The sequence below is a fragment of the Panthera pardus genome, unplaced genomic scaffold (genome assembly GCF_024362965.1).
Source record: "Panthera pardus isolate Hobbes unplaced genomic scaffold, ASM2436296v1 HiC_scaffold_2, whole genome shotgun sequence".
NCBI lineage: Eukaryota > Metazoa > Chordata > Mammalia > Carnivora > Felidae > Panthera > Panthera pardus.
This window is the reverse complement of record NW_026526765.1, coordinates 67,509,718-67,653,896: the sequence shown is the minus strand read 5'-3', so window position 1 is coordinate 67,653,896 and position 144,179 is coordinate 67,509,718. Positions and strand designations below refer to the sequence as shown.

Here is a 144,179-nt window from a genome sequence, read left to right as displayed (position 1 = left end):
TGCATAACCTATTCTATGAGGCCTTCCTTGAATACACCCTATTAAGCAAATTCATCATTTCCTCCTTTCTCCATTCACCCCAGCACACCTTCCAGATGGCACTGTAGCTGTTTGTTTACCTGTCTGCCTCTCCTGCCTCACTGTGAACTCCTTGGGGGATCAAACCTGTCTTTTTCGGATTTAACCCCCACTACTACCAGAGAGCCTGGAACACAGAGATACTGACCAATCTTTGCTGAATTAATTCTCTCAAGTTTACAAAGTTCCACGAAACAGCTAACTCCACATCAGGACAAAAGCAGCAGGAGGGGGTATCTTTAGAGGTGACATTTGTGTCGAGAAATGAAGCATCCTCACAGACGACATTCAGGTCATCCTTTTCCTGCCTAAAGCCAAAAAAGGCCTATGAAGCCTTCCCCACTGCCATACTCAGGGTCCATAAGGTGAAATTATTGGCAAAGTTGTGTTTATCACAGGTTTTTTTTTCTGTGCAGTAGAAATTTTAGACAGAAATTAAAATAATGTTAGAAATATAAGTCCGTGCAATTAGCATAGAAAGCCTGCTCTTCGGAAACACACTTGGAGCCACTGAAGGCAGGGAGGCTGGAATTTGTATTAATTAGGCTGCTTTTGTAAATACATGACAGGAACCAACTAGAACTAGCATAGTGTTGGGGTACCTGGGTGGCTCAGTTGGTTAAGCATCCGACTTCGGCTCATGATCTTGTGGTTCGTGAGTTTGAGCCCCGCATGGGGCTCTGTGCTGACAGCTCAGAGCCTGGAGCCTGCTTTGGATTCTGTGTCTTCCTCTCTTTGTCCCTCCCCTGCTCATGCTCTGTCTCTGTCTCTCAAAAATGGATAAACGTTAAAAAAAATTTTTTTAAATAAAAAAAAGAACTAGTATAGTGAAAAGGAAAATCTTATTTGTAATGATACCAGAGAATTTAACAAAACTCAGCCTTAAGAATGCAAAGGGACTGAAGATGAGGGATAATTTGGACCAAGGACCTGAACACTGCTGGGAATCTCCCCGCTCCTCAGCTTGGCTCCATTCATCACACTTGCTACACATGATGGAAAGCATGGCCGATAGAACTCCTGAGTTTTAGATCTCATAGTTGTAGACTCTAAAGAGATACTGAATAAATCTCAGAGAAGATTTATGGCCTCAAGACCAAGCTGAGTCAATGACCAAGTTCCCCCTGGCCAACCCAGTGTGACCAGGGGCACAAGCAGAGCCATACTGGAATATGGTGACCTAGCTACGGCTATGTGAAAGGGAGAGAGAAGTGGAGTGGTGTCCCTTAGGTGTCCACCACAGGGAGGAACTTCACTGGTACTGGAAGCAAAGAGGATAGTTTAAATTATGGGTAACTCTGGTTGGAGATATGGAATGGGGACAACTGAACAAGAAGACCCAGGCCAAGACTTAGCCAGAGACCATGTCAAAATGTCCCCTGGTAAAGGCCACGGTGAGTAATTGACTATTAAGCCCAAGGTTATCTGTATATTATTTATCATTTGCTGCTCTGCCTGTTAATGTTAAATATTAATATGCTAAATAAGAAGTTTATTTTATAGTTTTAGCTTTTAGCTAATCTTCGTAAAGACCTAAGTAAAGAAACCTTTTAGAAGAGAGCAAACAGATGCAGAAAACAGCAGGAGACTTAGAACCCCACAGGCTTCCCACTTGAGTGCCTCTATCATGCACAGGCTCTGTGACTGTGGAGAAGGTTCTGACTGTCTCTGAGCCTTAGATATTCCATATGTTCTTCCTGATCATGACACCTTGTTCATGTGTTTTATGTTATTTGGCCTAAGCTGTAATTACTCATTCAGCAAATATCCTTGATCCCTCACTATGTGCCAGACACTGTTCTAGTAACCTTGGATAAAGCATTGAAGAAAATAAATCTCTCTGCTCTATGGAGCTTACACTCCAGAGGTGAAAATAGTTAACAAAATAAATACACAAAGTTTTAATATGTTGAAAAGTAAACAATAGTAAGGATGGATTCAAACCACAGAATGGATGGTATTATTAGAAAATATATGTCTGTATAATTGAAGGCAAGTATGATGTCTCTGTCTCTTTGTTGCCTCTGTATATCCAGTAGTTAGTCCAGTGTGTTAGATGCTAAATGGGTATTTGTTGGAATTGTGAAGGATGAAGAGAATAACATGAAAGCGACTAATTCCAACGTACTAGCAAGTACGTATATTAGTCTTCTCAGGCTACCATAACAAAATACTGTAGACTGAGTGGCTTGCAGATGGCAACCTTCTTGCTGTGTCCTCACATGATCATGCCTCTGTCTTTGGGTGTTCTTGGTGTATCATGTGTCCAAATTTCCTCTTCTTGTAAGGATACCAGTCATCTCGGATTAGGGCCCACTCTAAAGACCTCATTTTAGCTTAAGCAACTCTTTAAAAACTTTATTTCTAACTGTAGTCACATTCTGAGGTCCTGGGATTGGCAACTTCAACATATGAATCCAGGAGAGGGGCACTATGGACACATTTCAACCCCTAACATCAGGAACACAAACCTTTTAGACCTTTAGTTACATCACTTTATTTGGTGTTCACAGCAGCTTTTAACATAGCAAGGAGACTCGTATTACCATTACCTTCAGTATACAGATAAGACAATTGTGGGTAATAGAATCATGACTCCAAATCAAGTGTTCAGTCCCCAAGATCACAAGACCTACAAGCTATCACTTCCACTCATCCCATGAGATATACCTATGAGCTGCAGAAGTCCAATTTGGGCAAAGCAGAGTAGTACTGCAGTGGGACAACCACCCTGAACAATGCGGAATCGTTACCTGTACTTTGGACAATTTAATGAGTGTAAAGAATGGGAAAAGGGAGGTTAAGTGCCTTGAAATGTAGCTGAATACCTTGTCATCTGGGGTTTGCTTGGCTATTTTCCACTTTCACTTGCTTCAAATCCAACCAAAGACGTCCCTGACAGGTTATACCCAGAAAACTCCAATTTTAAAAAGTGCTGACATGACCATGGGCATTGCTTTTGGGATGTAGGCAGACCCTGATAGCAAAGCATTCACCTTTTTATAAAGTCCTGCTCTAGTTTTTTCCAAGTACAAATCAGATTTAACCCTCTCATAGCCACCTAGTTGAGTGGCCCAGGGAACAAAATTCTGAGTACTTCATGGCAGTATTCCCAGAGGTGTCTTGTTCGAGCAATCACAAAACCACCTAAAATCAAAGGGAAAGTCCTGTCAAATGAACTACTGAAACTGTTTTACTTTGTAGGACTTAACATGGCATGGTTTGTCATAGTACTCAAGAAAAACGGTAACCTTGGAATAGAATCCCTATGCCTATTGGTGAGGGTCAGCTAAGACAACAGGCCTTTGGTTCCAGAAATATTGTCATGCTTTGGGGTGAAAGTCAGTCTACTGCCTCTAAATTATGAAACAACAATGACTGCCAACGCCTACCTTTAGTTAGATACAATCTTTCCTTTTAGTCAGTGTCCCACTTCTTAGGTAATGCGTTTCAATGACAAGTTTATGGCCAATTGCACACAGCTTAACATCAACGGGAATGTCTTTTCCACCCCATCTCTTAGTCGTTCTCTTTGTGCCACACTCCAACTATCTATAATGCACCGGAAAAAAGATTGGTTGACCTCCAGTGCAAATGTTAAATTGAGCACACACATTTGCCTCCAATCCTTCTCAAGATTCCACTGAAATAAAGATTTAGGAATACAAAATGATTAAATGTGTAACAGCAAAGAGAAGGAGAGCAGGGTGATGTTTATCAGTACATTGATGGGTTTCAGTAAATACATCAAAGGTAGAAAATGGCAAGATGTGCATGGCCTATGACACAGCAATTACACTCCTGGGATACATGTAAGTTTCCTTCTCACATAGGTCTGTTGGGTACGTGTGTTCAAATAGTCTTTGCATATGTACACAGTGGTCATTATGGTAGTGGGGAGCTAGAAGAAACTTAGGGAAATAGATAATTAAGGAGGAGTGAATGCATTCCAGGATACACTAGGTAGCAACAGAAAAGTGATAAAGTGAAAATTTAGTGAACAAAGTAGAAACAGAATGAAAAAGCACAAGATCACTTATATAAATGAAAAACTCTAAAACACAATGGTGCATATTATAAAAATTGCATACTGTATATTTAAAGGACATGTGAATACATCACTGTGGTTTCCAATAGGGGAAAGGCAGGTGGAAAGGAATGGGAATGGGGATTAGGGAAGAAGGGAAATAAATATAATAACAGAGGGCACTCATTTAAATTACTAATAACAATGTGATCTGCACATGGTACCTGGGGTCCTATTGAAAAATATATTGAATAGATGGATTGGATGACAAAGGGAGGGGGAAGCCACATTTCAGAATGAACTAGAAGGGAACTAATCCGTACACTCTAACATGAAGAGGATCCCGCACCATTTACACTGAGAATCTCCTTGAGGATGCACTCTAAATTTTGACTGTAAGCAAGTCTAAACAATTTTATTTTTCACTATGCTGAATACGTTACTTAGATTAAAAAATAAAAATTAATGACTGAGTTGGTTAAGCATCCAACTTCGGCTCAGGTCATGATCTCATGGCTCGTGGGTTCAAGCCCCATGTCGGGCTCTGTGCTACCAGCTCAGAGCCTGGAGCCTGCTTCAGATTCTGTCTCCCTCTCTCTCTGCCCCTCCCCCACTCACACTCTGTCTGTCTCTCTCTCTCAAAAAAACATGAATGTTAAAAAATTAAAGAAAAATTAAAAATTAAAGAGGGTTGAGATATATTGAAAAAAATTCAACTTCCTCCCTTTTTTGCAAAGAATACAGTGAGAATGCCTGAAGGAAATGTAGGTCAAGACTTTAACATGCAGAGTGCCTACAGTCTTATGTATTCAAAAACTTGATTTCTCCTCTGTGCATATGAAGAAAACCACTCAGAAGACTGACGTGAGGCTCTGGAGAGTGGCTGCCCCAGAGCAACCATCCATGAGAGCAACCATCCATGACCCTGGTTTAGGCTTCCGTCAACCCTATGAGGACTTGGGTTTCTTAGGATGTGAAGGTTAGTGAATCTTTTATTAATAAAAGTCAAGTTCAGAGGCGCCTGGGTGGCTCAGGTGGTTAAGCGTCTGACTTCAGCTCAGGTCATGATCTCACAGTCCATGAGTTTGAGCTCCGCATTGGGCTCTGGGCTGACCACTCGGAGCCTGGAACCTGCTTTGGATTCTGTGTCTCCCTCTCTCTCTGCCCCTCCCCTGCTCATGTTCTGTCTCTGTCTCAAAAATAAATAAAAACATTTTTTAAAAATTAAAAAAATTTTTTTTAAAAAGTCAAGCCCATCTTCTACTACATGAAAGGAAAATACTGAAAAACTGAATCAAGCACTAAATTAGAGAAAAATCTAGAACTCTAGTGGAAAACAACTTTATTGATTCCCCATGTTTGCCACTGACATCGCAGCAGCAGGTCTCATGACACGACTCAGCAAGTCCAGCTCAGTCAGAAGGTTTGCTACGTTATATGGCAGTTGCAGCCAGACCTTCCTGTCTAGGTGAAGAGATCATCCAAATCCCAGGAAAACAAAACACAGGCTAAAAAGCCCCGCAGCTGCAAACAATTTCTGTCCAGTCATCAAAATGGCTCTTTGCTTTCACTGTGATTACCATATAAAAGTTCAGAACTAAATAGGGAAATAACACAAAAACATGATACTTGGGCAATACTCGGACAGCTGGGAGATTCTGTGTACACTGTAAGTTGAGTAAAGAAAATAATTGAGGCTTTTAAGAAAAGAAGCAGTACAGTTGTTTCACCGATCAAAGACAAAATGGATAAGCTCTTAGAATACTTTCTTTCTCCTCTATAGGTTATCACTGGGCATTATCTCAGTGGACAGTCAAGTATCATTTTAAAATGTTTCTATTGAAACTTTATTCCTTATTTCCAAAGCAAAAACTTACAAGGAAACTATTCAATCATTTTAGAGCATGAAAATGAAAAACTAAGGGGCTGCCTGGATGGCCTTAATCTGTTAGTGTCTGACTTCATCTTGGGTTGTGATCTCACAGCTCTGCTAGTGAGTTCAAGCCCCCCACAGGTTCTCCGCTGTCAGGGCGGAGCCTGCTTTGGATCCTCTGTCTCCCTCTTTCTCTGCACCTGCCCCGCTCACCCTTTTTCTAAAAAATAAACAAACATTAAAAAAAAATAACACAATGGAAAATTAAGGCCACATCAAATGGTGTCTGAAGATACATCTATCTCAAGGGTTGAATTTAAGTAGCTGATTTACCATTTAATCTTGGGAGTGCCCGAGCATTCACAATTCTTTTTACAATCTTATAGTTATCATGAGACAAAAAGGGTAATAAGAGCAGAATTTTTATGAGGTCTAAAAAATACAGTAACTCCAACTTGTGAATTACTCCAGTTTTGTAAATAATAATAGAATAATAATAAATTTTTGAAAAACTCTGGGCTTATCTTACTTCAAATACAGCATATTAAATATAATCAATATAAATAGCTCTGTTTATGATGAACAATTTTATTGTTTCAAGAAAAGTGGACATTTCTGTGATAAAGGCTTAAAATCAGTTTACATTTTCTGTCAGCACACCTTGTGCGATTTTTTTTCCTTTTGTTTCGTTTTGCTTTGGTTTTTTTGATTCATTTGTTTGAGGTCCTGCTGAAGCAAAATTAAATATGGTGAAATTGGGGGATTTAGTAGTGATTTTCCTTGAAATTTGACCTTTTAGAATCAAACCAAATGGAAAACCAAGCAGTTTTTCAAAAGCAAAATTACTTTAAAAAAAAATGTTTATTTATTTATGAGAGAGAGAGAGAGAGAGAGAAAACACAAGCAAAGGAGGGGCAGAGAGAGGGAGACACAGAATCCCAAACAGGCTCCAAGCTCTGACCTATCAGCACAGAGCCCAATGAGAGGCTCAAACTCCCAAAATGTGAGATCACTGCCTGAGCCAAAGTCAGAAGCTTAGCCAACTGAGCCACCTAGATGCCCTACAAGTACTTTGGTGATTTAACCTGGTTTCCTAATTTCAAAGACAAACTAACCTACTGATTCCAAAGCAACTCAAATGTTGGCCAGCTCTTTACTGTACTGATGATCCAGGCTGCCTGAATGTCTTTTATTTTCAGGCACCGAGACTATAATTGTTGATGGACAAGAGCAGACACCCCTGTGGGTATGTGCCTTAAGGTTATGACCAGAGTGGAGTTATCTCAAGGTCAGGATGGGGAGGCTGTTCACATGAAGTTAGGAGTCATCACAATATTTACACAGCTATCAGGGTAAATTGAAATCAGATCTTCTGTAATAGCATTGTAAGATGTTTAATCACCAGGAAAGTTATAACTCAAGTTAAGCACAGGATGCTTAGGCAAACAATCTTGGTGAACAAGTCTTAGAATATCATCCAAGTAGAAGGCTCAGGGGAATGGCTTTAGTTATCATGCCTTTTGAAGTTGCTTTATGCTGCTGATGCTGGGGATGTTGACAAAGCAGTCATTTTAAATCAGAGACAATCTGATGGGGACTAAAAACTAATCAATACACTTTTGACTGTTTTTTATTACCCAATGATGTGTGAAACTGATATGCTTATCTTATCCTAAAACCTCACTACACCCTTTAGAGACTGGGGATTGAGCGGAGCTTAGGAATTGGCAATAGTGAAAAATAAGTGAGTCTGGGGGAGAAGGATGGGTATGAAAGGGACAGATAGACACATAGCAAATATCAAGGCACTGCTCTCCACGCTGAGGCAGAGAAATACTTTCTTCTATCATGTAACTTACACTCGAGGTCAGAGTGGTTGAGAAAAAACAACAAATAACTTAACAAGGTAACATCAGACAGCTTCAGTGTTAGGAAAAAAAAATTAAACAAATAATATGATAGAGAACTCCTGGGGGAGTATTCATTTGCCAGGCAGACCAAGAAGGCAATGGAGCATAATAAGTGAGAGAAAGAGAGAGAGAGAGAGAGCAGTACAGATGAGGCTGGCAGGGATAAGAGTGATCTCAGCGTGGCTCATCCTGGGCATTATTGACATTTAAGGCCAGATGATTCTGTGTTGCAGGGGGGTGTTGAGTCCTGCAGGGTGTTCAGCATTGCTCCTGGCCCCTCCCTAATGCCAGTAACACTCCACAATTGTGACAACCCAAAATGTCTCCAGATTTTGCCAAATGTCCTCTAGGACATTTGAAATTCTCCAGCTGAGAACTACTAGCTCATGTAAGGCCTTAGAAGCAGGAGTAATAGACAAAACATAGAACACCTCATGTGGCATGAACATCAGCCAATCAGGTTGGGCGCTGTCTGTAAATAATCCATATGGCTGTACCAGTGTATCCTGGATGAGTATCAACCCCGCTATAGCTCATGGTAAATTCTTTGGATCTTATCATAATTGTGACTTAAAGCTATCGTAGTATTTTAAGAAAGAGAGCAACATTTTTGTTTTCTTTTTAGGTTTTTAAAAATACCATCTTCACTGCTAAGTAGAGACTAGATTTCAGAGCAGGGCAGCATGAGAGGAAGCAGGGAGATTAGTGGGAGGCTGTTGAAAAAGTGTGTGTGCAAGATGCTGGAGTAGTCACAGCAGTAGAGATAAACTGAAGTGATCACAACACATTTTAGAGATGGAGAGCAACCGAAGAATCAAGGATTGTAACTGGGTTTTGGCTTAACAATTGAGTAAATGGTGGTCATTTACTAAGATGGAGAAGACTAGGGCAAGAACAGATTTTTGAGGGAAAAATCAAGAATTTTATTCTAGGTGTGTTAAGTTTCAGATGCCTCTGGAACATCCAAATGAAGTTGTGTAACAGGTACCAGTGCCATTTGGATACCTGAGTCTACAAAGTTTGTATATTTGATCATCAACCAGCATATACAAATATAGTAACAACGAATATCCAGATGTCTATGCGTGAACTTAGATAATCAACACAGGAAAGGCCACCAACCACTTAAACCAGAGTATCTGCTCATTTTCTGAGGAATAACTTACATATTTTATGTCCTGCCTCCCATAGCTTCTGATTTCCCCATTACATTTGACTAAGATTAGCCTCATTTAACATCAATTAACAAATAGACTGACCTTTGTACTTTGTTTTCCACCAAAAAATCTTGAGCAAATACCCCTGTGTACTGTTCAAAGTGTTAATAATGCAAAATTCAGTGCAAATCTATTAGACACTGGGGTGGGGCAAAGGGCAGGGATAGGAACTCACAGCAGATGTTTGGGTCACAATATAATTCCTTATTGTTCCTCCTTGAGAGTCCAGGAACCCACAATTAAATACCATCTATTCTTTCTTTTATTTATTGTTTATTTTTTGATATTTATTTATTTTTGAAGGAGAGAGAGAGAGACAGAGCGTGAGGGGGGAGGGGCAGAGAGAGAGGGAGACACAGAATCCAAAGCAGGCTACAGGCTCTGAGCTGTCAGCACAGAGCCCCACACGGGGCTCGAACCTGTAAACCACGAGATCATGACATGAGCCAAAGTCGGAGGCTTAACCGACTGAGCCACCCAGGTGCCCCAATACCATCTATTCTTTCAATATTCAGTACATTTTATCATCATACATGTCATTTAGTATTATTGAACTCTTGATTATAGTATTGGTTTTGAAGGACAGGTGTCATTTCATTAGAATCGAACCTGGCTCTAACAGAGGTCAGCATACACCACTATTAAAAATAAACAGAATCTTATGTTCCAATGACACACTGTGATTTTTCAAAGCACTTCCTGTGCTGATGAAATTTTATTTTCACCACAATTTGGGACATGGGAAAGGCAGATATTTGCATATGTATTTTAAAATAAGGACACTGCTGTCCAACTAGAGTCAATGATCTGGCCATGGTCCTATGTTGGTAAATATTAAAAACATAATTGGAACATAAGTGTTTTGACAACGAGTCCAGTACTGAAAATAAGTACTCTGCCAGTGAATTCTACAGTCTAACTCACACCACATGACACCAAAAGTGAACTCTTGCTTGACTTTTTCCTGAAGAGAATCTGAGCTGGTTCTCAACCCAGACATATTTTCCTATGTTCCTTCTCTGTAATCTAATTTTCCCATGCTTGACAAAATTAATGTGGCTGCCTTCTGTGTTAAACATGCTGTTTTTCCTTCTGCTTTCTTGGCTCATCTCTGTCGTAGCTGATATCTTCCTGAGACTTCTTTGTTGGCATCCTAACTTTTCCATGATTACTTCACAGTCTTATTATGACTCAAACAGTGGGACAGACTATGAAACCTGAATTATCTTCTCTTTTTCCAAGCTTAGTGGGTTTACTCTTTTTTTCTCCATTATTAATAGACTCCCTTTTCCTAACCTAAATTTTTTATTCTGCACTGAAAAAAATATTTTTTTACTGATTTAAAAAGTAATATATGCTATTATGGAAATGTAGCAAATGACATACAAGTACAAAGAAGAAAATTAAATTACCCACATTCCCACTAATCAAAGATTAGTGAAATTAGTGATTCCCACTAATCAAAGACTAGTGAAAGATTGCTTGATTTCTTCTCTTGTTTCTTGAATTAAATACTTAATTAACAATTTAAAATCCTTTCTTGTTAATGTGAGGAGATTGAAGTCTATGAATTTTACTCCAAGCACAACTTTGGCTGCGTTCCATAATCTTGGGAGATAAAGGAATAACATGAATTTAGAGAGGCAACATGACAGATCATGTAGGGCCTTGTCAGCCATTGTGAAAACTTAGCCTTTTACTGGAGTGAAAGAGAGGTTACTGGAGAATTTCAGTTCAGACATAATTTAACTTAAAGGATCAATTAAATTGCAAAGTTAAAATGCCACAGAAGTACAAATCAATCTAAGAAAATTAATAAGCAATTTATCCCTCCTGTCTGTAGGTGATTTCATAGAAATATGTTTTCTAATTGCAATAACCAAAGTCTAATAGCACTTAAGTAAATATTAATTATTATCATGTGATCCTAAAGTTTTAACTTCATAATATCTAGGCTATTATATCTTACATAACAAGTTCTCAATAAATACCTGTTAAATTAAAAGAAGAAGAAAGAAGGGAAGGAGAGAGATGAAGGGGGTGAGAAGAAGAGGGGAGGAGGGGAGAAGGAGGAGGGGACAGTAAAATCACTTCATCTACCTACTTCTACAAATAGGGAAATACTTCTATTGTTTAGGGAAAAAAATTAGGGTAACACATCTACTAATAGTCTTTTTATTTTTTTAATTTATTTAAATTCAAGTTAGTTAACATATAGTGTAGGATTGGCTTCAGGAGTAGAACCCAGTGATTCATATAATATCCAGTGCTGATTCCAAGTGCCCTCCTTAATGCCCATCACTCATTTAGCCCACCCCCCCGCCTCCACGTCCCCAATAATCTCTTAATATTTAGGAAATATATAAGCCTATAGTTTAAAAGCAAAGAACTTAGAATTCTTATATGTCTTAAAACTGCTCTTAAAAACTTACTGAGGTTGTGTCTGTTTTTACCTGTATAATATTTGCTTTCCCTACCTTTGTCAGTAATACCAATTTTTTTAAGTTATATTCCTAGCTCCCACCCCTCTATATACACACAGAGAGAAAGACAAATTCTTGTGAAAAACTGAGATGGTGCAAGAAGATAGAGCTGAGTTTCTTCCCTGATTAAGAGCAGAACAACAAAGTGCTCATTTGGGCTTGGTTTTGTTATTAGTATTTTAAACAACATTGATTTTTATATTGAAGATTGCTTAATTAAAGGATTATATATTAAAGAGTTATTTTATGCATTTACAAAATGAAATATGACCAGCTTCTCTATCACTGAATTGAGCAGCTTGCTATATCATTGGGTAATGAACTGAGTGGTAAATTTGCTTTTCCCATGTGAAGCCACTTCCAGCCCAAGTGGCTTCTAAGTCTTTATGATCTAAAAGCACCAAAAAGACAACAGAGATACTTGAACAGAGATTACAGCAGAGAAGTATATTTGTGCAAATCCCCATTATCCTTCCGTAAGGGCTGACACATCAAATATATCCCATCTACATGTCATTTTCAGTTTCTGATACAAATTCCACCCAGAGCCTAAATACCAATCTATGTTCTCTCAGTCTTTCCAATCAAAGATAGATAACAGATATAACAGTAACAATTCATCTGACAGTTCTGTGATGAACATGTGAGCCACAATTGGATACAGATTGCTCTGCCATCATTGCATTATCATCCCTGCAATTCTAAACATAAAATCCTCCTTTTGTGGATTAGGTAGGCAGTTATAATTTAAATGTCTGGGCCACAGCTTTGTGATTTCCTTCTTTCCACATCTAAGACTGACTTGATTAGTAAGTCTCAGGCAGGCACCATATGATTTACTGTTATCATATAATGCACATTTACAAGAGAATATAAATGACTGAATTTTTCGTAGACTAATGTTATATTTTCCATTTCCTTAAATTCAATTATCCTCAGCTAGCCAAATTTATCCTGATTATACCCTGGTAAAACCATCTGCACTTCTGATTGTCCATATACCTCCCTGAATTTTCACTCTTGGTACCAAAGAAAGATAACATTAATTTTAGTCTCTGACATAAAAGCATTTTAAATGTTTATAAATACAGATTAAATAAAGAACTTGTCACTTCTCTATAAGGGTAAGTTAAATCATCTTTTTTCTATAATAAGAGTTCTCACAGGGAATATCAGAGACAGTCAATGTGTGACAATTAATTGGCTGCTGTCTTTATTATGGGGGAATGGTAGGAGGGTATCCTCACAACCAAAAAGATGTTAAGAACTGAACAACTCAGAAGGACCCACAGACTTCTCAGAATCGGCTTCCTCCATGAGAAGAAGTTTATGGTAAATTATAAATTGTATCTAAGGGGTGCCTGGGTGACTCAGTTGGTTAAGCAATCAACTCTTAATTTCAGCTCAGGTCATGATATCAGGGTCTTGAGATCAAGCCCCTCATCAGGCTCCACACTGAGCTCGGAGCCTGCTTAAGACTCTCTCTCTTTGCTGTCCCCCCACCTCTAAAAAAAATTTTTTTTAATTCTAAGATAAGGTTTAAACAGTATGATTGGTGCTAAGGATAAAAATGCTTGCCAAGTATGGGTTTGGGCATGGTGCTGTTAGTCACTATCACAGCCCTGGGCTGTGGAATGGAGGAACTTGGCCTTAAACTACAAGACCTTAGACTACAAGGCACTCCCAGGAGAGAAGCCCTCTAATGCCATTGGAGTAACTTGCCCAAAAGAAAACCCCATGAGAAGGGACTTACCTGTCTTGTTCACTGCCAGAATGCATCAGTATACCTGGCTTTCTAAAACACAAGTTTCCAAATATAAAATTATTATTTCTGACTCGTCCTTATATACATACTGGTGTGTATCCCTCAATGGTCTTCTATCACCCCAGCCCCTTCTTGGTCCGGGATGCTTCAGGGGGAGCATCACCTGGCAGAGAAGAGCACCTCTACCATCACTAGTGGTAGTTCTCATTAGCGTTCAAGTGATACTGGCTGCCAAGTATTCTAGAAATCATCCCTTCACCCGCTATTCTGGATTATCCCAAGTGCACAGAGCAATGTCTGCCACATGCCAGCTGATCAATACATTTTTCTGAGTAAATTGATGGATAAATGACCTATTTGCTTTCCTTATTTTGACTTATGCATTTTCCCAGGAACGTTACCTATTGCTAGTTCAATCCAATAAATACCAAATATCTGCATTGGTATCATCCACATTTACAATGCCATTCATTAAGACAAATCCTGACCAAGCACCTCCTATGTGGCAGAAATCCTTCTGGTCCCTGAAGGGACCCTCCAGGAGCCTAAGTGAGCTGGAGATGTGTTTGGACTTTTTCCCAAAAGCACAAATCCCATAAATAATTCACAAATACGAAAGAAAAAGAAATGGCAAAGAGATTAAATGACTCATAAGTGTGCTACTATTCTTCAGGCTTAACATAACTTCTTTTTGGCTTTGGTCATAGTGTCTGAAAGTTATTTTTATGAACAGCTAAAGACATAAAAATAGTCACAACCATATTAGAGGCTGCATCAGCTTGAGGAGACCTCCAGACAGACATGTAAAATCCAAACCCCAAATAACTTATACTCATTGCCTACCTACTATGTGCCACACCCTGTCCTGAGACATATATACACAGCCTTTCATTTAGTATCCAGAACTATCCCATGAGCAAATTCTAGTTTTTATCTCATAGATGGCATAATTAAGTTGTGAAGAGGCCAAATAACTTTCCAAAGGTAACCAGCTGATAAGTGGCAAGAACAAACGTAATCTCCAGTCTTTCTGCTCTAAAATTCAGACAGTAAGCACTGTACCATCTACCTTATACAGATGTACATCTAGTAAGCTTAATTTCTCTAACATTACAAATTTTATGCTAGAATATCCAATTTTTTTTTAATTTTTTTTAACGTTTATTTATTTTTGAGACAGAGAGAGACAGAGCATGAACGGGGGAGGGTCAGAGAGAGAGGGAGACACAGAATCTGAAACAGGCTCCAGGCTCTGAGCTGTCAGCACAGAGCCCGACGTGGGGCTTGAACTCACGGACCGCGAGATCATGACCTGAGCCGAAGTCGGTCGCTTAACCGACTGAGCCACCCAGGCGCCCCAGAATATCCAATTTTTAAACTAAAACAGTCTTTTCACTTTTTGTCCACTTTTTCTTCCCATTTCATGAATTGGTATAAGTTGCTATGACAACACTCGTCAGCTTTTTCCTTCCTCTCTTCGTTTATCATACTCTTCTCTCTGGCTCCCTCATTCAGTGTGGTGTGACTCCCACAAGTGGCTAAACCCAAGATGGGCTAGGGTCTGCCTGGCCGCATTTCAGGTGAACATGATTTACCTGTTAAGCCTCTTTATCCACTCCGCACATTCCCCTGTTCTCCTGATGCCCTTGACTACTAATCTGTTGCCTATCTACTGTGTCCAGTTACTGACCTTACCATTGGAGCTTGACTTATAATCTATTCTATGTATCTGAAAATGATCTATTCCTCAATTTTCCTAAAAGATACAGATTTGTCTCTTTTCTTGGACTCTGAACTTTCACAGACAAACTTCAAAGAGGATCAATATCTTGCCTTTCCAATATCCAAAATGCCTAAAGACTTGATTCGCCACACTCAATTATAAGCCAACATGGGACTATGTACCCATTTTTTATATCTTTCAGAGTACCCAGCCCAGCCTTTTGTACCTACTAAGTCCATAAGTAAGTTAACAAATAAATGAAGAGTTGGCTACTGGATGAATAGACTATGAAACACCTGGTTTAGTGCATAGGTGAAGTAGAATCTAATTTCAGAGGTACCACTTGTATTTCTTTCTTTCTGTACAAAGTGCCTAAGAAATATTTGTTCATGAAGATTACCAGCATTATTTGGTTTACAGTATTTTTAATGTATTAGTTGCAATATATAAGACATCTACTACATATCAGACACTAACTTAGATACTCTTTATAATTTTTAATTAAATAGCCCCCAAAATATGGGAGGTAAGTAAGTGTTGGGATCCCCTTTTTATAGTTTTATAAAGGCAGGTTAGGCAGATTCAGAGAGGTTACATAACTACGGATGATCTCCTAGGGAATAAGAAAGAGATTGATTTGATCCAAGGTCACTTTAATTTCAAATCCAAGACTTCATTCCTTCTACTACACTACACTGCCTCATTGAGAGAGTCCTATTAAAGTATTCCTCTTAAATCTGCAGGTGTTTTGGGGAGATGGTGGGACTAATAGGTTGTCTTTAATCCATTACCACAAACTAGTTGACAAAAGCATCAAGCTATCTCCTAGCAGCAACAATGACCTTGTATAAATAGAACTCAGGGTAGGTACACTGTAATGGGAGAAAAGGAGGTTTAAGATTTAAATAGGCATCTTCCCACATTAACAGGGAGGGGAGGCTGTACTTCAGGACCCTATATGACCAAAGAATAAGATGATGACACCAAATGACCAGAAGGGAGAGAACCAGAAACCAAAAGAAGGAACTAATAGGACAATAAGGCAGAGAAATGATGGGTACTGAGAACAGGTTTTTCTACTTCACAAAAGGGAAAGGGCAATTTCTCAGTTCTCTCTTTTCAGCATCTCTTGCTCTGTAGGGATGGTCCTATCACTACACAAGATTAACAAGGTATGAGAGGATAAGAGAAGTAGAACAGATTCCACTCTGAAATAATACCAGCTTTTAAAGTTACCTAAGGATGTATGAGGGCATCTTAAATTCAAGATATACTTTTAAAAACTAAAAGGATGCCCAGCTTGAATTAGGGGATAAAGTGAATGCAAGTATCCTAGAAAATAAATAGGAAAAAATAGAAGTGGAAATAGCAGTCAAGTGCAAAAGTAGGCACGAGGCTAAGGGAAATATTCTTACTTCAGATCCAAGGATCACCATAGAGAACCATGTAGGCAAGACATCAGTAGGTCTTTAGCAGAAGTAGTTATTGAAAAATAGAGTTCTCAGCCTCTCTTCTTCTGCTTAAAGAATACATCTTTAAGGCAGAACATTTCCATCTTAGGTAGTTAAACTTGAGAAGCTTAAATGTGTAGTCTTCTCTGATATAAACTAGGAATGTGCCCAACATCACTCTCGGGAGTAGCCTTCCTAATTTTTGTAAAAATCTTGCTTTTCACTTTCACTTATTCTCTTCAACTATGCATCGGCATTAATAAAAGTCCATATATGGTAATGGATGTTAGACTTACTGTGGTGATCCTTTCACAATATATACAAATATTAAACAAATATCAAATCATTCCACATGAAAAAAAAGTTCTTTTAAGTATAGGCACAGATAGCCACTCTAACTGGATATAGCAAATGTTACAAATCCACCCTGAAGCCCTTGGATCCCTTTGACCTTTTCTGTGCCTTTGTGTTGGTTTTGTTGTGCTGTTGCTTTCTGTGGCCTTATCATGACTTTTCTTTTGAGGACCTGCTCAGGCTGCTGAGATGCACACACACAGGGAGCTGGACATGCCTGGGAGTTTGCATTCCCCCAGAGTAGTCCTAAGCCAATGACTGGTACAGGATGGTAAAAGTCCAGCTTTCTGGTCTCTGGTCAAGGGAGCTCTACCCTCCGTAGACTTGGCCTGAAATCACACCTCACACTCTTCTCTTACAGTGCTCTCTCCACTTCCTTCCTGCTTCTCTTGGGAGAACTTCCTTAATAAATTACTTGCCCATGATTTCTCTTCTCAGAGTCAGCCTCTAGGGAAGAGGCTAGCCAAATAAGACACTAGCCTAATAAAAACTGACTGGACTGGTTTGGGTAAAGCTTCAAAGAAGGCAATCGAAGACGAAGAAAAAGGGCACAACATTGTCTTGGGAACTGGCTCAAGAGCATTTGGGTCTCAGTCAGTGCTTCTCTCCCCAGCACACTTCCATGTCACGCAAAGTGGTTTGATGTCTTTTGTGTGTCTTTCTGCCGCATGCCCCTCACTACAGACAGCCTTCCCAAATTTTAGGCAGCCATGTCCAAGGACACTCAGGTTAGGAACATAAGACTGGTCACCTAAGTGTACCCTTTCATTAGAGGTGCACACACACACACACACACACACACACACACACCCCCTGTTAAGTCGTGAGGTACACATGTGGATGAAGCTGAGGGCAAGTAGATGAAAGGCAATTCATGAAATACAGATATACTGGTATATTACTGTGAATATTTTATACTTGAAAATATACTAGTAATTATATACAAAAAATTGTATGAGAACAGAACAATTTACAAGTTTTAGTAGCCTTTCACCCAGATGTAATTACTTTGTATTCTAGAATGGATGATTAAGATATAATTCATCTTGCCAAAAAAAGGTATTTGTGTGGCAGGGGAGTGAGTGAGAGGAGCAAAGTGAATTGTGGCCTTTTCTTTCCACCTTACTACAGTGTGAGAGAATATTTACATGTTTCTTGGACCCGCCTTGTATTTTGTGGTACCGACAATCATTAAGGCAATTCAGAACACCATCTCTCAATCCTTCCCGCTGCTCTTCTGTCAGAAGATGTAACACACTATTAGTCACATGAACCCTATGGCCATGGTTTTCAATCAGTTTTAGCCCATAGTAACCCCACAACCCAACATATGCCTACACACAGGCTCATACATAAAACATAACACATAAAACATAACACATAAAAACATAAACACAATCAAAGCAAACATTTGGTAAAATAAGATTTGTTCTTCCTACCTGTGTTGCACTCTATTTTCCAATGTTTTCTGTTACAAATGAATCCATTTCATTTTTTAAAATGCTAACAGCAACCAACTAAATTGATTTCAAGGCCCATTAGTAGGTTACAACCAGTGCCTTGGGACATTAAGGGCTTCATCTAGATGCTAATATTCCTAGAAGAGTTGCCCCTGTAAGTTATTATCACCCACGAACACCTTGTTGTCCATCAGCTCATTATTCATGTAACAAATGTGTTTTGAGCACCTGATCCAGGCAGGGGATGTTGGTGGAAGCCAAAAAGAATATAAGGGAAGAACCCCCCCCCCCCCCCCACCTTTAAAAGCTCACCATCAGGGTCCTTTGTTGTAAGCAATAGGAGCCTATTCTGGCTGATATAATATATAGGAGCTACATATTCTATATAGTATCTAGTTCTAAATGTAATTATAAAGAGTTATATAATTACATAGATAGATAGATAGATAGATGCTAGATAGATAGGTAGAAAGAAAGAAAGAAAGAAAGAAAGAAAGAAAGAAAGAAAGAAAGAAAGAAAGAGGAAAAGCTTTCTCAGGATTATCAGAAGAGAGAGAGAACCAGGTAGAGAGTTGCATGGCCAAAGCCACAATCATAGGCACATTCTAGAAGTGATCCACAACTACCCAGCTGGCTTTCCAAGCTGAATTCTATATGGCCAGCACTCTGAGCCAGCCCTGGACTCATGGTCACTGCTGTCCTTAGAGAGTCCAGGTAGTGGACAGTGGCTCTTCCCAGTCCTAGGTGGACTATCTTATCACTGTTTTTCTTAAATATCAGCTCTTGAACCAAAGTCTGCAGTGATTATATGTGTTTGAACTTGAGCCATGTACGTTTGTATGGTGACTTAGAACTTAGATTCTGGAATCAAATTCCTTGAGTTCAAATCTTGGCTTTTCAAATTACTTGCTGTGTGACCATGAGCAAGTTACTTTCTCTCTCTGTGCTTCAGATTCCTGAACGGCATCAATTTGTTAATAGTATCTACTTCACAAGATTATTGAGGATTAAATGAGTTACTATGTGTCAAGTGCTTAGAAGTGATGATGTCTATTACTGTGAGGAGTTGGAAAAGGGAGTATCTGGAACTTTCAGATTTTATCATGGGAGACAGGCTTAGCATACAATCAAGACCCAAATGATGGGGAAATTTCCAAACCACATGATGGCAGTCATAAAAGAATGTCCAATGTCCATTATATAACCTGGTAGACTAGTTTAAAAGATGAGTCAAGTGATGCTCTTGGAGGTCAGGGCTCTGAGGGAATGAAACCCAGAATGGAATGAAGAGCAAGGACTATGGAGATATCTGCAGCCTTGGAGGCTCTGGACTGGGTAAGCCCTGCTGCCAGAAATCTTGAAAACAAACTCTCCAGGGGAAAGTTAGAGTGGAGAAAGAGGGAGGGATAAATGCCAGAGGCTTCCTCAGTTCACAATTTTGCCACGGGCTACTCCTATCCCTCTCCATCTGACATAATACAGCATTTTGGAGTACAAGTCTTCAAATACTTTTAGTCATACATCCCCTAAAAGAATTTTGCAAACTATTTACACCCCACAAATTTTTAACATCTAGAATTTTTGTCATAAATTTAAATAGTTGAAAAGGTTGTGATTTCTGGAATATAATATACATGCTTTAAATAGATTTTCCTCAAAATCTTGAAGTCTCAGACTTAGCTTTTTTAATTTATAGAAATTGTCTGTCCTTAGGGGGAAAATAGCAATTAAAGCACTCACTTTCAAATCCGTTGGGCAGAACAGACTTAATTTTTGTCAGAAAAAAAATCTGACATTGTATTTTAATTGAAATGCATGTATTAATCTGTGTTCCTGGTTAACCATCTGACTTCTGAATTCCAATTCTAACACAGATAATGGAAGCAAGGAGTCTTGACTTTAGCTTGAAACCTGATGAAATAACATGTTTCTCACTTAAGTTTTTTCTATTAGAAGCTCTCTCTCGCTCTCTCTCTCTCTCTCTCTCACACACACACACACACACACACACGCACACACACACACACAATGCTCCCTATGAGCTGTGAAGTCTCAAATTGTCCCTTGAGCACCTTGATAGTCCTGAACAATGCATCAGAGTCAAATTTAGAATGAATAAAGTGGGAGGGAGGTAACTATAGAAGGAGAGATGGGAAGAGAGAACCTATAGATTACAGACATATTCTTAGGTGGCCAATTTAAGAAAGAATTCATTTAGAAGTTAAAGAATGGAAGTTTGTTCCTTAAAACAATCCTAGCTTACATACTCTCTGGAAAATGTTCATGTATCCCCTGCAGTATGTGTGTCCCAGTTTAAAACACGCACACACGCACACACGCACACACACACACCTATTCTGGAATATTGTCTAACATGGCACTCTTTAAATCATTATACACTTGTTTTCCATTAGGATAGATGTAGTAAATGTGTATGTTTTGTATCTAGAATTAGAGCCAATCAGGGCCAATATGGTAGAGTAGGTAACACTCTTCTCCCTAATCCCACCCCCCCCCCGCAACAAAAAAAGGAAAAGGATCATTTAGCAAATGATATTTTACATGATACATTTATTTCTGCTGTCTTGCAAGTAGAAATAACTGCATCACATGATCAAGATTAAACCAATCGCAGGCAAGAGGAGAATTACCATGAGTGACTTATATAGATCGAGATGTATTCCTGAGTGAGTGATCAGCATATCTATCCTGAGGTAGATACTCGCTGAGTATCTGAGGTAGATTGGAGTTTCCTTTGCAAGAAAGAGAGGAAAATGGCTATTGGACTGACCATGAACAGGTAGCTAGCTGTGGGAGCTTAACTTTTTATGGGGTCCTACAACGCCTTTAGTTCCAAATCAATCTTGGCAAAATAATCTTGTGAAATGATATGAATATTTTATAAAGTGCTATGCCTTTTGGAGCAAATATATAATCCAAACAAGGCAAACTTTAAGACAGTACGGAATTTTGCCAAAGCCCTTTAACGGGGAAAGCCAATGGGTTGAGGAATCAAGAAGTCCTTAGTCCTCCACCTACCCTGGTGGTCAGCCTCAGGGCCTCAGAAGCCAACAACAGCAAACCACGTCTACAGAGGTCTGGCCTCTGGTCAAGGGCCTTTCCCCACCACATGCTCTAAGGAGCTTGTGCTGGCCACAAATATTTAGACACTTTTAAGCTCGATTCCCTGATTTTGTCAAATTGGCTTTTTTTTTTTAAATCTTTCTTTCTCTTAACATGTGCATGACTGACAGAATTCTATAGGAAATAAGAAATCTGTACAGCAACTTTTACACAATTTCAGGGCTGGCAAAATCCTGAGGGAATTAATTCTGTGTACTGGAATTCCTATGCTACTCCATTTGTCATGGTAACTCCTGTGTGGCAAACAATGTTTTCTACTCCCAGTTATTCACTTGCTCCTTGAGTGATTAGAAACTGAAATCCTTAGGTAGACTCAAAGCTAAATAAGTACATGAATGAATGAGGAAAGGAAGGAAAGGAAGTAGTAAGAAAAACATACTAAATGCAAAGCACCTAGCCAAATTCCTCTGCAGTAAGCAAGTTTAGCCTTCCTCCTAACAAGGGCAGATATTTTTGCTTTTTTCTCTCCCTTCAGTTCCCTTGAATTTGTCTCAAGCAGTTGTCCAGCAGTTGTAAAAACTCCATGAAATTACTAAAACGGATTGAAGCTGAGACATGACAAAATGCTGGAGAGATTCACTTTGGGAGAGCAATGCTGAAAACCTGAATAGCTCTGCAGGTCTCAGGAGCATAGAGAAGCAAAAGCAATGCCTTATGCAGGGCTCTAATTTAGCAAGAGCATTGAGAAGTTTGAAACTGAGGAGAAATAACATATAAGACAGCCAATTCAATACTAGACCATTTAATACACAGCTCAAGACTTTGCTTTCAGTGTTAGGCTTCTATGAGGACAAATGGCAAATTTTACTCTGTTAATAACACCAATGAGAAGAAATGTAGCCCTACCCCTACCCGCACTGGTATAATAGTTCTCTTGTGAGTGGTGAATTTAGTTTCATCTCTAACCTGTTCTTCCAACAACACTGAATATTATTAAAGATGTGTTTTGAGATTATATTTTCTCATTTTTTTAGACCTTTTAACTAGAATGAGTTTTATATAAACAACAACTGAGGGGTTCCCCAGATTTGATCTTCTGTCTAAAGTATAAGCCTTTATATTCTTTTTTTTTAATTTTTTAAAATGTTTTTTATTTATTTTTGAGACAGAGAGAGACACACCATGAGCAGGGGAGGAGCAGAGAGAGAGGGAGACACAGAATCCGAAGCAGGCTCCGGGCTCTGAGCTGTCAGCACAGAGCCCAACGCGGGGCTCGAACTCATGGACTGTGAGATCATTACCCGAGCCAAAGTCGGACGCCCAACCGACTGAGCCACCCAGGTGTCCCTAAGCCTTTATATTCTACAAAAGAGGTGACATTGTCCTGTACACATGGCATGGTGACTGGAAGACTGTTATGGAGGGAGGTGAAGGATCCATGGCAATCTACCTGTTCATTGTCAACCTAGTAGTCATTTCCTGCCCTTCCTTGTAAAGGGAACTCTAATCTGTTTCAGGGTCCACCACCTCAGGGCATGTGTCCTGACCCTGAGACTACAAAAGTCTACCTAAGACACTCGTGGCCATCTCCCTCCTCTTGTCTGTGATTGGTTTAGTCTTGAGCATATGATGTAGTTCTGACCCACTAGCAAGACAGAAAGCCACGGAGAGCTCCCAACAAAGGTTCCCTTATGCAAAAATCATGACACCAAGAAGATGCAATCCATTTGTTCTTCTGGATATTGTGACTGGACAGGACAGCTGGTATTTGTGCAGTCATTTCACAACTATGTTGGGAACTAACCTGAACACAAAGCCAAGTCATTAAGCATGGCAGAACAGAAGATGGAAACAACTTGGATTCTTGATGATGGCATTGATGTGCTGAACTAAATAGTCTAGGCAGTGCCCTATTTTGCCTCTTCTCATGTCCTTGTTATTTAAACCTCCTGTGGTAGCTTTAACATATGTCCACAATTCTTTCACTCTTTTCCTTCTAGGAGGTGGAACCTAAATCTCCTCGAGTGTGAGCTGGACTTAGTGACTCACTTCTAAGTGAATAAAGCACAAGTGACAGTATACAACCTCAGAGACAAGATCTTGAAAGGCACCACAGCTTCCTTTTCACTCTCTCTCTCTCTCTCCCCCTATCACTCATGGTCAGTGAAGCTAGCTATCATGTCATGAACGCGCACAAGCAGCCTAAGGAGACATACATGTGGTGAGGAACTGAGGTCACCTGCCAAGAGACATGTAGGTGAGCCAACTTGGAAACACACCTTCCAGTCCCAGCCAGGCCTTAAGATGACTGCAGTCTCTGCCTACATCCTGACTACAACTTCCTAAGAGACTCTTAGCCAGAACAATCCAGCTAAGTCATTCCTGAATTCCCAACTCACAGAGACTGTGACACCTTTGTCGTTTTAACAAACTACATATTGGCGAAATTGTTGTACAACAGTAGACAGTGAGGACACTTTTTAAGATTCGGTCTAACATTTTCTGACAAAGGTATGTTAATAAAATGCTCTAAAATACAGCATTCCAAAGCCACAGAGTTACAGGTCCTCTGGTTCGTTTTCCTTCTCTAAAAGTCTATATAATGCTATCTGAGATAAAGAGACATCTTTCTCATCAGGCCTTCCAAAAAAGGAGCTAACAGTTGCTCCAGGGGCTTTACTTTCACAACCATCTGGTGAGAGGCTAAAATCCCTCTGGTCATGATTAAACAATTGCATCTCATTGTATCCCTAGAATTGACTAGTGTTTCCCGAACTCTCTGACATAAAAAGGATCCTGAATAATATTAACGGATATTCTACCAAAAAAAGGGAGAGGAAAACTAGAGATTCAAAATATGTACACAGCATATTGAACAGTTCAGAAAAGTTTTGCAACAAAGACACCTGCTCCACTTTTGTTTAACCCAGAATTTCTCAAGTTTAAGGTGACCATAAACCGTCCCCTTCATGCTCCTTCCCCCTCAACAAAAATACCTATAAGCATTGCTTGGGATATAAATTTTCTTCAGAACATAGGGAAACATGAGTGTGGATGAGAAAGAGCTCATCACAATACATTGAATGAATGTATTAGCATGAATGATCAAAATATTCCAGCACTATACTCAAAATACCATAACCATCCTACAGAGACACAGTCACATCCACTATCTGAGTAATCCAAAGTATCTAAGTTTAGACTTAGATTACAAGTCAGAAATGGTACAAGTCAAGAATTACCAATGTGCAATCAGTAGCAAAATAGGACTCATGCACATTTACTCAAAAATGAAAGTGCTTTTCTCCAAAAAGATTAGTTTCTTCATTCCCATTATGCAAAAAAAAAAAAAAAAAAAAAAAAATCTGTTCCCCCTTTTAAAATGTTTAGTATTTCAGATGAATGTTTCCTCTCAAATATTTAGTATATGGAAAAAAACCTCTTAAAGAGAATTTTGAAATATTGATATCTGGCATGTAAGACCCCAAATGAGCACAGCAATGCTAGTTAAAACTCAAATAATTCACTGATGATGCAGGCAATGCAGCCAATAGAGCCAAGGAAGCCAAGCTCTCTTGACTGGTAGTGCCAGTCCTTGGACTGTATCCTTCTGTTAAGCCCACAAATCAAGTGAAGCAAGCCCCACACTCCTGAATAAGTAGGAAGATCACATAGCAGTTCATTAGGACTTGCCCCAACCAGACATTGTCACATAAGGTAGATGGTTCTGCTCTGGAGTTGGGCCAAATGTGACATGACCAGAATACCTCTAACTTCTTAGTATTATACTCTTTTGCCTCTTAAAAATCAAACCTGCAATTATTTAATCCTTCAGTAAAAATGAGATTTATGAAGAGAAATGTATGCAAGTGGGTATGTGAGGAGCCCTACTTCCCCCTCCATCTTCATAGCTCTCTATCTTTGATTCCTGATGTTTCACCATGCCCACCAACCATGAAAGAAGACTACTTTTTTATTGATTCAAGCAAGGACATGAATCCTTTTCTTAGTCCCCTTAGTACAAATAGAGATATGCTGTCATTTGGGAAAGTATCTGATATCTAAAAAGGGATCCCCCAAAGAAAATAGATTGATTAATTATGGAGTAATCTTTGAGTGGTCAAGTTTCAAAAGGATGGGATTCTGAAGCTACAACTATACATTGGCCCTAATGGCTAGTAAATCTGTTTGGACTCCTTCCTGGTTTCTTCTGTTAGTTACCCCTTAAGTGGTTAGCCCTTTCCCTATAATCCTTTATTGAGAGAGTGTATTACCATCTGAGTCAAGGATAAAATGGCTATCTTCTTTCTCACCCACATCCATTACTCTGAACTGTCCAAGATCCTTATTTTCTGTGACATGAGAGATTCTCATCTACAGCTTTCTTAAGTTTGCATATCCAATGGTCAGCAAACCCATGAAGGGTATTATTGCACAGTTCCAAAATCTCTAAGAGCTTCAAGGCACCTGTACCATTCATTTTTCTTTGCTTGAGGGAAAAATAGATATTGCATGGTAGACTGCGCTCACAAAGAGAACTCACAGCTACTACTCTAGAAGCTAGGGAGGACTTAGATGGTGTCAGAAACCAGAGATGGTCCATGAATGGCATCACACAGGACCTGAACACACCTTGGCTGCCTTAGTCTAGCTTCTCCATTGAGCCAGACATGAGTGACTCTGAGACTTTTCCTGGACTCTCAGGTGAAAGAAAATGTGCCTGCAGTTCCAGGATGGGAACCAGCCCACATTGCCTACTGCCTTAAGCAATGAGCTGCTTAGTATTTGATTTATGTGAGGCCCAACAGAGATTTATTCCAAGTGGACTGTTGTGCCAGTGCGGGTGCCTGAGCAACCTGGAGATAGTAGGACTGTCCTGGAAGGACAGAGAACATCATGGGGGGAACAAGCAGCAAACCCAAGATGGAGGAGGCAGTAACTTTAGCGGGAACAAGCAGCAAACCCAAGATGGAGGAGGCAGTAACTTTAGCGAGACTTACCTACACATCTTTGAGAGGCTGAAGAATAGATCACCCACACGGCCAGATGCTGCTTTGCCTGTGGGAGTTACTGTCCTCGAAGAACACATTCTGGATGGAGACGCAAAGCATGGTGATGTGGGTGAGTAGGAGGAGCTTGAGAGGGCCACCTAGAAAAGAAAGAGGACTTTTATAGGATTTTTGAGGGTAGTTTTAGTAATTATTTTTCTAGAAGAGAAATGTAGATGTACAGCATTTTTGAAAGCTAACTGATAATTTCCCACCAATATTTCCCCACTTTTCCCTTCCCTACCTTACACTCAGAGCCACCAGGCTGTGTTCATAACCACATGGAAGAGAGGTGACAGCAAAAAGGTAGAGATTAAAAAAATATTCTATCCAATCCCCAAACACTAAAAGAGAGAAGCTGTTTACTTAATGTAGGAAATAGGACCCTAGACAACACCCTAGAGATCTCTATACCCTAGCATGGTTTGCACTTACCAAAGAATACCAATAGACCTGGAAGGCCAGGAGCAAAGGAACAGAGAATCTCAATAGACCCACAGAGACCAAGGACTGATACCTAGAGAGGAGGATGGACATTCCCAGCAGGGAAAGATGCTGCCCAGACAAATGTAGCTTTACCCCCTTCCACACAGTAGTACTTACTACACATGTACTTTGAAATGTAGCTATAAATCTTAGGGGGTGAGGGAATGAGGACATCTTAAGTTTGTGCCACATCAATGAAATAAAATAAAAATTAATTGAACTGTGGGGGGAAAATAAGGTCCTGTCTTGTTTGAGGTAAGATTATTCCTGCAACAATTACATTAAAAATGTAGGCTATAATTGTAATTCCCACCCCTTTTTCAGAAATGTAAAATGTACATCTTTTTTTTTTAATATGAAATTTGTTGTCAGATTGGTTTCCATACAACACCCAGTGCTCATCCCAACAGATGCCCTCCTCAATGCCCATCACCCACTTAACCCTCCCTCCCACCCCCATCAACCCTTGGTTTATTCTCAGTTTTTAAGAGTCTCTCTCTCGTGCTCTAGTTTCTCTTCAGATCGCATAAACCCTTTTTTAAGAGTCTCTTATGGTTCTTAGAAGAAGGGAATACAGTCCTCTATCATTTTAATGGTATGTTCTAGGCACATGTGAATAAGAGTCTGTATTAGTTTTCTGTAGCTACCATAACCACGGATCACAAACTGGGTGGTTTCAACAACAGAAAGTCATTCTCTCACAGTTCTATAGACTAGAAGTCAGAAATCAAGGGGTCAGCAGGACCATGCTTTCTCTGAAGGCTCAAAGAGAGAATCCTTCCTTGCCTCTTCCTAGTTTCTGGTGTGGTTGTTGGCAATCCTTGGTACCCCATGGCTCATAAACACATCACTCCGATCTCTGCCTCATCCTTGTCTTCCACATATTCTCTTCCACGTCTGTCGCTGTGCCTCTTAAGTACACCAGCCATACTGAATTACGGGGTATGGTCATCTTAACTAATTACATCGACAATAGCCCTATTTCCAAATAAAGTCACACTCTGAGCTTCTGGAGATAGCATGAATTTGGGGAAGGGGGCACTGTTCAATCCAGTATAGTACCCATTGCCATGCTGCTTTCACAGCTGCATCCCAAATGCACAATTAAAATCCTCTTAATTCTCTACAGAGAAAGCAGAGACCAAAGGACAACTTTTGACAAATTTTCTACTAAAGGAGCATAGAAAAGTCATTGAAATATAGCAAACAAAGTAAATTACAATCCTACTAGCCATGGTTCCTTTCAACGTCAGCAGTTCTAGGCCCATCCAGGTATCTCCTTGACTAATCCAAGAGCGGATTCCATGGACAGAAACCAACTTATTCCCACCAATGAAAGTATTCTTGACTCTTTGCTCTTGGAAACTAGACTTGAGGCCCCAGAGAACTGTTTATCCTTCCCTAGGGTCCAGGGTCTAATTCCCTTTCATTTTCTACTCTTGGACGAACTTTTTTGTTTTTTTTGTTTTTTTTTTGTTTTTTTACAAGATAACTGGCAATAGTAATGTCCCTTCAGGAGAATAGTACCTTCTACCTTCAGAAGAAGAGAGTGGTCTTATGTAATTAATTAAGAAAGAAAGAAAGTCTTACTATCATCCATGACATAATTACAGCAGAGCTTAGAAGTTATACTTCAGTACATTCTGAGGTTTTCAGTTTTAAAGGACACCAAAAATTAAGAAGACAATTTTATTCAGTTAACTTAGCAACTCAATGTATCTTCCAGGAGTCCAGGGGTCATATCTGTCTTTCTCACTAGAGTAATTCCCACAGCAGAATCCTCCATGTGGTAAGTGAGCTCAACCACAATTCACTGAACAAATGAATCAAAGTTGAATTGTACAAGCCTTTTAAATGCTTTTTTTGATCTCTTCCCCAGCATAAAGTAATGATCATTCCTACTCTCCCTTTCAAATACAAAGTTCCTACACAGAACTCTCAACACTTACTCCCTTCTCCCCACAAAATCATACATTACCCGGGGAAAAAATATCAGCATAAGGCACAGCTATTTAACTGCACGCAGAGGAAAGAAACATGAAACATCCTTCCTCCCCCCAAAAGCAACTAAGTTCTAGGAGACATCGCTCTGGTCAAAGATAAGGCAACTATGTAAATTATAAAATAGAACTCCTGGGTAACCGAAGGACCCATCTATTTTCCCCAAACAAAGGAATACCCTCTTCCCAGGTCTCTGATTCTATCTAGAAATGTGCCAAGGACATTTTTCTGGCTTCTCTACTTCCATCCTTGTGCCCCATCTGCCCTTCCTCCTGTCCTACCAGGTAGCTCTCCATCCGGGTTGACACCAGCCTCTTATCCACACCCCTTGTGGGTTCACTGGGCCCACCATTCTGCAGCCCCAATCACCTGCCTACTTAAGATTTAGGTTGTCCAAAACTGACCATTGACTTTTGACCTGCTATTGACTTCTCAGTCCTTCCTTTTGAAATGCTCCTTATGCTGACTTCTGCCATTTCTGGCTTCCCTGTCTTGCTCATGTAATTTAACCTCAACATCTATCTGCCCCTCTGCCTTCTGACTCCTCTCTGGCTCAGCTATCCTTCAGTATTTCCTCTGGCCTTGTGTCTATCCAGCCCTTCTTAGATTACCAGTCACCCTGGCCGTAGCCTTTGAGTTCTTGTAGTAACACACTCCTCCCTGGCCATCCTCCCCAAGGACACTAGACTTCTGTCTCTCACTATCCACCTCACTGGGCACTCCAATCCTTTGTCCATATTCCTTGTCTGTAATATGAAGACCTTCACAAATGGATCCTTACATCCTCTCCCTGTTCTACTTGCTGCACATGAGGATTATCATATGGGTCATCAGATTGCTGAACACTAATTATCCAACGCTAAAGTTGGATAAACACTTTATAAACCCAAACTACTCAAATCTACACTGTGAGATATTGTCAGTAACTGCATCTCATTTTTGTTTTATTTTATAATAGATTATACAGCTTTTAGTTCAATTTAAAAAAGTTAATCTTAGCATCTAGACAAGTGAAATTTGAACTTAAAAATTTTCTAAGTTTGCTTCTTCCTTGAGAAAGAACAGTATGAGTATGAGCTCTGTAAGCAGATGGCCTTGTTTGAGTCTTAAATCTGTCACTTACTATATGTATGTCTTCTGGAGCAAATTACCTAAACTATGCCTCATTTTTTTCATCCAGAAACTGGGAATGATACTATTTCTAACCTCAAAGGCCTATTATAAGGTTGAAATGCCTTCAAAAATGTAAAGGGCTTACAACAGAATTTAGAGCATAAAAAGCTTTCCATGAGTACTCACTACCATTATTATTGTTCCTGATTGAAGACTCAATCTACTGCAGTCAGCAGCTCAGAGGTCATCCATGAACTGTAACAATACTCGCAGAACCTTCTGGCAAAGCAATTAAGAAAGATGATGGCATCTCTATTGCAAATATGTAGAAGTAAAGTCTTTATTGGGGGGAAAAAAGAGTGGAGCCCTACTGTCATGCCTTACAATAGCTGGAAAAGCAGTCCGGATCAGTCCATCACTGGAGAGGTTCTGATCTTACTACTTTAGTCATAATCTAAGTAGACTCACAGATTGTTTTTTAATCAATAGTACCTAGAAACCATCTTCTTCTTTCCTTTTCTACCTCTCTCCTCACAATAACTTTTATTCCTGATAGAGAGTCCATGGATCCTCACATGCCCGAGAATGGAATACCATCTAGCAAACAAGCCAAATTCCTTACCAAGACTGAGGACTTCTCATAGCACACATTTGACACATTAGGTAGGTCACAGGAATAGGGATTCTGGCCTTATCCCTTTTGGAATGATGGGGAAAAATATAAGAAGCTCTCATTTCTTACAGAGACATTAACATCATAACCAAAGTACCAATTTCCTTTTAAAGATATTTTAGAACAATCATCATTTTCCTCAGATGATAGTCAATCCTCATTATTTGTGAATTTGCCTACTTGCTAAAATCTACTTGTAAGCCCAAAATCAATACTCGCAGGACTTTTGCAGGCATTAGTAGGCATCGAGTGCCAAAAATTTGAGTTGCTCCATGTGCAAGTTCCCAGATGAGGTCAAACAATGCAATGTTCTGCCTTCTTGTTTCAGCTCTCATACTGTAACTAAGTATTCTTTTCATGATCTATTTAGTGCACATTTTTCACAGTTTTGTGCCTTTTGTCAGTGATTCTACAGTTTAAAAGGGCCCAAGAGTAGTGTCAAAGTGCTTCTAGTGCTCCTGAGTGCAAGAAGACTGTGATGTGCTTAAGGGAGAAAAAAAATGTGTTAGATAAGCTTCTCTCAGGCATAAGTTGTAGTGTTATTGGCCATGAGGTCAAAGTTACTGAATCAACAGTATATTAAATAAGGTGTCTTTACAGAGAAGCATACATAAAACAAGGTTATTGATCAGTTGATACAATGCTATGACCAGTCATTGGCAGGAAACTAACCATGTATTTTCCCTAGGGGCAATGGTTCAGTATTCACTAATTCAGTGTATATGGCAGCTTTATAAAACACAACATGAGTACAGTATAGACTACAACTGCAACAATGAAAATCAACTGTATATCCAAATCTGCATTAATTCATTCCAAGAATTCCCATTGCTGGCCACTCTAAAAGCAAAGTATAGTAGGTTTTCATAACAAAACTACTCCTCCAAAGTAAATTTACTTGTTATATAAACTGAAAAATTGATTTAAGGAATCCACCCTTTTATAATAAAGATGTTGAATATACCTCACCTGAAAGAGAACTGTGAGATAGCAAAAACAAAATTTAGTCTAAGAATGGAAATAAAAGAAAAAATAAAACAAAAACCATTATTGAACTGGGAGTTATCACTCCCTTTTCCACTTCCTGATTTAAATGTCACACCCTCTGAGGGTGCCTGGGTGGCTAAGTCAGTTAAGGTTCAGACTCCATTTCGGTTCAGGTCATGATCTCACGATTCATGAGTTCAAGCCCCTTGTCAGTCTCTGCACTGACAGCACCAAGCTCGCTTGGGATTCTCTCTCTCCCTCTCTCTTTGCCCCTCCCCTGCTTGTGCTCTCTCTCTTTCTCTCAAGATAAATAAACTTTTAAAAAAATGCCAAGCCCTCTATCCCATCAGCCCACCAGATAGCAGAGAGATGACAGGCAACTATCACCAGGCATGAGGTTCTACTGACAAGGGGATCAGAGTCTCTTTGTTTATCTAATCTTCCAGGCCCACAAGAAAAGAGCTCAGTAGACATATACCTCCCTTCCCTTTCATCTTATAGAACAAAAACAGGTGTGGCTTTCTCTACCACCCACCACCAGCTAATGCACCTCAGGATGGGCCCTGGCTCCAGGATAGAAAGAAAAGGTGAGTGACCTAGTGCAAAGATTAGGAGTATCTAAGACCACCTTCACTTTTAAAACCTAATGCAAGGTCAGAGGGTCCTTAAGACCCTCTCTGGCACCAGTCTCAAGTTTGAGTTTCCCCAAGACCATCCTCAGGTTCAACACAGTGCTAGAAGACTCAGGGAACTCAGCAAAAACCATTATACTCATGGTTATTATTTATTATAGTGAAAGGTTATAGGTCAAAAAGTAGCCAAGGAAAGATGCACATAGGACAGCAGTCAAGAGTTCCAGGCATGAGCCTCCAGTTGTCCTCTGCCAGTGGAATCATGCAAACAGTGCCTATTTCTCCCAGCAATCATCTCTGACAATATAGAGAGCACAGAGAATTGCCTACCCAGGGAAGACCACCCAAAGTACACCAGAATGTACATTTTTGTTTTATGACATCAATTTCTTTTTTTGGATAAGGAGAAAAGGGATTCCTGCCTCAAGGTTGTTCCTGGAAAAAACCAGAATGACTATGGGATCCCAGCCACCTCTGGGTTACAAGCAAATAAATGGACAAACTTCCCTTTCCCAAACAACTGCAAATTATAAAGGAGGAAATCAATAAAAAATCATCTGGCTTATCCGGCTTATTGTCTGATTGTTTAATTATCTTGTTACAATCAGGAGTTTAATACCTGGAGTGAAAGCTCAAAATCATACCTTTTTGTACTAGTTTTCTAGGGCTTTTGTATATAACACAATAACACAGAGTGGGTGGCTTAAACAACAGAAATTTATTTCTCACAATTCTAGACACAAAGTCCAAGATCAAGGTGCCAGCAGGGCTGGTTTCTTCTGAGACCTCTCTCTGGCTTGTAGATGGCTGTCTTCTCCCTATGTCCTCACAGGGTCTTCCCTCTATGTGTGTCTGTGTCCTAATCTCTTTTTCTCATAAGGACACCAATCATATTAAATTTAGGTCCTTTATAATGACCTCATTTTAACTTAATTACCTCTTTAAAGACCTAATCTCCAAATACAGTCACCCTCTGAGGTACTGGGGGTTAACATTTCAACATACAAATTTGGAGGTGGAAGTGGGGGTCAATTTAGTACTTGATACTTTTTACAATTAATGAATACAAAGCTGGTATTAGAACTTTATGACAGGACATCTAAGAATGGGATTAATAGCTAAAAGCCTTAGTGATTCTGACCTGGAGCATGGCTTACATGTCTTAGAAGTAATTTAAGAAGTTGACCTAAGAGAATCCAATCAATGGAGAGTAAATCTTTCAACTCTGTTATTGTCTACATAGATTCTATATTTTCTTTCCTAAAGATATTTAACTTTTATTATATGGACACAATAATATACTTACTACTGATTAATCTGCACCATGTGTGGACTCAGGATTTGACTCTTGGTAATGTTCAGTCCAACATTTTGTAAAGTAACAAAACTACAAAACTACCTTTTTTTTTTTTTTTTTTTTTTTTTTTGCTTTTGTGTTAAGAGTACCTGTCTCAGGGATCAACTCCATAAGGCATTATCTTTTTCTCATAAATATGGTTTTATTAACTTATCCTCACAACAGATATTTTCTTTATTTTCTTACGGTAATCTTCTTAGGAAAAAGTGTTTGCCAGTATTTGATAGCTAGTTGTTAATAAAATTTTAATTCTGATGCTTACCATAAAATGTTTAATATAATTTAATATTGTTATTGAGAATGACATCAGATAACACTAAAACAAAAATTACTCATATTTGCTTCAATTGTGGACATTCTGAATTTTTTCACCTAAAAAAGTCTCATGAGATTTGTATTCCCATCTGATAAGTGAGAGTCATGATCACATGTGACAGAGTCATTACTCAGACCCCTGATGCTGGTTAAAAACAGTCTCTAAAATAGGCTCTGTTGCTTTTCCTGGTGTCTTGGCTGCACTGTACTACAACACTGCAGGTGTCTTTCATTCACTGCAGAGCAGTTTGTGCCATTGAATAACAGCAAGTGTGCATGTTCCACTTTCTATGCAGCTTTGACAGTTGGTTCCCGTTTTGCATCTCCATTCTGTCCCCTGGTGAATTCAATACCACATTAAGAAAGCACCCTACTATTGCTCACTCTTCAACAATAATAGCAGCTAACATTTGTCAGGATACACTAGGTTTCAGTTACGCTTCTTTCTGTGAAATGCATTCTCTTGCCTACAACATTCTCTTCTAGCCCACATCAAGGATCCCTTTGATTAGGACTTCCAAATTGCTATTTTCAACAATGATGTCTCTGAGTTCCAAACCAGTTTCTTCAAGTCCTTACTCAAATTCAGCAAGAACAAAACTCAACTTTCAATGAATTCACCTTCCCTACCATTTCTCTATTTACAATAATCCTTTATTGCATCCAAGTCCCAATCATTATATACTCAATATCTCGGAATCATCTTCAACTCTCCGTTATCCCTCTTATTTGATTAGCTAGCAATTTCCACCTATGTCTCTCTTAAAAATTTTTATTATTTGTATCTATTCCTACATCTCTATCCCAATAGATTAACACACCAAGGCAATAACTCTTTCTTTAAGTTTAGGTAACACCCTCATCACTCTTCATGTATGTATTCTCTTCATTTATCAGTGTTTACTATGCACTTCTACCCAAATAATCATCCTAATGTACAACTCTTATCATGCTATGTATTTCCAAAATAAAATAGCTTTAGGATATACATGATAAAGTCCAACATTTATCTTAGTTTTCAGTGCCTTGTATGACCTGATCCTATTTGCTGTAGTTTCTTTTGAAGAACTCTTAAGTAAGAGGGAAAGGAAGAGAAGAAAGGATAAAAAGGAAAGGGAAGGAAAATGGAAAAGGAAAGATGGAAGAAGAGAGGAAAATGGAAAAGAATATCTTTGTTGGAAATGACAGCCACCAACTTCAAAATAAATTAACCACAAAAATGAAATCATTGACACATATAACTAGGAATGTAAGAGATGAATTTGGCTTTTGAATAGTTGGATCCAGGGTCCCACATGATATCATTAGTACACTGTGTTTCTATTTCACAGCCCTGTTTTCCTCAGTATCTGCTTTATTCTCAGTCAAGGTTTCTGTAAAAAGATGGAAATGATCTAAACCAGTTTAGCAAGCCTATTTAGATAGCATTGGCTTACCTTACATCTTGTCCCCAACTCTGAACCAATCACAGTGACCAAGGACAAATGATATGGTCATTAATCTGACTTGAAATATATCCTCTTCCTTAGAGTTAGCCAGTGTGAGCCCCACCCAAACTAAATGGACGGAGAGTGGGGGAGAGGAAACTCTTCAAAAAGATTGTGATGTGACATAACACATGTATGTAAGAACTAAATTTGTAAAAGTTAGAATACTTACCAATATGGAATTGCCAATTCTACTAATCATCCATTGGTGAGATCTTGTCAACTTAATTCAGTTTCCTTTTTCCTTTACTTTCTTTCACTCACTCACACTCACACAACAAACACAAAACAGGCATCGAATTTATTCCACCAGCTGCTCCAAAAAAAACAAGATCCTCAAATGAACCTTGACAAAGTACTTCCAAAATTACAAATGACAAATGTGTATGGAGTTAAATATGGGCCTTACATTGAAGTTTCCCACAATATTAATTTATATATGTATAGAGCTATGGATTTTAAAGAACGTTCATGTTAAAGCTTTTTTTTTCTTTCCATTTTTTTTCTTTGTTGCTACTTATTAAACTTACATCTTAATGAAACGAAGATGTTAGTTGAAAGTTGCTCTAAGCACAATGATGTTTTCAGGAGAAAACTATATGACTTTTCAATTGCTTGTACTTATCAGTTTCTTTTTCTTTACTTTCTCTTTTTTTCTTTTGGGCAGAAGGTTTATGCAGAGCTAGAATAAACAATCCTAAAATTTGTGTGGAACCACAGAAGACCCCAAACAGCCAAAGCAATCTTGAAAAAGAAAAGCAAAGCTGAAAGCATCACAATTCCAGACTTCAAGTTATATTACAAAGCTCTAGTGATCCAGACAGTATGGTAATGGCACAAAAACGGATACATAGATCAATAGAACAGAAGAGAAAACCCAGAAATTGACCCACAACTATATGGTCAATTAATCTTTAATAAAACAGGAGAGAATACCAATGGAAAAAAAAGACAGTCTCTTTAGCAAATGGTGATGGGAAAACTATACAGCAACATGCAAAAGAATGAAACTGGGCCACTTTCTTATACCATACAGAAAAATAAGTTCAAAATGTATGAAAGACTTAAATGTGAGACAGGAAACCATTAAAATCCTAGAAGAGAACACAGGCACTAACTTCTTTGACCTCGGCCTGAACAACTTCTTTCTAGATAGGTCTCCTGAGGCAAGAGAAACAAGGGCAAAAATAAACTATTGGAACTACATCAAAAAAAAAAAAAAATTGTGCATAGCAAAGGAAACAATTAAAAATAAAAGGTAACTTTAATGTAAGGCCTTTTTTTAAATATAGTTTCAAGTTTTTATTTAAATTCCAGTTAGTTAACATACAGTGTAATATTAGTTTCAGATGTAGGATTTAATGTCATCACTTACATACAACACCCAGTGCTCATCACAAGTGTCCTCCTTAATACCCATCACCCATTTAACCCATCCTCCCACCACCTCCCTTCCAGCAGCCCTCAGTTTGTTCTCTATAGTTAAGAGTCTGTTTTATGGTTTGCCCTCTCCCTTTTTCCCCCACTATGTTCATTTATTTGGTTTCTTAAATTCCACATATGAGTGAAATCATATGGTATTTGTTTTTCTCTGACTTACTTCACTTAGCATAATAATCTCTAGCTCCATCCATGTTGTTGCAAATGGCAAGATTTCATTCTTTATGGTTGAGTAATATTCCACTATATATACTCTATCCTCTTTATCCATTCATCTGTTGATGGACATTTGGGCTCATGGATTTGAAGAACAGATATTGTTAAAATGTCTATACTACCCAACATCTACACATCTAACACAATTACTATCAAAATACCAACAGCATTTTTCACAGAAGCCAGGACAAAAAATCCTAAAATTTGTATGGAACCACAAAAGACCCCAAATAACCAAAGTGATCTTGAAAAAGAAAAGCAATGCTGGAAGCATCACAATTCCAGACTTCAAACTATGTTACAAAGCTCTAGTGTTCAAGATAGTATGGTGCCAGCACAAAAACAGACACACAGATCAATAGAAAGCCCAGAAATGGACCCACAACTATATGTTCAACTAATCTTTGACAAAACAGGAAAGAATATCTAATGGAAAAAAGATAGCCCCTACAGCAAAAGGTGTTAGGAAAACTGGACAGCAACATGCAAAAGAATAAAACTGGACCACTCTTACACCATACAGAAAAGTAAATTTGAAATGGATGAAAGGCCTAAATGTGACACAGAAAACCATTAAAATCCTAGAGGAAAGCATAGACAGTAACCTCTTTCACATCGGCCTTAGCAACTTCTTTCTAGATATGTCTCCAGAGGCAAGGGAAACAGAAGGAAAAATGAACTATTTGGACTTCATCAAGATAAAAGTCTTCTGCACAACGAAGGAAACAATCGACAAAACTAAAAGGCAACCTTTGGAATGGAAGAAGATATTTGTAAATGACCTATCTGATGAAGGGTTAGTATCCAAATATATAAAGAATTTATCAAACTCAACACCCAAAAAACACATAATCCAGTTTTAAAATGGGCAGAAGACATCAATTTTTTCAAAGAAAACATCCAGATGGCTAACAGACATATGAAAAGATGCTCAAAATTACTCATCATCAGGGAAATACAAATCAAAACTACAATGATATCACTTCATACCTGTCAGAATGGCTAAAATTAATACCACAGGAAACAATAGATGATGGTGGGAATGTGGAGAAAGGGCAAATCTCTTACACCATTGGTGGGAATGCGAACTGGTGCAGCCACTCTGGAAAACAGTGTGGAGTTTCCTCAAAAAGCTAAAAATAGAACTACCCTACAATCCAGCAATTGCACTACTAGGGATTTACCCAAAGGATACAAAAATACTGATTGGAAGGGACACATGCACCCTGATGTTTATAGCAGCATTATCAACAATAGCCAATCATATTAAATCCTAGGTGATCTGAATAACACCACCATGAAATACAGTTTTTCATTTTACACACAATGCATTCATTTCTCAGGAGACAGTAAAAGATAGTCCCCTGAAAACTTCTCCGTTGTCATGTAGAATTGGTCATTTCCTCCAGCTCTATTCTCATTCTTTCCAGTAAAGTTCCTTGTGAAGAAGGCATATGGAGTTGCCTCAGTACTGCCCCTGCCAGAGCTCATTTTTTTTTTTAATTTTTTTTTTCTAATGTTTATTTATTTTTGAGACAGAGAGAGACAGAGCATGAATGGGGGAGGGGCAGAGAGAGAGGGAGACACAGAATTGGAAGCAGGCTCCAGGCTCTGAGCCATCAGCCCAGAGCCCGACGCGGGGCTCGAACTCACGAACCGTGAGATCGTGACCTGAGCTGAAGTCGGACGCTCAACCGACTGAGCCACCCAGGCGCCCCCAGAGCTCATTTTTTAAGGGGTTGACAATTGTTCAGAGAGCACTGTATTTCCTCTTTGCTCTCCTGCCCAATGAGAAAATAAATTCCCATTGATCCCATCTCCACCCAAAGAATAGCCCAACTTCTTCCAAAATTATTTCTGCTTCTCCTTCCAATCATATGTCCTTCTGAGTTTTATAGTCAACCCACTGGGAAGCCAAAATCAAACCCAACCAACTGAGAAACATAAAAGTTCTTGTAACGAAGAATAAGAAAATGCTAATCTCTGCACTATTATTCCAAATACTTTTCTAAAACACAATTTAGCTAATAAACTTTAATTCTCCTATGGCAGTAGCTATTTGTGTTTTGTTTGTTAATGTTTTTATTTATTTTTGAGATAGAGACAGAGCATGAGCAGGGGAGGGGCAGAGAGAGAGAGAGAGAGAGAGAGAGAGAGAGACAGACAGAATCTGAAGAAGTCTCCAGGCTCTGACCTTCAGCACAGAGCCCGACGCGGGGCTCGACCTCACAGACCGTGAGATCATGACCTGAGCTGAAGTTGGCCGCTTAAATGACTGAGCCACCCAGGCACCCCTGGCAGTGGCTATTTGTAATCAGAAGCACATTCTATAGTTTTAATGTTCTCAACAAGCGTAACTTTGACATTTTAAAAGGTATAAATTCAAAGAAATAATGTAAAACTATGGAAATCCCTGTTTTTTTAATTCTTCTTCCATAATATTTCATAGTTGACTATACACAGTAGCTACTTTAAAATGTTTTCCTGGGGCACCTGGATGGCTCAGTCAGTTGACTGTCACAGTCTCACAGTGAGGTCACAGTCTCACAGTGCATGGGTTTGAGCCCCGTGTTGGCCTCTGTGCTGATGCCTCAGAGCCTGGCACCTGCTTTGGATCCTGTGTCTCCCTCTCTCTCTGCCTCTCCCCCACTTTGGTTCTCTCCCTCTCTCTTTCTCTCTCTCTCAAAAATAAATACATAAATAAAATGCTTTCTTAAAATTAATTAAAGCATTGTCTTTGGAGATCCAAAATGCCAAACTTGCTAGAGAAAAACTTCTTTAATTCAGATCTCATTAATTCAGATTGCTCTTTCAATTAAGAACTAAATTGTCTACCTTAGTTCTACTAATAAGAAATGTGACATGACAATTACATAATGTAGTCGTAACAGATATGAATTGAGTGTTGATTGGCAGTGCCAGGAATTACACTGTTTTATAGTATCTTATTAAATCTTTATAATGAATGTAAGTAATTAATCTGTTCTTTACAGGTGCAAAAACTAAATTTCAAAGAGAAACTAGCAAGGTGGTATCTATAGTGGTTAGAACCTAGCTACAAACACCAGGCTCTTATTCGACACACTATACTCTTTCTCCTTCTAAGAGGTAATCACTTCTTGTAAGAGTGCATTAATTTGGTAATTTTTTTTATACATACCTTCAAGTAAAGCATCTTAGCAAGCAATATTTTGACAGCATATTTTATTTATCATGTACATCTATAAGTAATTAAATACATTTCTTTCTTGAGTTTTTTTAAATAGATCTTGTCATGAGTTGCTGAGACTTTCCTAGACCCCTCTACTAAATTTACTACCAGTTAGTGTGTTTACACTCTGCATTCCATACCCATGACCCTCATTCTCATTACTCATAATTTCTAACTCAATATTTGCTGCCATTTCAGTTTTCAAGAGTCCTATTAAATTCTTTGAATATCAAAGTTACATTTGTTGGAAAACACATTTGTTAGTCTCAGATTTTAATAATGAAGATAAATTGCTGTAGAGAGAGGTAGGAAACTAATCTTTCCTACAAATCCAGAAATATTGAATTTCCCACAAAAGCCTTATTCTAATAATCTCATCTTTCCTGTAATGCTATTTCCCTAGTGGGAAGATCAGGTCAATGTGTTCCACAATTTTTGGACAACTTTGTATTTTGGATCAGAAATGTATGGCAGTGAACAGCTGTGGAGAAAATAGAATGCAGTGTGCTGAATAAACACAGGCCAATTCACACTGAAATTAACTCTCACTGTTTTAGCACAACAACCATACAAACTATATGCTTCTAGTCTTTGTTGTAACTCAATCCTGCCTATATAGGCTACATTAGAGATGCCCTGATGGTATTTGCTTCTATGTCAACAATCAGTTGGCTAGAATCTCTCCTAGATATTTCAATTTCATCAACTTCAAAGACCATTTTTCTTCTGTGCCCAGTACAGACAAAAACAAGAGTCCTTCCCAGACAGCTGTGCCTAAGGGCCATGCAAAAGTGAGTGGTAGTCCAAGGCATGTATTTATGGAAAAAATTCCTAAATACTAGAACAAATCCAATACTTCTCTCTCCTGCCCCGTCCATCTGTCACCTTTCCCAAGTATGGAACAGCTCACTGTAAGTGGACGATATGTTCCCAGCTGCGGCTGACTCATATCATGACTATGAATCCAAATCAGCATCTTCCCAGTGTGGGAAAAATCTGAACTTAATCAATTCCCCATGTGGAAGGCACTTCCAATTTGTCTCATCCTCTCTGGAGAACAAGAAAGTCACCTAACTTGGAAGATTTGGTGACCTAAACTCATCCAACTAAGATGTGAAATAAAGGACAAAGATTGTTGGTGAATCTCTTACTAGAATGTTCAAAGAAAAAGAAAACCAAACAGAACAACAATGAAACCATGGAATCTAGTCAAGAAAACTGAAGTCATGGTAAAGTATAAAAATGAATAAATGGAAAAACAAAATCCTAAAAACCCTTTCTCCTCTCAGCCAGCAATTTTCCATAGCAACCTATTCCAATCACAAATCAAAGTGTTGCTGAAAGACCAGAGCTATTGAAAGCATTTTCATCGTCCAGCACAAATGTTTTTATGTTAAATGTGCTATCAAACACCCCTGGACTGACTATGTGGGCCACACCATTGAATGAGATAAGGTAATTGCAACTGCATATCGGGTCAAAAGCTGCAGCTCAATGCAAAGGCATTCAAAATTAAAACCCCTAGAAATTTTTTCAATCATAAAATATTTGAGACATACAAAAAGTCTAGAATATAATGAGCACTCATTTACGCATATGTTTATCCTCCATGAGCTTAAGAAATAAAACATTAAATCTCAGTTTAAGTCTCCAATGTGTCCCACCCTGGCAGCACTACCTTTTTCTCCACATAGCTTATCATTATCCTAAATTTCGTGTTTGTCTTTCTCAAAAATGTCTTTGTATTTTTACTACATGTGTCTCAAAACAATATAATTGTTTTCTATATTTAAAACTTTACATTGTATAATTATGTCTGCATCCTTCCTGTATAAACATTATGTGAGATTTATCCATGATGATATAGGGTTCTTGTTTATTCTGTTATAGCATTTCATTGAACATATATGTAACAATTCATTTGTCCATTTCTCTAGTGATGGAATTAAGGTTGTTTCTATTGTTTTCTATTACCAACAGTGCCATTTTGAAAATTTTTGTACATTTACCTTTGTGTATATTATTGTTTCTTTAGTGCAGGATCAGAAACCATGCCTGTGGGCCAAATCTGGCCTGCCATCTGTTTTCATCAATAAAGTTTTATTGGAATACAACCATGCTTCATTGTTTATACATTGTCTATAGGTGCCTTCACACTATAGTGGTGGAGTTCAGTAGTTGTGACAGAATCTGAGTTTCTGTCAGATGGTTTGCAAATCTGAAAATATTTATCATCTTGTCTTTTACAGAAAAACTTTGCCCACCTCCACGTTAGGATATAAATTTAGCAGTGACATGTTTGAGTCAAAGGCTACACGAGTATTCAGTTTTACCAAATGTTGCTAAATGTTCCCCAAAGTTATGTACCAATTTAAACTCTCCTCAATAATATAAAAGCATCCCCATCTTTACTGCTTCTCATCCTCACCAGTACTTGAAATCTCAAAAATTTCCAAATTATGTCCATTTATTTTGTGGTTCCATTTCAAATATCCTGGAGTTGTTAGAATGGTTCACATCTATATTTGTGTATAACACATTTCATAGAAATAATTGAAATGATAGAGCAATGACATAATTCCATCCCAAGGTCAGGCTGAGGCATAAAAGTGCCAAAGGACACCTTCCATTTGGTTCCAAAGAGTTCCTCTTCCCCAAACCCTACATCCCCTTCTCTTTCATGACACCTCTACCCGAATCACACTATCTCTAAAGACCTGGATCTGGTCTGGATCATGTATACCATGTTCTTCTATAGCTCCTAATTTACTATCTGCTGAAATAATTTCCTACTCTTTCTCTTCACAGACATATTGTACTGCTAATCATAGTCCCAAAGGTTTCTCTTGAGTGGAGAGAAGAAAGGAAAGAAGCCCTACTGTTTTCAGTATGAGACGCCTGGTCTCCACATTGCACAACCTAAGGGCAGCCTGCCAGCTAGGCAGAAGCAAGAATATGGGGGGGGGGAAAAAAAGGAAAGATTCATCTGTGCCTCTGTCTGCTCCAAGGGTGATACTCCTTGTCTAGGCACCTCTGGGATTATCTGATTTTGTTCATGTTCTTTGATGGAAAAATATTACCTTTTTATTTTTTATCTTCCCAGGGCCCCTGATATTGTTCTGGAACACAAGAGTTGATTTAAGAGTATAGATTTTATTTCATTTAAAATTAGTTGGCTACGGTAAAGCAAAAACTCTTCCTTGTGGATATTTCTCTAATTTGCATGGGTAAATGAGACAAGGAAGTAGCATGGGATGATTATTGGAACAAACCCAGAGCACCGAAATCCCAAATCATGCCTCAGTTTGATAGTAAAGGCTATTGATATAAGTGATTTTAAGGAGGGGAAAGGGCAAGTGCAAGAGAAAAGGGAAAAGTCATTTGAGGAAGAAGAGAGGAAATCATGATGAAGGAAGAGAAAAGCAGCATGAAGAAAGGTTGAAAAAGAGGGTCGTGTAATAAAAGATATGATAAATGATTAGCCCAATTCCAGCCACAGTAAACTACAAGTTGGGCTGTCATAATACAGGTACATGTGTTGATACTTAGAGGATAGGAAGCAGGGACTTCCTACCCTGGGGGTGACTAATTCAGGGCAGTGTAACTCAAAACCTTGTCAAGTATGAACTTCCCAGAAAGGCAAGGCAGAAGAAGTTGCTGGTGTGCTGTGAGGCCACTCTGTGGCAGACATAGCCATGGCCATGATATGCCTTGGGACTAACTCAATGATTTTCCTTTTGAACACTCTATGATTGGGTACAGAATCATCTGAGGCCATTAGTTTTGTTCCCAAAGATTTTGTCCTTCATTACTGGCAACCTCCACCATTACTATCTTTTTTTCAATCAGACTAGTTGTCTTATAAAAATTTGTGGTTTTTAAGCTTTATCTGAGCATGCATTCATTCTCCAGGCAACATGTGTCCCACAAATATTTATTGAGGGTCAACTCAATAAACGAATTACTGAGAATATAATTTTTTTTTAGAGAGAGAGAGAGGGAGAGCAAGCATGCCCAGCAGGGGAGAGGGGTAGAGGGAGAGGGAGGGAGGGAAAGAGGGAAGAAGAGGGAGGGAGGGAGGGAGGGAGGGAGAGAGATCGAGAGAGAGAGAGAGAGAGAGAGAGAGAGAGAGAGAGAGAGAGAGAGAATCTTAAGCAGTCTCCATGCTCAGTGCAGAGACCCAGATGGGGCTTGACCCCATGACCTTGGAGTCATGACCTAAGCTGAAATTAAGAGTCAGACACTCAACTGACTGAGCCACCCAGGCACCCCTAGAATACAAAATTTTAAAGAGACAGAGTCTCTGCCCTCAAAACCCTTACAGACATTTAAGTCACATAATGGATAGAAGAAGGACATGAACCAAGTGTCTAGAGCAGAAAATTGGGGGCAATGAACTCTTCCTGGGGGAGTTAAGGAATAGTTTTCACTAGATTTGAGCTGAATTTTGAAGAATGGTCAAGAGGAAGAAGGACAGTCTAGGTAGATGGACCAACATATGCAATGCACAACAATGTGGGAACACATGACATGTTTAGGGGAAATATTTTGAAATAATCACTCCTAAGGGATGTGAAGTCTCAGCCTCATGTCCTTGAAGTCTAAGCACAAGTACCTGTGGAAATGTCAGCAAGTTGAGAATGGATTAGGGACAGAGAGCGAGGTATGAGCCAGCTAAGGAACTGTGACATTATTCTCTAGAGCCCTGCACATCTCACTAACTTGAATTTAATTAAAGTGAATTGACATCTAACTTTCAGCTAAGCACGTGATTTAGTCTCTCATGACAGTTTTTGGCCAAAGTGAAAAAAAAATATGGGTTCTTTGATGGCACATTTGATGTATCAATGAAAATGATGATCATCTTGAGATATTGGAAGTACTGTCAGGTAGAAGAGAGATTTCACATTTTATGCCCAGATCCAGATGAAGGCCTAGAACCAATAAATGAAAGTTACAGGAAGGCAGACTATTGCTCTGGGTCAGAAAAAAAGAAAAATAAAGGTCTATGCCGTATTTAATTCATTACTAACAAATCTATTAATGCAAAACAATTATGTTAATGGGAAAAGGAACTGTTTCATTATGCAAGTGTTCTTTGGCAAAAGTTTTTAGTTTTATCATAGCTTGGTAGTGATACATTTTGGTTTGGTTTTTTTTCTCACCTCACAAATCTTTAAAGAATGACATTTTTTAAGAACCCCAAATAATGCATTTTAGTATTATTTAAATGACTTGCTCTAATAAATGACAATTTTTGTATACTTCAAAGCAGTGTTAGAGTGGAGAATAACATTTTCTTCTTAGCTCACAAATATATATTCAAGAGTTAAGAGGAGAAACACAATCAAAAGATAAAGGTTGAGAACAGGAATGCAAAGCAAGAAATAATCAATATGCAAAATGGAAAGTAACAAGTTCCACACATGTTACGATAAGGACAGGGAGGCCGTAAGCAATTAATGCTTCCTGTGTTTGCACAGAGCTAGAAGCTGGGAAGCTGGTTCCCCATATTGTCTGGGGCCTTGCCCTCAGACCATGCTGTGCCCATCTCCTGCTAGGAACAGAGAGAGGGCAAGAATAAGATGTACAATACCTCTTTGAAAAATACATTTTGATGGATATTGGTGACCATTAAGACTGAGTAAGTGCAAAATGTTGCAGATGACAAAGACTAACCTACTGTCCAAAGCAGATTAGAATTCTTTTAAGAAAAAGAGAGTATGTATATTAGTCTGCTAATGCTGTCATAACAAAATACTTCTAAGTGTCTTGAAAAACAGAAACCTATTTTTTCACAATTCTGAAGGCTAGAAGTCTAAGACCAAGTTGTCGACAGGATGGGTTTCTTGCCTTTTTCTTTGGCTTGCAGATGGCTACCTTCTCACTATATCCTCACATTGACTTTCCTATGTGTTTACACATCCCTGGTGTCTCTCCCTCTTTTTATAAAGACACAACTCCTATTGGATTAGGACCCCACTCTTAAGGCCTTAATTAACTTTAATTACCTCCTTAAACATCCTTTCTCCAAATACAATCATATTGGGGGTTCCCATTTCAACATATGGATTTTTTTGGGACATAATTTAGTCCATAACAATATTTAACACCCAAGACGTCAGGCCCAAACAAAAGACAGTAATACCTGCATTACTGTTCCAAAGATTTAACTCTAGCCTCTACTTTGCATGCCTTGTGGCATCTTGCTGACCTCTGAAACCCTACTTTTGCCGTTTAAGAATTGTCAAAAATAACTATTTCTTGACTTTATACTTAGACTCGGCTTTTCAACTCTTGCCTGCAGAACTCTGAATTCTATTCAAGGACCTTCTATCAACTGGTTTCCAACACAAAGACTTCATCCCCTTAACTCTTTCTTGTTTGTGCCCAAGTAGGAGCCTTTCCTACAAAGTGACTTGAGCATGGTTGTCTTCCTCCCCAACCCCATCCATATGTATTTCCCCTCAGGCTTCTGAGCAGACCTTACCTTCCAGTCCAGCTTCTCAATGGAGCTTAAAATATCTGCCAGCAAGTGTTCCTCTACCTACCAAACTGCAAGGTTTGAGTCAGAGACTTGTGCCTTGTTCATATTCAATTACTGAGGCCTACCATAGTGCTTAGACAAGTAGCAATTTTCTGAAAAATGGTTTTTGAATAAATGATAAAGAACAAATCAATTTTCCAATGAAAATACATGAGGAAGAAGGCTAGATATTTGACAGTGAGTCTGGGATTTTTGTTTGTTCTAGAAAGGAGAATACATGTCCACATGCACTGATACTCTTAACAACCAGACCTGCACTTTGCCTGGCTGACACATAAAAGGAAAAGGGAAGAATAAGTAAAGGGTTGTAATAAGAGTTATACTACCGGTGTTTCTTTTCTTCGCTCAACCAGCATTTATTGAGCACCAGCTACAATCTAGGAACTACACCGCCCGTACAGATTCAAAGAGGAATCCAGTTCTTGTACTTCTTGAGGTCATGATTTGTATGGCCAACAGATATAAATAAACAGAATTATAATACAGAATTTTATTTATATGCCACCTCATTCTACAAAAATAAATGAGAAAGTTTACAAAAGCTCATTAAATGCTGAAGTACAAAATTAAAAGTCGAGAGTCAGAGAAAAGGAAAATCTCACATAAATGCAGCTCAGTCAGGACTCTGTAGCTGTAGGTGCTAGAAGTGAGCAAAAAACTGTACCCAAACTACATAGTGGCTAAAAAAACATTCAGTTTTAAGATTTGTGGTAAGAAACATAACTCATCCTTATGAGTTATGAGTTACGTATGACCTGTAAGAAATTTCTTTCTGTGTTTGTATGATGGAAACACTGTGGAGATTTCTAAGCCAACAGGACATAGTAAGTACATACCTGAAATCCTCACTTGCACTCAAGTAAACTAGAAATACTAAATAAAATATATTAAACTACACTTATATTTATGTACATAGCGTGGATGAAAGGAATACTGAGAAATACCCAGATGCCAGAAATGTAGTCATTTTGAGCTGAAGTCTGGCAACTGATGGTAAAGAGGCAGATCCTGGGAATGAACAGAGCCAAGAGTGTGTATGTTAACACTAACCTGAGGATAAGAGTCAGAATTACCTGTCTTACCCCTGTGGTGAAAAACTGGTTGGTCTTCAAGCAAGAGAACAGGACTTGATAAGCAAATCATCTATTCAAGCCATGTGATTCCAGAATCTTGGATATGTGTCACATGATTGCAGAGGCCTAGTTAACACTACCAAAAAGTTCAGAGTCAAACACAAACTTAAGAGCTTGCTCAGGGATATTTAAAGCCCCCAAGGAAAGCTAAAAAGGGAAATCTCCACAATCCAGGGTATCCGCAAGTGAGCTCTAAGAGAAGATAATGCCCTAGGAAAATGAGCTCACAGAGAAGAATGGTAAAACATATGAGAATGTCTGCATCAAGATAATAGACAACAGACATAACTCACAGCAAAGAAATAAGAGAATGAGTAAGGGATGCTTAAATGAGTACATTTAAAGTCTTCCAAGATATAAAGAAATCTTTTTTTGTGAAACAGAAAGTTATAAAATGGTAAACTGATATTAAAAAACTCAATAGACAAGGCACCTAGGGGGCTCAGTCCATTAAACACCCGACTTTTGATTTTGGCTCAGGTCACGATCTTATGGTTTGTGAGATTGAACCCTGAGTGGGGCTCTGCACTGAGTGTGGAGCCTGCTTCAGATTGTCTCTTTCTCCCTCTCCACCTCCCCCACTCATGCATGCAAGAGCACTCTCTCTCTCCCTCACTCTCAATATAAAAATGAAATTTTTTAAAAAGCTCAATAGAAGAAATATTAAAAGCAATTGAAAATAGAATATGAAGAGAAACCTAAGGACATTTTTTTTTTCAGAATGAAACAGAAAAAAATAATTGAATAGGAAAAAATTTGATTTCATTAAGAGAAATGAAAGGAAGTATGAGAAGGTGCGAAACACTTCTAAGAGGCATTCCAGATAAAGAATAAAATCGAGTCTCTCCTCAATATTTACAAAGATAATAGTTGGGAATTTTCCAGAAGTGAAGAAAGATTTGAGTCTTCATTTTTAAAACGCCAATTAAATACACTGGTGTGCAATGTAGTGATATTGCAGAATATCAGATTTAGAAAGAAATTTTCCATTTCCCAGAGAGGAAAAAAAGAAATTGCATCCACTGAATAACAGTGGGGGGTGGGCAGGGGAAGCACACAAATTAAATATACCAGTAATGAAAAGGGGTAACGTTATAGGTAATTTTGATTTGAAAAAATAATACAGGTGTATTAGAAAATTTAATGTCACCAAATATTAAAATTTGATAAAATGGAAAATCTTCTAGGAAATGTCGAACTACCAGTATTGAACAATCAGTAATTTAAAAAACCTCAACCGGTCAATATTTACTAAAGAAATCCAACATTAGTATATCCTTTCCCCCAAAGCCAGAAGCATATAACTTTATTAAACTTAAAAGCACAGATAATTCCTATCTTATATAAATTCTTCAAGAAAATAACAAGAGAAAAAAAAATGCTGATTTTTATGACGTTAGTATATTTATGCCAAATCAAGACAGTTCAAGAAAATAAGAAACAAATCTCATTGTGAACATAAATGCAACAATTATAAAAAAGTATTAGCTAAGCAAGTCTAACTTTGTATCTAAATATATGTAGCTTTATATAACAAAATACAACATGACCAAATAGACTTGTAAGAATAGTTCATCATTAGAAAATGTAGGGGAAAATAGAGATTTAAAAACTCACAAGAAAAGCATAAAGGACAAGATATATACATTTGGCCATATCAAATGATCATAAAATGATCATTGCAATGGATTTTTGTAAGACACGATAAAAATGCAACAATACTTATTCAAGATTCAAAGAAAGAAAAAAGCCCTGGTAAGTAGGGATAGAAGAAAACTTCCATAAGAAGAGCTTTAAAACAAACAGCAAACATCTTTTGTAGAGACAAACTTTAGAAGCATTCTTTTTTTTTTTTAATCTTTAAAAAATTTTTACTATTTTTGAGAGAGAGTGAGAGAGCGTGCGCGAGTGAGCAGGGGAGGGGCAGAGAGAGAGGGAGACACAGAATCCGAAGCAGGTTCCAGGCTCTGAGCTGTCAGCACAGAGCCGGACGCAGCTCTTGAGTCTACAAGTCATGAGATTGTGACCTGAGCCAAAGTCAGATGCTTAACTGACTGAGCCACCCAGGTACCCCTAGAAGCATTCTCATGAAATTAAGAATAAGAGATAATTTTCATTATGTAGTAAAATTTATGTGCAGAATTGAGAAAACATCTTGTCTCAAGCAATAGTAATATGATATACTCTATTTTGCTAAGTTTTATATATAGTCTTATAAATTGTTCAGAATTAAAATATTGGACAAATTCTAATGCTACCATTTTTCTCATTTACATATATAAAGCTAATTTTCCTCATCTATAAGAATTTAAATAGCTATCCTATCCAATGCAAAAGAAAGCAAATAAGATCTAAAGATTAGAAAAGAAAAAATAAAACTATCATTTATAGATGATATAATTTACTACATAAAAAAATCCAAGAAAAACAAAACATAATGATATAAAGTGAAGAAGCTAATTCAGCAAAGCTGCTGGATTCAAAGTGATATTCCAACACTAATATTTATTTTTACATTTTATAACTCATTAGAAGTTAATGGGGGAAAAATCCCATCCAAAATACTAACAAAAAGAAGTTACTCGGTTTCCTGGGTCTCTCTCATGTATGCAGGAAGTGTACATGTCATTAAACTTTTGTTCATTTTTCTGTTTAAAAAAAGTAACAAAAACTCAAAAGTATGCAATTAAAACTGCCTAAAATACACAAGAGATTTTTAAGCTTAAAAAATGCAGTTATTATACTGAAAGCGTCAAGGAGAATTAAGTTATTAGAAAAAACAAACCATGTTCATAGATAAGATTCAACTTTAAAAAAAAAGTTCTTTCTCTCCTTAAATTTATAAATTAAATTTAATGTAATTCCAATCAAAATCCCTACAGGAATTTGTATACTGATTACAACATTTGCTTTGGAAAGCTAGATGAACACAAGATTGAGTGAAGTTTTCATAAAGCTAAATTTGTTGGGGCTCCTGGGTGGCTCAGTTGGTTAAGTGCCCAACTCTTCATTTCTGCTCAGGTCGCGATCTCATGGGTACCTGGGATCAAGTCCCATGTTGAGGTCTGAATGTATATAGTGTGAGCCTACTTGGGATTCTCTTCCTTTCTCTCTGCCCCTTCCCTGCACTCTCTCTCACTCTCTTTCTCACTCTCTCTCTCTCTCAAAATAAACATTTTAAAAAATCCTAAATTTGTTGATACTAATATTGAAGATTATCCTTACAACCTTTTTAGTACAAAAAGTTCATTCTGTTATAAATTATGACTTCTCTTAATGTTAATGGTGGCTATGGGTTTTTAAATATTTACACCTAGCAAAATCAAGTCAGCAAACCTTTGTGCATCCCCAATTTTTGTTTTTCTGAAATCTCACTCATTGCTGACATCCCAAAATCTGAGAATCTACTCTGTACCTCAGCTGTTCCAAGCAGATCACAGCTACAGACTGAACTTTTCACACTCTTAAGTACTTAACTAATCACTCATTCATTTTAACACATTCAATAGATGAATGCTGGAGTTGGGGGGAGGGTTGGTTTGAGGCATAGAAGTCAGTTAGTTTGACTTAATTCCACAGTAAGACCTTTAAAAAATGTGTGCCATTGTTCCCAAGGGCATGGCAATAGATGTCGATCAATTATCATAAATCCATCATCACCGTGAAAAACAACCCAGGGGATGGGTCAAAAACCTCATCTTTGAGAATGATAGCACCTGAGTACAGTACTAAGTGATCTGACCAGGCAAGAAAGCGGAAGATCAGACGAAGATCAGTAAAGGTCTAGAGCCCACTTCAAGTAGCTTACGAAGTGGCTGTGACAAACAGGAATGGAATGAGCTTGAATTCTAAAATGGAATTTACACTTAACTCTGACTCACTCTCATTGTATCTAAATTTAAGTTTATAGTTTAGAAGTAGATGTCTGTGTGATGTTTAAAAGTTTAAATGCTTTTTAAGTTACATAAAAAAAAGTGTCGGGCACCTGGGTGGCTCAGTTATTAAGCATCTGGCGTCAGCTGGGGTCATGACCTCACGGTTTGTGAGTTTACGTCCCACATCTGGTGAGATGGAGCCCTGCTTCTCTCTCTCTCTCTCTCTCTCTCTCTCTCTTCCTCTCTCTCTGCCCCTTGTGGAATTCTCTGTCTCTGCCTGTCTCTCATTTGCACCCTCTCTCTCTCAAAAAAAAAAAAAAAAAAAAAAAAAGTTGAGCAACCATAGAAGGTGAAAAACTGGTCCTTCAGTTATGTAAAGAATATAAAGTGATTTTTAAAAATCAACTGATAATATCATTGGAGATTATTTTGACTTATTTTTTTACGTTTATTGAGTCCTAACATGTTGACAGTAAGCATTTGTATGGCACAAGTCCTCATATTTTGGGGTCATATTTTAGATTTCTGACCATTGACATGTTGCTGTGAACTTCCAATTATAAACCTTGAGATACTTTGTTTCAATCTTTCTCACTTTGCAGGTGAACAACAGACCCAACAGGGTATGTGCCTGTTCTATAGTCACACAGGTAGTTAGGCCAGAACCAAGGCCACCTGGCTCTCAGCCCAGCGCCGCACTACCTATACCATTTTGCTTCTCATAGATGATCTTTAAAGACAATAGAAATTATTCCCACTCAAGAAGAGTACACTTCATCCGTCAGCAACCAGGGTCCACTGAATCTAAGTTTGAAAAGGACAACAAACGTTAATAATCAGGAACTAACTACTGTATTTTTATCAGTATTTCTACTGATAAAGCAATAAATACTATGTTCCACTTAGAAAAGCTTTCCTAACCTAACAGTAGAATGAGATAACATTTGAAATAACATCTGAAGTTTGCCTTACCTGGCAAACCATGCTCAAAATACTCTAAATTTACCTATAACATTTTCTGTTCGCTTAATATAAAGGGTTTATAGGAGATTTTAAGATGACCAATTCTATCATATTTCTACAGTAATAAGTACTTGTTTTATTTACTCTACACTTAGGATTTTCAAGTAGCCCTGTATTTCCTGTATAATTTCTTCTGGTTGCAAATCCTGCACTTCAGGAAGCATCAGGTACTGCTAATTCCCTAATCTCTCCTGATTCCATCAACTAGAAGTCCCAAATTTGAACGCTTTTTAGGGACTAAGCAAAAATATAAACGTGCCAAATGATGATTTAAAGTGGTAAGGGCACCTGAGTGGCTCAGTCAGTTAAGCATCTGACTCTTGGTTTTGGTTCAGGCCATGATATAGCAGTTCGTGGGATGGAGCCCCATATCAGGCTTGTGCTGACAGCATGGAGCCTGCCTGGGATTCTCTCTCCCTCTCTCTCTCTGCCCCTCCACTGCTCATGCACGTGTGAGCTCTCTCTCTCACTCAAAGTAAGTAAACTAAAAAAAAAAAAAAAAAAGTTTTTTTCGTAAATAAAGTGGTGAGGAATTGATGAACAGGAGAGCTCATGTCTTTGTTTTCATTCTACATGGATTTTGAAAGCATGTAGAATTCTAGCAGGAGTTTGAGTTTCTGTGAGCACTTAGTTAAAATCCTAAGGAAAAAGGGGAGGGAAACTGAGATAGTCCTCTAGAAATGGAAGGCCCTGCTTCTTTAATTTAGGGCTCCTGTCAAGTGTAGAGTCAACTTCTCACTAAGGTGGCACAATTCACACCACATTGTCTCCATAAGGATAAAGCTCAGGTTGTCTCAGTAGCTCAGTGCTTTTATCCCCAAACCATGACTCTTTTGGCCCAGTGTTGACCAATGATTACCAAAACTTGTTTTTAAACCACTTACAGTCCTTTTCCTACACTTTATTTTGCCTGGGAAAACCCCTTCATTCACTGTCTTTACCTAAGAGATTATTCTAAACTTCTATCATTAAAAAAAGAAAAAATGACAATATGTATAAGTAGGTGAGCCAAAGAAAAGTAATCTGTGTAATAAAACTGACGTAGTCAGAACATTTCTGACTTTCTCCAACTGTAAACTCCACTAATCTACAAGAGGAAAAAAAAAAATCAGTATCACAGAAGTAATGGTCAAGTACTTTTTCCTTTGTTCTTGAATAGATGTTTCCCTAAATACTCAATGAATCTCTCAGAGTGACAACGTCTCAGAGAGACTCTCTGAAGCATAAGCTACAAGCCTGGGACCAAAATATCATTCCACCAAGAACAAGAGATTTTAAAATGGATCAAAACCTAGTTCAGAATGAGAGGGCAATTTGAGAATTGAAGGCAGTCAACTCAAGGAGACTGAACTTCTTCCCTGAGGCCCTGCCTAATGATGTTATTTTGGGGCTTTCAAATAGGCCCTGCTGTTCTTATAGCTGTATTTACTACAGAAGTTTCTATGACACCAGGCTCAAATTCACAAGTTTCACGTGGTTTGTACTCCAGGCCAATAGCCAGTAAGCTTGAAAAAGAGAAGGAAAGGCAGAATGAGGTGCTATCTGATGGGAAAAACAGAAAATGTTCAGAAGTGATTCCATTATCTCAGCTCTTCCATTTACAGAAACAAAAGCTCAGTTTATAATAATGATAATGAAATGCTCAAAGCAAGATTAATTTAAGTAGCAATCTTCATTTACATTTTTTTAAATCCATATCCAGTTCATTTCTAATACACAACACTATTTGTATTGGCTAAGACTTAAAAAAAAATCTATTGCAATATCATCAATGCGTACACAAGAGCAAATTAAACAGATGTGCATTTTTTAAGATAACAAAGCAACACTTATGAAACCACCATGCAGGTAAAGAATAATAACACTGCCAGTACCTTGTAAACATCCTACATGCTCCCCCAGATTGCACTAACAACCTTCTCTAAAGGAAAACACTCTCTCAGGGGTAACTGCTCACTTACTTTACTTTATACCCTTACTACTTAGATATATATGTATTTCCAAACAATGTATTTTTAATTTTGTTCATTTAATGTAATCACACCATTACACATAAACTTTCTTGTCCAACATTTTTCATTCAATATACATTTGTGAGGGGTATCTGGGTGGCTCAGTCAGTTAAGCATCTGACTTCCACTCAGGTCATCATCTCACAGCTTATGAGTTGGTGCCCCATGTCGGGCTCTGTGCTGACAGCTCATTCCGTGTCTCCCTCTCTCTCTGCCCCTTCCCAACTTGTGCTGCTTCTCTCTCTCTCTCTCTCTCTCTCTCTCTCTCTCTCTCTCTTTCTCTCTCTCCCTCTCTCTCTCAAAAATAAACATTAAAATAAAAAACAAAAAAAAATCAATACACATTTGTGAGATTTAGCTAGGTTGATGTGCAGAGCTGCAGTTTGCTCATTCTATTGCTGTATCATATTCCACTACGTGAATATATCAGATTTCATTAATCCATTCAACTGCCAATAGACAACTTGAACATGTCTCCAAGAGGCTTACATGTACAAGAGTTTCTTTAGGGTATATACCTAAAGAGTAAAATTTCTGTGTTACAGAGTGTGCACATAGTCTACTTAGAATGCTTTCTGAAGGAAAGAAATCGAACTCTAACTTAAAATAGTTTAAACAATAAGAAAAATAAGAACATTTACTATTCTACGTAATAAATCTAGACAGAAGGACAATCCAGTATTGTTTGTTTCAGTAGCTCAACAAGGTCATCAAGGATCTGGGAAATTTCCATTTTCTGCTCTGCCATCCTCAGTGTCTCTCTCATTTTGTTCTCAGGCTAGACCCCTCAGAGTCACAAAACAGCCATAAAAAGCTCCAGACATCATGCCCATTCACAACCACAGCCAAAGGACGAAGAGGGATCTCGGCTAATGTTTCTCTCCTCGGTGTAAGAAAAACTTTCCCTAAAGCCTCCAACAAACTTTCTCTTACCCCACAGGTAACAACTACATCACATACTGTGCCTAAGTCAATCACTGGAAAGGGAAATAAAACTTGTCTTAAGCCAATCAAGATTATCCCCACAGGCTGGAAAGAAGTCACTTCCCTAAGTACCTAGCCACCAGGAGGTGGTTGCATCCTGTGTTTCTTTCCCTTAACTTTTCCTGTCATTAAATACAATGGTGTGTATTTTTTGTGGAAAATGAAATTTTAAACATAGACATAAGAAGAGAGAAAATAAACCCTATCCCATGTACCCACCTTCCAGCTCTGCAATTAACTCACGGTCCATCTCCTTTCATCTACATCATTCATTTCCCCATCCCCACCCCTGCATTGTTTTGAAGTAAATCTAGCTGTCATGCTACGCCATTTATAAATATATCAGTAACATATCCTTAAAAGATAAAGATTCCTAAACACTAAAACCGTGATGCAGTTGTCACATCTCAAAAAAACAACAGTCTCTACTTTACTGTCCTGCCCACTCCCCCTTTCAGTGTATTCAATAAACTTCCATCTCCTTTGTTCTTCCTTGGGGAGTTCCTTCACTGCCTGTGCTGCTGGCCTCCACCTGATGAGGTCGCACTACTTTTGGTTAACACCGCATGGGCAGCCTTTGCCTGCCTGGACAGGACTCTCCCCAGATTCTCCAGGAATTTCTCAGGACTCTCCCTTGGTAGACCGACTCCTCCTTGGGGAACTGACTACCTCCTGCAGAGATTACGCCTCAAAGAGGATCCAAAGCCCCAGGGGGAACCCACTGGATAGCTCTTGCCCTAAAGAGTGAGGGATTTCTCCCCTTTGCCCTTCAAAGGTATTCTTCCCTCCTTCTCCTTTCTTTTCAGCCTTCAGCAGTGTAACCCTAGTATTCCTCAGACAACTGAAGGTCTCAGGCCAGGGCAGCTCCCCAGTGTCTGAAGGTCTGAGAGGAACAGGTTGGACTATGCAGGCCTATGAGGGCAAAGGACCCCTCCCCTCTCCTCTCCTCTTCTCTCCTCTCCCACTCCATCCTCCCAAGGCCTCTGTTCCCAACATATAGCTCAATTGGCAGCAGCCTCTCGTCCAGGGCAAATCTGCACACACTATGGACTTGGTTGGGATCTTTTCCTAATGCTGGCCAACTCTTAGCCGCCTGGCTTCTTTCAAGTCCCGCAATTTTTCCTTTGTTCCCATGGATTTAGCTGCCATCTTCATCGACAGGCAAAATATGTTCCTATGCATATGAGTGAATCCAACAATTCCATATACAAATGATGATTTCACAAGGATTCCAGTCCATACCATCAGAGAACCGCTCCCCCCCCCACCCCCACCCCCACCAAATTCCATGCACCTGGCTACCAGGTAATTTCAAATTGCCTACCGGCACTGATAGAATACCATGCTCCAGTCTATAGCTGATGGACAGTGCATCACACTGCCCAAGTTGCCCGCCTGCCGTCCAGCAGGAAGCAGCTCCTAAGATGAGACCTCTGCCCAAATGCCAAAGATTTGTCATTGTTGATCTGTCAGGGGGGAATGTAGAGGCCACTTTTAGTCAACAGACTTGAGCAATGGAAACCTGAGTAGGGTAAAAGGGCCCACAGTGACCACCAGGCTGAATGCAAACAGGCTCATTAGGTGGCCCACTTCAAGAATATCCATAAGCCCTAGCTGACCAATGGGCTACTTACAACCCACCATAGGTACCAAAAAAGGAGTTCCCATACCTCCACATTTCCCGCCTTAACTATAGCCTTCCACCACTGCCTCCTGGTAGTCTCTCCTTTGCTGTCCTGCCCACTTCTCCCTTGCAGTGTTTTCAATAAAATTCTATCTCCTTTAAAACAAAACAAGAACAGCCTCTAACATCAACAAATATCCTGGCAGTATTCAATATCCCCAATTATCTCATGGATGTATGTGTGTGTTTAAAAAGTTTATTTGACTTGAGATCCAAGTAAGTTGCAAACATTACAATTGGTTGATAGATCTCCTAAGTAGGACTAGGTACTCTTGGGGGGGAAAAAAATCAGGGTTCCGGAAATGCAGAGGATGGGCAGTTGAGGAAATGGGAGTACAGGTTAGAGTTCCCAGGCTAATAGGTCCCAACCAGGTTGTGGATGATCTCTCCAAAACACCCCCCCACCCCCAACCCCCATGATAATGGTCAATGGCCACACCTGGAAATGCTGTAGTGGGGAAGTCACGTTACACTCTAGCAAACCTTTGTCCCTCAAAGAGCAAAAAAATATTGAAGATTTACATCTCTTGGGGAAAAAGCATACCACAAAGAAATGAGGATCATTGAAAACTGAGTTGTGAAGAGCATGGAATTAATGCTAATTCCACTACAGAAGGAATTTATTTTTAAGAAATCAGCCATGAGCTCTTCACAGAGCTAGAACAAATAATCCTAAAATTTGTATGGAACCAGAAAAGACCCCTAATAGCCAAAGCAATCTTGAAAAAGAAAACCAAAGCAGGAGGCACCACAATCCCAGACTTCAAGCTATACCACAAAGCTGTAATCATCAAGACAGTATGGGACTGGCACAAGAACAGACACTCAGATCAATGGAATAGAGAATCCAGAAATGGATCCACAAATGTATGGGCAACTAATCTTTGACAAAGCAGGAAAGAATATCCAATGGAATAAAGACAGTCTCTTCAGCAAGTGGTGCTGGGAAAACTGGACAGTGACATGCAGAAGAATGAACCTGGACCACTTTCTTACACCATACACAAAAATAAACTCAAAGTGGATGAAAGACCTCAATGTAAGACAGGAAGCCATCCAAATCCTCGAGGAGAAAGCAGGCAAAAACCTCTTTGATCTTGGCCACAGCAACTTCTCACTCAACACGTTGCCGGAGGCAAGGGAAACAAAAGCAAAAATGAACTACTGGGACCTCATCAAAATAAAAAGCTTCTGCACAGCGAAGGAAACAATCAACAAAACTAAAAGGCAACCAACAGAATGGGAGAAGATATTTGCAAATGACATATCAGATTAAGGAGTAGTATCCAAAATCTACAAAGAACTTATCAAACTCAACAGCCAAAAAACAAATAATCCAGTGAATTTATTTTCCACGGGCAAAGTCCAGGGGCAAAAGACATGAATAGACACTTCTTCAAAGAAGACATCCAGATGGCCAACTGACACATGAAAATATGCTCAACACCACTCATCATCAGGGAAATACAAATCAAAACCACAATTAGATACCACCTTACACCTGTCAGAATGGCTAACATGAACAACTCAGGCAACAACAGATGTTGGCGAGGATGCAGAGAAAGAGGATCTCTTTTGCACTGCTGGTGGGAATGCAAGCTGGTGCAGCCACTCTGGAAAACAGTATGGAGGTTTCTCAAAAAACTAAAAATAGAACTATCCTACGACCCAGCAATTGCACTACTAGGCATTTATCCAAGGGATACAAGTGTGCTGTTTCAAAGGGGCACATGCACCCCCATGTTTATGGCAGCACTATCAACAATAGCCAGTGTATGGAAAGAGCCCAAATGTCCATTGATAGATTAATGGATAAAGAAGAAGTGGTATATATATACAATGGAGTACTACTTGGCAATGAAAAAGAATGAAATCTTGCCATTTGCAACTACATGGATGGAACTGCTTATGCTAAGCAAAATTAGCAAATTAGTCAGAGAAAGACAAATATCATATGACTTCACTCATATGAGGACTTTAAAAGACAAAACAGATAAACATAAGGGAAGGGAAACAAAAATAATATAAAAACAGGGAGGGGGACAAAACAAAAGAGACTCATAAATATGGAGAACTGAGGGTTGCTGGAGGGGTTGTGGGAGGGGGGATGGGCTAAATGGGTAAGGGGCATTAAGGAATCTACTCCTGAAATCATTGCTTCACTATATACTAATTAATTTATTTTAAAAGATAAAAAATAAAGTTAAATTATTTAAAAAAAAGAAAAAAGAAATCAGCCATAAGCAAGAGATTAATACAGATGGTAAAACACCGAAAATTATAATTCCCTGGAAAATGATACCTATTGATTAAAATAAAAAACACATAAAAGATAATGGCTTCAACTCACCACTTTGTAATCAATTTTGTTTTTAATCTACACTTAGTTTTTTAAATGAGGTTATAAATACTTGAAATGATTGGTATTGAATTCGAAATTGTGATACTTTTTTTAATGTGGAGTTAAGCTACTAAAAGTGATATAGTACTAATAAGATTGTTTGATGTTCTTCATTAATACTTCTTGTGCTTCTGAAAATGATTTGTAGTCACAAAATAAAATACAGAGATTTCAGAAAATTGGAAAAACATCAAAGCAGAGTAAAAAGGCAAAATTCAAGAAATGAGAGAAGAATAATTAAGCAGAAAATATGGGCTAAAGGAAGGAATTAAACAGAAAACGAGGGCAAGAAAAGCCTTCTAACTGCAATAAAGTAAATCCTACTTTAGTTCATAAGACGTTTACTATTTTTACAAAATAATAAAACCGTAAAGCATGTGCGGTCCTTTCTCCATTTTCCAACCTTTTTTCCTTCTCTTTTGACAGTCAGAGGTAGTAGTTTAATCAGCAGAAAAAAATGTTGACTATCAGCACAGCTTCTCCAGGGGCTGGACATGGCAGGGTGGTTGTGCCAAATGAAGGGTCTAAGGTTGTGCCAAATGAAGGGTCTAAGGCAGGTTGGTTCTCAGCTAGGTTGATTTTGCCCCCGCACCCCAGGGGGCATTTGGCAATATCTGCAGACTTTTTTGTTTGTTACAACTGAGGGGTACAGAGTACTATTGTCTTCTAGTGGGTAGAGGCCAAGGCTGCTGCTAAACATCCTACAAGGCACAGGACAGCCCTCTACCATAATGAATTACCTAACCCCAAATGCCAAGAGGGCCAGGTCGAGAACCCCTGATCTGGTGTCGATAGATGAAGAACAACTCTGAGGCACCAGCCCATAATGCACCATTAACATATACAGAATGACTTCTCTCCTTTGTCCAACAAATTCTACAACTCCTTTCTGTCATTATCTTCACCGCCATCAAAATGCATGCTTTAACATCTCACTTCCAGTTTACTGCAGGCTCCCAGGTGATCTGGCTCACTTGGTTCATGGGCACAGAGCCGACCAGTTGTTTTTCCTGACATTGTAATTAATTCCCTCTCACCTTAAGAACTGCAGTGGCTTCTATTTTGTCTATGATGTCAAAGCTAAAGTCCTCATCCTGACACTAAACTCATTATCCATCAATGGCTGCTATTTTGTCCCTTTTGTAATCTTACTTTAAATCCCTTTAGCTCCTTTACTCCAGCCAAGACATCAAGAGATCTTTCTCCCTTTTATCTCCTTCACCTGTTTCTACTTGCCTCCTGGTTGACTCTTGCTATTTTGGTAAACAATAGTCTGAAAAAAACAGATTGTTTTTTAACTGCTTCTACCATGAATAAGTGGGACAATAGCAGAACCTACTACAAAATTCATGAACTGGAAAGAACTTAACTATGCTCTTTCTAGGATATCTTCATAGCATATATATGTCAGGAAATTGTTTTCAACATTAAAGGCCAAAACAATGAAAAAAACATTTTTCAGGCAAAAAATTTCAATTAATCATAATTTTTCCATTTTCCAAAAAGTCTATTTAGTGGAGATTTTATTTCATGAAAATCTTGGTTGGAAGCAAGGAAAATTAGGGAGGTATTGTTCACATCTTTTTAAAAATATGGGTTTTTTAAATCTTAAAGATACTTCAGGGGAATTTTTTTCACATATTGAAACTTACTGGCTCAAAAATAAGATTAAAATAAAATATGAAAATTGAATTTACGTTTACATTTTTCTAATAAGGTATATTGCATAAGAGACTAACTCCCTTATTTCAGATAATGCTAAGTCAGTAACATTTCTAGTACAGAAATTGGAAATGTTTGGCCTGAGTAAAAGGAAATGGGCATGGTTTTAAAATATTTAAGTTCTTATACAGAAAGAGGAATAAACTTTCAAAGTTGCTCATAAAGAGAGAAGCAGAACAAATAGGAGGCAGTAGCTAGGAGTAAGATTGTGGCTCAACATAAGCAAGTAGACTTACAACCTCTCTGATTTTGAAAAAGCTTCAGCAATGTCTCAAGAACATCATTTCAGTTAGGAAAATGTGCCCTGACCAAAAACCAATGGCCTTGGCTTCATCCCTCTTTGATATATTAGGCACATGCTAGCCCTATTCTGATATACCCTCAGTTTCTCAGACCTCTGGATGTCAGCTTCTCCAGGCACCTGGGCAGCTGCCGTCCATCTGGATACATTACACTTACATGTAATTATGTTGCTCCTTTGCTCCCCTGCAGGAATCCCCTACGGTTTGCAAAACAGTCATCACCCCTTATCATGATTTTCAAGGCCCTTCACAATCTGCTCACTACCATCAACTCACTGTCCCAGCCCAGGTGGATAAGTAAAGACTTTGATATAAAATAGATTGGATTTACTTATTGTTTTAATATTTATTTATTTTTGAGAGAGAGAGAGAGAGAGAGGAGAGAGAGAGAGAGAGAGAGAGAGAGAGAGATAGCAGGGGAGGGGCAGAGAAAGAGGGAGACACAGAATCCAAAGCAGGCTCCAGGCTCTGAGCTGTCAGCACAGAGCCCAATGCAGAGCTTGAACTCAAGAACCGTGAGATCGTGACCTGAGCTGAAGTCAGTAGCCTAACCGACTGAGCCACCCAGGCGCCCCTGTTGTTGTTTTTTTTAATAGAGTTAAAGGACTGACTTAGGGAAATGTTATAGTTACAGTGCATCCAGATAGTATAAAGGAATTAAGCAAAATCTCCCAGAAGATCTTTGCAGTCAAGTTACAAAGATGTGAACCAGATACTAGGACATGTAGAAGAATCTATAACTAGAAAAGTGACCCTCAAGTACTGATTACTGGGTGATTGCCAGCCTAAAAAGAGATTTCCAGTGATGGAGTACAGAATGTTGCCTATGCAACAACATGGGTAAAAATATCAAACTCATGGTCATCATATTTGCAGATCATGATGCTGAGAGAAAAAGCAAATGCAGTGACAGGAAGAAACAGACGAAAAGCTAGGATCCCAGAATACTGAATGGTACAAAAAGGGACGAAATTCAACCAACTCAAAAACCAAACTGCAAAACAACAAGACAGAGAGACAGTGATATCCCAGAACCATTTGTGGAAAAGGCATGAATATTTTATTCAATTGCAAGCTTAATATAAGTCAACATGTGACTCTCCCTCCAAAAAAGAAACTAATACGACCTTGAGTTGTATTAATAGACATACAGTAGCTATAATAAAGGAGATAAATGTTCCTCTGTCCTCTACAACCTAAATGGAAAAAAAAAAAAAAACTGGTGATATTTAGCCTGAAGAAAGAAGGTAGATTGATTGTTCTCTTTAAATATTTAAAGAGGTGTCATGTAGAAGCAGCCCTCAAAAGTTCGACATACAAGGGGTAAAATATATGAGGAGATAAATTTGGATTTTCCTCCTTAAAGTGAAAACTGCATGGGAGAAAAGAAAGTCTCCATTACTAGCCTGGGCCATTTTTATACAGGCTGTAGGTTAGATTCAAATCCTGGAGAGTTGATCAGAATGGTAGGTGTTTTGATCTCAGATTCTATGATTTGGAGGGCTGTGGGTCACTAGGTAAAATTGTTGATAGTGAGGAATGGGTGGGTGGGGGCATTAGTGAAGGAGAGTTGTTCCATCCTCAAGAATGATGAAGCAAAGTTCTGACTGTCTCTGAACAAAGTTTTATTAGAGATAAATTGCACCTCCACACTCATTTGGTACAAAACCTAGTAATAATAGAGTTAAAGGGGAAATTCTCTTTCCATTTTATGCTTTATAAAGGCTTCAAAATACTTCCTCTTCCTAAACCTGCTCTGCAAGATCTTTTTTCTAAGTTGCACAAAATGTAGATTTGTTAGGCATTTTCCAGGAGTAATTTTTCAATTTTAATAAGCCAAAGGCTAACGATAAATTGTAAAAGAAATTTGGTCCTGGGACGCCTTGGGTGGCTCAGTCGGTTGAGCATCTGACTCTTGATTTCTGCTCAGGTCAGGATCCCAGGAATGTGGGATTGAGCCCTGAGTTAGGCTCTATGCTAAGATTTTTTTCTCTCTCTCTCCCTCTGCCCCTTTCCCCAGCTCACACTCACTTGCTCGCTCTCTCAAATTAAAAAAAAAAAAAAAAAAAAATCTGGTCCTTGGAACTGAAATTTGTCGTTCTAAATTTGTTTTTTTATTTGAATTTATTTTGTGTTCCCAAGACATCAAGTAAAATAAACTTACCTGCTGCCTATAGGTGGGTCTCCTCTTCTTACATCAGCATCAAAACGATGGCTTCAGTGTGAGTGTTTTAGCTCCCAATACTAGTGACCGACATTTAGTCAACATCCCTTCAGGGTTTACCTGTTCTGGCTTTGTATCAACAGTCCATGGACATGCTTATTCTCTCCAGCTCCTAGGGACTTCCAGGCTCTAGTCTGCATTTATTTCCCATTCTCACCAAGTCATCATGCATTTCTTCGAGGCAGTGGATATGTTTAGAAGTCTTGCTGGCCAAAGCCCTTATAGTTTCATTTGCCTGCCTTTCCTTTCTCTTGAGGCAGGAGTTCTCAAATTTACAGTGCATCTGAATCACCTGGGCAGCTGGTTAAAGTCATGGATTTTGAGATCCCATACTCAGGTTTTCTGATTTAATAACTGCCTTGAGAGGACAACACTATTTTTAACAAACTCCCTCCCCCTAGAAAGGTTTTTCTCTAACCAATTTCTTTACACAAGTGGTCAACAGGTTACACTGTGAGAAACCATCTTAAAAGGATTCTAAATTGTAGAAATGTATAATGTGGTATTTTTCTCATCAGACCTCAAAAATAATGATCTACCTCTTTACAACAATGGCTGGTAAAGTTAAAAGAAGTCTCTCTTCTGGGGTGTCTAAGTGGCTCAGTCCGTTGAGCATCTGACTCTTGATTTTGGCTCAAGTCATGATCCCAAAGTCATGGGATGGAGCCCTGCCTTGGGCTCCCCGCACTGGGATCTATGTTGGGCATTGAGACTGCTTGCATTTTCTCTCTCTGCCGGTCTCCCCCACTCTCTTGCTCTAAAAATGGAAACTAAAAAACAAAACAGCAACAACAACAAGATGTCTCTCTCTTCCTAACTCAAGAAGAGATAGCAGTATGTATGGTTTCATAAAAAACCTGCTGTTCAAATGGTGATCTGTTCAAATGGTGATCTGTGTGGAGCTAGTTAGAAATGCCCCACCTCAGACCTGCTGAATCAGAACCTGCCCTATAACAAGATATCCAGGTGATTTATATGAACATTAAGATTTGAGAAGCAGGGCACCTGGGTGGCTCAGTCTGTTAAGCATTCTGCTCAGGTCACGATCTCTTGGTTTGTAAGTTAGAGCCCCACATCGGGCTCACTGCTGTCAGTGTGGAACCCACTTGGGATCCTCTGTCCCCCTCTTTTTGCCCTCCCCCCTCCAAAAAATAAATAAACATTAAAAAAAAAGATTTGAGAAGCAACTATACTAGAGCACATTAAAATGGTGATAAGCAATATAGGTCATCATATCAGGATTAGATTTGGCTTCAAATAACCCCAAATAACCTTGAATAGCTTGAATAAGAAAGTTTATTCTCTCATATATAAAAGTCCAGATTTAAGTAACTATGGGAGGTACTGAAACCTTGTTCCATGAGGTCCTCAGGGGCCCAGACTCCTTATAGACAAGTTGTGTTTTGTTGTGCAGAATGTGTACTCCACAGTCCTAAAACAATGCCATTCTCCTAGAACAGACTGAATTTATTATGGAAGTTTTTCTGCATCTGGTAATAAAGGATTTACAGAACGGGTGCTTTTTTCTGAATCACAAAAACTTGCTCTAACTTTATGTTCCACCATCCCTTTGTCCTTCTGCTAAGCTGGATTTCCAGACATCATATTCATTTTTCAGGCAGAATCCTGGAAGAAGGGGAAAAAAGCATGTACCTGCTATCTAGTGCTGCTAAATTCATCTAATGCTGCTAGAGTCTGAGCATACATCCCATTGATCAGGCTGAGTCCTAGAGACACACTTAGCTACAAAGGGGGCTGGGAAATGTAGTTTTTTCCTCAGCAGCCATATGCCCTGCTCAAATGTCTATTCTGATGAAGAATGGGAAAATAGGGATGGAGACAACCAGGGATCATACATCTGAATACAAAGGCATGTCTTTCTGAGATTTCTATAGCAAAATAGTCAACTCTTTCAGAACCTGTTCCACTCAAATAGATGGTTCTGGTTCAACACTGAGCCTCTCCAAACTGCCTCATTTCATGTACCAACAACTGAGGGTGTCTCAATAGTCTCTCCTTTGTTGTGAAGGGGTAGGGGTAAGAAAGTGGTTAGGAATGAAGCTGGAAAGAAGAGCAGAAATCCAGGCACAAAAACCAAGGTATAGAGAAGATGATGTTGAAAACAAAGTAGAAGTCATTATCAAAAAGAGACTATCATCAAGGAGACCTAATACTGACACTTAAGAGAGTCAAGCTCCCTAAGTTTCTTCAATTCTTTGTGTTCAAGGCAAATACTGTCCTAAAGGCAGGAGATATTGAGTGTGTTCATGGAGGGGTCACCGCTCAAGGGAGCAGGTCTGACTACAAAATTTGCGGGGCAGAGTGTAAAATAACAATGCAAGGTCCAAGAGCACCTGGGTGGCTCAGTTGGTGAAATGTCAGACTTTTGATTTCAGCTCAGGTCAGGATCTCACACTTGGTGAGATCAAGCCTCCATGCTGACAGGGTGGAGCCTGCTTGGGATTCTCTCTCCCTCTCTCCCTCTGCCCCTCCCCTGCTCCCTCTCTCTTGTGTTCTCCCTCTCTCTCAAAATACATAAACTTAGAAAAAGAATGCAAGTTCTCTTGTTCAAAAAGAAGAGGAAAGTACAGTTAAAGTTACTAAAATATAAACCTTTTTCCTTTAAAAATATCTTTTTACCTATTAAATGTAATAGGGAAAATAGCAATGCATAAGTAGCAAAATAAATGGACAAATTATAGAAAATATTTTGGTCCTTAATTTTATAATACAATAAATAATATTTTATTAATTTTAGTAGATCAGGAGCCAATGGTTCTTGCAGAAAAATTTTTAAAAGAATAATTCCCCATAAAATCAGTTTCATGCATTTGAATTTAATTATAAATGTAAATAAGTACAGTGGCATTTAAGTATTTCCTCTAACATTTTCTGAAATGGAGATTGTACAAGAAAATAAAAATGGTGTCATAAATTTGTAAATAATTCAAAACACCTACTAATATATTCTATTGTTGTATTTTTCTTTTTTTTTACCAATTACTTTTTTAAGTTTTAGTTTGAATTCCAGTTAACATACAGTGTTTTACTGGTTGCAAGTGTACATTATAGTGATTCAACAATTCCATACATCACCTGTTGCTCAGTTCTACAAGTGCACTCCTCAATCCCCATCACCTATTTTACTCATCCCCCTACCTGCCTCCCCTCTGGTAACCATCAGTTTTTTCTCTAAAATTAAGAGTCTGTTTTGCTGTTTCTCTCTCTCCTTTCCCTTTGCTTGTTTCTTTTGTTTCTTAAATTCCACATATGAGTGAAATCATATGGCATTTGTCTTTCTCTGACTGACTTATTTCACTTAGGATTATATTATCTAGCTCCATCTATGTCATTGCAAAAGTCAAAATTTTATTCTTTTTTTTGTGGCTGATTAATATTCCATTGTATATATACCACATCTTCTTTTTTTTTCAATATATGAAATTTATTGTCAAATTGGTTTCCATACAACACTCAATGCTCATCCCAAAAGGTGCCCTCCTCAATACCCATCACCCACCCTCCCCTCCCTCCCACCCCCCATCAACCCTCAGTTTGTTCTCAGTTTTTAAGAGTCTCTTATGCTTGCCTCTCTCCCACTCTAACCTCTTTTTTTTTTCCTTCCCCATGGGTTTCTGTTAAGTTTCTCAGGATCCACAAAAGAGTGAAAACATACGGTATCTGTCTTTCTCTGTGTGGCTTATTTCACTTAGCACATAACACTCTCCAGTTCCATCCACGTTGCTACAAAGGGCCATATTTCATTCTTTCTCATTGCCACATAGTACTCCATTGTATATATAAACCACAATTTCTTTATCCATTCATCAGTTGATGGACATTTAGGCTCTTTCCATAATTTGGCTATTGTTGAGAGTGCTGCTATAAGCATTGGGGTACAAGTGCCCCTATGCATCAGTACTCCTGTATCCCTTGGGTAAATTCCTAGCAGTGCTACTGCTGGGTCATAGGGTAGGTCTATTTTTAATTTTTTGAGGAACCCCCACACTGTTTTCCAGAGTGGCTGCACCAGTTTGCATTCCCACCAACAGTGCAAGAGGGTTCCCGTTTCTCCACATCCTCTCCAGCATCTATAGTCTCCTGATTTGTTCATTTTGGCCACTCTGACTGGTGTGAGGTGATATCTGAGTGTGGTTTTGATTTGTATTTCCCTGATGAGGAGCGACGTTGAGCATCTTTTCATGTGCCTGTTGGCCACCCGGATGTCTTCTTTAGACAAGTGTCCATTCATGTTTTCTGCCCATTTCTTCACTGGATTATTTGTTTTTCAGGTGTGGAGTTTGGTGAGCTCTTTATAGATTTTGGATACTAGCCCTTTGTCCGATATGTCATTTGCAAATATCTTTTCCCATTCCGTTGATTGCCTTTTAGTTTTGTTGGTTGTTTCCTTTGCTGTGCAGAAGCTTTTTATCTTCATGAGGTCCCAATAGGTCATTTTTGCTTTTAATTCCCTTGCCTTTGGGGATGTGTCAAGTAAGAAATTGCTACAGCTGAGGTCAGAGAGGTCTTTTCCTGCTTTCTCCTCTAGGGTTTTGATGGTTTCCTGTCTCACATTCAGGTCCTTTATCCATTTTGAGTTTATTTTTGTGAATGGTGTGAGAAAGTGGTCTAGTTTCAACCTTCTGCATGTTGCTGTCCAGTTCTCCCAGCACCATTTGTTAAAGAGACTTTTTTCCATTGGATATTCTTTCCTGCTTTGTCAAAGATTAGTTGGCCATACGTTTGTGGGTCTAGTTCTGGGGTTTCTATTCTATTCCATTGGCCTATGTGTCTGTTTTTGTGCCAATACCATGCTGTCTTGATGATTACAGCTTTGTAGTAGAGGCTAAAGTCTGGGATTGTGATGCCTCCCGCTTTGGTCTTCTTCAAAATTACTTTGGCTATTCGGGGCCTTTTGTGGTTCCATATGAATTTTAGGATTGCTTGTTCTAGCTTTGAGAAGAATGCTGGTGCAATTTTGATTGGGATTGCATTGAATGTGTAGATAGCTTTGGGTAGTATTGACGTTTGACAATATTTATTCTTCCAACCCAGGAGCACGGAATGTTTTTCCATTTCTTTGTATCTTCTTCAATTTCCTTCATAAGCTTTCTATGGTTTTCAGCATACAGATCTTTTACATCTTTGGTTAGATTGATTCCTAGGTATTTTATGCTTCTTGGTGCAATTGTGAATGGGATCAGTTTCTTTATTTGTCTTTCTGTTGCTTCATTATTAGTGTATAAGAATGCAACTGATTTCTGTACATTGATTTTGTATCCTGCGACTTTGGTGAATTCATGTATCAGTTCTAGCAGACTTTTGGTGGAGTCTATCAGATTTTCCATGTGTAATAATCCAGTGAAGAAATGGGCAGAAAACATGAATAGACACTTGTCTAAAGAAGACATCCGGATGGCCAACAGGCACATGAAAAGATGCTCAACATTGCTCCTCATCAGGGAAATACAAATCAAAACCACACTCAGATATCACCTCACACCAGTCAGAGTGGCCAAAATGAACAAATCAGGAGACTATAGATGCTGGAGAGGATGTGGAGAAACGGGAACCCTCTTGCACTGTTGGTGGGAATGCAAACTGGTGCAGCCACTCTGGAAAACAGTGTGGGGGTTCCTCAAAAAATTAAAAATAGACCTACCCTATGACCCAGCAGTAGCACTGCTAGGAATTTACCCAAGGGATACAGGAGTACTGATGCATAGGGGCACTTGTACCCCAATGCTTATAGCAGCACTCTCAACAATAGCCAAATTATGGAAAGAGCCTAAATGTCCATCAACTGATGAATGGATAAAGAAATTGTGGTTTATATATACAATGGAGTACTATGTGGCAATGAGAAAGAATGAAATATGGCCCTTTGTAGCAACGTGGATGGAACTGGAGAGTGTTATGTGCTAAGTGAAATAAGCCACACAGAGAAAGACAGATACCGTATGTTTTCACTCTTTTGTGGATCCTGAGAAACTTAACAGAAACCCATGGGGGAGGGGAAGGAAAAAAAAAAAAAAAAAAAGAGGTTAGAGTGGGAGAGAGCCAAAGCATAAGACTCTTAAAAACTGAGAACAAACTGAGGGTTGATGGGGGGTGGGAGGGAGGGGAGGGTGGGTGATGGGTATTGAGAAGGGCACCTTTTGGGATGAGCACTGGGTGTTGTATGGAAACCAATCTGACAATAAATTTCATACATTTAAAAATAAATAAATAAATAAATAAATAAATAAATAAATAAATAAATAAATAAATTCTCTATCAGGCATGTTACTTATATCTGTTTTTCTTAGATCTCTGGCTGTGGCCTTGTCCTATTCTTTCATTTGGGATAAATTTCTCTGTCTTCTCATTTTGTCTGCCTCTTTTTGTCTGTTTCTGTGTGTTAAGAAAGTCAGCTATGTCTTCTACTTTTGAAAGTAGTGGCTTTATGAAGAAGAGGTCCTTCAGTGTCCTGCAGGGCACTGTCTCCTGTTTACCAGGATGTGGCCCTTCAGGACAGTATCTTATGTTCATTGCTTATGCCCTGCTGTTGTGTCTGAGTCACTTTTCCTTTCAGTGCAGTTGTCTGCACTGGCTCTCTGCCTGTTGTGGAATGTGCTTTCTCTTTGTAGTGTTAGTGGCACCCAAGAAGGCCAGCTCTGAGGGGGTGTACCTGCTGGGGAACTCAGAAGCAGGGTGGCATGTTAGCAAAATTTGTGCTGGGTCACTAGTCTTATGCTGGATCCCCGGAAGTGCTGCAGTGGCTGGGGGCTGTGTGCTGGGGCAGCCGGGGGCATGCAGCTGGGCATGGTGTGCAGTGGCAGCTGTGTGGCTAGCAGCTGGGTGGGGCATGCATGCTAACAAAATTTTCCTGAGCCCAGGAATGGCTAGCAGCCTTGGAGTGGGCGATTCCTCAGGAGAACTTGTGGGCATGGCACACTGCTAGCTGGTTATATAGCAAGTGTCTGTGCAGCGCTATCTCCCACAGGGGGCGCTGTGTTTATGCCGGGGGGCAGGGGAGGAAAATGATGCCTGCTACCTCCCTCATTTTCAAAGTCCCCCAACATGCTCCAAAATCAGTATGAACAGATCTGTCTCCTGTTTGCCCCCAGCACTGTGTAAACTGTGATTTTTATGTTGCCTCTCTGCATAGGCTTCTGTCTCTTTAAGGGCCGGGACTCAGTTATCACTCACCCTTCTGGCTCACCTAGTGCTGAGTCAGCTGACTTTTAAAGCTCCAGGTTCCAAGTCTCACTGGTTTTACAAACTTATGGAATTCAATCCCTCTGAAACCAAAAATTATGGGGATTAACCTTATGCGAGTGAGCTCCCTGGTGTGAGGGCCTGTTTCTCTGTCCTTTCCATGCACACAGCTACCTCCCTCCTGCAGGCAGCTCCCATCCTGCCTTTCAGATACAGCTTCTTCTCTATATTTAGTTGTGGAGTTTGTTCTACCAGTCTTCTGATCACTCTCCCCATTTTTTTTACTTGAATGTGGATATCTCATTGTAAATGTGGAACAAGGAGACCCCAGGGTCCTCATATTCTGCCATCTTCCCCCAGACTCCTCTATTGTATTTTCAATTAAAAGGAAAAATCAATTTTACAATTGTCATCTTCATTAGTAACTGGTTCGTCTGAAGTCTCATGTGAAAATAGTGTTCTTTTCCTTCTAATGGGACAATCCTTAAATTTAATTTCTATTTAGGGGGCACCTGGGTGGCTCAGTCAATTGAGCATCTGACTCTTGTTTTTGGCTCAGGTCATGATCTTGTGGATCATGAGTTCAAGCCCCACATCACGTTCTGCACTGACAGTGTGAAGCCTGCTTGAGATTCTCACTCTCCCTCTCTCTCTCTCTGAACCTCCCCCCCCCCACTCTCTCTCTCAAAAATAAATAAACTAAAAAAATTTTTTTAATTTAATTTCTATTTATAAGCCTGTGGACATTTGTTTCACATTGTTGCAGCAGTTTTCAAACCCAGAAATTCTAAACTCTTTGAAAAGTGATAATAACTCCCTAATATGCTTTACTGCAATATCCATGATATGCTTTTGTTTTGTAATTATTTGTAGGAAAAGTTTACTTCCTTGGTGCCGGTGGTTCTTTTTTTTTTAATGTCTTTATTTATTTTTGAGAGAGAGAGAGAGAGAGAGACAGATTGCAGGTGGGGCGAGGGGGAGGGGCAGAGAGAGAGGGAGACACAGAATCTGAAGCAGGCTCCAGGCTCAGAGCTGTCAGCACAGAGCCCGATGTGGGGCTCAAACCCACGAACCATGAGATCACGACCTGAGCCAAAGCTGAATGCTTAACCACTTAACCAAGTGAGCCACCCAGGTACCCCGGTGCCAGGAGTTATTATACCCATGCTCAGTCTAGAGAATTAATATTTGTGCAGAAGCTCTTGGGCCCAGCTACCAAGATGAACCACCAAGCCAGTGTCACAACCTGGGTCCCAGTACTGGCCTCCACCACACCCTCCCCTTTCCCAAGGCTGCCAGCCCTGCTGTTGCCACCACTAATCTAGACCCAGGTCCAGCCACAGCCATCTCCTCTGGATCCCCTTGGCATCCTGGACCACCCCTGGCTTTCTGTCTATGCTGGGTGATACTCCATGTATACACTGCTGCCTGCAGCCTCTGGCACCTGAAGATCTGTGCCCTCCAGTACATACCTCTGGAGTAGCGCCTCTGTTCACAAGTGTGCGCCTTGCCCCTTCAGGCTCTATTTACAAAACACAAGTTCAAAGGTAAAATTGCTAAGCATGTCCCAACAGCAACAGCAAAACATTAAAGCAAGCACAGGGCCCCTTCCGGGAGGAGAGCCATGTACCACTGCAAGGTTTGTAGATCCATGAGGCTGGCCCTACTGGGGAGGGAAGCCTTGGAGTTAGCTAGGAATTAAATGGGATGTGACCATATTATGCTGTCATCTCAAGAACACAACAGGACGAGAGACTTCTTTCCTCTGTATTTTACTGTACTCATTTCTCAAAACTGTAGTGTTCAGCATTTCTTCTGATCTTGCAGTGCCAGAAGCTGAAATCTTAATTTATAATTTGCCCTGAGTAGCAAAAAAAAAATTTTTTTTTAATTAAGGTTGGAAGTTCTTATTAAGATGAAATCCAGTGGACCTACGATGGCCTGCTAACTTTTATCCATATGTAATGCTTATAGGCATTAGCTTTTTCAAGGAAAAACTGCTTCTCTGTATTTTTGAGTTAACCCAAACTATTTTGAATAATACAGATGGCCAGAGTCATTTGACCAGGATGGAGGCTTGTCAGGGGTTTTCATGAGAGAATATTTTATTTGCTCCTCAGAGTCTTGCAGCCTGGGAATGCAATCCCAACAAGTCCATGCCCAACGCAGAGACCCAGACATTTCTGACACTTCCTCCTATGCTGCTCATCCAGAGGCCTTTCTCCATCTTGTTGTCTTCATTAACTAGAACAATGGTCATCCCACCTCTGGTTTGTAACTGCCTTGGTATTATGACCTACAGTCTGTTATTTTTGTGATCTACTTTTTCACCTTTCAGGACCTCTCTCCTTCCATTCCTTTTCACAAATCTATATCAAAGTCCTGAGTTTTGAATCCTTCATTCGTAGTTAGCAAAGAAGCCGTATTTGTAACTTGAGTGTATGTCTATATTTAAGTTCTCCATTTTCTAAGTTACCAGGTTTAACCCTGTTTTTCTGTCCCTAAAATTTATAAAGTGATTTCTTTCTGAAGTATTTTCCCAAATTACATACACATGTATCAATATATGTATACTATCCATTTCGGTTCTCTATTACTGAACATTCCCCCCATGTTCTGAGTGTTAGCTATACTTGTAGGCACTCAGCCAATAAGAGCTGAGACACATACTGCAAAAACCATTGCCTCTGAGTATGTTGCCTTGCTCTCCTACAGTAAGCATGTTCTGCATGGTATCTACTTTCTTCGGTCTTTATTTCTGCCAATTATTTTGGGTCTGGTCAGGAATTTTTATTCTTAATGGCTAACATAACATTTGAAAGTGATAGAGTTGGACATGGCCCAAAGAAAGCAAGGAAAATGTCATGCTGGATGCTATCATTATACTAGTTGTAATGCAGCTGGTGTCACCCTCAAAGAAATAGATGTGAAAACATAGGGTGAAACTCAGCAGATGATCCCAGGGTTGTGGAAATACAGTGACATTAGAATGGCATCATAAATATCTCTGTAGCCTGGGATAATTGACCTGCTATTGCTTGAAAAACACCTAGAAGAAAATTGGGCCAGAAGCATGTCATGACTTCAAGTCATTTGAAGAAAATGGAAGAGGTTACTGTCATAAGATGCCAGGAATGCATGGTCTTGACAGCTGTGCTCTAACAATCCTGTGTGGCATTATTAGAGGTCCTATTTCTCAAAACACATCCTCCTTGCCAAACAGAGTGTGTACATCTTATACAACAATATCTCTATATAGAAGTCATCACTATAAGAACTATTGGCATTCAGTTTAACCTAATCCTAAAATAATTACTCAGCTAACTGAGTTCATTATATTTGTTAATCTTCCATTTAAATTATAAGTTCAAGATTATCATCTATCTATAAAATAATAGCTGGCAACATCATCCTATCAAAACTAAACACATTGTTTAAGGCTCTGGAGAGACACAATGGTAGGATACGTTGCCTCAGTGCTCAAGGACTTTGTGGTCTAGTTTGGGGAAAGTGAAAGTGCCAGTGAGCATATATAGAGAACAAAGGCTATGTAAGTTCTAAGGATAGAGAGATTGCCCAGGTAGTCAGGGAAAGTGGAACTTGGGCTGGATGCTGGTAAAGACTGAGCTTCCATAAGGGGAGGGAATGGTGATGATCTTAAGGCAGAGGTATGGAGGCAGGAACACAAAAGAGGTTTAGAAAGTAGGCTGAAGAGGAGTGCCTGGCTGGTTCAGTTGGTAGAGCATGTGGCTTTTGATCTCAGGGTTATAAGTTCAAGCCCCACAATGGGTGCAGAGATTATTTAAGAATAAAATCCTAAAAAGAAAAAAAGAAAAGAAAAGAAAGTAGGATGAAGAGACCGAATTGATTGAAGAGCTCATATAGGGCAGCAGTAAGGGTGACTGCATTAGTCAGGAATTGCTTGGTTGCATGTGATAGAAACCCAACTTGAACTAGTTGAATCAAAAAGGGGAAAATCAGGATAGCAGAGTGTCTTACACAATTCAAGAAAAGAAATCTGGCACTGAACCTGGGAACAACTGGAACAAGGACTTGTGTTGTCTTTCCTCTTGCTCCTCTGGGCTTGTGCTTCATCTTCTGTTGGACTGTGGAGACCACGCCACATGGTAAGAAATATGGAGACTAGCACCACCCCCAGTATCACATCTTACAGCCTCAGCAATTCAGAGCGAGACAGGCAGAATGGGCTTTATTCCCATTTCTAAAATCCCTGAAAAAGACATTGGATAGGGTATAGAATCCATAGATTACTATGGAGACTCACTCCCTCAAGAAGCCTAGGGATTAATGCAAGGGATGAGGGTAGTTTAGGGAGGGATGTGGTTCTAAAAAAAAAAGTGAGAAGGAAAATGGTTATACTAAAAAAAAATACATATTGCATATAGAAACAGTATCCATAAACAGAGAAATTCATACCAAAAATGAAAAATGCCACATTCTGTGTTTCTTAACTTGGAATTACAAATGCTTAAAACCTCACATCAAAATGTTAACCTGAAATAGAATCGATTCATTCCCATTATTCTTCCCCCAAAATAGTTCATTTCACCTGTAATTATTAAAGTGGAATGCATTTATATTAAGGACTCATTGCTGCTTTGTATTCTATGCCAGTGTTTCACCAAATCCACATTCCATCCTCCTGCTTTTCTGTCTTTGTTTAACTAAGGCAGCAGCATATAGAACTCTTTTACAAATTAAGCTGCTCTTTCTTCTAGTTGGAGTGAAAGCTTTTTATAATGATAATTGAGGGGGACTGAGCTAACCCCAAAGAATAGATTAACCACATTGTATCAGGATTTTATGGTGCATATTATGTTTTGAGGCCTCAGGTTTTACTAATTTCATATAATAAACCATATTATAACTAATCATTACTGCCTTCATTCAGAAATGATTGCATAACAGCTTCTGATTTAAATAGGAGCTCTGAATATTTCAATGCTATAGTAAATGGTATAGTTAGAAGTATGATAGAAAAATTGATATTTGTTTTATAGCATCCTTGACACTTTAAGAAATGTAGGTTCTACACCCAGTGTTCCTTTCAGAACAATTTTGCCATTTGTTTCCTGGAACATTCCCCTTTGCTGCACCCCAGTGCCTTCAACCCATGTCTGTCCTACCATGTATCTCAAGGCCAGGGTTCAGCTTCCTGGGAGCAGGAACCTCACTGTGTCACAGCACCTAAAACAATGCCAGGACCATAGTAGGCACTCAGTAAATATTGAATAAATGAATGAATTACACATAAAGTGTTTGTTTTAATAGATACAGATTCATAAACATAGAGTACAAACACCCCTCATGTAAAAAACCAAGGTTAAAATGGAGAGGTCAGGTGACCTCAGAGATCAGGCGAGACAGGGACAAAACATCCTACAATTGCTTCTTTTAAAAATGTCCCTTAATATGCATAAACAGTAAGTTATTCTTTACATACCAAGATGAAGAATTCCAACTTCTTCCATCTCGATTCTGTTAGTGCTTGGGGATAGAGCTCAGTCTCTAAAGAACAAAGAAGTTTCTTGCCGAGAGTTGGCCAGATGATGGCTCAGGACACAGCGCTGAAGTCCACTGTGATTGTCCAGTGTTTCTTTTGATAAATAGCATGATTGCACTGCCTGGAAAAGTAATTCCCTCTATCAGAAGATATTGGCAACAGAGTCATTCTGGACCATAAAAACTGTAAAAGGAAATGATAAGCATGTCATCAAATTCAATCAGTAGGATGAGATCAGCTTCTATTGGGTTTCTTGGAGAACCAGACAGCACATAGCATACTCTGTGAATTAAATCTATCCAAGCCCAAACATGTAGCTTCACACGGCATGCCACATGTCTTTCTGCTACACCCAAGACATTTTCCTAATTAGCAGAAAGGAAGAGCATATGGTAGAAGGGAGAGGAGGCACCAGGAGTCTGAGGTAGGTATGGGGCAATCCAGATGGAGATATGCAAGAGCAGATATAAAAGGCTAAAGGTCAGTGATGGTCTAGCTCATAGCTAACTGTACTGAACAGCTTCTGGCCACTGTGCTAAGAGCTTCACCTATGTGAACTCACTTAAGCCTTGCAACAACAATCCTCTGTGTATACACAATCCATTTCCTGTATTTGAGCCTTGTGCCCAATATCCTATTTCCTTACACTCTTTCTTTCCAGGCCCAGGTTCTTACCTGTCTTGTCTCCTATCTCTTACGTCACATCTTTTGTCACCTCCTCCCAGTACCTCTTCATCAGCAGCAAAATAAGGACACTTAAATCCCCACTTTACAGATAAGGAACCAGAGGCTTAGAGAGATTAAATTACCAGTTCCCAACAACAAAAGGTAGAACTGGGATCTAAGCCAGTGTCTTTGTGAATCCAGAGTCTACACCCTTCACCCTCACATATACTGCCTTTTAGAAGAAAGTTGTAGGTTTAATCTCTTCTTTCTCTGCCTTACTTCACAGCCAAGCCACTGTCTCTCTCCTTCACTTTCAGTTTAATTGGACCACAGCTGTCACTTCCTATCCCAGTTAGAACTGAAGCACTGGAGTTCTTTCAGAGGTTTCAAAGTGATGGTTCACCAGATACCTTTGGCCTACAGATTAATTTCTCTTAGCCCAGTTCGGTTAGAACTGCTCCATTGGACCCGTTCTCACTAAGTATACCAGTTAGGATGTTTGGGGATACAATTAGCAAAATGCCCAACAGAAAGTAGCCTGAAGAAAGGGTTTTGTTATTTTGTTTTGTCTTTTTGTTTGCTCTACATTTCATGTAACAAGAAAGCCTGAAGCTGGGCGGACCTAGTGGTTGTTCAGTAGATCAATAATGTTCCCAGGGACCCAGTCTCTTTCCACATTTCTGCTCTACACTTTTCTACATGTTGGCTTTGATCCTCCAGCCAGTTGCCCCATGATTGTGCTGTACAGTACAGCCCCAACTGTACTCACTCACCCAACTGCACCCAAAGTGAAAAAGAAAGGGACAGGGACACTGCTTATATATTTTTCTCTTTACATGAGGGAAGAAAACAGTTACATTTCCCTTTATGTTTCATTGGAAGTGTGTTTTAGGGTCATCTCTAGCTGCAAGGAATGCTAGGGAAGCAAGTATCTGGCATTTTTATGGTCTCAATGTGAAGATCAGGTACTAGGAGCTACCAACATCAGAAAAAGAAAAGGGCCAAGAGAAGGCTCTGCCACCCTGCCATTTACCCACCAATCCAGAGGAGTCTTTTCAGCCCTGGTTGGATTGGCCACTTCCTATACACAAGCCTTGTGCCTGATATCCTATTTCCTTACACTCTTTCTTTCCAGGCCCAGGTTCTTACCTTCTTGCCTCCTACCTCTTATGTCACTTCTGTCACCTCCTCCCAATACCTCTTCATCACTGGCAAAATAAGGACACTTGGGCTCATTCCAGGTCATACAAGTGTCTCCAGGGACTAAGCTAAAAATAAATGTGTGGAGGGGGTCATGAGTGATACATAAGGAGCACTGGGAACTGTGGGAAACTGGAGAATGCATGCCTCTTTAAAAACACTCCAATTCACATTTTAAAGGGACTGGGCTAAGAAAAATTAACCCGTAAGCCAAATGTCTCTGGTGAACCATCACGTTGAAACCTCTGAAAGATCTGTGCTTCAGTTCTAACATGTCTTCACATATTTCCCAAAGTAAGTTAAATGTTCATGGAAGCCCGTTAACACTCTAAGACCACAGGTGACATGTGCTCAGGCTGATGTAACAAAATAACACGGATGGGCACCTTAAACAACAGAAATGTATTTTCTTGTAGTTCTGGAGGCTAGAAGTCCAAGTTCAAAGTGACAGTAGGGTTGATTTCTAGTGAAACCTCTCTTCCTGGCTTATGGAAGCCTTCTCACTGTCTTCACACAGACTTTTTCTGTGCACACATGAAGAGAGGGCGAGCACAAGTGAGTGAGCTATAGCATCTCTTAATCTTATAAGGGCACCAACACCTTAGTAATAGGGCCCCACTCTTGTGACTTCATTTGACCTATATTACATCCTTCTAGGCCCTATCTCCAAATACAGTCACATTGGAAATTAGGTCTTCAACATACAAATTTTGGGGAAATAGAATTCAGTCCATAATAGTGCCAGTCACTGCTCACAGAGCGGACATTTGCCAAATAATATTGGCGAGGATTATTGAACAGAGAGTGGTGAGGATATTCTAACTCATTCTAGAGCTTTAAACACAGTCAGTCAGGTCATCAGAGGATGGTGATCTAACACCTTAATGCTTACAGAACTAAAGGCTTTTTCAACCAACACACTCCTATAAGCAGATAAAATGGATGCCACCCACAAGATGTGATTGGAAGGTCATGGGGCAGTTCCTACTGAAAAATATTCTTAATAGTTATATATAAAATTTTATAGTTGGAAATTCATTACTTTAGGGTTTTTTTGTGTGTGTGTTTTCAAGGATCTTTTGTTATGATGCAAATACCTAGGGGCAGACTCTTACATTTATATCAGCTAATACCTTACGGTGGCCAAGGGCAATAAATAGGGAGTAGAGGGAGAAGACAGAGATGATAGAAAGTATATAAAAATATGCAATACAGTTGGTTCTAACACACACACACACACACACACACACAATTTTGATTTGCCACTTCTCTTGAGAATTACTTCATAAATTATAGGAAACCAAAATGAGCAATTTTTATTTTATAATTGAGATTGTATATTGAAAATGGGATATTTCACATACAAAACCAGGCACTTCATTTGAGAAATCGTAAGATCTAGAAAAACTGAGTGTATATTTCCTAATGCTAATAATCAGAGCTGAGTAATGGCTACTCCTAATAGATGGGGCATGTGTTCTCCTATTTGTCACAGTTCTTACCCTTACCTCTGGTTGTTCCTATCACTAATAGGAATGCCAGTTGCCACTTATCACTGCATTTTTACGGGGGCTTTTCTATCATTGAAAAATATTTCTTATGATTATCTAAAAGTGGAAAACAAAATACTGACTAGGTAAGGCATTTCCAAAATATAGGGGAAAGCACATAGTAGAGATTTCTGGTATTCATCAATATCTGTGTTCTTCTCTTCTTCCTGGGCTCTACTTTTCCCAGCCCTGTTGGATCTAAACCAATGGAATGTAAACAAGTGACATAGTAGCCAAGGTTGAAAGGGTTTTAAATGGACACTCTTTCTTCATACATTCTCCTCTAGCCAAATGCAAATGATTGAGTGGAGGACTAGGGGATGGTGGAACCACAGAGTAGAAGTGGACTGGATCCCTCACCTAATCTGCTCTGTAACATGAGTGAGAAGTGTATTATGTTAAGCCACTGAAATCTGAGGGTTGTTTTTTACAGCAAGTAGCTGTCTTCCCTGCCTTAACTAAAACAGAATGTATGTTTACATTATGTTTACATTACTTTACATTACCTTACAGGGCTCTATAGGCATCTCAAACCTAGAATAAAATACTCTGTGTAGCTAAAGATTTGTTAATTTTGTTCATCTTTTCTAAGAATCAAAACTCTTAGTTTTATCAATCTTTTCTATTGTTTTCCTGTTCTCTACTTTATTTATTTTTCCTCTTATCTTTATTATATCCTTACATCTGCTAACTTTGGGCTTTTTCACCTTTTTCTAATTCCTTGAGCACTAGAAATTTAGGTTCTACTTAGAGTGTTGGAGAGCTTCCAATTTTCTTGACGTATGAAAACAAGGTGTGCACGAAGAAAGATGGGTTATAACAATGGCAGCTCAAATAAGAGTGGTTGTGGGAGCTAAGAGTTATAGACATAGAATGCAAGATGTGTGCCTGGAGAAGGTAGGGAGAAACATAGACAGAAAAAGTATTTTCAGTTTTTTTCAGGGTTGACCCTGGCTGATTCTTTGTACTCTCCTCTTATACTCAGTGACCTCTCCCTCCCAGATATACACTCTCTTTTATATTCAATCTATAATATCATTTGCACTTTTTACTTGTTGATCTTGAAATATCATTTGGTTATTGGAGTTGTTTTATATATTCTCCATCAACATGAGATAATGAATTTAAGATTCATGGCGTAACCATTAAGGATGATAAGATGATCCTAGCCTTTCTAGCTAAAGAGACTCTTTATTTGGGTGAAAACAACTAAAGCCCAGAGCAGGAATTTCAATTAGTTTAAATAAAGTTTTTTGGAAAGAAAGAACACAGACTCACTCAGGCTAAGTCAAGGAAAGTAGATTAATTATAAAAAGAAACAAAAACAGATACCTCATGAGAGTCCAAGAACAGAAACAAGTGAATTTCACAAAGACTGGAGTTGCATTGGGGGAAACTCTAGGGACTTCTGCAGCAAAGTACACACATCTTCCCTGTAAAGGCAATACTATTGAAGGTATTCGATTACTCTCTGTACCTCTTTTTCTTTTGGTACAGATTCTTTTTCCTTTCAGCTTAATTGACATATAATTGACATATAATATTGTGTAATTTTAAGGTGTACAACATGTTGATTTGATACACTTATCTACAACATACCTCATTCTATTGTGCTTTGCTTTCTTGCACTTTGTAGATAATTGAGTTTTTTACAAATTAAGATTTCCAGCAACTCTGCATTGAACAAGTCTATCAGCACCATTTCTCCAGCAGCATTTGCCTACTTTATGTCTCTGTGTCACAATTTGCTAATTCTCACAATATTTCAAAGTTTTTCATTATTATATTTGAATTGCTGCAACCTCACGATAAAACTTGAACGGATGAGGAGTTGCTTCTTATGGGTGAGGAAAGAAAGTGATTTCTTGAGATGGAATCTACTCCTGGTGAAGATGTTGTGAATATTGTTGAAACAACAACAAAGGATTTAGAATATTACATAAACTTGGTTGATAAAACAGCAGCAGAGTTTAAGAGGATTGGCTCCAATTTTGAAAGAAGTTCTACTGTGGGTAAAATGTTACCAAATAGCATCACATGCTACAGAGAAATCATTCATGAAAGGAAGAATCAATCAAGGTAGGAATCTTCATTCTTGTCTCATTTTAAGAAATTTCTACAGCTACCCCAGCCTTCAGCAATCACCACTCTGAGCACTCAGCAGCCATCAACATCAAGGCAAGACCCTGCACCAGCAAAAAGATTACAACTTGTTGAAAGCACAGATGATGATTAGAAATTTTTAGCAGTAAAGTATTTTTAAATTAATGTGTGCACATTTTAAGATATAATCCTATTTCACACTTAATAGACTACAGTATAGTGTAAACATAACTTTTATATGCAGTGGGAAACCAAAAATTTGACTCTTATTGTGACATTCACTTTATTGCAGTGGCCTGGAACCAAACCTGCAATATCTTCAAGGTATGCCTGTGTTGCAAAATGATCACCACTATAGTATTAGCTAACACCTCCATCACATCACATCATTATCATATTTCTATGGTGGTACAGATTCTTAATTTTCCTCCAATACTAAATGGCTCAACATCAACTCCGTAACTTACCTAGCTCAAAACTTCTACTGATGGATTCATTCTCCTTTATAACTTCTATTTGTTCAAGTCCCTTCACCACTCCTTTTCCATCTCATGACATTTGTATGTGTGTAATTTTAGCCTCCACTCAACTGCACCATCAGCTCCTACTTTCACTAGTCAACTATGGACAGATGGAGGCCAAGAATTGTAGTCCTGAAAATGACAGCCTGGGCCAAAGGGCTATGGTTCTAGCAAGCACTGGGACTGACATTACCAAGCTATTAAGTTCCAATGGATGAGCTTCATAGATCTATGGTGTGTAATTTTATCAGTGTTTATGTTGCAGTTTGTGTGAATAGGCAAGCCAGGATGCATGCACTCTTTTGTAAATGATCATAAACATTGGTCACAGCTAAATGTGTGAGAATACATAGTTGTCCCCAGCAGGGATCAGGATCTGAAATGAATTTCACAGTGTACTTTCCTAGCTTCATCTACCAACCCTATCTGACAGATATGCATCCAGCAGTTTTAAAAATATAGGTAATTAAAAGAAATTTTTTGGATAAAGTAATATAAGTTGATAGAATTTTCAAATATTATACATACTCAATAAAAAATTAAGTCTCCCTGACCTCCTTTCCCAGCCTCCCATTTCTTTTCCCTAAAGGTAACCATGGTGCTTCCACGATTTTTACACAAATAGATTCAAATTTAAATAAGCAAAGATAGTCTTAATGGGAAAGTAGGGGAAAAAAGCAACCTTGCCCTATTTACTTGGACCATTGTGGAGGACTTATGGAATTAAAGAATGGGCTCCTTTTCTTCTACCAGGAACCCTACTGAGTCTCATTGTCCAACTAGAAACCTCACAAGGGAAATACCAACAACACAGAGCTGAACACTTCCACCATATTCCAGCAAAGGCTCTTTGCAGATGTCAAGTAGCATGCATTAGGCTCCCTCCAAAATGTGTGTGAATTAGTAAATTAAAACCAGGTGGTGCCTCTATCAAAGAAAGACCAGATCTTATGGCAAAAACTGGTCCATTATATACAACCGTTACAGAAAGAAAAGTCTGTGCATTCAGTAGGAGACCCACAGAAGCCCAACCTGATAAATCAGATTCTCAGTCACACCTTCTGTCCTCCCACCATCATTTATATACCCCAGGAAAGTTTTCTCTCTCCAAATAACAAATGTTGAAGTTCTGAGTCAAAATAGATTTTGATGCCTCAGGAAATTCCATAAACCTTTTGGTAATATAGGTAATGTCTCCTTCTCTCTACTCACATGACACAAAGATCTCTAGAATTACTAATGACTATGTAAAACCTCTATGGGAGTCCTGCCTAAGGTTCTTGTCTCCCCATAGTCCTTTCTCTTACCTTTGAGTCCAGGTAATCCATGTCTGTTTGCATTCCCTGTACTCAATTCCCAATTCGGCAGTAATTTCCTACACTGCCCTAGAAGAGGATGCTAATCTTATCTTTCCCAAAAAATACCAAAAGATGTAGTTAGCCCTCTAGAAGCTGATTCCTTCACTTCTTAATGAAGATTTAGGACAGGGGTCCCCAAACTATAGCCCACAGGTCAAATCTGGTTGATTGCTTATTTGTGTAAATAGCAATTTATTGGAACACAGCCACACTCATTTGTTTATGTATTGTCTCTGCCTGCATTTGTGTTACAATGGCAACATTGAGTAATTGCAACAGATGCTATATGGCTCACAAAACCTAAAATATTTGTCATCTGGCCTTTTACAGAAAAAGTTCTTTGACCTCCAGTTTTGGCCTCTAAGGAGGTTAAATCTATCATAAGTATGCTTTTAGCAAATATGTAAGACCTGACAGAGTGATTTTAACATAATAATATTTACAGTATCCTAACCTAAATTCCAGAGTTAGTCAGATTCTAGGTTTATAGATTAAACAGTAGCATCAGAGACCCAGGATCTTTACCCTTGTCTATCCTGCTATCCTCAGCAGGTTGACTTACCACTTTAGAGTTTCCAGATGGCTACAACAGCTAAAAGCATCATCATCGGAGAGCATCCAAAAAAGAAGGAAAGTAAAGGGCAAAAAGACTTTTTCTTATAAAATTCTTTTCTTTATAATAACAGCAAAACTTTCCCAGAAAACTTTTGTAGAAATTCCCTAACTGGGTTGTGTGAGCAGCCTTGGACCATTACAAAGGGAACTGAGATTACTGTGATGTGTTTGGAGCCATGACTGTTATGCCTGGTTGCACATTAGAATTACCCACAGAGTAACCAGCAAATTAGAAAATATCAGCATTTATGTTCTTCCTGGAGCTAAGCACATTCCGACATAAACAAAAGCAGATTTCCTTTGTCTGGGATGAAAACCTAACAGCTGATGGCTTTTGGGCAACCAATGGTGTTACATGCCACAGTCATGTAATGAACACTGAAGTAATTCAGATAGATAGTGGGACTAGGAGGGGAAGAGATTGTGAGCAAGAATTCACCCAGAATCCTCAATGAAAGAGAAGAAGTACCCAGAAAGTTTCTGGGCAACAATTCCAATGAGAGTAGAGAGTCATGGATTTCAATGGGGGAGGAACATGCATATGGAGATCACAGGAGCTGGGGAGTGACAAGGGAAACAAGGAATATAGGAAAGCAAGGAGTTCCAAGGATATAGTTAGTTCAGTATTGGCATACAGAGGGTAGAATGTCGATGTCATATCAAGGTTGAGGTGTCTAAGAAGACCCATCAGTCTAGAATTCAAAAAAGAGTTCTTTATAGGACATTTTTGAGAATGATAGGCAGGGAGCTACTAATAATTTCTGCAGAAAATGGACATGAACTATGTATGTCCTGAGAAAACCCTATCTACAGGGATGGGAGACATCATAAGTCTGAGTGAGGTTGTTCTGTGAGGTGTGTAAAACACAGAGAAAGGTAAAAGTCTGCACTCTGGTGTGCAACAAACATAAATCAAGTCTGCTGCCAATCGTTAATAGACTGTAGATGTATAGACTGTTTTGAACTTCTTCTGCTAAAAATAATAGAAATTCAAATGTTTTGCTTGACACATTTTAAGCCTTGATGCTAAAATGAAATCACACTGTTTTCAGCTAATAAGAACAATACAATTACCAAGCCAAACCCAAGTCTTCTAATTCCAGATCCCTTGGATTAAGTCCTAACTTAATCCAAAGACTGATTTGCACATGACTGTAACCGCAGAATCTGAGTGACCTTTTGGTCTTCAATGAAACACCCTGGGAAAACTGTTTTCCCTGCACTCATTTAAAAACAGTAACTGCTCTACATCATTTAAGATCCTTTGTCAAGGGAATTCAATTAGCATCAGCCTGAGGTCACCCCAGGATTTCATAAACTTTTTCATCCTGTGGACTCCCCTGGGTTTTCCATGGCTCATATCAACTGTCCCCAAAAATGTAAGTTTACTTGTCATCTTACAGATCCTGCAGTAGCTCTGGTCTCCCTCTCAGTATCACAACAAATCTGAAAGGAAGTGCCCGAGGGGAGGCAGTAGGTGGAGAATGCTGGGTCACCCACAGTTCACTGCCTCTTCTCCAAGCAGCTATTCAGGGGACTGGAGATGCTGTCTCTGTGACTTCCTGACAACAGCCCATGATCTCCCTATGGGTCAACTCCCAGTTTAGGAAACACTGGGAAAGTACCAACATCTATTTGGTATAATAACAGACTGTGAATTAAATAGAATCCAAGAATGCTAAAATAATAACATTTGCCAAATTTCCTGTATCAAAGGCATAAGAATAGCAGCTTCAATAAATTGGCAAATATTTATTGTTTGCTATTTTAGTAAAACTAAATACACCACCCTCACTGAACTAATGTAAGCTTTAAAAAAGGCATTCACTCACTGAGCCTTTAGTTTAACAAATACTTGAGTGCCTACTATGGCCAAGTCATTTGTATAAGGCACAAGGTAAGTGAAACACAGTTCCTGCTTTTCACTAAATTTAAAAATCTAAATACCTAAATAATATCTATGTTTTAAAAAAGGTAATATGATATTATTATGGGACAAAGGTGTCAGAGTAAGCACAGCATTCACCACTAGAATTCAAATGTGCTTGATCACACCCACAGGCTTGGTATAATGGGCTTACTAGGAATTCAACCACATGAAGTTGTTCAAAGAAGATATTGAGAAGACAGGATCAGGTAGGCAAGCTTGACCTGGTAGAAATGTGTTCATTGTCACGGGGATGCAATTATGAAAGCTTGTGGCTGTCAATAGGATGTTTCCTTTGCCCTTTGAATAAAAGCAGAAAAGAGATGTCTTCATTACATCTGTAAGATATTGGGCCAGATAAGAACATAGCTTGGTAACCTTTTCTCAAGGAGAAAGGCATATAACAAGACCAAATATTAACATGACCAAATTCAGTCACTCCACAAATATTTATCAAAACCCTACAGTGTGGCAGAAATAGTCATAGGGTTGTGTGGTCCAAGAAAAACTGGGTTACAAATAATGGACATAAGCCACAAAGTAATGAAGCTAATATATTTTAAATTAATGAGGCCCTTATTGTAATGGAGGGTCCAACTGGTGATAAATTTTTAAAGGATGTATAAAGGCTAAAGTGGATTCAAAGGAGAATGGTAAGGATGATTAATTAGGAAAGGAAATTAGGCTCTATGAGAAAAGGTTAAATTAATTCCAGTTATTTAACTTGGAGAAGAGAAGACTAAGGGCTGACTTGATCATAATGGGGGGGGGGGTCTGCTTTTCTTTTCCTTAAGAGACATGAGAAAATGGGACAAAAATAAAGCATTTATTTAGCCATTGATTCAGTCAATAAACACATAATATGGGTACTGCATTGTTGCCTAACACAAGAGATTGCAGAAGCACAAAAATGAATACAACATAGTCTTTGCCAATAGAAGCCATTTCATTTGGACATAAGAAAGAACTCCTGTGGAAAAGCTGAGAGCTTTTCCCCTAAGGTCAGGAACAAGACAGGGATGTCCACTCTCACCACTGTTATTCAACATAGTATTGGAAGTCTTAGCCTCTGCAATCAGAAAACACACACAAAAAAAAGGCATCCAAATTGGCCAGGAGGAGGTCAAACTTTCACTCTTTGCAGATGACATGATACTCTATATGGAAAACCCAAAAGATTCCACCAAAAAACTGCTAGAACTGATTCATGAATTCAGCTAAGTTTCAGGATATAAAATCAATGCACAGAAATCAGTTGCATTCCTATACACCAACAATGAAGCAACAGAAAGAGATATCAAGGAATCGATCTCATTTACAATTGCACCAAAAAACATAAAATACCTAGGAATAAATCTAACCAAAGAGGTGACAAATCTATACACTGAAAACTATAGAAAGCCTATGAAAGAAATTGAAGAAGACACACACAAAAAAAATGGAAAAATATTCCATGCTCCTGGATAGGAAGAACAAATATCGTTAAAATGTCAGTACTACCCAAAGCAACCTCCATATTCAATGCAATCCCTACCAAAATAACACCAGCCTTCTTCACAGAGCTAGAACAAATAATCCTAAAATTTGTACGGAACCAGAAAAGACCCCAAATAGCCAAAGCAATCTTGAAAAAGAAAACCAAAGCAGGAGACATCGCAATCCCGTACTTCAAGCTATATCACAAAGCTGTAATCATCAAGACAGTATGATACTGGCACAAGAACAGACAATCAGATCAATGGAACAGAATAGAGAACCCAGAAATGGACCCACAAACGTATGGCCAACTAATCTTTGACAAAGCAGGAAAGAATATCCAATGGAATGAAGATAGTCTCTTTAGCAAGTGGTGCTGGGAAAACTGGACAGCAGCATGCAGAAGAATGAACCTGGACCACTTTCTTACACCATACACAAAAATAAACTCAAAGTGGATGAAAGACCTCAATGTAAGACAGGAAGCCATCCAAATCCTCGAGGAGAAAGCAGGCAAAAACCTCTTTGATCTTGGCCACAGCAACTTCTGACTCAACACGTCTCCAGAGGCAAGGGAAACAAAAGCAAAAATGAACTACTGGGACCTCATCAAAATAAAAAGCTTCTGCACAGTGAAGGAAAAAACCAGCAAAACTAAAAGGCAACCGGCAGAATGGGAGAAGATATTTGCAAATGACATACCAGATAAAGGGTTAGTATCCAAAATCTATAAAGAACTGCTCAGACTCAACACCTAAAAAACAAATAATACAGTGAAGAAATGGGCAAAAGACATGAATAGACACTTCTCCAAAGAAGACATCCAGATGGCCAACCGACACATGAAAATATGCTCAACATTCTTCACTCATCATCAGGGAAATGCAAATCAAAACCACAATGAGATACAATTTCACACCTGTCAGAATGGCTAACATGAACAACTTAGGCAACAACAGATGTTGGCAAGGATGCGGGGAAAGAAGATCTCTTTTGCACTGCTGGTGGGAATGCAAGCTGGTGCAGCCACTCTGGAAAACAGTATGGAGGTTCCTCAAAAAATTAAAAATAGAACTACCCTACAACCCAGCAATTGCACTACTAGGTATTTAGGGGTACAGGTATGCTGTTCGAAGGGGCACATGCACCCCAATGTTTATAGCAGCACTATTAACAATAGCCAAAGTATGGAAAGAGCCCAAATGTCCACTGATGGATGAATGGATAAAGAAGAAGTGGTATATATAATGGAGTATTACTCAGCAATCAAAAAGAATGAAATCTTGCTATTTGCAACTATGTGGATGGAAGTAGAAGGTATTATGCTAAGCAAAATTAGTCAGAGAAAAACAAATATCATATGAATTCACTCATATGAGGACTTTAAGACACAGAACAGATGAACATAAGGGAAGGGAAGCAAAAATAATAAAAAAACAGGGAGGGGGACAAAGCATAAGAGACTTTTAAATATGGAGAACAGAGGGTTACTGGAGGGGTTGTGGGAGGGGGGATGGGCTAAATGGGTAAGGGACATTAAGGAGTCTACTCCTGAAATCATTATTGCTAACTAATTTGGATATAAATTTAAAAATGAAATTAAAAAAATTTTCTGAGAAAAGAAAAAAAAGAAATAACTGTGAACAACTAGGTGATAAAACTCAAGAACTGGCTGAAGGAGCATATGTAATATAAATGCCTAGAGATTCTCGAGAAGACAATCAAGATTGTTAAGATTGTTATGATCACAGAACTAAATGATTACTAAAGTTCCTTTCTAGAATCTGTGATACTAAAACCTGTACCCTAGTTTTACAGACAAGTTTCCTACAAAGCAATATTAAAAGGGATATATAACAATAATACATATAACTGAATTTATATTTGACCATTGACTAATGTTTTGATTTCATGTCAAATATTATTTTGCCCATTTTTAATTGATCTTTAATTAAAAACTATACCTGACACCTTAGATTTAAGGGAAAACGTCTAATAATCCCTTTGGTGAAGAGTTAAGAATTTAAACTGAGGATCAAAATCAATATATAGGTTCCATCTATAAAATGAGAAGACAATTCAGAATGTGATAATTTTGTTTGAATTTCAGTTGGTCAGGTAGAATATCCAGTATTAGAGAAAAATGGACTATGAAAGCTTCATCAAGTCCTTTTCACGAAATGTACTGAGCTACATACATACAGCCTTGAACCATAGAGTCACATCTAGAACATTTGTTGTTCAGCTAGAATGCTAGAGAGAATAGAAACACTGCTAGATACCTCTAATTTGGATATCCCACTCAAATTTCAAATTCAACACTTCAAGAAAAAAGAGTAAGAAAGTCAGAGAGAGAGAGAGAGAGAGAGAGAGAGAGAGATCTTATCTACCTTAACTCAAATTTGTACCTTGTATTCATGTCTCTTAATTAAAAGTGTCACCTTAGCAATTATGTATTGTGCACCTATCATGTGTCTGTCAACCTACTAGGGGTTAGGAGTGCAAAGATATATGTCACTGTATTTGCCCTCAGGTACAAGGCCATGTAACCAATTTTCAGTTTTACATAATCAGGGCAGGTTTTTATTTGTTTGTTTGTTTTTAATTTCATTGAGACCATTATAAATTCACATATAGTTGTAACACATAATACAGAGAGACCTCTTCTATACTTTGTCTCATTTCCTCCGGTGGTAACACTTTGCAAAACTATAGTACAGTAAAGTATGCAAGCATTCTCCAGAAACACGCTTGTAATCCAAAGCACTTGTATATCAAAGTCAATTTCAAGAACCATTGGCTCAGTTGTGATCATGTGATGTTCAGTATCATGTACCACTTATATGACAGGACATCGCTCATTTATCAAGTTAAAATTTATTAAAAATATTTGATTGTCTTGCAGAACACTCGCAGAACTAGTTACTCACAATCCAAGGTTTTGCTGTGTATCAAACTGGCATATTTACATTGATACAATCCTCCCATCTTATTCAGATTTCACCAGTTTTACTTGTACTCACTTGTGTGTGTGTGTGTGTGTGTGTGTGTGTTAGTTCTACACAATTGTATCAGTCATGTAGGTTCCTGTATCTACAACGACAGTTAAGGTACTGAACAATTCCATACTACAAGACTTGTACTGCCCCTTTATAACTCTACCCACCTCTCTCCCACCCCCTCCTCTATCCCTAACCTCTGGCAGCCACTAATCTGTCTTCCATTTTTAAAATTTTGTCATTTCAAAAGCATTACACAAATAGAATCATACAATATGTAATCTTTAAGTACTGACTTTTTTTCCTCTGAGCACAATACCTGAAAGATTCATCCAAATTATTGCATGTATCAGTAGTTTGTTCCTTTTTATTACTGAGTAGTAGTCCACAGTGTGTTTTACCATGGTGTGTTTAACCATTCACCTGCTGAAGGATATCCGGGCTTATTCCAATTTTTGGCTATTCCAAATAATGCTGCAATGAACATTCATGTACAGGTTCTTGTGTGAGTAGACACTGTCATTTCTCTTGGATAAATGCCTAGGAGCACAAGTGCTGGATCATAGGGTATTTCAGTGTTAAGGTTTGTTTTTTTTTTTTTTTAATTTTTAAGAGAGAGACAGCATTAACAGGGAAAAGGGGCAGAGAGAAGAGGGAGAGAGAGAATGTTAAGCAGGCTCCACGCTCAGCACAGAGCCGCATATGGGGCTTGATCCCATGACCCTGGAACCATGACTGAGCTTTTGAAATCAAGAGTTCCATGCTCAACGGATTGAGCCACCCAGGCTCCCCTAGACTTTTTTTTAAAAAAGCTGTCAAACTGTGTCCCAGAATGACTATACCATGTTATATTCCCACAAGCAGTGCATGCATGGCCAAGTTTCTCAGCAATCTCACCAACATTTGGGATTTTCTCTATTTTTTCTCTTAGCCATTCTGATAGATGTATGGTGGCATGCTACTAAAATAGCTTTATAAAAGACAGATGAGCCTATTGTTCTAGAAGGCAGGGTAGAGAGCAACTACATCCACCAGCATCCCCAGGAAGGAGGACAAGAGAGGTATGGGTAGGAAAACATCCAAAAAGGAGATAATATTTGAATTGGGTTCTTAAAAATTGAGTAGATCTTCAGAAACTAGAAGGAAGAGAAAGATACGTCTAGCATAGGGAATATAATATTCAGAATCAAAGGGCTATGCAAGAGCATGAAGAACAGAGAGGTCTAGACAGGTAGAGCCCAGTGTGCCATAAAGGGGAAAGAGGAACAGTGCAAGGAAGAGGACTTCCGTGTGTCATGTCAGGGATTTCAACTACATTCTACAGGGAAGAGAAAGGCTCAGCTATGATGAGGGCAGTACCAGGATTGTTTCTAGTCTCCATGTGCTCCCACAATGTATCCCATATCTGGCTCCCCTTTCCTTTCTTACTGCCACTCCAGCCTCAGAGGCTCACATATCTCAACTGCCAAACCCGGCTTCCATCCACCCTCTCTGCTAATACCGGAGCCATTTTCCTATATATGTATATTGCACGGTATATTATTTCTCTGCTCAGAAATTTTCACTAGCCCCTTCTCCTTGTGCAAAACAAAGTCTGAACTCCTCAGAGCTACCCAGGAACAAAGGTGATGTGGCCCCACTGCTCCAGGAAGAGAAGCTCCAGGTTAATGGGATTGATTTCTAGTCCCCACACGGGAAGTGCTTTATTCAGCCTCTAGGCAGGAAACACAAGTTTCCTCTACCTTCTTAGCCTGTGGAAACACTCCTTATCCTTAAAAATTTAGGCTTAGTATGGCTTCCTTTTATGAAGGTTCCCAGTCCCCTTCCTTCCTCTATCCCCAAATTTACGCTATTACTCCTACTTTGGAATTTACTATCATTTTGCTTGTATCATTACTTAAAGTATTTCTTTCATCCTGCCTTGTGCTATAGCTCTCAAGCTTTTCTCCTCCAATAGACTACAAACTGATGGTAGGCATGGTGATAGAGATGTGAAGTACAAAACTGAGTTGTTCTCCATTTATCTGATATTAACACACTTATATGCCAAGGATTTGGCTGCACCTTGGGTAAGGGATATAAACTTTCAAAAGATTTGGAATCTCAACAAAAAATATGATAGGATAAAAACAATAATAATACAAGGCAGAAAATGACTTGTTTCTTAGGCGTACAAAAAAAGAACTATATTTACTCCACATTCATCTAAAATGTGATTCTGTCTTTAAGTCTGTTTCACTCGAGGTCCCCTACAAACATTTTCCAACAATAAAAAAATAGAAACAAAAAAGAAAAGTGCCAGGCTTGTTGAAAATGTGGCAAAGTCTATTTTAATTTTTTAGTCTTCACTTCTTTTTCTTTAACTATGGTCTAAACTTGTTATTTTCTCATAAATAATTATATGTGACAGTGTATTCAAAACTGTTTCTACACAAGAAGAGGAACAAAAAAGAACATGGTACTATAGTTCAAAAGCCCCTTCTAACATATTTCTGTGGACATCACATCCACTTCCAATAAATTAATGAAAATGCATAAAGTGAGCTGCATATCAGTAAAGTTGCCAGTTCTAGGTATTTTTCAAATACAAGGTCTCAAATAACAAAACTCTCAGGACTGAGTTCAAGGTGACCACTCATTACCTGTAAGATGTGATCAGACTATTTTTTAATAGTTTTTGCTTAACAATAATAAAAATAGAATCAGAAAGCTTAAAAGAAATAAATATGGAATGATGGGCCAATGAATGTGTTGATCTCACTTGAAATTTATCAGGAAAACTTGACATCCTCTGCTCTTTTTAAAAATAATTTACATAAATTATTCTCTAAATTAAGACCAAGTAAATGTCACCTTTTTCCTAACAGAATTAGTATTCTATTCCCATAGTGTATCAATGGCATTCAATGTGTTTTCCGTTTAAAGAAAAGGAAAAAGAACTATATGTCAAATTATCTCTTAACATATATAAAATAAAGGCCATAAATACATAAAGGTTAACATAGGATTGCTGGGGCCTCTCCTCCCCTAGACACACGATTGTTAGAAACTGATCATTAGGACTGTCTTTGAGGTTCTTATATAAACTGTTTTTGCTTGTTTTTATTTCCTCAGATCAAGTATATATTCTTTAGTTTCAAAAGAAATTCAGAAACACTGAGATCATGATTTTTATTAACTACTAAAATTACAGCCAGTATCTCAACTACATCTTTTGATAGGCCTTTAATCAGTTTTTAATCACATTCTCCACAAGTACCAGGCACTGTAATCAAAATTTCCCTCTAACTTATTGGGCCTAAGAGGAGTATAATCTTTGGGAAATTCCAACACATGCTTAGCTGAACACAGACATTTCCTTGGAGCAAAAATTTTATTTCAGCCCTGTTTTCTGATTTAAAAAATGAAAACGAAAAATATTTAACCATTAAGCGTACCAAAGAAATTGAATGGCTGTCTGTATCTTTAAGGGGAAGTGCTGCCGTCTGGACGAGACCCACATAGACTAATAATTGTGAGGTTCAGTTTACCTATAAAAGATGATAGTTACTAATAATATTGACTTATATAAATGTTTCAACTTCTGTGCTTTTTCCCCTTCTCCTCTAACATTGAAGGAAGTCAGGCTCTTAAAAAGGAGCTTAGAGGAAGAGAGCAAAGAAGCACACTGGAGGGAAGTTAGAGGGTGGAAACGGAGCCACAGAGCAAAATGCAGTCAGAGTTTTTGATGGATCTATGTCATCGTATTAGAGTGTAATAAGAAAATAAGTTCAAACAGGAAGGAAAGAAGAGAGACTTCAAAAGTCCTCTGATGCTTTTAATAACAATAAAAATAATGCTAATATAAATGCTTCCCATCTGACCCATCTGATTGGTGTTTGGAATTTACAGTGCACTTTCACCCACACACATTTTCTTTCCTAACACTCACAATAGCTCTTTGCAGTTAAAAAAAAAAAAAATTAGTTTCACACCACCTCTTACTGTGACATTCAACCACAGGAATGGCATACCTTCTCTTGGTGGCTCTCTGCGAGAATCTGCATTCTCTATCTTTAAACACGCAAGCAGAGTAATGGATTCAGTCATCCGCAGCATGAATAAGGTCTGCTCAGACTGCATTGATCCAACAAGATTATGGATTGTTGATTTTCTTGTGTGTCTGACCTTACTGCTCAGTGCTTGCATCATGTACCAAATTCTAAAAGCTGCTTCTTAATGTGACTTCTGATAATGTGAGTGGTATAAGCCATTGTCTCTTAATGACAAATTCGATAGAATTAAAAGGCAACTCTAGGGGCTTCTCTATGAATAAGACAATTCTGTGTTGTTATCTGACAAATCTTTATTTTTTAAATTAATTTAATCCAATTAAATCTTCCTGACTGGAATAACTGCAGTTAAACTCTGCAAAATTCTGGCCAAGCTCTTTATCCTATTTGTGAAATTCAAGCCTTCAAATGATTGGTGGGTCAGAAATGAATGGTCACAGTTTCTAATTGAGTTGGATTTACAGAAATATTTTACATCTTTTGTTAGTTTGTCACCTAGGATATGTTTAGTCTAAAATAAAGTAGAGACCATGAACATTATTTTTGTGGCCTGAGTTCTGGCCACATGAGACACACAAAGCCTCAGACAGAACACACTGAGTCAGCATTGTGGTCTAGAATGAGGAGGAATGAGTCCTAGATTGGAGCTCATGTCATTGACCAGAGCCCCACGTGGACCAAACAGCTAATGGAGTTGAGTCATTAGCATCTAGGGGCTAAGCCAATCATTTCCAAACTAAGGAGTTTTTTAGAAGACAGATTCCCAGACCACACCCTGGATCTAATACACCCACATCTCTTGGAATCCGGTCTATGGCTCTGCACTTCTCCAAAGTTTACAGGTGATTGGATGATCAGTAAGTTTGGGGAAATAGAGGGCCAAAACTAAAATTATTCTAAGTGGGCATAAAAGTGGGGAGGAGTTCTCCATCTGCTCAGAGACAGAAAAAGCCTCCTTAAACTACTTCTTCAGCATCTAGTGTTGCTAACTCGAAGTCTGACTACAATTCGACTCTTATTCTTTTCTTGGCCATCTGTTTGGTTTTTTGATTGATTGATTTTCTCTCTGGAAATTTAAAATTTGGAGACCAGAAATTCCCTTAGAATGTAACTATATAAGGACACTATTAGTTTGAAGACTCAAACACTTCAGCTCAAGAGAAATTCTTCTATTTCCTTTTCATCTCTTTCATTTCCTATGTTCTGTTTTTCTAGAACTATTAAGTGGATGTTCAGCATCATGGATTAAAAGTATTGTGTTTTGGGTGCCTGGGTGGCTCAGTTGGTTGGGCATCCAACTTAGGCTCTGGTCATGATCTCGCAGTTTGTGAGTTCCAGCCCCACATCGGGCTCTGTGCTGACAGCTCAGAGCCTGGAGCTTGCTTCAGATTCTGTGTCTGCCCCTCCCATGCTCATGCTCTCTCTCTCTCTCAATAATAAATGGACATTAAAAAAAATTTTTTTAAGTATTGTGTTTTAATTTTTCTTTCATTTTTTTCTCCAGATTTTGTTTTATTTTATTGTCTAGAATACTAATTCAGCCTTCAGCAATGTTCATCCTGTTATTCATCTCCCACATTTTTTTTTCTATTTTGCCATGAGATTTTTAATTTCTAGAAACAGTTTGTGCTCTCTGACTACTCATCTTCATAGGAGCCTTTTCTTTCCCTTCCTCTTCACCCCTCTGCCTCCCCCTCCCCCTCTCCCTCCTCTTAGTTTGCTTTTCTTTCAATGAATAATAGCCACTTGACTCTCTAAAGATATTTTTAAGTGTTTTTTAAATTAAGTGTTCATCTGTTTCTTGAATTATTTCTTTCATAACCTTGGGTCAGTGGTTCTGTTAGTTAAGTTTGATCCTTCTATTGCTTGGCCTCAACTATCTGGTGATGGTTGATTATCCATTAACAGCTGGCGAGGGTGACTTCTGCAGTTCTGATATTGCACAGGGCCTCAACTTTGTAAGACTGCTTTCAGTTTAGTTAACCATAAATGGTTATGGTGGGTCAATGGGACAAATGTCTTAAGGTTCCTGGGCATGGGCTGGCAGGCAAGCCAGGTATCTGTCCCCCTCCACCACTTGCCAACTAAAAAGATGTGCGTTGTGGCAGAGGAGTGCTTCAAAGCTTCAACCTCCTGGCAGAGCAGCCTGCCCCTTTTTCTCCTTCTCTGCCTTTACGTGTCTCAAACCCCCCACGTGATCTGCTCTCCTCACTCAGACCCCTAAAGGATTTATTTTTGATAATACTTTTCGGGCTTATCCTGACATTGAATTCCACTTGTGCCTGTCATTTGATATAGTAGGGGAAGTGAAAAAGCTGCACTGGCCTGTTTTTCAGAATTTAGCTCTTGTTTAATGACTCTGATGTCTGTTCCATTACCCTCTCCCCGCCGCCCGCCTTCTCTATATTACGTTACTCCAAGCTTGGAGGTTTTCAGGATTGCATCCTTTTCTAATTTGCAATATTTGCAAATATCCTCATTAATTTTTGCCTACTCATGACATTCTTTCTCCTTTTCCAGGATTTTTATGAATTTTCAGCCACCTAAGGGATTCAGGACAAGAGGAAATTCAGATGTGTGTTGAGTTCAATCTCCTCCTACAATTAACCTCTCTTTGATTCTTTCCATATTAAACCACTGACATATTCAACCACAGGAAGGCACAAATACAAATATTAAACTACATCACTTTTAAAATACATAAGAAAAAAATAAACACACACACACATGCACACAACTCATAAACTAATGACATCTGTTTCTTCATGAAAGCATAAATAGATGAATTATCTTATAATTGGCCATTCTTTTTTATTTTCTTTTTCAAGAAAAGCAATTCTATCTGAAAAGATATCTTCCTAAGAGGAATACTGCTAGAGTTGATAAAGCATGCTATTCAACTGCATATATTTTCTATCATTTTCAAAATATTTAGTTTCAGAGAAACCTAAAGTGAATCCATCATCATGGCCTATTGTGTTATACAAGTTTATAATAGGAATGATCCCTACAAGGTAGTATGAAAATCTACATTAATCCTCAGTTTCTTGGATGATTATAGACAATTTGCAGTTACTATCTACACAAGGAAATTATTTCTTGCCAAAGCACAGAAGTAGTGTCAGAGGGTTACAACTTCCTATTAATCAGCATATATGCTTCCCTTAGAGATTGCATTTTGAAATCACATTATTTATTCTTTGTAAATATCACCCAGGCACTTACCATTTCTCATCTGCCCAGAGTGAAGAATCAGGAATCATTCAGAAGTCACACAGCAATTCTATGTGTTCACTGCAACATTAATCATCAGTATAAACACCATCCAACTGATGTAAATTCAAAACTAAGGGCTTTAGAATATCCGTATCATATCTCCAATTCACATCTACATGGCAAATAGGGCATGAAATGACCCATGACAAGAACTTGTTTGTCATGCACTCGTGCATTCAATTTGATCTTGGGGTGATGGAGGTGATATTCTCCATAGACAAAAGTATGAAGGAAGAAGAGCAAGGAGCATCTGTGGTAAATGGTAAGTTATACAGATTGCCCAGAGTAGCAAACTTTAAAAGTAACCAGTGGGCCAAAAGGCTATGAAAGTAAGTTAAAAGCATTTCTCAATACCAGGCAATGAAAACAGAGCCGTATCAATAGTGGCAAAAATTGTGATTATTCTTTTCCCTGTTAATTTATAGACATTCTCAAATCAGCCATGTCATAGTAGCTTTCCCTCCCAAATTATGGATTAATAGCAAGCCACCACTAAAGTAGAAAAGAGAGAATCTAAAGAAAGGCAATATTCATGCTAGTGGGAGATCCTATAATTTATATTCAATGCAGGTAAAACATGCCTTGGGTCCCAGAGAGCCAGGGATCTGATAGTGCTAAAATGATACATAAATCATATGCAAAGACAATTTAACTTTGATGGTCAAAGTTTAAAATATTTTCTAGTGAAGATAGTGTGTGTCATGTTGAGTTTGGAAAGAGAAATAATTGCATTTTGAGTGTTTACTTGTGTATGGAAATGTATTGGACAAATAAATATAAACATATGTGAAGACTTTTAGGCAGGAAAATCTGAGGAATAAAGTATTTGTGCTGTATTAGTTTTCTAGGTCTGCTTTCGTAGGGCCTACCCTAATGGTCTTATTTTAACTTAAGTACCTCTCCAAAGACTCTATCTCCAAATACAAGTCATTTTCTGAGGTACTGGCTGTTAGGACATCAAAATATGAATGTTTGAAGAGATACATGCTATATCTTTTTGCTAAGTTTTGTTTTCTTTAAGAGAACAACAGTGAATGGGCAGGAAAGATTACCACTTAATTTCAAATAAATAAGTTCACAAGAGCCCAAGCAACCGAAATAAATGTCAAACAAGTGCCCACACTATACAAAGGAAGGAATTCTAGATATTCTTTCTTTTCTTTTTTTCTTTCCTAAATTTTTGAGAGAGAGAGAGAGAGAGAGAGAGAGAGAGAGAGAGAGAGAGAAAGCGAGCAGGGGAGGGGCAGAGGGAGAGGGAAATAAAGAATCCCAAGCAGGCTCCATGCTATCAGTGCGGATCCCTACCCTGGGGTTGATCCCAAGAACCTTGAGATCATGACCTGAGCCAAAACCAAGAATTGGACACTTAACCAACTGAGCCACCTAGGTGCTCCAAGAAGTAGTGGCAACTTGAAAGAGACACATTGATTCTTAGATTTGGCCCTTACTAATTCATATTAAGAATAATAATATCCAAAAGTATAGATTCATCAACAGATTAGAGAAATATTTTTAACTGCAAAGTAAACAGCTGATCTAGGATTACTTAAGATGAGATCAGAGTTAATTATGTGTGAAGTTCCTTAACTGGAAAACATGATAATACCATTGGTAGTGACATTGTGATATGGGATACCAAGTCAATGATGTTGTCTAACCAAACTTCCAGTTTTCTAGCATCTATATAGAGGGTGATTTTCATTATTAGGATAAGATTATTGATTGAGGTGTTTGTTTTGTTTCTTGTTTTGTTTTGTTTTCAGGTTTGTTTGTTTGTTTGTTTGTTTTGAGGAATATCATTAATAGGATATGAGTAGGAATACGAGTAACATAAAATCTCCTGGCTTTTCGATGCTTACTGAAAAGTCAGGCAGACCTGCCAGGATAGGAGTGAAGACTGGCATATTACTTCATGCTAACATCTTCCATTCTGAATTTTCACCATGAAACATCCATGCATTTAAAATAAAAAGGTATAGCAAATACACTTCAACAGGATTTTTGACTTTAGCTTTATACTCTCCCTTCCAGACCTCATCAGCTGTCTGGAAATGCCACCGAGCAGTCTAGGTTGAAAGAAGTCAAAAGCATTGATGTTTCTTGGCAAACACATATTCCTCCCTTCTGACTTTCAATCACAGCTTCAAAACCCTATGGGGTGATGCTGGGGCCCGCTTGATTTAACTTGGGATGTGACCTGTTTTAGCTCTTGTGCTGGTGACTCACTAAACACATCTCTTTTATTAATCCTTGAATCTATTGCTATCAATCAACACTGGGGCTGAAACAGCTTTACCGAATGTCAGAAATAAACACAGTGTTTTCCTGTAAGCTCAGAGGTGGGGAAAAGATGAGGGCATTGGATATATAAAACCATATGCTATATCTATTTGGCTTAGAAGGCTTAATGTTTTTAAAATCTGTCTTTTAAAAGTTGAAGCCTAAAGTTTTAATTGTCCTTGCTCAGGTTCTAAGGGACATAATTTGCCTTCCCTAGCTCTTTTTAGGTTTCTGGTATCTATAAAGAGGTTGATTTTCATTACTAGGACAAAATTGTTGGGTAAAGTGCTTGGTTTTTGTCGCTGTTTTTCTGCTCATGTGTTTGTTTATTTGTTTGTTTATTTGAAGGAGTTCCATTCCCATGCATTGGTTTTTCCTAAATATCCCTCCATCTCTGCTCACCATAGTTCGTAATTATAGTTACTTGAAGTCTCCTAAGATGGGAAGGGATGTGAGGACATGGTCTCTTCAACATAGAAACAAATACAGACAAACTTGAATTAAATTTTCCTTTTGGTACAAGTCCTAGAAAAATCTAAATAGATGTATATTCAGAAACCTATAAAAAATACTTATGAAGTGTTGTTTGAAGTAGCAATAGAGAAACCACATCTGTTGATGCAGGAGTAGTGAATAAACTATAGGATATCAAAGCAAAGGAACACTATACAGCACTTAAAGGAATGAGGTGAACCTGCATGTAGCAGACATTTGCCATGCCTTTGTGAGTTTCTTGTATTGATTTTGGCTATCCAGTCTTCAGGCCTATTTCTTATTTGAAGGGAATTCTTCTGTCACAAGATAGGAATGTTTGTAGATTCATCATATGACTCATCCATCCACTATGTGCCCCGTATGGATCCAGAAAAATATTCTCTATGCCAAAGCTTTTGGTATTTGGTGGAGACACCAGCATTCAGAATATTTAGAAACAAGTATTAGAACAGTGCCTGCTGCATAACAAGTGCTCAATAAATGTTACCTATTCTTATTACCCATCCACACAGAAACCTACAGTATTAACTGGAATAATTTTGCACTGGGGAATGTGAAACTCAAAACTTTTTGTAATACTGCACTCTGATTCTGAGCTAACACTAATTCCTGGGATTCAGAATATCATTGTAGTCTACTGATTAGAGTGAGAGTATAGGGAATTTGGGTTAAAAATGGATTGTTGGTGGGGCGCTGGGGTGGCTCAGTCAGTTGGGCATCTGACTCTTGATTTCGGCTCAGGTCATGATCTCACAGTTTGTGAGTTTGAGCCCTGCATCAGGTTCTGCACTGCCAGTGCAGAGCCTGCTTGGGATTTTCTTCCTCTCTCTCTCACTCTGCCCCTCTCCCACTCATACTTTGTGTGTGTGTCTCCCTCTCAAAATAAATTTTTTAAAAATTTTTAAAAAAGGGGTTGTTGGTAGCCTCATAAGTGGGTCCAAGAGGACTCTGAACCTACTATGGGGTTATCTGCCATTACAAACTTGGAAGCTGAAGAACTAATATCCTTAATCAACCATAGACTTCTCACTCAATATAGCTTCCTGATTCACAGAGTAAATAATATATGAATAAGTAACAAATGAAATGTTCTGGAACACCTCTTCTAACAAAATATCCAACCAAAAGCTGTACTGCAATGCTGGGAACTGGCCAATGTGATGTCAGCAAAGCTTTGAAATATATGGATGGTGACTTCTATTTTATCACTACTTAATTCTCCAGCTCGGTTGGTCAGAGAAAGAGATGGATGGATGCTGCAGACTAATAGTGGGAGAACATAATCCCTGAAGTAAAGTGGTTCCCAAAGCACTCTATTATCAAATAGAAGTGGATTTAAAGATGAAGTTTGAGCAATTCTGAAAGTCCAAGTAAATTGAAAAGGAGAGTTGCTTATACTTATTCTGGTCTGATTGTAGAGCTGCTTTATCATTGGGTTGGCTCTTGGAAGCTACCGCCACCAGACTGTGACTATCTGGCCCATCTGACAAAACCATCCCTCTTCAGAGATGGAGGTATCACATATCCCGGGACTGGTGCCATTGCACAGTGAGTTTATTTAAAGCCCTCTTGTTCTGAGTCCACAATCACCACGAAGCTTCTGATTCCCAAGTTGTTTAACTTTTGGGAAAGAACAGACTAATGATACAAATTTCATTCCTGAAATCATTGTATTTTTTTCCATGGCTTCTAACCATGATGAAGCTTCTCATGGAGGTTTGTCTACAGGAAAAGGTTGTGATGATCATGCTCTCACATGCACTCCCAGGCCACATTGTAGTTATATTTTCCTTTGTTAACAAATAAAATAGCATTCTGTTGTCTACCTCAGTCATGCAAGTATTTTGGTTAGCATGAGTCATAGTCTCAGGGCCTAGTCACTCCTGGGAAATACAAGTCACTGGGACTTCAAAAGATGACCAAATTTAGCTGGCCTCTCTTTTCAATGACACTGCATGCAGGAGCACGTGTCCATTCAGAACATTGATTTTTTTTTTTTTTCAGCTGTTGGGAATATTCATTCTGTACCTGAACTCCATTTTTATTCCTTCATCCCTATTGTATGGTAATTCAATTCCCAAATGCCCTTCTATTCCAAGGTCTTCACTACAGGTTCTAGAAGGGTTTTCTGGGAACCCATGGTTTTATTGATATTGTTGTCATTGCTATTGGAGATCATGGTCATATGATGAACCTAGGCCAGGGCCCAGTGTTTCCTTCTATATCCAGCTGTGTCTAGAAACAATTGATACTTGATGTCCATATAACTAGAAAACTGACTTCTTTATGGGTTCATGGTTTTTTTTCCCCCAGAGATACATAAGCTTATTAGTAGCTCTCCCAAGAACTCCCTGTATTTGCCTGTTACCCAAACCTGTTGGCAAAGTCAATACTCTTTATTTCCTGAGTCTTACTTAAATATATTAATCTGGATTAAATAAAGCAGTTTTCTGCTGACCTGTCAAAAATCAACCCCATAAATGATTAAACTTTTCTCAGGTCGTCTTCCAAACAAGTACTGGGCTGCCCAGAAATTTATCTTGGCAAAACTGGAACACAGAAAACTTAGGGCATGCTGGGTAGAAATCCCATCATTAATCCTCATAGAGGTCACTGAGTTTACTTGGCATTCACCTTTGGCCTTTGGCCAGTCATGTAGCAACTTTTTCTTAGTGACAAAATAGAACCAAAGGCATTCAGGAGAGAAAAGGAGAAAAACAGGGAAGGAGGAGAAAGGGGGAACAGAGGAAACACTAAATAAAAAATACATTCCTTTGGACTTATGTATCAGAATAATGTGTTATATTCAAATACCAAATATGGCTTTAAAATTTGTTTTATATGTTATTATTTTTGTAATTGGCCTACTAGGAGTAAATTTCCAAAGTGGATTTATTATACCCAAGACTTAACAGTGGTACAGCATAGAACTTTTAAAAATTGTTTTAAAAATCATTAGTTCTCCAAATCATGAGTTAGCATATGAATCAGAGTAAATGGCTCACCTAAAAAAAGACAGCTGTGTTAGAGTTTTCATATAAGGTTAGTTTTTTAAAAACTATTTTAAAGCCAAATAGCCCTATCACCTAAGATTAGATTTAGATGTATTGCATTTTAGAAAGCCACTCTTTTCAAAGCTACAAGGACCTTATGCTCCAGCAGTTAGTAAACAATCACAGTTCTTTTTTTTTATGATTTGGTTTGCTTGGAAGATGTCCCACTTTAAAAATATTCTTCAATTAGCTAATTGCTTTTTTGCGGGACACCCTATAACATCATAGTGGAAACAGCTGAATTTGTACTTACACACCTGAAATAAAATGAATTAACATATAGGATGTTTTCATTTTTCAGGCTTCCTCAACAGGAAAATTTTGTCCTAAACCAATAAAATAGAAATTTAAAAGAATATATACACACAATTATATAAATATGAAAACAATAATGATAATGGAATTTACATCTTTAGAAGCCATGTGGCTCATTTTGCAGATGAGGAAGCTGAGGTCAAGAGGGTTATAAATTAGACAGCTGGTTTTAAAATAGTAAAAACATTTTATGTCTTCTTTTAAAAATTACTCTCAAAAAAACATAAATAACAAGAAATGGATACAAAAACTTTAACTTCAGTGCAGCTAGGAGATTTCTATAACCCTAAACCAAATATTTGAAAGCAGAGAGTGGATGGAGAAATGGTAAATGACTTACTTGGTCAACAACAGGAAAATCAAATCTACAACACTATGATACAAATGAGAAGCAAGCCATTGTGATCTTCAGATGCTGAGAAGTTGCAGGAAATGGGGGCAGCAGTCATTACAAAAGCCAGTTGAAAAGTCCTTTTTTTTTTTTTAAGCTTATTTATTTTTGAGAAAGAGACAGAGAGACTGAGAGCGAATGGGGGAGGGGCAGAGAGAGAGAGTGAGAGAATTCCAAGCAGGCTCTGGACGGCCAGCACAGAGCCTGATGTGGGGCTCAAACTCATGAACCCATGAGATCATGACCTGAGCTGAAACCAAGAGTCAGACACTTCACCAACTGAGACACCCCAGATGCCCCCGGTTGAAAAGTCTTTATCACGAGCAGCGAGCACTTCAGGTCCCCACCTCTATAACCAGGCAACATACCTCTTCCACCACCACTGAAATACAGAACCAGAGATCTAGATTGGTACACCAAGCACAGAGGAGGACTGGGAATGTGGTGCCTTGCTGAGCCCAGATGATTAAATTTTATCTGCATTATAGACAGTGAAACTCCCAAGCCCCTCTGCCTGCACAGATTTTGTATGCTAAAAAGCCATCATTATACCCGCCAGGCAGGAAACTGGAAGATCCTCCTTCTGAGAAGAATTGTTTTAAATAAAAATCTACAGAAACTCCTATCTGGAAGGAAAAGCCTGCTGGCCATCTTCTTGATATCCACCAGTCTGTAAGCCCCAGCCAGATACACAGACTCCAATCAGTATTTTGCTGCTTCTCTCTCTTTTTGTTTTTTTTAACGTTTTATTTATTTTTGAGAGACACAGAGAGACAGAGAACAAGCAGGGGAGGAACAGAGAGAGAGGGAGACAGAATCCGAGGCAGGCTCCAGGCTCTGAACTGTCAGCACAGAGCCCGACGCAGGGCTCAAACCGCAAGATCATGACCTGAGCTGAAGGTCATGACTGAGCTACCCAGGCGCCCCTGATTCTCTCTTAAAAATAAATAGTCAGGGCACCTGGGTGGCTCAGTTGGTTAAGCGTCTACCTTCGGCTCAGGTCTTGATCTTGCCGTCTGTGAGTTCAAGCCCCGCACAGCTCTGACAGCTCAGAGCCTGGAGCCTGCTTCAGATTCTGTGTCTCCCTCTGTCTGCCCCTCACCTGCTCACACTCTGTTTCTCTCTCTCAAAAAATAAATAAATATTTTCAAAAATTAAAATAAATAACTATAAACAGACAGTCAAGAGTGATCAGACATTGAGAAATGTGAAAGATGGAGATCAGATCTGCCTGACTGGGCTTTGTGATAATTATAGGAGTTTGTAAATTCACGGTGTCTGACTGAGTGAAGGTACTTATAGTGCATCCATTAGATTCTTGGATAATGTTGAATTCAAGTGTACATTTCTTCCCCTCTGAAAATATGCAAATATTTATTTTCACAATACAACTTTAAAGGTAGAAGGAGCATTTTGTTGTGTTACTACTGCTCTCATTGTAGGTGTTGTTGTTAAATAAAGTGGAAGGATTATGTCCTTAGCAATTATGAGAGGGAGGTTTGTGGCATGGATACTACAAAAACTGGAAAATTCCTTATCTGTAATGCAGATTCATGGATGGGTACACATCTGGCAACACAACGAGACTAAGAATCTTCAGATGCACACTCTTCATCGTAGGTGATTGCATCTGGAGTTATCTAGGAAACCATGAGTCAATATAAATAATTTAAAAACAGGACAACCCATAATAATGATGGATTACCAACATATTTGCCCTATAACACTGAAAAAAAAAAAGAGATGTTTCACAATACAGTTAAAGAAAGTAAAAGTATGGTGACAGTGTTTCTAGACAGGGTGTCTGATCAGCAATGTAAATGATAAAAGACATAAGAGTAATGTTAGATCAAAGCCCTTTTTCCTCTCTGTTACCAATCCCATCAATTTGAACACTCCCACTCTTGTCACAGAGACCTTTGCTGTGAACCTTTCTGTGATTGCTCATCATGCATTCTCTCTTGAGCCGGGTGGTACTTTTTGTCAATTCTCAGACCAGGTGGATTATATGGAACCAATTCCATTTCCAGGTGTAAGGGTGGACATCTGATCCTTGAGTGCCAGTCAGAACATTGTCCCCTGCCCTCAAGCACAGTAATTGGTTAAGCCAAGAAAACATGACCACATCAGATAGTTCCAGGCCTCTAGATGAGAAATTCTTTCCTTTCTGCTACCCTTGAACATGGGAATATTAAGTCTGAGCTGCTAGGAGACTGCCCAAAGAGAAAGCCCACCTGAGAGGGAAGCCAACTTCAGAAAAATGCAGAGCCAAGATTAACAGGCTGATTTGGTTCCGATTATATCAACATATTTGATTTAGCAATGCTGCAGACAAGAAATACCCTGGACTTTTCAGATATAGGAGCCAATGGGTTTATCTTGTTGTTTAAACCAGTTTGGATTGGATTTTCTATTGCTTGAACTAAAAAACCCTGACTAATGCAATCATGAATTTGTATAAGTATATTCAAGACACAGTATAATCTAGTCTCCTTCTTTAGATCATGTAGGCTAACCCCCCCACAGATGTCTCACATCTAAATAGTCCTCCAGCATAAATAGATATCACATTAATAATAGAGTCAAAAAGTTCTTTTTAATCTTTGATTCCCCAACATCAAGCATACTTAATGAGGGAGAAATGCTCAGTAAATATTTATCGAATGATTTAAAAATGACAGGCTGAATAGATGAATGAATAATGTAGATCCCTGACCTTGTCTAACATCAATCCTTGCAGTGTACATTCTCTGTATAGATAATCATTAATCCTAATTTAATGATTTCCAGGAATCTTTGGAAACTACCAGTAACCTACAGTGGAAAGAAAAATATTCAATTAGCTTTATCTAATGCAAATAGAATGTGTCTACAATATTCTTGGTGCATGGTTAGGGATTGGAAAAAAGTAAGTTAAATTGGCCTGGTTCTTGTGGATATATTGATATATATGGGGAGAGTTCTAAAGGAAATATGAATATACAACTATACATGTACAGTTAAGTGTAATTACTTTTTCAAAAATTTCTCACATGATACTAAATCCCTTCACAACCTTGGGAGTCCTCCTCTAAAAAATACACTAAATTCTTTGTACAAAATAATAATTGAAGTCATTCATTAAACAATTACTCTGTGCCATGCTCTATGCTAAATTCTTTATATACATTACTATTTCTTGAATTCCTCATAACAATTGTGTATGGTACAATAGAAGATAATTTATCTGAGTTTAAATACTGTAAACATTCAAATAATGCATTTATGCTTAAAAAAAGGTTTTCTATGCTCATTAATTTTTACTCAAATTGTGTAATAATAGAAGATCAGTTTGCTACAATATGCTGTGCTAAGGAACAGTGTGATCTCCAAGATATAAATGACAGGCAGGTGATGACAAAGTGGACAAGGTGGTGCGGATTATTAAGGATGGTTAGAAACTGATTCTGACAAGGCTGTTTGATGCTGTGAAAATTTTATAAATCCCCTGGAACAAAATTTATTCGCTAGTGTGAAGTTACTTCAGATGTATAGGTTGGGAGAGAGCCTTGAAAATAAAGGATGGCACAACCAAGAGGAGGCTCCTGTCTTATCTTTTCCAAAGACCTACTGTATCGTTCTCTCCTGCAGCTGCTACAGAAAAGCAAATGCTGATGATTAGTTATCTTTCCAAACATCTTTCTGCAGGTAAAGAACCAATTTCATGTTTCTAAAATAAATTTGGGGCTTAAAAAAATTACTAGACGCTTTTTTTAAAGGTTTATTTATTTTGATAGAGTAAGCAAGGAGGAGGGGCAGAGAGAGAGAGGGAGAGAGAATCCCAAGCAAGCTCTTCACTGTCAGCGCAGAGCCTGATGGGGGTGGGGGAGGGGAGTCGATTGCACAAACTGTGAGATCATGACCTGAGCCAAAATTAAGAGACAGATAATCGACGGAGCCATCCAGGCACCCCCCCTAGATCCTTTTTTTTTAACCATTGTTTAGGAAATGAGTATGGTTTATAAAGTCTAATTTTGCAGTAAAAATTTGGTAGGCAAAATATACTAATTATATTTAATATCTACATCATTAAATACTTATATTTTATGTGATATATATTTTCCTTTCACAGGTAAACAAATATTTTCATTCAATGCAAAATATCCATAGACATACAATAAATTCTTTAAGTAATTAAAAGTGATAAATGAAAAAAAGTTTCTGTGGGACATCTATTCATTTTAAACTTATTTCTTAGCATACTTGACATCTCATATACCACAAATGTCCAATTAAATGTCTTTTTTAAATCATTGTATTCTTTTGAGTTAAGATATCTAAATTAAGAAATATTAATCTGGAATGAATCAGGCCCCAAGAGTCCAAGTAAATAATCTTTTACTGTAGGTATTAGAACTCATGCTTTATTAATGGAAAAACTGGGGCTCAGAGAGGTTAAATAACTTTCCCAAGGTCAAATAAATAACAGCTAGCTGAACCAAAATTCAAATCTTTGTCTCTCAGATTCCAAAGCCCATGCTCCTTACTACTGTAATATATTATTCAAAAAGCAATGAATGACCAAAGGAAATGCACTATGACTGGTCTGGCCTAGCCCATTTGGAATACAGTGCATTACACTAGATCCAGCAGTATATAATAAATTACATTAGAATGTAACTCAATGGAATCAAGAATTTTTATCTGTCTTGTTCACTGTTGTAGTTCCAGAATCTATGAGAGGTTAACTCATTTAGCAATGAGAGGATAAAAGTATATTTGTATTTACACCACTAAAAATCTTCTTTTTTTCTCATAAGCAAACCTAAGTTACAACTCTTCCATCATGTAATTGTGAGGTGTTTTAAAATTAATAATTATTTTTTCATTCAACAAATCTTATTAGGTACCTACAGTATGCTGGCATATCTAGGTATTTGAGATCCACTAGCAAACAAACACATACAAAACTGCCCTCGTGGAACTTGCATTCTAGAGGGGGGGAAACACAACAAACAATAAAGCTGATAAATAACATAGTGTACTGGAAAATAACAAGTGCTATATAAAAGGAAAAAGGAAAAAGAAAAAAGAGTAGGTCAAAAGTGCAGGGGTTGGGAGGCATGGGATGCAATTGTTAATATTTAATTGTGTGTCAGAGTAGATCTCCTGAGAAGGTGACACCTGTGCTTGCTTCAGTAGCATATATACCGGGAAGGTGACACTTGAGCAGAAGATGACAGAATTAGGCATGCAGAGATCTGGTGGAAGAGTCCTTCAGGCAGAGGAAACAGCCAACACAAGCCCTAAGGCAGGAATGTGACTGGCACATCTGAGCTAGAGCAAGAAGGCCATTGTGACTGGACCAGAGTGAGCAAAGGGGAGACTAGGAGGAGATGAAGTAGAAGTAGCAGAAGAACGAAGTATACAGAGTCTTGTGGCCACTGTAAGGCTCTGACTTTCACTCCAAATGAAATGTGGCAGGGTTTTGAGCAAAGACTGAAGGGGCCAAAAGTAGAAGCAGGGAGACCATGAGGAGTTCACTGCAGTAATCCGGGCTGGAAATAAGAGCGCCGGGGACCACGGCGGTAACAGTGGAGGTGATGAGACGTGATGAGATTTTGGATACATTTTGAAAGTAGTGTCACCATGCTTTCTTGATGAACAGAATATGGAGTGTGAAAGAAAGGGAAATAATACTATGGTTTTTGGTTTAAAAAACTGCAAAGATAGAGCGGTATTAACTGAGGCGGGGAACACTATAAATAGAGCAAAGTTGTTGGGGTGGAGATCATTTGTAAACATTTGTAAGGAAAAGGCATTTGGGGAAGAGATCTGAAATGGACATGCACATTTGGGAGTCATGCATAACGATTAGTTTTAAAGCCATGAAACTAGATGTTCATCAAGTCAATGAATGCATAAAGAGAAGAGAAGAGAATCGGGAGTGAGCCTTACTTCTAGGACTCCCTAGCTAAGAAGAGACCACACAGAAAAACAAGCAAGGAGAGACCACAGGAAAAACAAGCAAGGAGAATGAAAATGAGCAGCCAGTAAAGGAGTAGAAAACACAAAGGAATAAAATGTATCAATGAGAAAAGGAGAAATAGCAACAGTGCCAAAGGATGCTGACAATTCAAGTAAAATAAAGATTAAGATCAGTTTTAACAGAATTGTGGAGGCAAAGTCCTGATTATAGTGGGATTAAGAGAAAGTGAGAAAGGAACAGAGACATCATCAAATAAACTCTTTTGAGGAGTTTTGTTCCAAAGAACTGGAGTGAAAGCAAAATCTCAAGGTTTTTTAAGGTAGAACTAGTAGTAGTGTTTATGTGTTTGTGAATATGACCCAGGGGAGAGAAAGAATGAAAGAAAAAAAAAGACTGAAATCCCAGAATTCCTGGAATGTTTTTGAGTAAATTAGAGGGGCAGGATCCAGTGTATATGTTGGCTGTATGTCTGGTCATAAACAGTTCATCTCTCTAGAAACAAAAAGAAAGGGGGCACCTGGGTGGCTTGGTCGGTTGAGCGTCTGACTTCGGCTCAGGTCATGATCTCACGGTCCGTGAGTTCGAGCCCCGCGTCGGGCTCTGTGCTGACAGCTCAGAGCCTGGAGCCTGTTTCAGATTCTGTGTGTCCCTCTCTGTCTGCTCCTCCCCTGTTCATGCTCTGTCTCTCTCTGTCTCAAAAATAAATAAAGGTTAAAAAAAAAAAAAATTAAAAAAAAAAAAAAAAAAGAAAGGCAGAGTATGTGGGGGCAGAGGAGGTGATGAGTGATGTGGAAGTTCTCATCGGTTTGCTTATATTTTTTTCCAGTGATTGGTGGCAGCATTAAGGGCCCACTTCAGGTCGGTAGTCACGAATTAACAGTGAAGCAAGTCAGCAGGGTAGGGGGCATTTCTTCAGCCATGTTTTTCCATGGATGCATGTAGAGAATTGGATTTTTCCAGCGTTTTAGTTTGTAAAGGACAAAGCCAGAGATGGGCAAGGGAGTGATTATAATGATCAGCTATGAAACTAAACTTGGTGAGGAGACAACTTAGAATGGTGAGGACGTAAAAGACAATAAAAGGTGTTGGTAGGATCAATGGAGTGGAAGTACTGAACTTCATTATTTTAGTTTAATCCATTTTTTCAACCATTCAATTATTTCTCAATCTTAATTCTGTTATTAAGACTATTACTTCTTAGGGCTCCTGGGTGGCTCAGTAAGTTGAGTGTCCAACTCTTGATTTCAGCTTGGGTCATAATCCCAGGGTTGTGAGACTGAGCCCTACATCAGGCTCTGCATGGAGCCTGCTTGAGATTCTCTCTCTTCCTCTGCCCCTCTCCCTTGCTCATGCTCTCTCATTTATATATGTCTATATGTAAATATATATGTATATATATATTTGTATACATATATATACATGTGTATACACACACGCACACACACACACACACACACACACACACACACACACATATATATATATATATATATATATATATATATATTATATATATAATTCTTTTTGGGGGTCACATGAAAATAATGTTAAATACAGCATTAAGTCAATCATTCTTTCCTCTATTCAAAAAAAATTTACAGATGTACACTAAGTACCAGATGCTATGGGATATAAAGTTAAATAAGATTGGTGTTTGACCTTAAGTATTTCACAGCCTAACTAAGGAAACAGATAAATGAGGAATCACAGGACAATGTGGTAAGTACAATGAAAAGCTACTATAGCAGGACAGAGGAGAGGCCTTCAAATTAAACCAGTGGGTAACAGAAGACTCCCATTTGGAGGGGATTCTGAAGCAACGTTTTGAAGATCAAATAGAAATAAAAAAGGGCCTTGCATGGCTCATCCAAATTATAAATGAAAATGCTGACTGAGTTTGGGCCAACCTAAGCGTTTGAGGCATATCCCAAAAGATCACCTCCTAAATTATATAATATCACTAAGTAGCCATAACTATTCTACCACACATGGCCATTTCACCCAGCTCTGTTTACCCTGTCTTGTCCATGAAGCCGCTTTGAACAATTACTTCGAAAGTCTTGCTGAAATCAAAATGCTCTCAGTTTCTCTAATCTCCTAATGTGAGGACTCTATCTAAGGGAGAGATTGGTTTGCCATTTGTTCTTAGAAAACTCATGCAGACCCTCATAATTTATCACTGACTTTTTCCCCAACTGCTAACAAATCACTTGTTTAACATTCTGTTTTAGGATTTTGCCACTAACTGACATCAGATTCATCATTTGTAACTTGCCTGTTTACAGGGGATGAAACCAGATTGGAAATCAGTATCTCTTTTTGAAAATGTTTTAGGGAGATGATAGTGTTTGAGAATCACTTTCACGCTAAGGGAACTGAGAGGAAAACACTGCCTAAGACAAAGGCTGAAAACAGACAGGGCAAAAGATACAGAATGAAAAGACAGAACATTGCCTGGAGAAATGGTGTTACTTAAGAAGTTTGCATTCAGTTCATGAAGGGGAGTAATCTGGGTCAGCCTGGGTGAAGTCCTTAGAATTCAAAGATAAGGTCTTGGTTCTGACATCTGGTGAAGGGCCCTCTCAGAGATTAAGATAAAAGCCAGACTTACTGGGGAAAAACTTGGAAACCACTTTTAAATAAAACAAAGGAAATTCTTTTCTATGACATCACACTAATTCTGCCAAATCCCAGTTTGCCAGCGCTTGTCACAATGTTTACAATTAAGAATTTGAATACATAAAAGTCCTTGGTTCCACTGCAGTTCAGAAAGGCTGCCAAGAATCTGGGATAGCTTCTTCAAGGGAGAAGGGAAAAAAACACAGAAACATTAAATTGATGGTGACAAAGACTCACAGCTCAACCCAGATAATAGAGACTAGTTGGTTAAAGAATTTCATTAAATGGGTCAGCCCAGGCCTATTTGATAGCCAGTCATTAATTGCTTTTTTTTTTCCTTTGCTTAATTGTAAAACTTTATTCCCAAGTTTTGTTTTATTTGATTCCCTTAGGGTCTACATTAATTTTTCAATCTTAAAATCAAAACACAGATTTCACATCACTTTTATCAAGGTTAAAAGAAGTGCCTGATCAAGGATGAGACTTCCTTTGATTATCTTTTGGTTAAATCTTACAAAAAAAAAAAAAATTCTTGAGCAAAAAAGTATCTGATAAACAGAAAATCTAATATTCTCTGTTCATTTTTTTCTGGGGAAGCAGGAGGTAGAAACTAGAAATCCTGAAATTGCCAAAATTAAAATAGTCTGATTAGGTTTCTTCTCAACTTAATATTAGGAACGATTTATTATTATGCCAAGACTTGCCAGCCCTGAAAACAAATATGTTTCCTTTAGGGAAAGCAGCTAAGGCGATTAGGACAATATGCCAATTGTTGCAGTTTAGAAATATCATTGGAATATTCTTTCCATTTCAACAGATTAAAAAAATTTTTTTAACCAACATTACGTAGGAAACAGCAACCAAACGGTGTGAATAATTAAATGGGTGGGTACCCCATGGGTGGGTACTGTTCTCTCTATTATCTTATATTCTCTCAACAGACAGCCATGATACAAAAGCAAGAAATTTTGAAAACTGAGCTACATGAATAATTTAGAGTAAAATGACATTAAATATACACAAAATTAATCTGGCATAGTTCATGATAAATCATTGTTATTGTTCTTTTATATTATTGGTGATTATGCATAATTGACAATTAGTTTATGTATGTATTGTAACTAGTTATTTACCCATTTTTTTTCTCTTCCTTAGATCTCAATGCCTGCTGTCAGTGTTGCTTGACAGTTTCCTTCATTCCATGGTAGATTTTAATTTTTATCACTTTACTCCTTTCATGGAAGTTAACACAAGATTCTAGACTTGGCACCTCAAATTGAGGCCCAAAGCTCTACCCTGAGGACCCCTGTGCCCCTCAGGGCTTTGCCCACCCTATAGCGCCACAGCTGGCCTTCAAATGCCATTGTAACTGCTCTCCATTCAGGCCTCTAAGAAGTTCTGACATCTGAAGAGTCAAGAGAATGAAAATGTCTAAGAGTTGGTGATATGGCAAGCACATGCTGGAAGCAGTATACAGTGAGGGAGTGAGGGAGCTGGCCAGTCCACCTGACTGGATGAAAAAGGGAAGAAAAAGATGCCAGGGAGAGAGCAGATGTGAGTTTAAAAGCCTGCACCAAGATGCCTTCAAAGAAAACACAAAGCTACTCTGGTTATTTTTTCTTCTTATCTAATTTCTTCCTGACATTTGGCCTTAATAGTACCAGATGACTTAAAAAGAAGGGATAGTTTATCTCCACATTATGTCACCAGACATCTTTTTAATCTTATGCACTGCCTAGCACCTGGACCTAGCATAATACCTCAGATGCTGTAGGAAATCAATGAGTAATTGACTTACATTATTTTTAATCTTTTTTAAAGTAACTTCTCACTATTGGATATATATTGTTCATGAGAACCAGGCCATTGGCTCAGTTAACCAATTACCCATAGATTGCTAAATCGTTAACCTAGAAACAGTCCAGACATCAAGGGCATAGCAGAAAGAACATGTGCTAAGTCCAGTTCTGGGTTGTTCATCCAGGGTTCTAGGTACACAACAGGTAGAAACCTATTTTGTCTCAAATCTACATTTTTGTCCCAAGTAATTGTGTGAATTTGACCCTACTAGTGGCTAGCTGCTTGATCTCAGATACTACACCACCTTGGTTTTCTCATCTTTAAGAGGGGTGTATTCATTTTGCTAAATTTTGTTAAGTGGGTCCTGACTGCAAAACATCAGGCTAGACACTTCTATAGAAGAGAAACATGACAGTGTGATGTTCCCTGTTGTCCTCAGGGACTGAGACCATCCAAATGGGAAGGTATCTATCCTTGTCTAAACATTCACAAGAAACAGTATTTAGGAACATCTCTTAATAAACAATGTTAACCAAAAAAGTAATTCTTCACTTCCACTTTCTTTTCCTTATATTCCTTTTGGGGTTTAGTAAGGACACCGATAAAATGCCTTACATTCCCTAGAGTTAGAAAGCTTTTTATTTCTAATCTAAATCCTTCCTGCTATAGCTTAAATCCATTTCCTCTTATTCCATTCTCATGGAAGACAGAGAAAAACCATTCATCCTCCTCTATATAATAGTCCTTCATGTATTAAAGATTTCAGCCTTCATTTCTCCAGGTTACATAATGCCAATTCCTTTCATTTTACTCATATATCTTATTTTCCTAAGCTCTTAAATTAATTCCACTGCACTCCCCTTGGACTGTATGGATAATGAAATAGTCGTGCAGCCCCTTTCAGACTCTAATTGGGTAATAAAGCTTCAGGGAGGCAAGTATTTTTAAATCTTAAACCAGAATCTCACATGATCTTGGATTTAAAACATTTTTGGAGAGCAGGAGGAGGCTGGAAAGCACATGTAACATTGGCACAGAAAGCATGGGAAGAAGTGGGAAAGTACCATTTGGATGTTATTATTTTATAAAAGAGGAAAGTAAGGCGTGTGTCACAGCAAATAAGGAAAAGATGCAAGATTAAAGTTACAATTAAAATAACCAGCTGCCGATTCCTGGTTTTCTACCAAATTGCTGTCAAGTGACTATTATATCTGATCATTGTAATCTAGGCTGAAGTTAAAAAAAAAATGCATTATCACAGTTTAATTGGGCAGTGGGGATTCACTATACAGTGTTGATATCATTTTTCTGGAAAGTCTTCCAGTTATCTACTCTTACCTTTTCCAACTAAGTTCTGTGAAAGAGTCCCTCATTAATATATTCTACCAGGAGAAATAAATAAAAACACTGAGATTAATTTATTAGACCTCATATAATATCTAAATCAATTAGTATGTATATGAAATATTATTTGCCTTAATTTAGTAATTGATGGATAGCATAAACAAAATGTGGTATATCTATACAATGGAATATTATTCAGTGATAAAAAGGAATGAAATGCTAACACATGCCACATATTATAAATAAATCTTGAAAATGTTATGTTAAGTGAAAGAATCTAGACACAAAAAGCCACATATTGCAGGATTCCATTTGTATGAAATGTTCAAAACAGAGACAGGAGACAGATTAATGGTTGCCAGGGGCTTTGGGGAAGAGGGGTGGAGAGTAACTGCTTAATGGGGACAGCATTTCCTTTTGAGGTGATGAAAAAGTACTGGAAGGACATGGTGGTATAGTTGCACAACATTATGAATGCGGTTAATGCCACTGAATCATATGCTTCAAAATAGGAAATTTTAGGTCATAGGTATTTTGCCACAATAAAAAAATTATTTGTAGTCTCAGAAACTGTATGTATAAACACAAAATTAGGCAGAGATAGAGGTGGGACCCAAGAGGACCCTCTTGCAAGTTGGCAATCAGTGAGTTGAATATTTACTGAGAGCCTAGTGAGAGTCAAGTACTGGGGTGGGTACTGAGACATAGCAGCAACAGAGACAGATGTGGCCTCTGTCCTGGTATGAAACTTCATGAAGCATCCATTCTTCCATTTCTTCTCTTCTGCCAAAGATACATTTATTCTTAAAGGAAAAATAAGAGAAAAAGTAGTGATTGGACTCTATTGATCCAAATCTATACGTGAAAATAAACAACCCAAAATGAAGCATATAGCTGCTTAAATACGTAAAACAAGTCCATCTTGAGTCCAAAAATAAGGATTGGCAAATTTACACTTAAATTTATGTTTAACCTTACCAGATACCATGAAAAGAAGAAGGCATAGTGTATATTGTATCTGCATATGATTGCACAGATAGAAATCCTTTTGACCTTATATACCATTTTTTATAAAGAATAAAACACATGAGACAGTTTGGATTACTGCTCAATAAATACTCCTTCCACACTTTCCCACCCCTCCAGGGGTGCAATATATTCCCCTGCCCCAGTGATTTGGGGCTTGGCCATATGATTGACTTTGGCCAATGGAACCTTCGAGGATGATGGGCATAGAGACCTTATGTGTGTTTGCACAGTTAAGTTTGGTACTTGTGTTTCCACTTTCTGCCACAAGAATATGTCCTGAGCAGACATTGGTCCAAGGATGGTGAAAGACACATACAGCAGTCTGAAGAAGAGTTTCCTAGTTGTTCTAGACTAAACCAAACTGTTGTTGTCAGTCATGAAATTTTGAAGCACTTATGCAGTGTTATTGTGGTAATAGCTGATTAATACAACACATACATTGAAATAAACTCACCCAGAATTCTCTCACAATATGACTTTTAAAAATACTTAGCAAGTTAACCATCAATAATGAATTAGTTTTTTCTTTCCATATTTTCTTATTCAGTTATACATTTAGTATTAAAAACTGTCAACTGTATAAGATGGAAATTTAAACTATGTAATCTAACTTTTATCTGTTAGTACAACTGGTAAGATTTGCAAGGATGTATTACTGGGATGTTAAGAAATATAGAAACTACATTTGCTGTATATATGCTGATATAATCAGGTTCCAGTAAACATCTTGATGAAAGTGAATTAATCACTAATTTGACATTTTCTTTTGGCAAATTAGCACGATTAGGTTTCACATTAAATGAAAATGTGTTTGCACTTAAGTACTCCATCAAAGCAAAACCTCTGATGGCATGAGTAAGGTGTATAATTCAATTAATCTCCTCACTACATTCTTCCATTTCAGACATTTCTATCCTAATTTTCATGTTTTCAGTCCCCAGAGAGGGCTCATAAAGCAATGTCACCTTTTGGTAAAATTTTCCTTATGAAATATTCAAGAAGTTTATAGGGAAAGCATCTGGCATATTCAGAAAAACCTTGATGTTATTCTTTTACCTATGTTCCTCCACTGGTCTAGGTGGAAATTTGAAAATTGAGAAAACCATACAGTAAATATTAAAAAGATGTTCATAAAAACATTGCATCTCTTAACAAACTGTAATTGTTTTAATTTTTCATAGCAGATAAGGTTTTTTCCTACTAAAATGCTACTTTATCAGATAAGCATTTTTTACAAACTCTGTTGGAACATCATGTGAAGGTAATTTTCCTCTCCCTGGATACTCTCTGTCATTCACAGAAGTTCACTGGAATAGGAAAATATGCAAAATAACACACCAAGAAGAAGAAAATGAAACAATGCTCTTTTTTTAAGTTTATTTATTTTTGAGAGGGAGAGAGAAAGAGTGCACATGGGGAAGGGGCAGAGAAAGAGGGGAAGAGAATCCCAAGCAGGCTCTGCACCGCCAGCATGGAGCCCAATGCAGGGCTCAAACTCACTAACCGTGAGATCATGACCTGAGCTGAAGTTGGACACTTAACTGACTGAGTCACGCAGGCATCCTGAAACAAAACACTTAAAAAATTGTTTTTAATGTTTATTTATTTTTGAGAGAGAGAAACAGACAGAGTGCGAGCGGGGGAGGGGCAGAGAGAGCAGGAGACAGAAACTGAAGCAGGCTCCAGGCTCTAAGCTGTCAACACAGAGCCCAGTGGGGCTCGAACCCATGAACCCTGTGATCATGACCTGAGCCAAAGTCCCACGCTTAACCGACTCAGCCACCCAGGAGCCCCAGAAAAACACACTTTAAGAAGCATAAATAATCATGGGCTCCCCGGGGTGGGGGTGGGGTGGTCTGTCAGTTAAGCCACTGACTTTGGCTGAAGCCATGATCTCACCCTGCCTGGGCTCAAGCCCGGTGTCAGGCTCTGTGCTGACAGCTCAAAGCCTGGAGCCTGCTTCGGATTCTGTGTCTCCCTCTCTCTCTGCCCCTCCCCTGCTTGCACTATGCCTCTCAAAACTAAATAATACGTTAAAAAAATTTTTTTTAATTAAAAATGAAGCATAAGGAATTAAAGTTTTTTTTTTTTAAAAAAGAAAAAACAAAAAACTATTCACCTTTGTGATAGAAAAAATATTTGAGGATAGATAAGTAATAGAAAGAGGCAAGGAGATACAGCATCTACTTCCTTGAGGTGGCTGAGAGTTAAACATGACTGTGAAAAGAGCCAAAACACACCCCTAAATAGCCACAAAAGGAAGTGTACCAGGAACTGTATTTATTCATTCATTCAATAAACATCAATCATAGACTATGTACTTGACTAGAAATTTAAATAAATCAAGGAAGTGGAGATTATAGGTTGTAGGAACTCTGAGAAACTAGTGTACCGACTAGAGTAGAAACACAGCAAGGAATTCTGCTCTGGGGTGGGGGTGGGGGGGCAGGGGGAACACTCCAGAGGCAGGTCTCCAGAACAAATTCATTGTATGTGTCCTTGACTACATTAGAGCCCTGGAAACCTCCTCCTGTATATTCATGCACTGTAAAGCAGTAGGCGTTGTGATCAGAAAGAGAACTGAAAGCAAGAGAAGAAAGTATTTGGAGAGGCCTATCAGTTTCACTGTTGTAAAAACTGACAGATGAAATGTTGTGCTGTGTAAATTCAGAAATGCAGTAGACTCCTACTAAACACATTAAAAAAAACCTAAACATTTTTAATGAATTCCTAATATTTGTAAGACCAAGTAAATTTCAAGTCTAAATTATTTTAATCTTTATTTATTTTTGAGAGACAGAGACAGGGTGTGAGTGGGGGAGGGGCAGAGAGAGGGGGAAACACAGAATCTGAAGCAGGCTCCAGGCTCTGAGCTGTTGGCCCTGATGCAGGGCTTGAACCCATAAACCGCGCTATCATGACCTGAGCCAAAGTCAGACGCTTAACCAACTGAGCCACCCAGGCTCCCCAAGTCTAAATTATTTGAAATGTTTAAATAAGTTCCAAACCATTTTTAAAGTTTTTAATTTCTGTAGTGGACAGAACTCTGAGATAGCCTCCTGAGATTCCCAGCATCTGGTGTGCACACATCTTCTCCAGTTATGCAAACGAACAGTAATCCAGGTGCTGCTGTGAAGGGATTTTGCTGAAGTAATTAAGATCCCCACACAGCAGACCTTAAATTAGGGAAATTACATGGGTGGTCAGGACCTCAACACATTAACCCTTTAAAGTAGAGTTTTCTCCTATTTGTCACAGAAGAGGAAGTTAGAGATTCAATGAGAGAAAAATTCCCCATTGCTGGCTCTATTCATTTCTGATTGCCTCTGTAGCACATCATGACAGATTTGGTGGTTTACAACAGCGAAAATTTATTCCTCTATGTCCTGGAGGTCAGAAATCCAAATTGAGTCTTTAAGAGGTTAACATTAAAGTGTCAGCAGGTCAGTTCCCTCTAGAAGCTCCAAGGAAGAATTTGTGCCTTGGTCTTCCAGCTTCTAGAAACAGAAGCATTTCTTGGTTCCAGGCTATATTACTCCAATCTCTGCTCCTGTATTTTCATTGCCTTCTCTCTTATTAGGACCTTTGTGATGCCATCAGTCCCATCCAGATAATCCAGCATAATCCCCTATCTCAAGATCCTTAGTTTAATCTCATCTGCAAAGTCCTTTTTGCCACATAAGGTAACATATTCATAGGTTTCAGGGATTGGGACAAAGGGATCTTTTGGGGTAGGGCATTATTCACCCTGCCACACTGGCTTTGAAGTTGAAATGAGTGACATGGTAAGGAATGTGGGTGGCCTGTAGGAGCTAAAAGCAACCCCCAGGTGACAGTCAGCAAGGAAAAGAGGACCTCAGTCCTACCACTGCAAGGACTTGGATTTTGCCAACAAGAATGCATTTAGAAACAGATCTTTTTCCAGAATGTCCAGATGAGAACTCATTCAAGCCAATAGCTTCATTTCAGCTATGTGATATTTTGAGCAGAAAACCCAGGCATGCCATGCCAGACTTCTAACCTACAGAATGGTAAGCTACTATACAGGCATTGTTTTAAGCCACTAAATTTGTGGTCATTTGTTACACAGCAAAGAAGACTAATACAGTCTCAAAATATTTTAATCTCCAAATGTTTTTAAAATATTTAAAATTAGTTGCAGTATTCACAATGCTATGCACTAAAAGGTATTGAACACCATCTTTTAAGCCATTAAAAACCTGAGCAGCATGGATATGTGCAGGTATCAATATCACCTAGCTATTTGTGTTCTTTATTAACATCAGCATAATTACTTTAGTCAGCACATATTCTAGTGACATATAAAGGAAAGCCTTTGAAACCATAACACTCAGTTACATACTAGTTAGGAGCAGGAGACACAAGCAAGGACTTGGGAGAAGATAACACCATGCAACATCTACTCTTTCATCTCAATGAAATTTAAACCCAACCACAGGAGAACGTTGAGAGCTGAAATCCATCTCCATAATCTTGATCAGAGTACAGTTTTTGTTGTTGTTTTTTTTTTTTTGCAAGAGAAAATATAAATCCCTTAAATAGATAGGGAAAATACCAAATCTATTAAAATAAATAAAACAAACCTATATAAATATAAAAATCTCATCTATAGAACCAGGGTACTACCACAATCTATACCAAAGACTCCAACATATCTACCTTCCATATACAATGAAATTTGGACCCAAATACAGGAGAAATTTGAGAACTTAAATCCATCTCCATAATCTTCATGAGAGTGCGGTTTTTATTATTTTTTTAAGAGAAAAGATAACATCCCTTAAGTAGAAAGGAAAAATAACCAATGGCCAGATTGAACCATGGAGAAAAACAAAAAAAAGCACCTGCTTGAGTCATATTTGCATATCCAAGTACAAACAATGAGGCAGGGTTGAAGAAAGTAACATGCACTCTGCCATCTTTGCTTTATGTGAAGCTAACTGGGATAATCCATTGTTATGATCTTTAATACAAACAATTAGAAGGCAGTCCTCTTTTCTCATATACTACCCCCAATCCCCCCACCACACACACACTCACACACACACACACACACACACACACACACACACACACTCACACACACACAGCAAGACATATCTTAAGGCAGCTGATTAATCAGATCTGGAAAATGTTTAGAAACAACACCTATACCAGGCTACAGACTGCCCTCTATCCAAGTACACACATCTCCGTAACCCCCAACACACACACACACACACACACACACACACACCCCACAGACATAAAAATCTTACCTTCCACGTAAGTGTTAAAGGATCAATTTAAACAATGCTTATGTAAACATGATGGGTTTCCCACCCACTCTCTGACAAATAGCAGATCAAGTACTGATCCTATACATTGATCCTATACATTTATGATCCTATCCCCAATCATCAGGCATCAAGAAGGCCTATTCACAGAGACTGAGACCTATCTTCCCCAAGGCCTTCTACCTAGATTATCAGTGATGTAGAGGGGTTTGCACATAAAGTTAACAGCAAGCTCACCCAGAATCCTAACTCCATAAGGTTCAAGGTAGAGCCTCTCTTGTCAAGAGCAAACCCCAGACTGTGTCCCCAGTCAGGGAAATGCCTCCTGTAGGCTTTCTAACACTATAATATAGGGTCAGGTTGGAGTCCACCCACTGAGTCATTTCTTATTGTCTCCATCAATAGGAACCAAGAAGGAGCCTTAAGCATTTGGGCATTCCTGCCAAAAATACAGCTTTCCTACTAATTTCTATGTTGAATCAGTCAGGATGAATCTCATTATGGCCTCTAGCCTTTTTATGTTCATCTCTATAGCCCCAGATATCTAGGTCCACCCTTATCTCCTAATTTGTAATCCCCATAAGGCTCTGATAGTTCCTCATCTAACCCCTTCTCCCACCCCTCCTGAAATCCTTTCACTAGACATTTGAAACTCCATTATTAGCACAATCCCAAACATCCTAGCCCCTTCTCTGACTCTCTCCCTATTTTCTTACTCTAAAGGAAACCTGAAGACACTGGTCCTGCACAACCCTCTCAAACACAGGCTGGTTTTCTCACAGTCCTCATATCACTGAGTATGGGAATGAGGTGGATATCCTCTCTGTTGCTCATTACCTTTTCATTCCCATCTACCTACACACCTCCAGCTTTATATTTCATGGCATCAGATGATATTATCTCCCGTTCTTCAATATTATTCTATAACTTCTATATCCGCATACCTTCCTCCAGGTTACTCCCCCTCATTTTTCAAACAATTTCACTTCTGGCTCACTGTCCTTCTCTCCATAACTACTCCTTTCTTAATTTTTGAAGACTGCAAGATACATGTAGATGATCCTTCAATTTTCCTAGCTTCCCAGTTCCCTTAACTCCTCTCCTCCAGTGATCTTCCACATTACTTTAGCCACCTACTCCCATGTCACATCGTAGACTTGGTCATTTTAACCTTAATCTCTCCATAGTCATAATTTCATATGTTCTACTATTGGATAACCACTTCCTTTGGTTCTTGTCACTCCTTCTAGCACCCAAACTCCAATGATCTTTTGGCTCCACTGGGATTCCAGATCATTAGTCTTACCAACATTCTGCTGTCCCTCACCTTCTTGATATTTCTTTCCCTTCCTTAACCAGCTTTACTCTCACAATCAGTCATTATAATCCTCCTGCTATCCATCCTTAAATCCCTTGTCCTTCTTCTCCATCATTATAGATCGTTGGCAAATTTCTAACCCTGATGAAATTCAAACTTTTCAACCTCCACATGCCTGCACCTTTGTAGCTGGATGTGGCTAAACACACACACACACACACACACACACACACACACACACACACAAACCACTTTGACTAGTCTCACTTTGAATTGATGGACACAAACCTCAAATAATCTCCTAATGCTCTCTGGCTATTATAGTATACATCCTTAGCCTATTCATTTTCTACTCTTTTAGAAAATTATTTTACTTTTTCTAAAACTTCCATAATCTCCTCCTGCATCCTCATTCTTGATCATGATTTTGCTTCCAACTTCACTATGAAAATTGAAGCAATCAAAAGGCAACATTCAGAGATGTCTCCTATCTAACCAACTGACAGCCTTGCATATGTCACCTTTTACCATGGCAGCTTCCTGATTTTTGCAGAGGAAGTAGCTCCCATAGTACATCAGCTCATAAGCAGGCTCTGAGAATCATTCTTGGTGTCCCAGTCTAGAACCTGTTCCTTCTGCCCTTCAAGTGATGCTGTAAATATAAACTTCCCAGCTGTAAATTCCTAGTACTTAAAATAGCCAAAGTAGCTTTCTTTATCTGCAACTTAACTGACTGATACATTAGTCCAAAATTAATAGCAGACAAAATGCAATTGATAGTATTTTTAAAGTGGAATGAAAGGAACATACCCAACAAATAACATATGAAGAAAATATTTTGAAATGGAGATACTCCAGGAAATAGAAGAAAATTTTAGACCAAATATCTTAAATAGGTAATCAGATCAAAGAGAAGAGATGCAAGAGAACAAAGATGAGATGCTGTTTTGAGTGAAGAAGATTCAAAAAGGAGCTGGCAAAGCTAAGGGGGAAGCATATCATTACAGAAATAAAAACTAAATTGGAAACAGCAAACAATGAGCCAACACTGGTAAAAACACAGTTGTAATATGGAGAGGAAGCTCAAGAAAATAACAGAGAAATGAAGATAATAAATTTGAAAGGTAGTCAATACATAAAGAAGAGAACAAAGTGCAAACATTATTCCTCAGTAAAATTCCCTCTCTAAAAGAACTTATATGTTAATGTTAAAAGGTTATCTGTGCTTCATGAAAAAAAACAAAGAATCATAATCTTTCCTACTAATATTATTGTATTTCAAACACAAAGACTCTTATAAGTACTTGAGGAGAAGAATCAAATCTCCTATAAGTGTTTTTTAAAAATAGAACAATCTCAGACTCCACTTCAGCAACACTAGAGGCCAAAAAGATTTAAAAACTACATCTACAGAGGGATGAAGGGAAAGAATGGCTTCCAAAAACTACATATCCAGCCAGACTGTCATTCACAGAGTAGGAGGAAATGTCTGATTTTGCGATATCTCAGAAATAAATGCACTAAAAGCTCTTCTTGACAACAAAATATACATGAATTCTTAATAGAACCAACTGAAAGATGATTCAAAACAAAAAAATTCACAAGGGAAGAAAGCCCACCATGTAACAACTGTTGGTATACACAGACTCAAAATAATATAAATAATATAAGTAAAATAAGAGTAATAGTATTATAATTCTTAAAAGAAAGGCTATATAAATGTTAACTATGATAACATAATAAGTGATCAATGCAAAAATTCCAAAATGGCCCAAGAAAAACAAAGGAAAATATTAAAGAATATTCACAATCTAAAACCCCAATATTGCTAAGTATAAAATAATAAAAAACAAATTAATCAATCAGATAAAATCAAACCACAAAATGAAACTAAAGAAAGGGGAATGAAATAGTAAATAACAGGTACAAGATTAATGAATTAGAAAGTGGAAATACAATAGATTGATAAATCATCCTAGACGTAATTCCTAAAATAATAAATTAAATAAATTGATACCTAAATATTTTAAAATAATACAAACCAACATCCACAAATTAAAGAATGAGAGAAAAACACAACTATACCATAAATTAAGAGAATTATAGGGAAAGATTTGCACAATTTTAAGCTAATACATTTTTAAACTGGGACAAAATGGATAGTGAAATTATTTGGATAATTTCAATCCAAATTAAAAATTTATTACAAAATCATGAAGATGAGTCCAAGAAAAGATTGACAGATTATTTAATATAGTTTATGATTACTGGTTATTTTAATTTTATAAAGATTCTTCCCTAAACATCACTAAACCCCAACAATTTCAAAATAAATTGTTTCAAATCCCCAAGGAATAAAATTCCCATGCTATTTAAACTGTACTGGAGGACATAAAAAAAACAGAGAGAGAAGTATTTCTCAGACTATTTATAACATTAGCATATCACAGCTATCATAATCACATAAAGGCAGCTTTTAAAAAGAAAATATGGGCTAATTTCACTTTTCTGGTTTTAGTCATTCCAGGAAGGCAAAGATGGATCAAAATTAAGAATTCTATTAATAATGTTCACCATATAGTAACCTAAATAGATAGCAAAAATACATTTGATAAAATTTAATCTTTTATAAGAATTGGCTTTAAAAATCATTGATTTTTGGTTTCAAAAATGTCAGTAAAATAGGGGCGCCTGAGTGACTCAGTCAATTGACCATCTGACCCTTGGTTTCAGCTCAGGTCATGATCTCATGGTTTGTAACTTCAAGCCCCACATCAGGCTCTGTGCTGACACTGTGGTACCTGCTTAGGATTCTCTCTCCCCATCTCTCTCTGCCCCCCACAACATTCTCTCTCAAAATATATTAATAAATTTAAATATGTGTGTATATATATAGATAGATATAGTGGTTATAGTCAGGAAAAAAGGTAAATAAATAACTTCTAAAAATGTCAATAAAATAAACTTTTATAGCTACTTAACATAATAGCATATATAATCCAAAAGCCAGTGTCTTGCTTAATGTTGAAACACTGAAACATATGATTAAAGAAGGAACAAGGTGAGAAGATGCCTAATATTACCATGATAGATTCACTTTGCACTGGTAGAACTCTGAAAACAGTGTATCAGAATAAGATTTAGAAATAAAATATAAATAAATAAATAAATAAATAAGGAAGGCAATGTCGTTACCGTTTACAGACTATATGATTATCTTTCTGAAAAACCCAAAGTAAGCAACTGAAAAAGTACCAGCAGAAAATAAAGTATTCAGCATTAGCTGGATCAAAAATTAATATACAAAAATCAATAATTTCCTATTTTCTTATATAACATGATGGAAAAATATATTTATAATTGAATCAAAAACTACAAAATATTCTGGAAAAACTTAACCAAAGAGTCATATTCCCCCAAAGAAAAGAGCACAAAATCCACTGAGAGACATAAAAGAATACCTGAAAAACTATTTTAATTCTATTTTTGGATAGAAAGACTCAATAGTTTCAAGGTGTTGCTTTTCACCAAATTAATGTATCAAATCAGTGTTATAAGAATTGATATCTCCACTGTACTTTTAAAGTTGGATCCATAATTTGAACAAAGGAAACTAGAAGATCTCTTAAATATTCAAATATATTAAATCTACAGTAATAAAAACATCCAGGATCAGCACAGAAATAGACAGCCAAAATTAATACAACAAACTGTATGGAAATGTATTATTTGATAAGGATGGTATTCCAATTCAGTGGAGGGGAAAATGGACTATTGAAATAAGCAGGTTGTATAATGAGCTAGCCATTTGGAAAAGGATAGCAACTTGGAAAATAATTAAATTGAATCCATGCTTTATATCTTGTTACAAAATAAATTCCAGAAGGATGAAAAACTTACATACAAAGCAAAAACGTAAATTCACAAAGAAGTTTAAAAAAAACAATGGTAAATAGTTGCTATAAACTTAGAATACAAAAAGGATTCTAAGCATTGCATTAAACCTAGAAGCAATAAAATAAATTGTGAATATATATGTTCATGTGAAAATTTGAAAGTTCTGCAAGGCAAAATGTACTATAAACAAAATGAAGAAACAGAGGTAATCAGAGGAAAGTATAGACAATACACAGAAAAGACAAAAGCATAATATCCCAAATATATAGCTAACATATTATATATATGGCATATTAATATATATATATTAAAATCAGTGTTTAATAAAGCAAATACCCAATAGAAAAAAAATGTACATGAACAGACAAGTCATAGAAGACATACCATGGACGTATAAACATATAAAAAAAAAAGCTAAACCTAATAATTAAATAAATTTAAATGAAAACAGGATTAACAAAGGTTAACAAAGACTTATGGTTGATACTAGCCAGTATTGATAAGTAACTGGGGATATGTAGGTTAATACAACTTTATTTGGCAAAGCAATTGATAACATGTTGATGGGCAAAATATGTTATTGGCAATCTACTAAAATTATAAAAGTTCAGAATCTTTGATCCAGCAATACCACCTGCACTAATTTGGAGTACAAAAACAGAAGGAATAGTAGTGGAAGAATGAGAACAAGGGTATGAGAAAGAGGAATAAGAAGAAAAGGAAAGGGAGAAGGAAGATGAAGAGTACGGGGAAGAGGAAGACGAGACGGAGGAGAGAAAGCCAAAGGAGAAAGAGGAGAAGGGGGAGGAGTAGGAAGAGGGGAAGAATCCCACAAAAATTAAAAAATAAACTCTGGAAGAATATACACAAACTGTTAGTTACTTCTGAAGGGTGAGGCTATAGGGGAATTTTACCTTATTGTTAAATATTTGTGAGGCATTTAATTTTTTAATAACAATATATTACTTTTGAAATAATAAAATGTTTCAAAGTAAAATGAAAAGGCAAGCAAGCTTAGAAAGAGCACTTCTCCCAAGTTGGTTTCTTAGCCACTCTTTTCCCTGCCAAGTACATATCTAGAGAGACTCCATAGATACAACTTTTGATTTCCATCCCAGTTGTGACCATTCCATCCCCTCTGTTCATACACTGCAAAAATAGAGGAGAATGGAATGGTCTCCATCAAAGCTTTACTCATTAACACCCAGCACTGACACAATCTATCTCCCCGCGGTACTCAGATTGTTGATTTTAAGAGCCATTAGGCAAGACACATTGGAAAGCTAGCACTGAGTTACATAAACAATGATCTGAACGGAATGAAAATGTGCTTTGCCAGGTCAGCAATCTAAGAATTCTGTTGGGGAAGAAACAGAAAGTTGTTTATATCAAGATAGTTTGTAATGTATCCAATAAAACTAAAAATCAAAGAACTTACTTGGACAAGCTTGCTCTTATTAATATTTTGGAAATGTCTTATCAGCTAAGGGCCTCCTAGAAGTTGTTATCTTTGCTGGGCAGAGTGAAGAGGAGGGTTTTCACCTTTTGAACTAAAATTTTTTAATCTTTCCTAGCACTGGTTCAATGCCACAAAAAATTCAGTTTATTATTGACTTCTACATAACAAACAATATATTAAATGGATTTATACATATCCATTTGTATGCTTCCCCATGTATAAATTTTCAGTGCAGGCAATGATAAAATGAAGAAAGGATCTTGGGAAAATATAGTTTAGTAACCAACTCTCCCAATCAATTCATAAATTATTTTAGTTTGTTTTGTTTTAAGCTGATTTATTTTGAGACAGAGAGAGAGAGCACAGTGGAGGAGGAGCAGGAAGAGAGGGAGAGAGAGAATCTCAAGTAGGCTCTGCACTCTCAGTGCAGAGCCAGATGTGTGGCTTGATCCCAGGAACCGTGAGATCATGACCTGAGCCAAGATTCAAGGGTCAGACGCTTAACTGACTGAGCTACCCAGGTGCCCCTAAATTATTTTAATTAAGACAGAGAGTCAAACTTCCCTGAGGATCTTTTTCTTCCCGCTAATATTATTAATTCTATTAGCATTAGATCTATTATCATGTCTATTAGCATAGATGTGACTAACAGAAATTGAAGTCAATACCAACCCATCTGCTGTAACTTGGAAATCGTTTAGGGATGTGTCTATTGGATGGACACATGCATACCCTGGATGCCCCTGGGTGTCCTCCATGAAGAAAAGCAACAGCTTGCTTCCCTTTACCTTTCTCATCTTCCAAATGTCATCTCTCATAGGTGCTAGGTAATTATACTTCAGAGTCACTTTAATTCAAACATCATTTATGCTTTTAGAAGAAAGTATCTTTGTCTTTTGTAGTTTGCCTGTAAACTGAGCTACAAGTGAAGTATGTGATCATCTAAAAACACATACAAAATTTAAAATGAGGACTCCTCTATGAGCAAAACTACCACAGCTGAACTAGGAAAGAAAGAAATCCTGGTACCAGGTGTTCAAGGACTAAAATTAAGAGGCAGATCATGGCTGACTGTCAATGGAGAATGTACAAAAGAGAAATGAAGTTAATTCTTAAGATATCTTGATCTCATTCAGTTTAGGACAAAAAGGAATCTCATAAGGTGGTAGACACTATCAGGACTCACTAATATTCAGTTCTTCCTCCTGGACACAGAAGGCTGCACCTCCCGGCACACCTATGCCTGAGCAGGGCCTAATAACTATCTATGGCCAATGTTATGGGCAAAATTGCTGTGCCCCTTCTAGGTTGGGATGTTTCTTCTAGGCTGAAACATTTAAGTACTGGCATAAGACTCTCCAGAGCTCTCCACCTGCTGTGTTGATCATACAAACACATCATAAAATGGCAGCGTCAAGGGTGGTGGTGCAGACTTCATCCTGGGTCCCTGAATGACTACGAAGAGCAGAGATCTGCTGCTGTGACTCACTGGGTGTATTCTTGTTTTAAGCCACTGAGATGTCAGGGATTTGTTACAGCTGCACAATCCAACCTGTCTTGACTGATACATACACGTAATCAGTCATCACGGTAATAGATGAATGATCTTTTTATTTCATCATTATGGCTGGCAAAGATGAGTTGGGGGCTTAGTATTATCATTTTAAATCTAGAATAAAGTCCATGATATAGTTGATTACACACAGATGTGAACATAAAAATAAATAGGTGGCTAAAAAGAATTCTATAGGTAATTTACATAGACTAATAGTGGATTTTTTTTCAGTTTGCCTTTTATTTCCAAACTCATTGGTTTATTTTTTAATGAGTAATATTGAAAGGAGAGAGAAGATTGGAATAAAAATCATCCTTACCTAGGGAGCAGCATAGACATAGGTAAGATGAGTGCTTTTTCTCTGTTTTAGTAGTAAGAAGGAGATATTCTTAAATCAGGATGACATGTGCATAAGCCACAAGATGTATCATACAACATCAGGATACACGTTTAGCCTGAGACAGTTCTATTCTAATGAGACAAACAGTTAATGTACTGGATATTTTCTATTTGCTTAAGGCATATCCTTCTCTCTCCTTTCCACCTTACTCTTACCTAACAGGCCTTCAAGCAATTCAGCTTCTTGTTGGGTTCAGCCAATGGATATGTTCAGGTAGAAAATAAAGAGGAAAAATATCAAGGCAAGGGTATTATTGCTCTAATTCTCTTCTTGGAGAGTCACCTGAACCTGGCTTTATCCCTCAAAAGAAAGTCATTGGTTGTCTCAAGACAGTGTGCCCTATGCTCATCCTTCTGGCTTTCAGTAACCTCTCCCTCTCCCATCCCTTCCAGCTATCAGTAACAGCTTCACTATTCCTAGCTCTGGGTTTCTTCACCACCCTTGTGGGTTCCCTATATACCACCCACAAATTTATAATTAGTCCCCCACCAAATTTCCAGTGTATTTGTCATTTATTTCCTTTTGGCACCCTAAGTGATTCCGCTAGTTGCTTACTGTACCAAAAGATTAATGAGAATAAACAACTGTGCCTGAAATAAGCAGAAGCCATGCAGATGCAGTTAGCAATGAATTGCAGTGAGATTCCCTATATAATGGGAAATTACATAAATACTTAAACTACATATATATGCATATACATTTATGTATATGCATGCATATAACCATATACATATATATATGTAGACACACATATATACATATATATATATATATGTAGACATGCATATTTACATATACTTGGTTGTTCACATAAAGTTGCCAGGCCAACTTTTCTGCATGTAGCAGAAACCTAGGGCAAAGAGTATACAGTGTGAATTCACTGTCCTGTGGGAAAGGAAGTAGGCCACACAGATCAAGCCACTCTGAACATAATGTTCTGCTGACAGGACCATTTTCCCAGCAGCTGGAAATATCACTGAGCTAATTCAGAAAAACTGCAGGGCTGAGAGCTGAAGCCATTTACAATGTACACATCAGGACTGCTCAGCAGTTAGAAGGGCCAGAATCTGGACCTGGCAAGATACAGTTGGATGTAGCTGCTCCTGCCAGATGTAGCCTTAAGAGATGGTGACAGGGCACTCCCAAGAGGGCTCTAGCAAACACTGAGAACTTTCCAGATCTGAATATTTGTATAAGCTTTTATTTCTTATCACTTTGCAACCTTCAACTCTATTGATTAACCTGTGGATTAGTGTATATAGGAAGATAAAAATATAATTTTAGAAGAACAAATCCCCTATAAACAAAGAACTATCAATTTCTAGCACACACTTGGGACAATGGCCAATATCTACCATAACTATTCCACTGTTCTTAAAATATATATGTCACCCAAGACACAGAAAGAAGTGAACTATGGGGCTAAAAATTTCGCACAAAGAGCAGCAATATAGATTTTTTCTTATTTGTATCACATTATACTACAAATTAATATCCACACCTTCTAAGAAAACAAGGAATGAACTAAAAGTCCACAACTTGTCATAGTTTGATTTCTATGCATTTTTTTAAGTTTATTTATTTATTTTGAGAGAGAGAGAGAGAGAGACAGGATGAGGAGTGGAGGGGCAGAAAGAGAGAATCCCAAGCAGGCTCCACGCTGTACATGCAGAGCCCCACGCTGTACATGCAGAGCCCAGTGCAGGGCTCAAACTCACGAACAGTGAGATCATGACCCAAGCCAAAATCAAGAGTCAGATGCTTAATCAACTGAGCCACCCAGGCACCCCTCTATGCATTTTTTTAAAACTTGTCAATTGACTCAAGGTCCCTTGCAGAGGCTGAACACCCACTATTCATGTCAATTTTGTGGCAAATGGACTATACTGTACACAGAATTCTTCAGAAGCTGAACTACAGATAGGCCATTTTGTGCATTTACTCTTTTTTTTAAATATGAAATTTATTGTCAAATTGGTTTCCATACAACACCCAGTGCTCATCCCAATAGGTGCCCTCCTCAATACCCATCACCCACTCACCCCTCCCTCCCACCGCCCCATAAACCCTCAGTTTGTTCTCAGCTTTTAGGAGTCTCTTATGTTTTGGCTCCCTCCATCTGTAACCATTTTTTTCCCCTTCCTCTCCCCCATGGTCTTCTGTTAAGTTTCTCAGGATTCACATAGGAGTTAAAACATATGGAATCTGTCCTTCTCTGTATGACTTATTTCACTTAGCATAACACTCTCCAGTTCCAGCCATGTTGCTACAGAAGGCCATATTTAATTCCTTCTCATTGCCACGTAGTATTCCATTGTATATATAAACCATAATTTCTTTATCCATTCGTCAGTTGATGGGACATTTAGGCTCTTTCCATAATTTAGCTATTGTTGAGAGTGCTGCTATAAACACTGGGGTACAAGTGCCCCTATGCATCAGTACTCCTGTATCCCTTGGGTAAATTCCTAACAGTGCTACTGCTGGGTCATAGGATAGGTCTATTTTTAATTTTTTGAGGAACCTCCACACTGTTTTCCAGAGTGGCCGCACCAGTTTGCATTCCCACCAACAGTGCAAGAGGGTTCCTGTTTCTCCACATCTTCTCCAGCATCTATAGTTGTGCATTTACTCTTACTCTTTAAATTTTATTGTCTCTCATAAAAAGGTGTTATTTATAAATTAACTTTATAAAGCTCTTGTGAAATTATCTTTAATTTTTTACTTTTTTTTTTAGTATAGTTTTGATATTAACTAGCAAGTTTCACCAAATAGCACACATGCATAGAAATCAAACATAACTAAATATGACTACTGTATGTTACCTCAGAGAGTCAGTGGTATAATTATACGTTTTTATATTTGTCCTGTTGTGTACAGGTTCTGAGGGTGGGAAGATGAAATAAGAGGTGATAGAAGAGAATAATTATTGGAATATATAAAATTAATTGATATGTTATAGAATTCCATGACAGATCAGACTCAATAAAAGAAATAGTTACTATATATTGGGTTGGGAAATAACGTGTTAAACATTTTTGTAATTGAATCACAACATTTCATTTTAAAAAGAGAAGAATAACATCAAGTATTATTTATAAAAGAATCTAATTTGTTATTTCACTGGGGCTCTATCTTCATGTTTGTATATTAAAATACTTTCCTGAAGAATCTCCTTGAATCTCTACATAAAATAACAATAAACTAGATGGGAAAACAAAACAACTTCTGCATCAGAACCAGTTGACAAAATAGCCCCACAAATCCACAGATAGAAGCAGGTAACAATAAATCAACAACATCCACAAGATCTACATGGCATCAGGGCCTGTGTGAGAAAACACACAGGGATGTCTGATGGGTCTGAAAATGAAAGAGCACAATAGTGCACAGGTATTCCTGGAAAGTAAGACCAGCTGATCTGACAACAGCAGCAGAAACTGGAAAGCAATTTGCCCAGTCCAATAGTGGATGATCACAAGGGGCCCAGTTTCTAAAGACTGAAAAGGACTGAAGCAGGCTGGGCCACATGAGTTGTCAAAAACAAACAACCAGGATTCCCTTTCAAGAGAGAGACCTACATTTGGCAGAAACTTCATAGAGTGAAATAAAAAATCAGCAAGAATTTGAACAATGGAGACAAATGAAAGAGAGGATCCAGATAAGTTAGAGAAGGGAAAAAGAACCAGGAAATCTCAAAAAAAGTAAGTGAATCTGTGTTTTAACACTTAAAAAAAAAAAAAAACACAGAACTGGGAGCACCAAGAAATTAAGAAACCTACCTTGAGCCACATCTTTGGAAAGTTTAGGAAAATCAGTTTCACACAAATATGAGCAAAAGGAAAATATCTAAGTCAATCCCAAAACAAAATATAGAAGAAAAAGGGAGCGAAAAACAGAATAGTATCCTCTAGACAATGAAAACATGCCAGCAAGATATGGACCACAAAACAGGTCCAAACACAACCTCCTAAATGAAATTGAACTAGAAGTTAATAAAATTATATAAGATTTAAAAGAACAACATAATTCAGAATTCTAAAACTCAAAAAGAGGGTAAAAGATCTAAGGAAAAGATGAAAAATTTAAAAATTCATTTTAGAAAAGAAGACTAAGCCAGAGGAGACGTAAGAGCAAATAAACACAATACATAATACCTTAACGATAATAAGTTACAGGAGAAAAGAAATAAAGGAAGTTATAAAGTAACAAATACTGAAGATAAGCAAAAAAGAGCCAACATATAGATAATCAGATTGCTTGAATATTAAAACCAAACAAGTAAACACAACAAATACAAAAGCATATATTTCATAAAAACTTTCCTGAACTAGAAGTAAAAAGATTAAAACTATACAATTTACATGAAAATAATGACCCAGAATGACCAACTGCAAGACACATTCTTATAAAACTACTCGACTTTACAGGGGAAAAAATGACTTGAGTATCTAAGCAAAAAGAGAATATAACTTTTTAAGGGAAAAAGTTAAATTACAATCAAATTCTCAACAGCAACCCTTGCACCAGAAGGAAAAATAAGTATGCATGTTATTCAAGGAAAGAAAGTGCAAGCCTAGGTATTTTATCTAGTAAAACTGACTTTCAAGTATAAAATTCACACACAAGATGTTATCAACATGCAAGAATTCAGAGAACATTATTTCCATGACCCTATCCTACAGAACAATTGTATATAATCTAAAAATCTAGAAAGACATCTATATAAAGATTGTGGGTGGGCATTAAATATATACTTGCTTGTAGGATTATGACTAAATAAGAATTAAGGAGGAGAAATTAAAGTATGCCATGGCTATGTGATCTGACAACGTAGATATAACAAAACCACTTTTTTTAATGGGGGAAGATTGGGGAGAACATTTGCTGAAACAGAAATCATATTGGAGGTAGTGGTAGTATTAGTGTCATCATTCTGAAATTAATGTGTATAGAAGATGTTCTAATTTTATCATCATCTGTGCCTATAAGAATCAGTTCTTAAGAACTCAGTGTGGAAGGCAGGAGATTCAGATGTATTCAATAAGATGTCAAGTAAAAGTCATTAAGTCTTGAATTTGAATTGAAAATATCAGAATGAATTCTGTCCCCTGAAAAGTCCTGGAAACAATGACCAACTGATAGCAATGAGTGACCCTGGTCCCAGATTGTGATCCTGAAATAACACTTCCTACTAAAAGAAATTAGAGGTACATGGAGAAACAGTGATTCTAGCTCCAGGCAGGGAATGTACTAGATAGTTGGCCCTGGAATAGCTTGCCATACTGGAGTAGGTTGAATAATGGCTCCCCAAAATATCTAGTATTTTTTACTAGTTTTTAATTTATTTTTTAAAATTTTTTTAAGAATTTTTTTATTTTAGAGAGAGAGAGAGAACAAGCTGGAGAGAGGGGCAGAGGGAGAGAAAGAGAAAATCTTAAGCAGGCTCCATGCTCAGTGTAGAGCCCAATGTAGGGCTTGATCCCATGACCCTGGGATCATGACCTGAGCCAAAATCAAGAGTCAGACACAACCAACTGAGCTGCACAGATGCCCCATTTTAAGTTTTTAATTTTAATTCCAATACAGTTAACATAAAGTACTATATTACCTTCAGGTGTACAATATAGTATTACTTAGTACATATCATGATAAGTATACTTCACAGAACTAGAAAAAATAATCCTAAAATTTGTATGGAACCACAAAAGACCCTGAATAGCCAAAACAATCTTGAAAAAGGAAAACAAAGCTGGAGGTATCCCAATTCCGGATTTCAAGTTATACTACAAAACTGTAATCAAAACAGTATGGTACTAGCATAAAAATAGACACATTGATCAATGGAATAGGATAGAAACCCCTGAAACAAACTCATGACAAAAGAACATGCAATGGGAAAAAGACAGTCTCTTCAACGAATGGTGTTGGGAAACTGGACAGCGACATGTAGAAGGCATGTTTCTTACACCAAACACAAAAATAAACTCAAAACAGATCAAAGACCTAAATGTGAGACCTGAAACCATAAAAATCCTAGAAGTCGGGGTGCCTGGGTGGCTCAGTCGGTAAGTGTCCAACTTCAGCTCAGGTCATGATCTCGCAGTTCATGTGTTTGAGCCCCACGTCAGGCTCTGTGCTGACAGCTCAGAGCCTAGAGCCTGCTTCAGATTCTGTGTCTCCTTCTCTCTCTGCTCCTTTCCCACTTACCCCCTGTCTCTCTCTCAGGAGTAAATAAAATTAAAAAAAAATTTTTTTTAAATCCTAGAAGTAATTTCTCTGATGCTGTCTGAAGCAACATTTTTCTAGATATGTCTCCTGAAGCAAGGGAAATAAAAACAAAAATAAACTATTGGGACTACATCAAAATAAAAAGCTTTTCTACAGCAAAGGAAACAATCAACAAAAAGACAACCTATTGAATGGGAGAAGATATTTGCAAATGACATATCTAATAAAGGGTTAGTATCCAAAATATATGAAAAACATATACAACTCAACACCCAAAAAATAAATAATCCAAGGGAAAAATGGGCAGAAGGCATGAGCAGACATTTCTCCAAAGAAGACTTCCAGATGGCCAACAGACCCATGACAAGATTCTCAACATCACTCATCATCAGAGATATGCAAATCAAAACCACAATGAGATATCATGTCATTCCTGTCAGAATGGCTAAAATCAAAAACACAAGAAACAAGTGTTGGCAAGGATAAAGAGAAAAAGGAACCCACTTGCATTGTTGGTGGGAATGCAAATTGGTGCAGTCACTGTGGAAAACAATATGGAAGTTCCTCAAAAAGTTAAAAACAAAATACTTAGTCTTAATCCCTGGGACCCGTGAATGTTACCTCATGTAGCAAAAGGGAATTTACAGGTGGGATTAAGTTAAAATGTTTGAGATGGGGAGATTATCCTGGTTTATCTATGAGGGCCTTTTAAGAGGGAAATTGGATGCAGAAGAGAAAAGGCAAGGTGCAAACTGAAGCAAGATGAAATGCTGCTGGTTTTGAAGATGGCAGAAGGGGACATAAGCCATGGAATACAAGGAATTCCTCTAGAAGCTGGAAAAGGCCAAAAAACGTGGTTTTCCAAAAGAGCTACTGGAAGAAGAATTGCCCTGCTGACACCTTGATTTTGGTCCAGGAAAAAAATTTCAGACCTCTGACCTATGGGGTTATAAAAAAACAATCGTGTGTTGTTTTAAACCATCAAGTTTGTAGTAATTGTTATAGCAGCCTTGGAAAATTAATGCCCATACCAAATAACAAGGATGTGATCTAAGACTAGGGTCATATCAAAGGATACCAAAGACAATTTGTAGAGGCTCTCACCAGCCACAATTAGGAAAATTTGAACTTCATAAGGAGAATAATTACAATAGATTGAAACCCATCAAAAATATTTAAATTCATTAGCTCATAATAATATTAAAAATTAATTGGATACCTTTGGAAGATGCTAGAGGGTAAAATCTTTATCTGGAAAAATGTTAAATAAATGGAAAGAATCAAATATTAAGGACCTCTTCACTGTACAACGTACATCACTAGATGACCAAATAGTAAATGAAGGGAAGCAGTATTTATAACAGTATTTCAACAGTATTTATTATGGAAAGTAAATAATAACATTGAATATTATCATTTGGCAACCTCCAATTTATTAATGGATCTAGGCATAAGGACCAGTGGCTATTACCATCAGAAAAAAGAGACAGCCAAATATTACAAGCCTCCTAGTGACAGAATTCAGCCCCTATCAAGCGGATTAAACCAGATTTCTGACCAGTTCCAGATTTCTAAGCTCTGGATCCAACTGTCAATTTGCAGGAAACACATAGATAGAAAAATGTGTTTAAATGCACCATGAGTGTGCAATCAGCAGCATCCAGACTGTAGGAAACTCTACAAGTCAAACAATTCTGGTCTTTCCACAAATGAAGTTGTAAGAAAACAGAAAAAAACTGAAGATGGAATTTGTGGATTAAAAAATTTAAATGGCACATCCAATTTCTTATAAAGTGGGCATGACTAAATTATAATGTCTGGAAAAATGTACAGTAGTGATACACTTTAAAAAAATTTTTTTTAACATTTATTTATTTTTTGAAAGACAGAAAAAGACACAGCATGAACAGAAAAGGGGCAGAGAAAAGAGAGAGTCACAGATTCCAAAGCAGGCTCCAGGCTCCAAGCTGTCAGCACAGAGCCCAATGCAGGGCTTGAACTCACGAACCGCAGGATCATGACCTGAGCCGAAGTTGGACATTCAACCAACTGAGCTACCCAGGCACCCCAGTGATACACTGTTCTTTAAAATTCAACAAGGTGGTAATGTCAGTATAATGTCTTTTTTGTTGTTGTTGGAAAGAGGTGATTGTGACAGGGTCTAAGCATATGGGAGACACATGTTTCATTTCTTGACCTGGCATGATGGTTACAAAGGTGCCTATGCAATTCATGAATTGTATTTATTTTATGTGGTTTTCTCAGTTTTACTAGAAAATGATTTGAAAAGAACAAAATACAAAAAGCCAGAATGAGGTACAAAGAAGCATCAGTTTTATTATTTATAAGATTGCATTAGAAAAATGGTTGATTCTGTTGGGTCCAGGGGAAAAAAATATACAAGATGAGCTCAGAATATCTTGTCATACTAAATAGCAAGACCATTTTGGCCACTCTTCCCTACCACCTCATCACTTTTGAGTAGCAAGTAATATGTTTGAAATTCAAAATAAACAACAAAGTGGAAGGAAATATTTCTAACATATATAATATGCAAAGAATTGATAGCAATAGAATATTAAGAATTTCTAAAACTCATTAAGAAAAACACAGCCTGGCCAATAGAAAAAAAAGAAATGATAAATGAAAGAATTCAGTGAATTATCTGTATAATTATATAGATAGCCAATAAATACATGGAAAGATGTTTAACTTTGCCAAGTATCCGAAGACTCCAAACTAAACACAAATTAGAACAAAAATAAGATTGAATTTTTAATCCCCAAATTTAAAAGATTGATAATATTGAGAGTTGGCAGGACTGTGAGCAAATGGGTACTGTTAGATCCAGTAGTGGAGATGCAAATTACTGTAGCCTTTTTGGAGGGTCATAAGACAGTATCTTCTAAAATTTTAAAGGTACTTACCATTTGACCACTTCAGATGAAGTATCACTTCAAGGTGTCCATTCTTCAGCAATAGGCACAAGATGCATGTATAAAGATCACCAAAACACCGTTTGAAAAAGTGAACAATAGGGGCGCCTGGGTGGCTCAGTCGGTTAAGCGGCCGACTTCGGCTCAGGTCACGATCTCGCGGTCCGTGAGTTCGAGCCCCACGTCAGGCTCTGTGCTGACAGCTCAGAGCCTGGAGCCTGTTTCAGATTCTGTGTCTCCCTCTCTCTCTGCCCCTCCCCTGTTCATGCTCTGTCTCTCTCTGTCTCAAAAATAAAATAAACGTTAAAAAAAAATTAAAAAAAAAAAGTGAACAATAGCAAATAACCTAAATATCCCTTAATAGGAAAATGATGAGCTATACAACTACTTTGTGAGTATAATACAATAGATAACAAGAATGTGGCAGATCTATTTACCTATGTGGATTCCCAAAATATGTTTTATGTGAGGAAAAAAGCAAAAATCAGAAAACATTTACAATATAAAACCCCCAAAAGAATCCTACATATTTTCACATACACATATATGTACACAGAGATAACATCTGGAAGGCTACACAGCAAACCCTCAACTTCGGACAGGAAATAGGAGATGGTAGTGGGGAAGGCTTTTTGCAAAAGGAGGAGGAGGGGAGTGGAGAGGAAGTGAAAGGGGGACGTGAAGGGGAGGCAGAGGGGGAGGAGGGGGAAAGGAGGAAGGGGGGGGAACAGATGTAGAGAGGACAAGATGGAGCCTGGTCTAGTTCCAGCTCAGATGCCCTTCATGTCCTCTGTGGCCCTGTACTCTACGTGAACATCCACAGCCACCAGCATCCTCACTGGCGGGACAGGTCTCTGCCCCCCCCTCCCCTGACAGTATATCATGTATTTATCGTCACTAGGGTTACAGCTCCGTGAAAGCCTGAATCAGTTGTGTGTTGGTGTATACCCGCTGTCTCAGCTCACATCTTGATTTCATTCTTGTGAGAGACAGAGCAGCAGTCCTGCTAAGCCACGCCTGGGCTGCTGACCCACAGAAACCCAGAGGAAATAGATGTGTGTTGATTTAAGCCGTTAAGCTTGTGGTAATATTGTTTTGCAGCATAGAAAACAAATGTGCTACTTCATCCATTAAATGCTATTTGAAAGTCAAAAGAAAAAATGGTCTTCTTTTGCTTTTTGTTCTATACTTTTTATGTTGACTGGATTATGTATTTCTTGTATACTTAAAAGACAAACAAGAATTGCCACTTAAATGTCGCCCAGTAAACTTCAGTTTCAGGGTTCCTGGCTGGTTCAATCGGTGGAGCACACAACAACCCTTCATCTCGGGATCGTGAGTTTGAGCCCCACATGTTGTGTAGAGTTCACTTGAAAAAAAATTTTTTAATAAACTTCAGTTTCTTTTCCTATACTTATTTGGATTTATTATTGTATTGCACTTATCATGGAGGTTTTTTCCTTTTGGCTTACACCTGGATGGGATTACATCTGGACCAAAACAAGAGACTGGTTTTTTCTGAAATATCTGCAATATGGCAATGCCACACCCTTAGGGCCCACGTTATTTACTGATCACAAACCAATAACCAGCCTATTCCCGGTTCCTGGCACTCATTTCTTCCAGTGGAGAAATAATGAATAAGAAATATTTGTGCACATATATCATGAACACAACACATATTTCATAAGATGAAAACAGCTATTAAGATCATCCGGTTTGATACTTTTATTTTATACAAGAGAAAACTAAAGCCCAGAGAGGCAAAATGACCTTCCCAAAATTATATATCCCCACATATTGTCATTATTTGTTTAAATGTTTAACTCCTTCCATGCAGGGAGTGTGACTTATTTGTCTTAAAATTTCAGCATGTAGCACAATGCCAAATACACGGTAATAACTCAATAAAGGTTTGAAGATACATCAACAAAAGTCTAATGAGGATAAAAGTTAACTCCATTTGTTCATCTAACAAATATTCATTGAACTCCTTCTATGGGCCAATCACTATTCTAGGCTTTGGCAAAACCCTATCAAACAAAAACTTCCAGTTTATTGGGGCTAAGGATGGGCAGATAAATCAGAAAGTAATAAGTGTTACAGCAGGAATTTTGAAAGGGTGATGATGTCATGGACAGTGGATGAATGGCTACAGTAGGTTGCATGGTAAGGCAAATCAAGGTAAGATTGTAAAGTTCAGTGGGGGTTTTTGTTTAACCATTTATGATGCTTGGGAGAAAAATTATACCAGTCTACCTGTATAAGATATATAGGGTTTTTCTGAAAATATGGGCCTTTTAAAAGAATTGCATTGTATCCCTACTGACTTATGTGTCCCTTCTACTCCAGAAATTTTTAAGTTTCTTATTTATCTCCTTAGGCATGGCTCCTCAAAAAAATTTTTAATTTAGTGATTTCTCTAGCCTCTGTGAAATAATTAATGATATTTAAACAAACAATTAATAACTAGCATTTATAAAGAATTTAAGATGTGTGCTTTTGTAACTCGAATAATCACTTTCTTATTTATGTCTTAATGTGTAAATTGTAATGTGTAGATAGGGTTTTTATTCCCTCTCAAAATAAATGGAACAAAACTGAGGTTGTTCTTTTTCATTTAAAAATATTTTCTTAACTTTTTTAATGTTTATTTATATTTGAAAGAGAGAGACAGTGCGTGAGTGGGGGAGGGGCAGAGAGAGAGGGAGACACAGAATCCCAAGCAGGCTCCAGGCTCTGAGCTTCAGCACAGAGCCCGATGCGGGGCTCAGACTCATGAACTGTGAGATCGTGACCTGAGCTGAAGTCGGACGCTCAACTGACTGCACCACCCAGGCGTCCCTCATTTTTTAAATTTTTAATTAAAATATAGTTGATAATATAATATATATATACAAATAATATTATATTAGTATCAGGTATACAACATAATGATTTGACAATTATATACATTATGAAACGTTCACAGCAGTAAGTATAGCTACCATGTGTCATCATACACAGTTATATTATCATTAACTGTAT

General features: G+C 38.1%; 1 long non-coding RNA gene across 1 annotated transcript; it reads right to left on the bottom strand.

Moving 5' to 3' along the window:
- Positions 1-26,429: 26,429 nt before the first annotated feature.
- On the bottom strand, positions 26,430-141,237 carry LOC109267605 (uncharacterized). The gene is made up of 5 exons (XR_002080195.2): positions 141,144-141,237; positions 87,117-87,262; positions 76,963-77,143; positions 76,646-76,706; positions 26,430-26,574 (listed from the first exon to the last, which is right to left on the bottom strand). It is a non-coding gene; the product is annotated as an uncharacterized LOC109267605 (long non-coding RNA).
- Positions 141,238-144,179: the final 2,942 nt, after the last annotated feature.